General features: G+C 41.8%; 1 protein-coding gene, 1 long non-coding RNA gene and 1 pseudogene across 17 annotated transcripts; 2 read left to right on the forward strand and 1 right to left on the reverse strand.

The window, feature by feature from the left end:
• Positions 1–5,558: 5,558 nt before the first annotated feature.
• On the reverse strand, positions 5,559–53,846 carry ZNF84 (zinc finger protein 84). 15 transcript variants are annotated; one of them, XM_071209715.1, is made up of 7 exons: positions 53,778–53,846; positions 51,696–51,803; positions 48,284–48,483; positions 44,172–44,194; positions 14,809–14,935; positions 13,343–13,435; positions 5,559–11,534 (listed from the first exon to the last, which is right to left on the reverse strand). In XM_071209715.1, the coding sequence occupies exons 5-7, from the start codon at positions 14,840–14,842 to the stop codon at positions 9,550–9,552; spliced, it is 2,112 nt and encodes a 703-aa protein (XP_071065816.1). In that variant the 5' UTR covers positions 14,843–14,935; positions 44,172–44,194; positions 48,284–48,483; positions 51,696–51,803; positions 53,778–53,846; the 3' UTR covers positions 5,559–9,549. The 15 variants fall into 15 exon arrangements, with proteins under 15 accessions (XP_071065816.1, XP_004473643.1, XP_058137123.1 ...); XM_004473586.5 differs by having other exon boundaries at positions 53,673–53,786; XM_058281140.2 differs by lacking the exon at positions 53,778–53,846 and adding an exon at positions 53,673–53,749 and having other exon boundaries at positions 13,343–13,490.
• Positions 53,847–76,723: 22,877 nt separating this feature from the next.
• On the forward strand, positions 76,724–96,702 carry LOC101425329 (mediator of RNA polymerase II transcription subunit 13-like; annotated as a pseudogene).
• Positions 96,703–106,862: 10,160 nt separating this feature from the next.
• LOC131274547 (uncharacterized) lies at positions 106,863–116,805 on the forward strand. Of its 2 annotated transcripts, XR_009181768.2 has the most exons (5): positions 106,863–106,988; positions 107,943–108,131; positions 113,346–113,441; positions 115,220–115,287; positions 116,487–116,805. It is a non-coding gene; the product is annotated as an uncharacterized lncRNA (long non-coding RNA). The 2 variants fall into 2 exon arrangements; XR_009181769.2 differs by lacking the exon at positions 107,943–108,131.
• The last annotated feature ends 380 nt before the right edge of the window (positions 116,806–117,185 follow it).

Here is a 117,185-nt window from a genome sequence, read left to right on the forward strand (position 1 = left end):
GACTGGCATCTCTATAAGAGGAAAGAATACACATACACACAGAGAAGGGGATGTAAATATGGAGGCATAGATTGGAGTGATGTGACTAGAAGCCAAGAAATGCCAAAGATTGCTGGCAACAACCAGAAACTAAGAAAGAGGCATGGGATGGTTTCTCCCTCAGGGCCTCCAGCAGAAACCAACACTGCTGACACCTTGATTTTGGATATCTAGTCTACTGAGCTATAAGAGAATAGACTTCTGTTCTTTTAAGCACCCAGTTTGTGGTACTTTGTTATGGCAGCCCTAGGAAACTAAGACCCTACAGTAAAGACCCCAAGAGATGGTGCAGACTCACTACTAGGATGACTCCTACAAACAAGAAAATGATGAGGGCCCACACTAAGCAAAGGTGAAATGCTAGAATTGCCATGAAGATGGAGGAGGGGATTAAGAGCCTCAGGAAAGTCGGCATGTTGGAATGCGCTGTACATCAGAAGGCCCACCAGATGCTTAGGCTTCACAAAGAACCAGAGGATACAGACTTCACAAAGCAACGAAGAGTGCACTAGCCAAAATGGCATCAGTACCACTAAAGTGCAGATGGCTCTTCCTCATAGGCCAGCTCTTAGGGTAGGAGAGGCCCTTGCCAAACTGGGATCACTAAGCAATAGAGATTATAGGATCGTGAAAGACTAGGGTCAGGTGGCATACTTAACTGCCAGAAGTCAGGGAGTTGCAACTAATATAATAACCCCCTAGGTCAGAGTGGCAGCTGGGATCTAACCCACTAGAGTTATGGAGATGGTTAATAGAGCATGATGTCCCACGTAATAAAATTAATGTACCAGCTATCAAGCATAACACTCAGCTTGTACCAGCAAAAGAAATCAAGGATGGATGATTAGGCAGCTGAGGTTGGTCATCCAAACATAAAGACGAATTCTCTGCCCCATTTTAAGATCTGAGTCACTTTTCAGGGATAACACCACAGTAAATATACAAGTTGATGATTCCTTCAGTCATTCCCCTAAAAAACCTGTCATGATTTACTTGGGCAACTGTACCCAGGGGAAGGGGAATGTCCAGATATGAGGACTGTTTAATGGTCTGAGATAACACTGAAACATGGACACACAAAAACGTCAACACAGCCATCCTGTTACAGTTGGGGGAAATATGGAAGCCAGGTAATAAACACTTCTAGTCAAAGTTTGGTTTACTTCATCCATAAGCCTTCCTAATGGTCATTTCCCCAATATAAAAAATGATTGGTATATGTGGCACTGAGTCCTTGGCCTGTGTGGTAAGAGCTTCACAGTGCAAAAGTCCAAGCAGAAGCCCCAAACCACAAGATAGTAAATCAAAATGATTGCACGCCTGAAAGGATAACAGGGATTATAGTCATCCTTAACGAGCTAAAGGATTCAGGAATGGTGGTTCTCCCCCACTTCCCCATGTCTCTGGTTAATTCAGTCTGGCCCCTGTAGAAGTAAGATGGATACTGGAGAATGACAAATAAAAGTTCAACTAAATAGTCCCAGTCACAGCCACTACTAGATAGAGTATCTCCATTAAAGGAAATTAATATGGCCTCAGATACATGATATACACAACTGATATGGCAAACGCATCCTTTTATATCCCAATCACAAGAGGTTCAGTAAATGTTTGCATTCATATGAAATAAACTGGATAATACCCATAAAATAGACAATGATAAACATTTACAGGTTTGCCACAAGACAATATTAATATTCCCAACCTCTGCTATAACATAATGAAAAGATATCCAATACAACACCACATTGATCCATTAGATTGATGACATCATGCTGATCAGGAAGGAGCATGTTGTCGGCTTGTCAAGACACATGCCCTCCAGAGGATGGGAGATAAACACTATGAAGATTCAGCAAGCTCCAAATCCATAGAAGTTTTAGGAATGTAGTGCTTAGGGGTATGCAGGAACATCCTGCCCAAAATAAGTATCAAATTATATCACAGTGAATGTTTTTCCACAAAGGAAAAAGCACAATGCCTAAAGAGCCTCTTAGCGTTCTGGGAGTAGTCTAGTCCTCATCTGGTGATACTGCTTTGGTATAATAAAGGCTGTCAGTTCTTAGTGTGAACTTGAGAAACAAAGGGCTCTGCAGCAGGTCCAGACTTCAATAAAAAGCAACCCAGATACTTGGTACATATGATCTAGGAGATCCTATGGTGCTGGAAGTATCAGGGATGGGAAAAGAAGCCGTGTAGTTTGTAAAAATATGTCCAATGGGAGAATCACAATGCAGGCCCTTGCAGTTCTGCAGCAAGAGCATCCATCTTGCAGTTGGTATGTCCTATGGAAAACAATTTCTAGCATATAATTGGGCTCTGGGAGAGATGAAATACTTAACCATGGTAACCAAGTGACCATGTAGCCAAAAAATACCATGATGAACTGGTTCATGTCAGACCCCCAAGACATAGTCAGATCCAGCAAGAATCCACTGGAAGATGCAAATGGTACATCCAGGATCAAGTATCATCAGGATAACAGGGCCACACAAACTGCATGAGCAGGTAGCCCTGACCCCATGAACTCCAGGACTACTCCTTCATTTCATGCATTTACATGTTTGGGAGACCCTGTGCAACAAGCTAAAGCAGGAGGAAAAAAGCCTGAGCTTTGTTTACGAATGGGTCAACTCATTATGTGGGTGCAAACTAAAAATGTATGGTGGCTGCACTACAGTTGCACTTGGGGGTGGCCTTGAAAAACAGTGACAAGCGAAGCAGATTTGGCTCAACAGATAGAGCATCCACCTACCACATGGGAAGTTCAGGGTTCAAACCCAGGGCCTCTTGACCTGTGTGATGAGCTGGCCCATGTGCAGTGCTGATGTGAGCAAGGAGTGCTGTGCCATGCAGGAGTGTCCCCCACATAGGGGAGCCCCACGAGCAAGGAGCGAGCCCCGTAAGGAGAGCCACCCAGTGTGAAAAAAGTTCAGCCTGCCCAGGGTGCCACACACGGAGAGCTGACACAGCAAGATGATGCAACAAAGAAACACAGATTCCCAGTGCCACTGACAAGAATACAAGTGGACGGAGAAGAACACACAGCAAATGGATACAGAGAGCAGACAACAAGGAAGGTGGGGAAGGGGAGAGAAAAAGATAAAAAAATTTTTAAAAAAAGGAAAAACAGTGACAGGATATTCTTTCGTATGGGAGGAGCTTTGGAAGATGCACTTAGATTTCTACTTTACGTGGAAAGCGTAGTGGCCTGAAGTGTGAATATATATGGATTCATGGGTGGCACTGACTGTCTTGGTCAGGGGCTAGAAAAAGATTGCTAGATTAGAAATAAGGTCTATAATAGAGGAATGTGGGAGGACATATGGGAGGTAGCATAAGTTGTATTTTTGTATCACATGTTAATGTTCATCAGAGAGCACCCTCCATGGAAAAGCCACAATGACTAAGTAGGTAATAAAATATGGCCTGTCCCCAGCCATTGTGTTGCTGGCATGAAGGACCTATCAAAGAAGTAAACTACGGTGGCACAGTTCTAAGAGTATGGAGTCTCATTTCCTGGGGATGATTTAGATATTGCAAGACACCAAGGCTGAGCTCCCAATTTGGCACCATTCCTCAAGGAGTTCAACCTACACTTGGTGTCAAGTTGACTTGTTAACCCAAAGGTCAGTGGTTTGTTCTCACAGGAAGACACATATTCAGGCATGTGTGTTCCTTTGCTATCCAGAGGGCCTCAGTCAGTACCACTATCCAAAGGCTTACAAAGTAAATGACAAGTATGGGATCTCATGTAACAATGCATCAGACCAGGGAATCCACTTTACAGCAAAGGGAGTGCAAGAATATGTCCATGATAAACGATCCACTGGATATATTACAAAACTCACCATCTATAAATAACTGGGGGAAACGGACTTTGGCCCAGTGGTTAGGGCGTCCGTCTACCACATGGGAGGTCCGCGGTTCAAGCCCCGGGCCTCCTTGACCCGTGTGGAGCTGGCCCATGCGCAGAGCTGATGCGTGCAAGGAGTGCTGTGCTACACAGGGGTGTCCCCCGCGTAGGGGAGCCCCACGCGCAAGGAGTGCACCCATAAGGAGAGCCGCCCAGCGCGAAGGAGGGAGCAGCCTGCCGAGGAATGGCGCCGCCCACACTTCCCGTGCCGCTGACGACAACAGAAGCGGACAAAGAAACAAGACGCAGCAAAAAGACACAGAAAACAGACAACCGGGGAAGGGGAGGGGAATTAAATAAAAATAAATCTTTAAAAAATAAATAAATAAAATAAATAAATAACTGGCTAGAAAGAGAATTGGAGTGGCCTAATGTAGGGGCAGCTAAATCCTGAACTCAGAAGAGATGTTCTGTGAGAGCAGGGTGATTTTTCAGAATGATATATATGAAGTGGATGAAAGGCTTTTATATGGTACTGAGTCCCTAAAAAAGAATAGTGTCTGAATACCACTGTGTGGAAGCTGGAATGGGTCCACCTACTGCCATTACTAACGACTCTGGGAACTGTCTTCTCATACCCACAACTCTGGGCTCTGTGGGGTCGGAGGTACTTATCCCCAAATGGAGCACACTGGTCAACAGGGACAGAGCAAGTGCTCTACTGAACATTAGGTTACAGCTATGACCTCAGTACTTTGTGCTCCTTGTGTCCAGGGACCAGCAAGTAAGAGGAGTTGCCATCTTAGCAATGGTATTTGACACTGACCATAGGAGGTAGGGTTGCTATTACACACAATAGGGCAAGAAGTAACATGTAGAACTCAAGGGTGCCATCAAGGTCTTGGGACTTCCATATCCAATTGTAATGACAAATGGATGGGCTCAGCAACCTTAGTCTGAGAAGGGCATGGTGACCAGGAATCAAACCCTGTTGGAATAAGGATCTGGGAGCCACAGATGCCAGCAAAGGTGGTAACTGAGTAAAAGAATCTAGAATGGGTAATAGGAGAAACGAACTGCAGTGGTAGGGAATGTAGTTTGTCCCTCTAATCTCTTTTAGTTTCCCTTCAGAAATATGCCCACCAAAATCCTAAAGAAGTTCCCAAATGTGATAAGGAAAGTGGATCTAAGCAGTGGAAAGGGTAGACTGAGGTGGACAAAAAAATGGACCACACAGATCCCTCTGAGGAAGGACTTGCTGCTCAGCTGCAGGGAAGTGGTCAGAAGGCACCCTCCAATCAGCTTCCTCAGCTGAAAAGAGCTGCTTCAACCAAGTTTGCTCCTTTCCCAGGGACTACCACAAGTGACTGAGCAATGAAGGGGTGGGGGTATAAAAGCACGACCAACTGTTCTGATAAGAAACACTCTGATGAATACTTGCTCCACAGCTCCTTCCTGACTTGACCAATGTAGACTGACTTCTGCTCAATCTTTTCCTATTCTCCGAACATTTCACAGGTATTGACCCACAATAAACACCCAGTACCCCCATCTCAGTATCTTCGTCCAGAGAACTCACCTTGTGACAGTGCCTTTATTATTTTATTTTAGTTGTAAGTAGCTAAGTATTTTAGTTTTAAGTAACAAATACAACTTGAACCAGTTGAAGCAAAAAATGGGAATTTATTAGAAGGATATTTGGGGGTATCTCACAGAATTCAACAATCAAGTTATGAATAGGGCAGAAATGAAGCTGGACATCAAGACAGACAAGAATCAGATACTGGAACATAGTAAAGATTGTTTCTTAACTCTGCTTCCATGAAAACTTCATTCTTCTTTCTCATTACAGACCATGCTTCATGTGGTAGAAAACACAGACACCAACAGCACCCAAATTTAAATACTGCAGCTTCAAGCTGCTAAAATTATATCGACAAATAAGAGTACCAGCTTTCAAGACGCTTTCTAGTAGAAAAGTAAAAACAGGCAATGATTATATTATTACAGTGAGAAATATATGTACAAGTTTCTATAAGCTGGATAGGCATTATTATGAAGGAACAGGGCTTTTCAGTCACTGCAGATTTGCAAAAGCATAAGACGACAGATTGTACAAATCTCAAGTTACTATTGTAGTACAGGAGGCCAGAAAATACTGTGGAGGAAAGATAATCAGAAATGATGGTGGAGAGGCATGGGTTTGTGTAAGTCTGTGCATACCATAATGAGGATATTACATCTTCATAAGTCCACTAATGAATGAGCCTCACAGTAGTTCAAAAGGAGAATGTGTAATCAAAATTGCATTAAAAAATTATCACTACATGCAAGTGTGGAAAGGGGACTAAAGAGGAAGAGTGAAAGCACAAAAAAAATGTATGTTGCTACAAAGTCACAAATACGTTTCTAAGTATTTAGGCCAGGTCTAGATGATAGACACTGGAAAGTTCAATGGTATCACACTCGTACATTAACAAGCCTAATGAATATGACAACTAAAGACTTAATATTTCTGGAATAAATGACCAAAGCATTGAGGACTTAAGGGTAGATTCCAAATGCCTACTGATCTATTCTGCTACTGAATAAAGATATTGTTGGATAAATATGGTATTTTTTGGGTTCATTTCATCTCAGAGTTCTACAAGTGATGCTCTTGAAACTAAAGTATCTGGAACATATCCATGCAACAAAGAGATAATGTGTCAGACATTATCAAGAGCCCACAAAGCTAGGATGAGAAAAAGGCACCCCTTAAACTGGTCTCAAAATTTAGACTGGAGCCTCCAAAAAACCCATTACTCAATAAAACAAATACAATGTAAATTGTCTTCTCTAGAACTGTGCATAATTCCAGCTTAGTGGAAAAACCTGTGTAGTGAAAAGGAATAAGAAAAGGTGATAGGTCCTATATTGACTTCACTTAGTATTCTAACTCAGTGTAACATTGTGTTTCATGGAATCCTAAATATCTCCTAACTTTAAAACTCGATTTCTTCTTGACGTGTGATTTGTGGTAGGAATCAATGAGGGAAATTATGAGGAAACGTCTTTGCAGTTTACCAAAGTAAATTTCAAAATCTGACATTAAGAATCTCTAATTTCAGAATCAGAGCCCTCTCCTGACATGTCAGAACACTGGAGTTACCAGTGGGTGCTACAGACTGGGTTCAGCATTAAATATTCTGATAAATTAGACTTCTACATTGTCAGTATCAGCCCTACCTTGTAACAACACTAATCCCATAAAAATAAAACAAGCCAACAAAAACTTTGCTGTTGGTATTAAATCTCTAGCTCTTCGGTTAGGGAAGAGATTAATGATGGATGAAAAAAAAAAGTGGAAAAATGAAGTAGAAAAAAGAATATTATTCTGTAACTATTTGGTCATTTATTGAGGTATGTTTCCCCCATCTGGTAAAATGATTTTGGGGTATTAGGAAGAAAAATAAGGAAGTCCATAAGTCTGAGTATGAATAAAAAATTGGAAAGCTGGATTCTTCTTACACTACCATGTAGAAAGAACAAGGATATCTGGCTATTGAAATTCTGGTATGCTGATTCAAAAACTTTCCAAAATGTTGCAATACTGGTAACTAAAGGGAAAAAATAGCACTGCAATCAAAGGTGGAATAAACCATGCCCACACAACAACCTGTGCATGAGGGAAAAGAAGCCTTGATTTTTATTTGGAATCAGGCTCACTGTAGGACTTTTCTAAATTGCATCACTATGTAAACATTCTTGTTGATTTTAACAAGCACCATTGTAGAAAGAATACAACCAAATTCTCACTAAGTTAAGGAACACATCATGCCTTTTCAAAGGGAAGCAGGCTTATATAATGGTAATCTCCCGATGGGAAGTTTTCCATGTGGATGACGAAGCCAATAAAGGAAAGTCAAAAGCAAATATTTCAAATGATGAAATGACAAAAATCTTGTTTCCTAATGCCTGTCCAGTAATTACAGGAATTTGCTAGACAGCAAAATATATGGCTTCCTTGAGTACGTCAAAAATATATTTCTCATCCCCAAATTCTCCATCTGATTTTCTTTTTTTTTTTTTTTAAGGAGGTATGGGGGATTGAATCTGGGACCTCAAACATGGAAAGCAGGTTCTTAACCACTGAGTTACACCCATTGCCTTCTCCACCTAGTTTTTCACAAGGTATTTTATGAAACCATGAAGCAGTATACAATATCCATATTTCATCATAGTAAATTAAAATACAAATTGTACTTGGGGTTACATAGCAATTAAGGTTTATATATTTGAACATATGGAGGTATCTCACTAAAGAGAAAAAGATGTAGCACAGCACTAATTTCTGTCATTTAGTTTGAGTGATGAGTAATATGGTTCACACACCTTTTTTTTTTTTTTGGCTCACTATCAAGCATCATCAGTATTGCTGTTCTATGGCACTTGCTCTTGCAAACATATTAATAGGAGTTTTATATTGAATCTAAGACTCTGAGGATGCAAAAGACCTTATATAATGTTGGCTTCTACTACTGAATAAAAGATCAATAACAATAGACCTCTTAAATACACCAAGAAACAATAAGGGAAAGAGATTAGTGTTATAACTTAGGCTACTTTCTTAGCATTAAGCTATGTTATCAGTTTTTTTTTTTTTTTTTTAAGGAGGGACCATGGATTGAACCCAGGACCTCCTGCTTGGGAAGCAGGCACTCAAACCACTGAGCTACAACTGCTCCACAGTTACCATTTTTATAATATTGTTAAAGTAGAAAAACCAGTGGTATGTAATATGCCTTAACAGAAATTAGAGGCACTCTTAAGGCATATGCATTTCATCCTCTCAATTACATTAAATTATCATATGCAGTTCCAAAACATGAAACATGGCACAAGAAAATAAGCCATAAATACTAAGACATTTATATTCAGATGTTTGTTTCAATGACTCTCAATTCATTCACATATTTTTAAAACTTAATACTTGGGAGGGATCAAGTGTCAACCACTAAGAATTGACTAGTTTTTGACACCCATGTTTATAACAATGTATGGCTTTCCTTATAGCATTATATCCAAGGGGCGAATGTTTCCAATGCCTTTAAATTGTGAGATTTCTCTACAATATGAATTCTTCAATATATAACTAGATTACTTGCTGAAAACTGTTCCATATTTAGTATTTTATAGCATTTCATTCCTAAGGGCATTGTCTTAAGTACCATAAGTTGTCATTTCTTGATCAAAAGCTTGCCTCAGTTGCTGTATTCATGGGGTTTTCCGTTATTCACAGCACCAGAGTCTATTCCCCGGTGGGAATATTTCCAATAGCTAATGAGATTTGACCTCTGAATTCACAGGATTTCTCTTTGCTGTGAATTTTCTACTATATGAGGTTTGACTATGGTTTGAAAGGTTTTTGAAATCTTTCATAGGCTTCCTTTCGTAGAACCCATTTATTGGTTCTTTCTCTTCACAAATTCTGATATTTAAAAATTTTATCAGCTGGAAGTTTTGCCTACATAACTTTAATTATAGAATTTGTACACAAAGTTTTTTTCTATATATGTAAGCCTGTGACTATTATCAGAAAAATTTACCATAACTGCATTTTTAAAAGTACAATGAGGTATGATCTCTGTCAAAGATTCATATTACTTGCATTACTAGGATTTCTTCACTGTATGAATTCTCTGATGATTAATGAGCTGTGACTTTTGGGAGAAGGCTTTTGCACACTGACTACACTGAAAAGGTTTCTCTCCTGTATGAATTCTCTGATGATTAACAAGCTGTGACTTCTGAGAAAAGGCCTTTTTACATTCACTGCATCCATAGGGTTTCTCACCTGTATGTGTCCTCTGATGTGGTATGAGGTGTGACTTCCGAGAGAAGGCTTTGCCACATTCACTGCACTCAAAGGGTTTTTCTCCTGTATGTATTCTGTGATGATTAATGAGACTTGACTTCTCCCTGAAGGCTTTTCTACATTCATTGCATTCATAGGGTTTTTCTCCCGTATGGGTTCTCTGATGTCTAATTAGTTCTGATTTCTCAAAGAAAGCTTTCCTACAAAGACTGCACACATATGGTTTCTCCCCTGTGTGAATCCTCTGGTGAGTATTGAGTTGTGACTTCTGAGAGAAGGCTTTTTCACAGTCCCTGCATTCATAGGGTTTTTCTCCTGTATGAGTCCTTTGATGAGTGGCGAGACTTGACTTCTCACCAAAGGCTTTACCACATTCACTGCATTCATAGGGTTTCTCTCCTGTATGAGTCCTCTGATGGGATATGAGATGTGACTTCTGACAAAAGGCTTTACCACATTCAGTGCATACATAAGGTTTTTCTCCTGTATGAATTCTCTGGTGATTAGTGAGACTTAATTTTTCACTGAAAGCTTTCCCACATTCACTGCATTCATAGGGTTTTTCTCCAGTATGAGTTCTCTGGTGCCTAACAAGTTGGGACTTCCTACTGAAGGCTTTCCCACATTTACTGCAAACAAAAGGTTTCTCTCCTGTGTGTGTCATATAATGTGATATAAGATGTGACTTCTGAGAGAAGGCTTTCCCACATTGAATGCATCCATGGGGTTTCTCTCCTGTATGGGTTCTCTGATGATTAATGAGACTTGATCTCTCTCTAAATGCTTTCCGACATTCACTGCATTCATAGGGTTTCTCTCCAGTATGAATTGTCTGGTGTCTACTGAGCTCTGACTTCTCAAAGAAGGCTTTTCTACAATCACTACATCCATAAGGTTTGGTTCCTGTGTGTGTCCTGTGATGTGTAATGAGTTGTGACTTCCTGCTGAAAGCTTTCCCACATTCCCTACACTGAAAAGGTTTCTCTCCTGTATGAATTCTCTGATGATTAATGAGATTTGACTTTTCACTGAAGGCTCTCCCACAATCATTGCATTCATAAGGTTTTTCTCCTGTGTGTGTCCTCCAATGTGATATAAGATGTGATTTCCGGGAAAAGGCTTTCCCACATTCACCACATTCATAGGGTTTTTCTCCTGTATGGATCCTCTTATGTGATGTTAACTGTGACTTTTGGGAGAAGGCTTTCCCACATTGGCTACAGTCATAGGGTTTCTCTCCTGTATGAGTTCTATGATGTGTAATAAACTGTGACTTCTGGGGAAATGTCTTGCCACATTTACCACAGCCATAGGCTATTTCTCTTATATGTCTGCTTTGATGTTTCATAAGACTTGATTTCTTGCTGAAGCGTTTTCTACATTCACTGCATTCATACAGTTTCTCCCCTAAATGGGTTCTGTGACATATAACAATCTGTGACTTCTTGTAGATGGCTTTCTCATATTTATCACATTCATAGTATTTTAACCAAGTATCAGTTTCCTCAGGCTTGGTATGAAGAAATAATTTATCAAATACATTAAAGTCATCTGGTTCTAGTTTTCCATAATCTGGTTTTGGAATAACTAAATCTAAATGACGTTTTAAAATTATTCCATCTAAGCCACCTTCCTTGGTTGATTTCCTTAAAGGAACAAAATTCATACTCAGATTGAATTTTTTCCCAACTGCATCATATTCATGACCTCTTTTCATATTTTTAAGCATGACTTGGTTATCCTGGTGCCACATCATGTGACCATCTACTTGCCAGATTTCTTCTACAAAGAAAACAAAAAACCAGTGAATCCTATGGTTGAGTTCATAGTATTAAAAAAAACAAACAGAAATGCTATGTTGAAGGGTTTCCTGCTTTTTAAGGCTTAGTTTCCTAGTATGAAATGAATCCCAAGTATAATGCTTATCCTCTAGGTACTGAAAAATAAAAGAAATACTGAAAACACAAACAGGGAACTAACAGTAGATTAAATCATCTTTGGTTGTGTACAAATATGTTTGTCAAGTGGGGAGAGAATGAAAAATACATGAAAGCAAAGAAGCATCGATCCAATGTTCTGAGGGATAAATTCACTCACTCAGCAATACCTACTGAGTATCTATTAGGTTCCAGGCAACATGCGAGGCACTGGAGACACACAAGAGAACAAGACAGGTAAGCCCTTGCCATTATGAAACTTGTGTTCTAATAACAAAGTTAAAGAATAAACAAATAATATGGAAGAAAAAAAACCTCAACTATACATAGTGTAACTATTACGAAGAAAATGAACAGATTTGATAAAGTAATTGGCTCAAGTAATTTCAAGATTGAAAGGTGGGAAAGATGTCATATACTATTCCCCCAGGCAACATCTTCTCAAAGTTTTATTTAAATTTGCCAAACATATCTTCAACATTAACAAGAAAGTTACTTTACATATTTTCAAAGGACATCATCATTCATCTACACTTTTCAGGTATAAAACTTTCAAAATCCATGAAAACATTCCAAGACAAGGGCCCATTCTTCAAATATTTTAACAGTTCAGTTGTCATTTATTAATAGTTTTATTTTCATTATCTTCACTTTTATAACATTGTTATTGTTAAATTTTAAGCACTCTTTGAAACACTTGCTTTTTAAATAGCAATCTGTAATTGCAAATTTTTTGTGAAGTCATACGCACAGATATAAAAGAATCAGTAATAAGAAAAACTTTTTGAGGATTTAAATATCAATTAAGGGCAATAAGTTCAGGGAAAATTCACAATTCTGGTTGGCAATGTATGATATTTTAGAGGTAGAATCAATAAGATTTACTGATGGAATTGATGTGAGGAAATAGAGGAAAGGGAAAAAATCAAGAATGGTTTGAACAAGGTGGTGGATTATGATGTTAGTGAGTTGGGGAAGAATGAGGGAAAAAGAAGTTTGGAGATTAAAATCAAGACTCCATTAAAAACACACTAATTTTGAGATGTATATGAAGAGTTTGAATAAAATAGTATCAAGGAATGTGAAAGCAGAAAAAGGACCATCTGTAAATTAAACTTACTGATTTTATATTACTACCACATTACTAAAGTAATTAAGTACAGATTTGACATTTTCATCTCTATGACCTCAAAAATTTAATATTTTCTCTTTAGAAAAATGGGATTGCTTAATATTTGGTCATTTGTGGTATAGCCCAAATCACTCCAACTCTCTCCAGCATTTTCTATATTGTAGACTAATGCATTATATCATCTCGATGAAACATCTTTCTAATTGGTTTCTGTGCTTACAATTACATCCTCTATTAAGTGGTCAGATGAACTTGTAAAATGTATATAATTTTACTTTTATTTAAAATTATTAGAATAAAGACAAATGCCTTTCCATTGCCTACAAGTTGATCTATGATCCATAATCTAGTGTGATTTCCCTAAGTAGCTCATGTCAATTGTTCTAAATTACTGCCAAAGATTTAAATTAAAAAAAAAAACAACAACCTCTCCTGAGCCCATTTCAGAGAATCAACCCATCGTGAACACAATGAGATTGTATTTCCACCTTCTCCCATCTGCCTTGTTCTCATACACTCACCTGGAGATTCTGAACCTGGAATTTCTCCATCTATCCATGGCTCTTCTCCATGTTCCAACTTAAAGATCACATCTGGTTTCATAACTTCATACCCTGTTTATGGGAAATCACAAAGGATTTGGACCCAACTGCTTGGTCTTTAGGGGTTCTGAAGAATAAGCAAGATTTAGCATCAGAGATGGCCCAGTCAAGTCATCCATTTATATCTCAACAGAGTAATTTTCAAAAGTACAGTAATAGGGAAGCAGAAGTGGCTCAAGTGATAAGGCTTCTATCTACCATATGGGAGGACCCAGGTTGGATTCCAGAGTAATTTTCTGGAATTTTGGATTCCAGGGACCTACTGGTGAAAAAGAAGAGAAAGCGTGCCTGTGCGGCAAGCTAGTGCCCACATGGCGAGCCGAGTGCCCGCGTGGCAAGCTGAGTGCCCATGTGGGTGCCTGCGCAGCAAGCCGAGTGCCCCCGTGGTGAGGCGAGTGCCCACGCGGTGAGCCAAGTACCCGCGAGGTGAGCTGAGAGCCCGCGCAGTAAGCCGAATGCCCACGGTAGTGCCTGCATGGTGAGCCCAGTGCCCACGAGTGCCCACGTAGTGAGTCAGTGCCCATACGGCCAGTCGAGTCCTGCACAAGAGCCCATGTGGTGAACCAGTGCCTGTGTAGCAAGCTGAATGTCCGCACAGTTAGCCAGTGCCCGCGCAAGTGAGTCACGCAGCAAGATGATGATGCAACAAAAGAGAGATGAAGGGGAGAGTCAAGGTGAAGTGCAGCAGAGACCAGGAACTGAGGTGGCGCAATTGACAGGGAACCTCTCTCCACATCAGAGGTCCCCAGGTTCAAATCCTGGTGAATCCTAGAGGAGAAAGATGAGAAGACAAAAAGAGAGATACAAAAGATCCACAGTGAATGGACACAGATAGCAAAAACAGCAGGGTTGGGGGAGGGAGAGAGGAAGAAAAAAAAGTAGAGTAATAGTCTTCCTGATGGCTAATAGGACAAAGAACCTTTGATTTCTATAATTCAAGTCCCAAATGATTAAACACTTCAGAGCCTGGGTTCAAATCCAGACTCTCATTTACCAGCTGTCAGTCCTTGGAAAAATTAACCTCCCCATCCTCAATTTCCTCATCAGGATAAGAGGATAATAATAGCCAAGCAGGACAGCTCTGATGATTAAATAAATGAGCATATATAAAAAATTTAGAACAGTATGTGCCATAGAATCAGTCACAACAGTACTACTACCACCTTCACCACTTGGTTCCAAACCTGTACACTGTAGTTAAGACTTGTTATTGGAATATGAGATCGAAATAATTTTCTCTAGTGTCATAGTCCAAGAAACTTTCCTCATCTAAATTACGTCCAAATACATTAAATATTTCAGAGGCACCAACAGCTCTCATCAACTAGGAAATAAAAAGTAACTTATTGGGCACAATCTCAGGTATTCTGAGCAGCTTTTCTTACCCAGTGATACTAGGCTGCTATAGTTCTCCAACATGACATCTTTGTATAAGTCTTTCTGATAGGGGTCCAGTAGCTGCCATTCCTTCTGAGTGAAGTCCACAGATAAATCTTCAAATGATAATGACTCCTGTAAGAGCACAATCCTGGTAAACCTTAAGCAGTTATCCCTGTGTCATATGGGAAATAAGTGTATAGCCTGAGCACATTGATGGTTATTATCATCATCATAGCATGTTATAAGAATGCCAATTAACACATGTTCCCATCTTTGCATATACTTTCTGGGAGAAAATGTCTTTGTGCATTCTTCTACCTTTCCATTTACACAACAAATAAGAATTGTGACATGAGATTTTAAATCCTCTAAACCTCTAATGTATCTGGCACTAGAAGAAGAGGGAGCAATAGAAAAACAAAACAATATCCTCAAAAACTGCTTAGATTTGCAGATGGCTGCAAACTTGTATGTCCACAAATGAAACTGAAGTATTAAAATAGATAAAACAACTGAAGAAGGGGTACAATATGGGTAACAAACAGTGAGAGCACCATTCTATGGGAGAATGTTGTTAGGCTCCATGAAAGAGGTAAAGCCTGAGTTGACTTTTAAGAAATAGGACACATAAATGCACACATGCAAATGTACCTAAGATACAGGAAGAAAAAACCGCTAAGGGTTGAGGTGTTACAAACATTTCAGAAACAGGGTAACAGGGATTGGCACAGGGACTGGATTAAAGCCCACGAGGGGAGGCATGACGGACTGCGATTAACACGGCCAGACTCTTTCTTCTTGTCCAAGTTATCCATGACAGATTTTATAGGAAAAGGATTGACATAACCAGATTTAGGTTTTAGAAATGTGACTGGACTTTGGAACAAGGTGGATTTCTGTCTCCAAATCTCCTGAAAGGACAAGAAAACACATACTCATATTTAACAACCTCAGAATATCATCAAAAAGAAATGTGACCATATATAGTACACCACAGACGTTAAGAAGAGTCAGTCAACTTGAGCTCAGAAAACAAAAACAATCCATTTTGAACAACAGAGAGAAAAAGACTTAAAAATGAACAGTGCAAACCTACAAAACAGTACCAAAAGGTCTAACATTCATGTTATAGAAGTCACAGAAAGAAAAAATAAAAAGTGAGGTTAAAAAAAAAAAAAAAAGGTTTCAAGAAATAACAGCTGAATGATTCCCAAATTTGACAAAAGATATAAACCTACAGATTTGAAAATGAAAAGCTCAGGGAACCCAAAGCCAGATAAACAAAATCCAGGTTCAAACATACAACAAGCTGCTAGAAAGTGAGAGAGAATGTATCACTTACAGAGAATAGCAATTCAAATGAAAGCAAATTTCTCATTAGAAACCATACAGAAGGAAAGAGCACATCAATTTTCAAGTAATGAAAGGAACAACCCATGTTCTACTTTGCTCGGCTGCCAAAATGCAGATACCATGAAGTAGGTCAACTTTTAACAATGGGAATTTATTAATGTAAAGGCTTACAGTTTTGAAGCTGAGAAAATGTCCAAATCAAGTCATCATCAGGCAATGCTTTATTCCCAAAGACAGCTGTCAGGGATCCTGGACTCTTCTGTCACATGGCACATGGCACAATAAGGCACATGGTGACATCTGCTTGTCTTTCCCTCTTCTTCCAGGTTTTGCTGCTTTCACATTCTTGCTTCTGTGGCTTCTTCTCTGTCTGAATTTCATTGTCTTATAAAGGACTCCACTGAGGGGATTAAGACCCACTCTGAATGAGGAGGGTCACATCTTAAATTGAGATCTACCACCAAAAAGCCAAATTACAACGGGTCAACAACCACAGGAATGGATTAACTTTACACACATACTTTCCTGGGGTACACACAGCTCCATACCATTACACCCCACACTCTGGATACCAAAACACATACTCATGTCCAATGCAAAATACAGTTATTCCATCATAATATCCCCAAAGCCCTAAATCATTTCAGTAACAATATTAAGTACAAAGTATCACCAAAATCAATTACAGGTAATGGTCTGTCCTGAAGCACAATTCCCCTCCAGCTGTAGAACTGTGAAACTTAGAGAACAAGTTACCTGCTTCCAATACACAATGAAGGAACAGTCACAAGAAAAAAATTCCTATTTCCAAAGGGTGAAATTGGAAGGAAGACAGGCTCTATCATCTTCAAGCACTGGGGTGATGGCCAGGCTCTCAGTTCCACCCTCCTTAAGCATCAGGGAGGAGCTCAGACAATAGGCTCCACCCTCAATATAAACTGGGGTGACAGCCAGGCTCTGCAATCCTGCAGGCATCTGAGAAACCAGGGCAAACGTTCTTCCTGAACAACAGGGCAGAAGGCCTGCCCTCTCCAAGCTCCAGGGCATCCTCATTCTTTCAATATACATGGGTGGGTCCACGCTCTTGGTCTGAGAAGATGTCTTTAATGCAGACCTCAGAATCCATGGTTCCGCCTTCGAAGTCTTTTTTCCTTCAATCTGTCCCTTTTCTGCCAACTGTAGCGCAGGTTGGCAGTGGTTCCATTCATACAGATCCCGCGGAAAAACTTGGTTTTGCATGTAGTACACAGGGGTCCCAACCATCAGATAGGATTTTCCGCAGATCATTCCTGGATAGGAATCTCCAATCCTTACTTGCACTGAAATGGCTAACTGATTTCAAGTTCACTTAAACTCTCATATTGAGCGCTATTCTCGGGGACATATTCTCCAGAGACTTAGAATTTTCTAAACCATCAATTTCTGGTTTCTCTGTGCCCAGTTCAGTTCTCAGCTTATTATCCCTTTCTTCTCATACTTTCCTATAAACTGCAAGAAGAAACCAGGCATTTTCCACATTTAGTTTGGAAAGCTCCTAAGCTAAATATCCAAAGCTCATCACTTGCAAATTCTATCTTCCATCTGACATCAGCACTGAATTTTGTCAAGTTCTCTGCCACCTTAAAACAAGGATCAGCTTTCTTCCAGCTTGCAAAGACACATTCATTTCTAAGTACCTTTAGCGTCCATATTTCTACCAAGTGTCTTCATAGCATTCTATCAAGCACCTCAAAATTCTTCCAGAATCTATGCCTTACCCATTTATAAAGCCGTTCCCACATTTTTGGTATTTGCAATTGCAAACCCCAATTTCCTGGTACCAAAATCTGTTCTGGTTTGCTGGGCTGCCAAAATGCAGATAACATGAAATGGGTCAGTTTTACAAGCTTACAGTTTTGAAGTTGAGAAAAATGTCCAAATCAAGGTGTTAAAGTGATGCTTTCTTCCTAAAACTAGCTACCAGCAATCCTGTACTACTACCAGGTCACAAGACAAGGCACATAAATGTACTGATTGCGCCCTTCTTTTCTAGGTTTCACTGCTTTCAGGTTATTGCTTCCATGGCTTTCTCTCTCTTTGTCTGAACTTCATTCTCTTATAAAAGACTCCAGTAAGGGGATTAAGACCCACCCTGAATGAGAAGGGCCACATTTTCTTTTTTTTTTTTTGAGGTAACATGGCTGGAGATTGAACCCAGGATCTCGTATATGGGCCGCCAGCGCTCAACTACTGAGCCACATTGGCTCCCCTGAGTTAGCTGTTTCATTTGTTTGTTTTTTGCTTTTGTTTTTAAGAGGTACCAGGGATTGAACCCAGGACCTCCCATGTGGGAAGCAGCCACATCTGCTCCCTGTAGGCCACATCCTAACTTAGGATCCTACTAACCAAAATACCCAACTTACAATGGGTCCACATGCACAGGAATGTATTAACCTTAAGAACATATTTTCCTAGTGTATAAAGCTTCAAATCATTACAACCTGTTAATCCAGAATTCTACATTTAGCTTAAATATCCATCCTGAATGACTATGAAATAAAGACATTTTCTGATGAAGGAAAACTAAGCATTGAAGGCCAACAGATTTTTTCTAAAAAAATTACTACAGGAAGATCCTCAGACTGAAGGGAGAGAGAAAGCTGGAAATTCAAGAATGAAGAACTACAGAAATGGAAAACATCTTCTCCTCTTAAGTTCTTTAAAGTATATTCGTAGGTTAAAAACAAACACCATAACATTCTCTAATGGGCTTTCAATACATGTAGGTGTAACACTGAATACAACTGTAACATAAACGACAGGGTAAAGGTAACCAAGTGGTGGTAAGGCTTCTACATTCCTGATGAAGTATACTATAAAACAATATTTGAAACTTTTGCACTTCACGAAGCACCACTGGCTTTCCTTCTTGTGATATATATGGTCTCAGACTTTTCCTTTAAACCACTGTGAACCCTCGTCAGCATAGTGAACCCTCCTGTGAAAAATGGATATGTTTAATAGCATATATATAAGAATATTTTCCTCTGAAACAGAACACACGCATGTTAATTTTACAAGATGTTAATATTGGTGATATTTTGTCAAAAACACAACTGAACTATGGAGATTAGTGTAGGCAAAAATATTTAAAACATATATACATTTTAAAGATTAGTTTTATTAATTTCTCCCCAGCCCCTTGTTGTTTGCATTTGCTGTGTCTCTTCATTGTCTGCTCATCCTCCCTCCTCTAGGAGACACCAGGAACCGAACCCAGGACCTCCCATGTGAGAGGGAGGCGTCCAATCACCTGAGCCATCTCTGCTCCCCACTTTCTTGATTCTCTCATCATGTTTTCCCCCATGTCTCCTGTTGCATCATACCATTGTGTCAGCTTGCTGCCCCAGCGCACCACATCATCTCACTGTCCTGCCCTTCCTCTCCAGGAGGCACTGGGAAACAAAGCGGGGACCTCCCAAGTGGTAGGAGCCCACATCCACATTCTGTAAAGTCACATCCACATTCTGTAAAGTAATATGCTAACAACCTCCCATCATGGGGACCTCATTTTTTTAAATGTAACATTTAAAAAATAAAATAAAATAACTTCCCATTAAGGGTTAAACAAAAACAAAAACAAAAAAAACACTATTGGGCAATGAAATAACAAGCCACAGAGCGGGAGAAAATATTTGCAAAGCATTTTCTGGTAAAGAACTTTAATCAGAACTTCTATAAAAAACTTTTACAACTCAATAACAGATGACAGATAACCCAACTAAAAAAATGACAAAGGCTTTGAATATATTTGATCAAATTATAGGAATGGCTGGGAAATGGATGTGGCTCAACCAACTGGGCTCCCATCTACCATACAGGAGGTCCAGAGTTTGATGCCCGGGGCCTCCTGGTGAGGGCAAGTTGGCCCATGCAGTGAGCTGGCCCAGAGTGCCGCCCTGCATGGGAATGGTGCCCAGCACGAGAAAGCTGCCCCGCACAGGAGTGCCTGTCGACGCTGAGAGCTGGAGTAGCAGGATGACACAACAAGAGACAGAGGAGAGAAAAGAAGACGACATAGCAGAACAGGGAGCTGAGGTGACACAAGAGAGTAACTGCCTTTCTTCCAGTCTGAAAGGTCCCAGGATTTGTCCCTGGAGCTGCCTAATGAGAATACAAGCAGACACAGAAGAACACACAATAAATGGACAGAGAGAGCAGACAATGGGGAGAATGGGACAGGGGAGAAATAAATAAAAATCTAAAAAATAAAAAATGATAGGAATGGTTTCTTTTTAGTAAGACCATGAAATGATGGCCAGCATCATTATTTATTAGGGAAATGCAAATTAAACTATAATAAGATGCCATTTAATAACCACTATAATGATTATAATAACCACTATAATGATTATAATTCAAGTCCCCACTTCATGAGACATATATTTAATAGGTATAGTGCTAATTATAAGCTCAAATAAAATGGGTAGAAGAATCATGTAGGGAAATTACAAATGAGTCTAACTCTGTTCAATTGCGGAACAGGTTGTTATATATTCCAAGGTAGGGACCACTGACATGGTGCTGATTTCATGGGGTTGTGTTCCTCTCCTGTAGTGTCTAGATGGCTCCAGAGCCCAAAGAAGCAAGCCTATTGGAGGCTTTGTTCACAGTGGCAGTTAATGAGATCTGCCTGAGACATGCATAAGTGTAACCTCTAGAATAACCTGCCGACTCATTTTGAAACTACTCAGCTGTAGGAACTCTTTTTTTAGGTATAGTTTTTCTCTCCCCTTCTCTGCCCCCCCTCCACCGCCATAGGAACTCTTGTATTTAATGTTTCCTCCTTTAGTGAAGGTCATTTCCATTGCTGGTTGGTGCTGAATATTAATGCCTTGGTGTCAGGGAGGCTCAACCCCGGGAGTCATGTCCCACGCCGGGGGTTGATTTATGTTAAGACACCAACAATTTTTGGCATTGGGGTTGGTGTATACTCAAGAGACCTGAATCTCTAGACTGTCCATGTGACAGCCAGACCCTGAGCCTCAGCAGACATGCAACTCCTACCCTCAGGTTTACTGGACTTACCCATGCCAGCTAACAGGAAGGTGAAGAAGGTCAACCACCACACCAGGGAGCCAAGAGTGCCTACAACTGAGAATTGCATCCATTATCCATGTGGAATCTGAGCTCCCTCTTGATGTAGAGGGGGACTGGACATAACCATCCAGGGTCCACAGGATGAAGGAATAGAGTATGGATTAGAGTGACTTACTGGTATTCTGCTGGGGAACTATTGTGATTAGCAATGGAAGAAATTATAGGATTGATGTGGAGAAAGTGGCCATGGTAGCTGCTAATGGTAGGAAGAGGGAAGAAGAGATATGATGTGGGGACATTTTCAGGATTTAGAGTTGTCCTGGGTGGTGCTGCAGGGACAGATGCTGGACATTGTGTGTCCTGCCATGGCCTACTGGGTAGACTGGGGGAGAGTGTAAACTACAATGTAGACCATTGTCCATGTGGTGCAGCAGTGCTCCAAAATGTATTCACCAGGTGCAGCGAATGTGCCACGATGATGGAAGAGGTTGTTGATATGGGAGGAGTGGGGTTAGGGGGGTGGGAGGTAAATGGGGACCTCATATTTTTTGAATGTAACATTTAAAAGAAAATAAAGAAGGAAAAAAGACAGTTAATCCCTAAGCAAAGTAAACTGGAAATGGTTGAAATTACAGAAATTATCCAAGATAATCTGAACACAAGTCCTAGGTTGTTAAGTGCAAGTAAAATATTTTTTCCTTTAGAATTAGAAGAATATTTTTTTAAAAAAAGACACCAACAATTTTAACCATCATTGCTATCAGTACAAATATGAACATAAAAAAAAAGTCTTAATATCATTATGAAATAGGTTTGACCTTATGGACTCCTTCAAAGAGTCTCAGCAATCTCTATGGGCCCAGAGACCACACTTTGAAAAGTAATGCTGTAATACAGTCATTAGATATATATATACTTGATAAAGAAACTATTAAAAATATATATAACACATTCTTAAAAACTCTCACAAGGGAGCAAGTGTAACTCCGTTGTTGAGTGCCTGCTTCCCATGTATGTGGTCTAGAATTCAATCTCCTGTACCTCCATAGTCAGGCCATGGGGTTAGAACACACATCTGCACAATGCATTGGCTGGCCAATAAATTATTCAGCCCAAAAATATGAAAATAAAATTAAACTGAGCATAAGAGGACGACTGTGGGCAGATGGCTGAGTAGGAAGCTCCAGAAAGCAAACTTTCCAACAAAACAACTATTGAACTGGCAGGAACTGTCTGAATCAAATATTTTAGAACTCTGAAGACTACTGGAACACCTGGAGAATCCAATGAAGAGCTGGATGAAGTGGCTGGTAATCTGGGTTAAATGCTGGAAAATTTCACCTTCTATGCAATGGCCCTCATTCCTCAACTGAGCAGCAGGTAGCAGTGGGGACTGCAGCCTGAGTTCCTGGTGCAGTCTGCTGGTGCCAAGGAGGACAATAAGGGCTTAGTCTTCTAAATTCCAGGTGGTCTGATTGATGATGACTGCTTTTGATCAGCTACTTTAGATCACTTGGGGTAGGGGTGGGATGGAGGGCAGCTCTGAAACTGGTCACTGTTTCAATCCCTTTTAGGCAAAAGAGGCAAAGGAGTCTTAAAAGGCAGTACCTCTTTTTATTTTTTCTCTTTTCTCTTTCCACTTCCTGTTTGAGAACAGAAATAGTTCAGGCAAGTTATAAATTGCGGCTCAGCCCTCAGCAACAACAAAATACCCTAGCAATCTCAAAGAAATGGAAGTACTAGATTTTGAGTTTCAGCAGCATAATACTGTCCAGTTCTCAAGAAAACATTATAAAACACATAAAAACACAGGAAAGTATGATACATTCAGAAGAAAAAAAGATTTCACCAGAAACCATCCCTGAGCAACTGCACACAAAGATTTTAAATCAACTGTCAATGTGTTTAATTAGCTAAAGGAATTCATATACAGAGAACTAAAGTTAATTAGGGGGCGGCAGACTTGGCCCAGTGGTTAGGGCGTCCATCTACCACATGGGAGGTCCTCAGTTCAAACCCCAGGCTTCCTTGACCCGTGTGGAGCTGGCCCACGCACAGTGCTGATGCACGCAAGGAGTGCCCTGCCACGCAGGGGTGTCCCCCACGTAGGGGAGCCCCATGCGCAAGGAGTGCGCCCCGTAAGGAGAGCCGCCCAGCGCGAAAGAAAGTGCAGCCTGCCCAGGAATGGCACTGCCCACACGGAGAAATGACACAAGATGACGCAGCAAAAAAGAAACACAGATTCCCATGCCACTGACAAAAGAAGCAGACAAAGATGACACAGCAAATGGACACAGAGAACAGCAACCGGGGTGGGGGGAGTAAGGGGAGAGAAATAAATAAATAAATAAATCTTTAAAAAAAGAGAGAGAGAGACAGATTCCTAGTGCCACTGACAAGAATCCAAGTGGACAAAGAAGAACACACACAGTGAATGGACACAGAGAGCAGATGATTTGGGGGGGGGGGAATGGATGGATGGAGGGATGGATGGATAGATAGATAAATTTGTGGGGTGCAGTAAACACAGTACTCAAAGGAAATTTTTTTAGGAGGTACTGGGGATTCAACCAGGACCTCATGCATGGAAAGTTAAGTGCTCAAACACTGAGCTATATCCACTCCCCTCAGAGGGCAATTTCTAGCTCTAAATGCCTATAATAAAAAAGAAGAAAACAAAACTAAACAAACAAAAATAATTTTTAAAAGAATGTTATAAAAATGTGATCATACAGTATGTAACCTTTTGAAATAGAAGGCTTTTACTTAATTAAATTGTACCAAATAAAAATAAAGACATTTATAAAAAAATAAAATGTAAATCTTTTATCAATTGGAGGGGGAAGACCACAGTCAATAACCCAACTTCACACCTAAAGAAACTAGGAAAAAAGAGCAAATTACACCTGAAGTTAACAGAAGAAATGAAAGAGTAAAAATTAGTGTAAACATAAACAAACTAGAGAATGTAAAAATTCAGAAAACAAATGAAGCCAAAAGTTGTTTTTTTTTTAAAGATTAAAAAATCTTTAGTCAGACTGACAAGAAAAAAAGAGAAGGGACACAAATAACTAAAATAAAGAATCAAAGTGGGGGCATTACTAACTATCTCACAGAAACAGAAAGGATTATAAGAAAATACTATGAACGGTTGTATGTCAACAAACTAGATAAATGAGGAAATGAACAAATTCCTAGAAACATGCAACCTCCACTGACTCAATAATAAACCACCTCAACAGATATATAACAAGTAATGAGATTGAAACAGAAAACACCTCCCAACAAACGAAAGTCCAGAACCAAATGGCTTCACTGCCAAACTCTACCATTTAAAAAATACCAATCTTTCTCCAACTCTTCCAAAAATACAAGAAGGAATACTTCCTAATTCATTCCATGAGTCCACCATTACCCTGATACCAAAACCAGAGAAAGACAACACAACCACAAAAAATTCCAGACTAATATCTGTTACGATAAAGATGCAAAAATCCTCAACAAAATACTTGCAAACTGAATCCAACAGTATATTAAAAGGATTATCCACAATGACCAAGTGGGATTTATTCTAAGAATGTAAGCCTGGTTCAACATAAAAAAAATTAAATCAATGTGATACACCGCATTAATAGAATGAAGGGGAAAAAACACATGATCACCTAAGTTGATTCACAAAGGCATTTGTCAAATCCAACATCCTTTCATTACAAAAACACTCAGGAAACCAAGATTAAAAGAGAATTTTCTCCATATAATAAAGGTCACATGAAAAATCCACAACAAACATACTCCATGGTGAAAGACTGAAAGCATTCCCACCAATATAAGGAACAAGTCAAGGATGCCTACTATCATCACTATTATTCAACGTAAAGTTCTATCCAAGGGAATCAGGCAAGAAAAAGAAACAGCATCCAAATTTAAGAGGAAGAAACTAAATCTCTATTCATAGATGACATGATTCTGTACCTAGAAAATCCCAAAGAATCCATAAAAAAGCTATTAGAACTAATAAGCAAATTCAGCAAAGTTACAGGATACAAGATAAACACAAGATTCAGCTAGGTTTCCATACAGCAGTAATGAACGATCTGAAAAAGAAATCAAGAATGCAATTTGCTATACAATAGCAACTAAAAGAAAAAATTACCTAGGAATAAATTTAATCATGAAGGTACTGAAAACTACAAAACATTGCTGAAAGATATTAAACACGACGTAAATAGATGGAAAGACATTCCATATTCATAGATTGGAAGATTTTTTTAAAAAGATTTATTTCTCTCCCCTTCCCCACCCCCCCATCGTCTGCTCTCTCTGTCCACTCGCTGTGTGTTCTTCTGTGTCCGCTTGCACCCTCAGCAGCACTAGGAAACTGTTGTCTCTCTTTTGTTGCATCATCTTGCTGCATCAGTTCTCCACGTGTGTGGCGCCACTCCTGGGCGGGCTGCGCTTTTTTTCATGCAGGGCGGCTCTCCTTGCAGAGCACACTCCTTGCGCATGGGGTACTCCCACATGGGGGTGCCCCTGTATGGCACAGCACTCCTTGTGCATGGCAGATCTGAGCATGGGCCAGCTCATCCCATGGGTCAGGAGGCCCTGGGTATTGAACCCTGGACCTTCCATATGGTAAGCAGATGCTCTATCAGGTGAGCCACATTCACTTCCCTGGAAGACTTAATATTAACATGTCAATACTGCCTGCAGGGATCTATAGACTCAATACAATCCCTATATATAAAATTCCAGTCTCTTTTTTTTAAGGAGTATTAGTCTGCCAAAAGGGATGCTGATACAAGTCACTAGAAATCGTTGGCTTTTATACAGGGTATTTATTTGAGGTAAAAGCTTACAGTTACAAGGCCCTAAAGAGTCCCACTCAAGGTACCATAAGAGGTATTTTCTCACCAAAGTCTGTGGCCATCGTGTTGAAGCAAGTTGACTGCCAGTCTCTGTGAGGGTTCAGCCTTCCTCTTCCTCTTAAGGTTCAGTGGACCCAGCTTCTTCTGATCTCAGCTATAGGCTAGAGAGCTTGTTTGTGAGCCTTCTCCTTTCTGTCACATGGCAGGACTGAAATGACCAAATTCTCTCCTCTTCCAAGTACCTTCTTCTGTGCATCTTTGTGAGTGTCCGTTTATACAGCCTAGCAAGGGCACAGGGGCTCAACCCTGAGTCATGCCCTACTGACATGGTTGAATCAAAGCCCTAGTCTTGATTTAATCAAGTAAATGTAAAACCTTTGAATTTAATGCAGTCAAAGGGTATCATAACCAGGAACAGACCAGTTCATGAACATAATCCACATCTTTTTTGGAATTCATAAATAATATCAAATTGTTACAAGGAAGTACTGGGGATTGAACCCAGGACCTTGGACATGGGAAGCAAGAACTCAACAAGCTATGTCTCCTCCCCCAGAGTCTTTTTTGCAAAAGTGGAAAAGCTCATCCTCAAACTGATAAGGAATTGGAAGGGGACCGGAATAACCAAAACAATCTTGAAGAACAAAGTTGGAGGATTCACACTTCCTGACTTCAAAATTCACTACAAATCTACAGTAATTAGGAGAAAATGAAACTGGCATAGGGTCAGGCATGTTAACCACTGAATAATCCAGAGAGAAATCCACACATCTATGGTTAGTTGACTTTTGAACAGGGAGCCAAGTCCATTTAAAAGAGAAAGAATAGTCTCTTCAACAAATAGTGCTGGGAAACCTTAAATCTACCATGCAAAAGAATGAATGTGCACATCTATCTCTCATCCCATAAAAAAATCAATTCAAAATGATCAACAACCTAAATATAAGAGATAGTACAAGAAAACATAGGGAAATATCTTTAGGACCTTCCAAGTAGGCAATGGATTTTCAGATTTTATACAAAAAATAATACAAATAAAGAAAAAATATATATATAATGGACTTCATCAGGAAAGTGAAAAATCTACAGAATGGGAGAAAATATTTTGATATCAAATATCTGGTTAAGGTTCCATATCCAGAATATAAATAACTCCTAGAATGCAACAACAACAACAAAACTGAATTCAAAAATGGGCCAAGGATTTAAATAGACATTCTTCCAAAAAAGATACTGAAATGGCCATTAAGTCTAGAAAATATGCTTATCACCATTAGCTTTTACAGAAATTAAGTTAAAACTACAATACAGGGGGATTGTGGGAAGATAGCAAGAGACTAACAGGAAGAACTGAATGCTCTCACAAAAACCATGGAGAAAGAGCAAAAGCTGTCTGAGAAACCTGCTTTGGGGGTCAGCAGACCAGACAGTGCTATACAACTCCCAGGAGGGCAAGGAACAGAGAGACAAAGAAGGTGAATCAACAAACGTGAGTTACCAAGTCCCCATGGCAGCCAGAAAGGGCTCCCCTCCCCCACCCCCAAGACTTTAAGCTGGGGTAAATTCCTTGTCCCACTGTAGCTGACTGAGAGGGGAATCTCCCTGTCAACTATTTCAAGGGAAAAGGGAGGGAGGTCGGGTGCTTTTCTTCAGTGAATTTGGCCAGAGCCCCCTTTGAATCTACCATCTGGAGATTCAACACAGGAACATAGGAAAGCCAAGACTGAAACACGCCATGGAAATGTGCACTAACTAGTGTCATCTGCTGGCCAGTTTGGAAACTATGGAGAAAAACTGTTCAAGCTCTCTATCCAACCCCTAAGAGAAAATCTGTGCCCCACTAGTGAGTCCCTGGCCCAATCCTGAAAACTTAAGCCAGGAAATTTTTTAAAATCAATTTTATTAATACATATTAGTAAAGCATACAAATCATCCAAGGTGTACAATCAATGGTATTTGGTATAATAACAGAGTTGTGTGTTCATCATTTCAATCGTTATTAGTGCATTTGTATTATTTCAATAATAATAATGTGGGCAAATTTAAATGCTGAGAACAAGTTGAACCAAATATCAAAGAAGAGCCATGTAAAAAAATAAAATAGGCAAGAGAAAGAACAAATCAAATATCCTAAAGAGATACAGGATTTAATACAATCGATCTGTGATAATCACACAACTCTCCTAAATCACTTAAAAGAATTTAAAGAAAATATGACTAAAGAAATATAGGATGTTAAAAAGACACTGGGAGAAGAGAAAGAACAATCTGAAAGTCGACAAAGAAAAGTAACAGACCTTATGGGAATGAAAGACACAATGGAGGAGATTAAAAATACATGTAAGAGACAACGAGCAAGATGGCAGCAGAGTAAGGCGCTCATAGAGTCGGTCCTACTACAGGGCAGTTAGCAATCACCCAGAGCTATCTAAGGCACCTGTTTGGGGCTCCAGACCAGAAGAACATCCTGCAACATCCTTGAAAGTATGGAAGCAGGAAACTGCCTATCTGCAGAGAAGATTTGAAAGTAAAGCACTCCACGCCCTGCAAGCCAGGGCCATCCTCCACTGGAGGCTCAAGCCTCATGTCCAAGAACCATAACATACTCCCATCCAGATAAATCTAAATAGACCAATTTCAAGACACATACTAATCAGAATGTCAAATGTCAAAGACAAAGAGAGAATTTTGAGAGCAGCAAGAGAAAAGCAATGCATAACATATAAGTTATCCCCAATAAGATTAAGTGCTGATTTCTCACTAGAAACCATGGATCCAAGAAGACTGTGGTATGATATACTTACAATACTGCAAGAGAAAAACTTCCAGCCAAGAATCTTATATCGAGCAAGACTGTCTTTTAAAAATGAGGGCAAGTTTAGAATATTCACAGATAAACAGAAACTATAACCAAGAGACCAAATTTGCAGGAAATATTAAAAGTGCCACAGTCTGAAAAGACAGAAGAGAGGGGCCTGGAAGAGAGTCTAAAAATGAAGATTATATCGATAAAAGAAACTAAAAGTGTCAAAAGAGTGGTGAAAATAAAATATAACAGATAAAACCCAAATATTCAGGAATAAATGTAACAAATAATGTAAAGCACTTGTAATCAGAAAACTACAACTCATTGTTAAAAGAAATTTTTAAAGTCCTAAATAATTGAAAGAACATTCCATGCTCACGGGTTGGAAGACTAAGTACCATTAAGATGTCAATTCTACTAAAATTGATATACAGGGGAAATGGACTTGGCCCAGTGGTTAGGGCGTCCGTCTACCACATGAAAGGCCCGCGGTTCAAACCCCGGGCCTCCTTGACCCGTGTGGAGTTGGCCCATGTGCAGTGCTGATATGCGCAAGGAGTGCTGTGCCATGCAGGGGTGTCCCCCGCGTAGGGGAGCCCCACGCGCAAGGAGTGCACCGCTAAGGAGAGCCGCCCAGCGTGAAAGGAAGTGCAGCCTGCCCAGGAATGGCGCCGCCCACACTTCCCGTGCCGCTGACGACAACAGAAGCAGACAAAGAAACAAGATGCAGCAAATAGACACAGAGAGCAGACAACCAGGGGAGGGGGGGAATTAAATAAACAAAAATAAAATAAATCTTTAAAAAAATAAAAAATAAAAAAATAAAATTGATATACAGATCCAATGCAATCCTGATAAAAATTCTACCAGCATTTTTTAAATAAATGGAAAACACGATTATTAAATTTATTTGGAAGGGTCAGGGATCCTGAATAGCCAGAAACATCTTAAAAAGGAAAAGTGAAGTTGGAGGACTCTCATTTCCAGACTTTATATCATATTACCTAGCTACAATGATAAAAATACCACGGTACTGGTATAAAGACATATAGACCAATGGAAGCGAATTGATGGTTCAGAAACAGACCCTTGTATGTATGGTCAAGTGATTTTTGACTAGCCTGTCAAACCCACCCAGCTCAGGCAGAACAGTCCATTCAACAAATGGTGCTGAAAGAACTGGAAATCCATAGCCAAAAGAAAGAAGAGGACCCCCTATCTCATAACACCTTATACAAAAGTTAATTCAAAATGAATCAAAAACCTAAATACAGAAGAACCATAAAACTTCTAGAAGAAAACATAGGAAAGTATCTTCAAGCCCTGTTGGTAGGTAGATTCTTAAAAGAGATAAGAGGACTGAGATGGACTACTGATGTTTAATGTATGTAGAAGACTTAATTAGCTTTACTATAAAAGCGAGGAAATGTACAGAGTTGATGGTAACACATTATACTAATACTTTGCAAATGGGGATGTGGCTGAAAATAGTAGTCTAGGGATATAAATGCCAACTGACAGAATGCTAGAGAATAATCTAGGGACTGAAAAGCACAGTAGATGGATGAGAATTGCAGTTGATGGTACAGATGCAAGAGTGTCCTTTGGGAGCTAGAACAGATGTACATCTCTATTGCAAGGGGGAAGGAATGTGGAGAAGCATGGGAAAAATACAACTGGAGTGATCTATGGATTACTGTTAACAGTAATAATGTAATAATCTTGCATTTATGCCAAAAATGTACTGTGTTGATAACAGGGGAGTATGGAAACTGTGTGACAAAAGAATGTTATGGATCCAGTAAATGTTCCACCAGTGCGGTATATTGATAGAGAGGTGTTGCTTGGGAATTCTGCACATGTGCGTGACTGCTTTGTAAGTTTATAAATTGTCATAAAAATATATTTAAAAAGCAATAATAGGGTGGGTTGGGGGAAAAATATACCAAATGTAATAAAAGGACTACAATTAGTAGTAAGATTTTGACAATATTTTCTTAATTGGTAAAAAAATGCAAATTGAATAGTTGGAACATTATTTCATAACTATTTTTGAAATTTAATTATCCAACCGGTTTTCTTTACTTTTTAATACCAAAGTGAAAAATGGCCTGTGCTTAGGATGTCAAAGAGAAACCTGATACAAATTTTAAAAGGTAGCATAAACATAAGCTATTCCCTTCTACAATCCAGAGAAAGGAGTACTTTAAATAAATGAGAAATTAAAAGAAAAATACTAGAAATTAAATTTAGATCTGGTATATGTGAAATGTTTTAACAGTGTATGTAATCAGTTTATTATCACAATGATCAAGGATACTGCCCATTACTGTCACAATTTTCCAGATATTACATAACAAACATTTCTTTCTAGCTTCCTACTGAACTGTGAGCTAAGACTTGCTTAAAAATCACATCACCTTTCTGTTGCCATGATGATGATGATGACAATTTCAACAAGGAAACCAAAGTGCATTGTACGCTCTTTGGCCAGTCTTGTATGTGCCTTGATCCACCACTACATGTATCCAGCTCTTAAAACTCAACAAGTTTTTCATACTTTCTTAAATGTAAAAAATTATGGTCTTATTGAATAAAACTTAAAAAGTAAAAAAAAAAAAGTCTCATGACAATGCAAGGTGTTCGTGGAGGGTTAATGTATAGAAAACTGTATGGCATTATGCATGTTTGCTTTGTAAGTTCACAACTTTTACTATATACTTAGTGTTTATGTATGTTCATGTATACATGATATAAAAAGAACAATAATAATAGGGTGGATTGGCGGAAAATTACTTTGGCTAATAGTAATATTTTGAGGATGCTCTTTAATCATTAGATAAAAATTTTAACAATGCAAGGTATTAGTGGTTGGGTGAGGTATGAGAACCCTGTATAATAGTATGTATGTTTGTTTTGTAAGTTCACAACTATTACTATACAGTTATTGTTTATGTATGTTCATGTATGAGTGATATACTTCAATAAATTTAAAAAATTTTTGAGGCACATAAGAACAGATTTGAATAGCTTGAACACAAAATTAGTGATTTTAAAGACAGAACATCTGCACTGGAGAAGACAGAATAGAAAGAGAATAGAATAGAAAACTGGAACGGGGTCTTATGGAATTGAATGACAATGTAAAACACACAAACTTTCCCATTATTGGTGTCCCAGAAGAAGGGAAATGGAGAAAGGGCAGAAAGAATATTTGAAGAAATAATGACCAAGAACTTCTCAACCCTGATGAAGGACATAAATATCAATATCCAAGAACAATGCATTCCAAACAGAATAAATCTGAATAGAACTACCCCAAGACACCTATTATTCAGAATGACAAATATCAGAGATAGAGGATTCTGAAGGCAGCAAGAGAAAAGCACAGTATCACATACAATGGAAACATGATAAGATTAAGTGTCGACCTCTCATCAGAAATCATGGAGGAGAGATGAAATGGTATGATATATTTAAAGTACTGAAAGAGAAAAACCTTCAACAAAGAATTCTGTAACTGGCAAGCTGTAGAGTGGGGTATACCTATAAGGCATATGAACGTGTTCAAGCATTCATGGGGCATTATCACAGTGGGTAGAGTTTCACACAATAACCAAAATAATACAGAATTCCCTTCCTGGGGAGCTCTGCCACAATCTGTAATGGGACAGCAAGAATCCCATGAGTACAGGGCAGTGACTAGTGAAGGAGGATAGACCACTGATGGGCCCTTGAAAGTGATGACTGTACTTAAGACCCTTTACTTTTGAAATTGAAACCTAGCCTAGTATATAGGGTGCCTAAGAGTTACCTCCTGAGAGCCTCCTTGTTGCTCAAATGTGGCTTCTAAGCCAAACTCAGAATATAAATGCATTACCTTCATTCCAGCATGGGACATGACTCCCAGGGATGAGCCTCCCTGGCGCCAAGGGATTACTACCAAACACCAACCACAATACAACTAGAAAAAGACCTTGACCAAAAGGGGGGAAAGGTAAAGACAAATGAGTTTATATGGCTAAGAGACTTCAAAGTGAGTTGGGAGGTCATTCCAGAAGTTATGCTTATGCACGTCTCAGGAGGATCTAGTTCAATGCAACAATAAATATTGCCTCAAATAATGGGGCTCCTGAGGCTCTGGAGTCATCCAGACATTATAGGCAGGGCAGACAACTCAGAAGTTTGGCACCTTACCAGAGGACCCTACATTGGAATTTATGCTTCCCAGTGTAACAGAGTTGGATTCAGTTGTGGTTTCCCCACACATGACTCTTCTGCCCCTTCTATTTAAACCTATGGTTAGTACTAGAGTTGACAGGTGTATGGCCAAGAGACTTAAATCTTTGGGCTGTCCATGTGCCAGTCCATGGGCTCTCAATCTCAACAGAGTTGCAATACCTACTCTCCAGTCTGTTGAACTCATCCAGGACAAGTAACAAGGAGATGAGGATGGAAAACAACCATCCCAAGGAACAGAGAGAGTCTGCAACTCTAAGTAAGGCAGTCCCATCCATCTGCCCCATGGGATCTAAGCCCCTTCTCAATTAGAGGTGGAGAGAGCATCACCATCCCAGAATCCTCAGGATTGGGGAATGAACGATGGACTACAGTAGACCTGTTATTCTACTACAGACTTATTGTGCTTCTGGCAATGGAAGAACTTTTATAACTGATGTGGAGGCAGTGGCCATAGGAGGTTCTGAGGGGAGACAGAGGGAAAGATACCTGTAATTTGGGGGGAATTTTCAAGACTTGGAAATTGTCCTGAATGACACTGCAATAACAGGCCATCATGTATCTTGTAATAACTTACAAAAATGTAAAATTAGAGTTTACAATGTAAATATAATCCACACTTGGTGGCAATGCTCCAAAATGTGTTCATCAATTGTTAACAAATGTACCACACTAATGAAGGATGTTGTTAATGTGGGAAAATGTAGGAGGGATAGGGAGTATGGCACATAGAATCCTCTATATTATTTATGTAACATTTATGTAATCTAAGTACCCTTAAAAAGGAATTTAAAAGTATATTTAAGAAAACAAGGTTGAGTTCAAAGTCCTCACAGTCACACAAAAACTGACAGAATATGTTACCAAAAGACCAGATTTGCAGGAGATACTAAAAGAGGTACTGCAGCTTGAAAGGAAAAAACAAGGGTGAGAGATCTGGAGAAGAGTTTAGAAATGAAGAATATTAGAAAGGGTAAAATAAAGGATAAGAAGACAGTCAACAGAACAATATGACAACAGAGAGCGTAAGGACAAAATGGATGAAGGAATCTGAAGTTTTCAAGTAGCCCTCACATCTATCCAATGAACCCTAAAATACAGGAAGAAGACCTTTTTTGGGCAAGAACACCCCAAGAACAGCATAAAGTGGCACAGAGGATTTAACAGAGTGAATTATCAGCAGAAGTAACAGATTTCTCACCAAAGTCAATCTTGACCATGACTTTTAAAGTGATGAGATTGTTGCTGCTTGTGCAGCTACTGATGAGAAACAGAAGACAGCTTCAACAAATAAAACAATGGTTACTGTGTCTATTTCTGGGACTGTAGAGACTGAGAAGGAAAATGGTACTCCAACACCAGATGGCTATTTTTAACAAAGCCTGATGAAGGAAAATGCATAGCATGAATTATCTGAATCTTTCTTCACTATCATTTAAAGTTTTAGATACAGGGACATTTATTCTGTAGAAACAGGGCAAAACTCCTGTTTGTGAGATTAGTTTTTCAAATAAAGCATATAAATCTAAACAGAAGCATTATTGTAGTGTTTGGACTATACTTTGGTAAGTTATGGCCCATACTTAAGATTAGAATTCTGAGCAAAATGGTTTTGATGTACAAATTTAATTCAATCCAAATATATGGATGGATACATTTTTAAAGACCCAACTGAAAAGCAAATTCTTTAGTAGTAAACAACTTGGTGTTATTAAAATGTTAACTCATTGACTTTTGTTTTATGATAAAGGAAATAAGTGACTGATTCTTCTAGAAATATAGTTACCATTCACTGTTTTCCTTGCTTCTGTAGAGTAAGTTTGTCACAAGACTTAAATGTTTTTAATATTCATTTTGATTCAAAGTTGTGGTATTGCTACATGTGAGATCTTTGAAAGTTCAGCCAAAAATGCATGCAAATGTGAACATTCTTAAGTCTCTCTTAATTCTGATTTGTGCTTAAGTTTCTGGCTTTAAAGAAGTTACAACAATGGTAGTTGTCTCCTTCAGTATTTGTTAGATGTGTGAAGTACTGATAACTGTTGTAATGATGGTTTTATTTTTCAGATTATTACTTTAGGTAGGTCAGTTCTTACTACAAGTGAGTCACTTTTTTAATGAGTGGATTTTACCAATACATCATCATAAACTGTACTGCTACATTTTTTTAAAATAGGGGGACTTCCAAGAAGATGGTGAACTAGAAAGACATGGGACTTTCTTTGCCTCCAGAAAAATGGCTAGACAGGCTGAAACAGAGCCTGGAAAAAGATCTTCTCAGATTTAGGACACTAGGCAAAAGCTGAACACCACCCAGAGGAGAGGGGGACAAAGGAGAAGAGCGAGGACAGAACTGTGAGTTGAAACCAGCGGTTGCTGCTGCCAGCACCATTTCCCACATCAAAGACACTTCAGAATTCTCAGGCCTCTTGGCCTGCTGCTACAAAGGGGACTCCAGGGGTCTACCACCCCAGGAAAGGGGAGAGAGGACACAGCATAAGGCTGACTCAGCTTCTGACTCACAGACTTGCTCTGCTGTGTCCCACCAGCCCTTCCAGGGCAGGTGGGATCACAGGATGGTTTGCCCTGGGAGCCAGTGAAGGACGGGAAAAATCCAACCCTCACAATCTCCCTCTTCTAGCTGGGAATGATTGTCGAGAACCCCCCAGGAAAGTGGACAGAGAAGGACACAGCCTAAGGCTGACTAAGCTTTTGACTCACAAATTTGGTCTGCTGTGTCCCAGGAGCCCTTCTAGGCTGGGTGGGACAGGGCCATTGTTTATCTTGGAGCCAGCAAGGAGCTAAAGATATATGACCATCCCAATCTCCTTCACTACAAACCTGTATTAATTTTTGAGGACTCAGAGGAGAGTGGCAATATTTCCTAGCCAGGAAAAGGGAGGGGCTGCCAGAGAAAGCTTAAGAACTGTCTTAGAGGAAGTTTGAATTACAAGGCTCCTAGCCTCCAAAAAAGAAGTTCTATCACACTGCTCAGGTCTGGGTTGCAACAAATACGCTCCAAACAGGCACTGAACTGGGAGCTGCCAAGAGCACAATCTGCTGGCAGAACAAGAGACGTGCACACAAGAAAATTAAAAATAAGTAGGAGAGGGAAGCGGACTTGGCCCAGTGTTAGGGCATCCGCCTACGACATGGGAGGTCCGCGGTTCAAATTCCGGGCCTCCTTGACCCGTGTGGAGCTGGCCCACGTACAGTGCTAACGCACACAAGGAATGCCGTGCCACACAGGGTTGTCCCCGCACAGGAGAGCCACCCAGCACGAAAGAAAGTTCAGCCTGCCCAGGAATGGTGCCACACACACGGAGAGCTGACACAACAAAAAGAAACACAGATTCCAGTGCCGCTGACAACAACAGAAGTGGACAAAGAACACACAGCAAACAGACACAGAGAACAGACAACTGGGGTTGGGGGGGGAAGGGGAGAGAAATAAATATATAACTCTTTTTAAAAAAAATTTAAAAAAAAAAGGAGAGGCCTTTTCCAGCCTCTGTCTATAGCCTTGCTCCTGAAGGCCCTAGGGAAGCAATTCTACAACCAAATACTGGGTCCAGTGCCCAGTTCTCAGCAACCAGTAGGAAAATCCTAACAATCCAGGTTGAGCCAAGAATCAAAGAGCAGTTGTAACACACAGCCTCCTGCCACTAAATCCCTACAAGAGAAAGAAAGTGTAAACCACATCCTAATCAAATGCCTACATATCAGCAAAAAACCATGAGCCATACTAAGTAAATAGAAGACATGGCCCAATGGCCCAAGGAAAGGAATATATCAAAGCCCCAGAAGAAACACAGAATTTGAGAGAACTAATCAGTGAGATGTGTGCAAATTTCTAAAATCAAATTAATGAGTTGAAAGACAATAGGGTTAAAGAGATAAATGATATCAAGAAGACATTGAGCAAGCAAAAAGATTTTGAAATCCTGAACAGAAAAGTAATAGAGCTCATGGGAATGAAAGACACAAAAGGTGAGATCAAAAACACATTAGAGGGCAGCAGTTGTGGCTCAACTGATAGAGTGTCCACCTACCACAAGGAGGGTCCAGAGTTCTATACCCAGGGCCTCCTGACTCGTGTGGTGAGCTGGCCCATGCTTAGTGCTCCCGCATGGAAGGAGTGCTGTGCCGCGCAGGGGTGTCCCCTGCATAGGGGAACCCCACGCACAAGGAATGCACCCCTTAAGGAGAGCCACCCCAAGCAAAAAAAAAAAGCACAGCCTGCCCAGGAGTGGCACTGCACACACGGAGAGCTGACACAACAAAAAAAAGCGACAGTTTCCCAGTGCCTCTGACAAGAATGCACGCAGAAACAGGAGAACACTCAGCAAATGGACACAGAAAGCAGACAACAGGAAGGGGAAGGGGAGAGAAATAAATTTTTAAAAATTAAAAAAAAAAAACAAAAAACACTAGAGGCATACAACAGCAGACTTGAAATGATAGAAGAATGAATAAGCGATACCAAAGACAGAATAGCTGAAACTGAACCAAGAAAAGAGAGAGAAAAAAGAATGAAAAAATTGAGCAGAAGCTCAGAGTTACAATAGCAACTAAAAAAAAATACCTGTGACCTTGAAACATGCTCAAAAGAGCATGGTACTGGCATAAAGACAGACACATCAATCCGTGGCATACAACTGGGAATCCAGAAACAAACCCTCACCTTTACAGTCAACTGGTTTTGGACAAACCTACCAAGTTAATGTTAACAGGACAAAACAGCCTCTTCAACAAATGGTGCCAGGACAACTGGATAGCTATAATCAAAAGAATGATTAAAAAAAAAAAGAATGAAAGAGGACCCCTATCTCATTCCCATTTTGAATCAACTCAAAATGGATCAAAGATGTAAATATAAAGCCAAGACCATAAAACTACCTGAAGAAAATGTAGGGAAGCATCTTCAAGACCTTGTAGTAGGTGGTGGTTTCTTCCTTATACCCAAAGCACGTGCAACAAAAGAAAATATAAGATAAATGGAACCTCCTCAAAACTAAACACTTTTGCACCTCCCAGGACTTTGTCAAAAGGGTGAAAAGGCAGCCTACTCAACGGGAGAAAATATTTGGAAATCACATATCTAATAAGGGCTTAATATCCAAAATATATCAAGAGATGTTACAACTCAACAATAAAAATACAAATGATTCAGTTAAAAAATGGGTAAAAGACTTGAATAGATATTTGTCCAAAGAAGAAATACAAAAGGCAAAAAAACACATGAAGAAATGCTCAACATCCCTAATGATTAGGGAAATGCAAATCAAAACTACAATGAGATATATCACACATATCAGAATGGCCACTATTAAAAAGAAAACTACAAGTGTTGGAGAGGATGTGGAAAGATAGGAACACTTCTCCACTGTTTTGGGAATGCAGAATGCTACAGCCCCTATGGAGGACTGTTTGGCAGTTCCTAAGGAAGCTGAATATAGACTTGCCACATGACCCTGCAACAGCACTACTGAGTATATATCCAGAAGAACTGAGATCAGTGACACAAACAGACATCTGCACACCAATATTCGTAGCCGCATTATTCGTAATTGCTAAAAGTAGGAAACAACCCAAGTGTCCATCAACAGGTGAACAGATAAACTGCAGTCTATTCACATGATACTTATATAGCGGTAAGAAGAAACTAAGTCATAAGCATAAGAAAACATGGATGAACCTGAAGGACATTGAGTGAAGCAAGCCAGACACAAAAGGACAAATAGCATATGATTCCATTACTATGAACCAAATATATTGTGTAACGTATTGTATGATTTAAAAAATTATATGTATCAAGCATATAATTAAGAAATGTTTTCAACTATGTTTTCTTTTTAGTTTTTAATTCTATTCTCAATTGTTATATGTACAAAATAAAATTTTAAAAATTGCACTAGAAAAAAAAATAGGGGCTGAAGTGGGAGAGGGAGGAGGATACATGGAAATCTCATATTTTTATGTAACTTTTCTGTAACCTCTTTAAAGTTTGTTTATTTATTTTTAAAGATTTATTTATTTATTTCTCTCCCCTTCCCTCCCCCCGCCCCGGCTGTCTCTTCTCTGTGTCTATTTTGCCTCGTTGTCTTCTTTGTCCGCTTCTGCTGTTGTCAGCGGAATGGGAATCTGTTTCTTTTTGTTGCGTCATCTTGTTGCATCAGCTCTCCGTCTTTGCGGCACCATTCCTGGGCAGGCTGAACTTTGGGGTGCACTCCTTGCGCATGGGGCTCCCCTACACGGGGACACCCCTGCGTGGCACGGCACTCCTTGCACACATCAGCACTGCGCATGGGCCAGCTCCACACGGGTCAAGGAGGCCTGGGGTTTGAACCACAGACCTCCCATGTAGTAGACGGACGCCCTAACCACTGGGCCAAGTCCACTTCCCTAAAGTTTATTATATTTTTAAAAAAGGCACTGCTACATCATAAAGAGATTAGTAGCATGGTCCTCTGGGCTCCAATACAGTGTAGCTTAGCGAATAGTCATGTTCTCTCCCAGCCTCCCACAGAACACATTGCTCATTTGGCACTAAGACCTCAGTGTATAAGCAGGAACATTTGGCAGAATGACTGCAGGTTATGGCAGAAGATACGATACCCAGGAAAGCATCAATATATTAACAGAGGCTCGAAAGGATAATGTAAATGTGAGTAAGGTAATGCAAATGCTCCGAGGGAGTCAGAAGCAGCAGCAGTGGGGGCAGCTGGTGGGAGCAGACTTGTTTTAAAGAAAATGTGAAACACCCTCTGAAATGCCAGACCAAGGACTTTGTTGGAAAGTAATGTTCTTCCATCTGCTCTGGGGTAAAATGCCCGTGTGATTCCTTATCTGTTCACAGACAGGTAGAATAACTATTGTCCCTGGTTTCCATATAGCTGTACTATTTAGAAGTTATCTACATTTTCATGCATTTGAGATTTACAACTTCTGATTTTTACTTTACTTAAGTTGGGGGGTCCAGGGAGTCCCCAGCCCTGGCTAAGGGAAACTCAGCCCACAATACGCAGGTGCATACATGCCCCAGGACATAAGTTAAAATGTAACAGACATCCTCACAGGAAAACAATGTGCGGATGGTATAGCAGACTGTTAATTTTCTCCAGGCTGTACAATTTCTTCCTATAGTGACTTCACCAAACCCCATTTATATGTCATGTGACTTCAGCAGAAATTCTGTTATGAAACATCTCTGTTCTGAGACCCTATATATTGTCTCTATTTTCCTGCCTCTTTGCAGAGTGCTGTCTTCATTCTCTGCACCACTGCCACCAGAGAAGATCTCTCCTATCCTTAAGTCCTAATACTATAAAGCTCATGTCTGACACCTAAAGAAAAAAACAAAAAAACCTACAGTAGGATACCATTTCACACCCACTATGATGGTGATTATTTGAAAAAAAAAATCCAGATATTAACAAGTGTTGGCAAAGATGCAGAGAAATCGGAACCCTTACACATTGTTAGTGGGAATGTAAAATGGTTCAGCCATGTGGAAAAGTTTGGCAGTTTTTCAGAAAGTTAAACATAGAATTACTGTAAGATCTGGCACTTCCTCTCCTAAGTATATAACCAAAAGAATTGAGAGAAAGGACTCAGATATTTGTAAACCAATGCTCATTGTACCATTACTCACCACAGCCAAATGGTAGAAACAATTTACATGTCCATCAACAGATGAGTGGGTAAACAAACTGGTATATCTATACAATGGAACATTACTTAGTCATAAAAAAAAAAATAAAGTGCTCATGTATGCTCCAATATGGATAAATCTTGAAGACATTAAGTTCAGTAAAATACACAGACACAAAAGGGCAAATATTGTATGATTTCTTTTATATGAAATATTAAGAATGAGCAAATTCATAGAGACAAAGCAAAATTGTGGTTACCAGCAGACAGGCAGGGGGAGGTTGTTCAAATGGGGAGTTATTTCTAAATGGGTATAAGTTTTGATTTGGGATGATGAAAATAATCTGGAAAAAGATAGTGGTGGACGTTACACAATATTGTCTGTGACAGTTTGATATTATTTTTATGAACCCCAAAAAGAAAAAGATTATGTTTGTAAACTAATCTATTCTTCTGAGTGCCCCACTCTTCAATTGCATTAAATTCAGTTGAGGAGCCTTTGATTAGATTACTTGAGAAGATCGTTTTAGGGTTTTGATTGGTCTCAATAAGTGAGGCGTGACTCAGGTTGACTTTCCGCCCCCTTGCTGGGTCAGATATAAACTCACAGACAGACAAAGGAAAAGGAAGTAGCCATGTTTGATCCTACCATGTAAAAGAGAGGATTGCTTAAGCACGAAGCCCTAGAGGCTGGGCCCATGGAGCAGCTCAAGAGGAAAAGGTGAGCCTGGAGAGGAAGGCTGAAACTCAACAGAGATTGACAGCCATCTTGCTTTACCATGTGGCAACACACCAGGATCAAGGGTAGCTGACTATGAGAAAGCATCTGTGATGGCGCTTTGGTTTGCACTTTTCACAGCCTTGGAACTGTAAGCTTTTACCCCCAAATAAATCCCCTTTATAAAAGTCAAACTATTTCTGGTATTTTACATCAGCAGCCCTTTGGCAAGCTAAAACTATGTCACTGTACTTAATACCATAGAACTGTCCACTTAAAATGGTTATAGTGAATTCTGTTATGTATATTTCATCATTAAAAACAAATTAAAACTATGACACTATGTTAATCCACACACAAAAAAACTAAATATAGGTACTAACAACTGAACAGCAAAATGTAGACAAATTCCAAAACTTTTAAATGTAGGCACATTACTAAGAAAAAACAACTCTCTGAGAAATAAAACAGAACCCAGAATTCCAACTGTATACTGTCTAAAATGTCCAGTTTTCTAACAAAATGTGTTAGACATATATAGAAAACTGGAAACTGTATCCATATTCAGAAACAAAGCAGCCAATAGAAATTGTCTCTAAGTGTACCCAGAAGTTGGATTTAGCAAGACTTTATAGCTGCTTGTATAAATTCGTTCAAAGTACTAAAGGAAACTATGTTCAAACAATTAAAAATGAGTTGTCATCAATCAGAGCAAATGTTCCATACCAATGTAAGGTGTTAATAATAGGATTATACATGGGAATCCTGAATTTTATCCATGATTGTACAGCAAATCCACAAACTCTCTAATAAAATACATATATACACACATAAACAAAACCCAAACAGAAATTTTAAAGTTGAAAAGAACAATATCTGGAATGATTACTTCTCTAGGTAGAATCAACAAACAAATCTGAGATGGCAGGAAAAAGAATCCAGTAAACTTGAAGATAGAGCAACAGAAACGTTCAAATCCAAAGAACAAAAAACAGAGCCTCAGAGACTTGTCAGATAATGTGAAGCATTCTAATATATGTGTAATCGGAGTCCCAGAAGAAGAGATAATGGGGCAGGAAAAAATATTTTTTAAAATAATGGTTGAAAACTTCACAAATTCAATGAAAAACATTACCTTTCAGATCTGGCAAGCGCAACAAACCCCAAGAGGACAAAAACAGAGAGAACCCCATCGAGAACATCACAGTCAATCCTCAGAAAGAAAGAACTACTGAAAGCAGTAATAACAGAACAACTCATACAAGAGAATAATACAATTAAAAGCCGGATTCTCTTCAGAAAGAATGGAAGCCAAAAAAGCAATTTAATACATATACAAGTGTTGAAAGAAAAAAACTCAATGAAAAATTCTACACTTGGCAAAAACTATCTTTCGAAAATGAAGGCAATATAAAGATATTCCCAGATAAACAGAAACTGGTAGAATTCATTGCTAGCAGACCTGAGCTGTAAGAAATAGTAATAGAATTTCACAGAGTGACACTAATCCACAGAAAATAATAAACAGCATGAGAAAGGTTAATTTGTGGAAAAAGTTATAAAAGACTGTGTATACTGTGTTCTTAATTTTTTTTATAAACATAAAGATAGGGAAGCGGATTTGGCTCAACGGATAGAGCGCCCGCCTACCATATGGGAGGTCCAGGGTTCAAACCCAGGGCCTACTGACCCGTGTGGTGAGCTGGCCCATGCGTACTGCTGCTGTGTGCAAGGAGTGCCATGCCACGGAAGTGTGTCCCCTGTGTAGGGGAGCCTCACTTGCAAGGAGTGTGCCCTGCAAGGAGAGCCGCCCTGCACAAAAAAAAACACAGCCCGCCCAGGAGTGGTGCTGCACACATGGAGAGCTGATGCAGCAACATAACACAACAAAAAGAAACACAGATTCCCTGTGCCTCTGACAAGAATACAAGTAGATACAGGAGAACTCACAGCAAATGAACACACAGAGCAGAAAACTGGGGAAGGTAGGGGAAGGGGAGAGAAATAAATAAAAAATAAATCTTAAAAAAAATAAATATAAAGATAATTTAAAGCAATAATTACAAATAGCAATGTTAGGGTTATACATATATAGATGCAATACATGTAACAATAATAGCAAAAGGGAGTGGGGAGGAAATAGAACCATACTGGTACCAAGTTTCTATATTTTACCAAAATTAAATCAGTATTAACTTAAAGCAGACTGATAAATCAAAGATACATTATGTAATCCCTAGAGCAACCATCAAAAAATAAAAAAAAAAAAGCCTAAGTTAAAATGTTGCTAAAAAAAATCGAGAAGCATTAAAATGGCATACTAAAATTACTTGTTTAAAACTAAAAGATGGTAAAAAGAACAATGCTAGAGAAATGGAGATTAAAAGAGACACAATATGAGATTGAAAACCCAAATAGTCCTATAATCCTTTAAAATTATAATTCAATATTAAAATATTCTTACAAAAAATTCCAGACTTAGATGAATTGACAAGTTAATTCTATAAATACTTAAGGTAGAAGTAACACCAATTTTACCAAACTCTTCCAGAGAATAGAAGAACATTCCCCTAATCTTTTTATGATATCAGTATAACCTTGATAACAAAATCCAATATGGACATTATGAGAAACGAAAAGTAAAGGCAAACTTACACATTAACGCTGATGTCAAAAGCCTAAAAAAAAAAAAAAAAAAAGGCTAATCAAATGCTAACAGATCACACTGAACAATATAAAAAGAGAATAAATCAAGACCACATTATGATTATCCCAGCAATTCAAGGTAGTTTAGCATTTAAAAACTCAATGAGGCCGTGGACTTGGCCCAGTGGTTAGGGCATCCGTCTACCACATGGGAGGTCCACAGCTCAAACCCCGGGCCTCCTTGACCCGTGTGGAGCTGGCCCATGTGCAGTGCTGACACGTGCAAGTGCCGTGCCACGCAGGCGTGGTATCCCCCGCGTAGGGGACCCCACGCGCAAGGAGTGTGCCCCACAAGGAGAGCCGCCCAGCGCGAAAGAAAGTGCAGCCTGCCCAGGAATGGTGCTGCCCACACGGAGAGCTGACACAGCAAGATGATGCAAGAAAAAAGAAACACAGATTCCCGAGCCACTGACAACAGAAGCCAACAAAGACGACGACGCAACAAATAGACACAGAGAACAGACAACCGGAGTGGGGGGGAAGGGGAGAGAAATAAATAAATCTTTAAAAAAAAAGACTGGTTAGTAATCGAGAAAATGTGGCATTGGTGTGGAAAAAGTGGCCATGGTGGCTGCTGGGTGTGGGGAATGGGAGGAAGAGATGAGATGCGGAGGCATTTTCGGGGCTTGGAGTTGTCCTGGGTGGTGCGGCAGGGACAATTACTGGACATTGTAGATCCTCCCATGGCCCACTGGATGGAACGTGGGAGAGTGTGGGCTATGATGTGGACCATTGACCATGAGGTGCAGCAATGCCCAGAGATGTACTCACCAAATGCAATGGATGTGTCATGATGATGGGGGAGAGTGTTGCAGTGGGGGGAGTGGTGGAGTGGGGGCGGTGGGGGTGAATGGGGACCTCATATTTTTTTAATGTAATATTTTTTAAAAACGAATTTAAAAAAATAAAAGACTATTAGTATCCTATCAATAAGATTGAGGAAACAACTTAAAATGTCTCAAAATGGGACAATTTGAGAATCTATAAGAATAATAAGGCGATGGACTTGGCCCTGTGGTTAGGGCATCCGTCTACCACATGGGAGGTCCGCGGTTCAAACCCCAGGCCTCCTTGACCTGTGTGGAGCTGGCCCATGCGCAGTGCTGATGCACGCAAGGAGTGCCGTGCCACGCAGGGGTGTCCCCGCATAGGGGAGCCTCACGCACAAGGAGTGCGCCCCGTAAGGAGAGCCACCCAGCATGAAAAGAAAATTCAGCCTGCCCAGGAATGGTGCCACACACATGGAGAGCTGACACAACAAGATGATGCAACAAAAAGAAACACAGATTCCCATGCCACTGACAACAACAGAAGCAGACAAAGAAGACGTAGCAAATAGACACAGAGAACAGACAACCGGGGTGGGGGGGGAGGGGAGAGAAACAAATAAATAAATAAATCTTTTTTTTAAAAAAAGGAATAATAAGTACAATGAATTATAACATATTAAAGAGCTTTAAATTCATGAGTTTATTATGATACTGAAAAATTCTCACTGATCAATTTTGGGGGATACTAGAACTTATTTTGAAAACTGTTAAATTAAAGGAAAAAAATCAGGCCTTTACCTTGCCTTTCTTTTAAAAACATAACTCAAAGTAACCAAATAAATGAAGAGATGTCTCTTTTTAAAAGTACTCTAGATAATTAATGAAGATTAGAACTAGAATGTCACTATTTTGCAACCCTTAATGAAGTGATTATTTAGTTAATGAACATAAAAAGCTGCTAGGAGGAAAAAAAGAAAGACAAGTAGTCATTACACATACATACTACCACCTCTTAAAAATATTTTTGCCAAAAAAAAAAATCAAACTTCATTCTTGTCAAGTCTCTAGGTTCAGCTGTCAAAAAGCTTTCTCTGTGAAGCAGACTTGGCCCAGAGGTTAGGGCATCTGCCTACCACACTCCTTGACCCGTGTAGAGCTGGCCCACACACAGTGCTGATGCGCGCAAGGAGTGCCGTGCCACGCAGGGGTGTCCCCCACGTAGGGGAGCCCCACGCGCAAGGAGTGCACCCCGTAAGGAGAGCCGCCCCGCACGAAAGAAATGCAGCCTGCCCAGGAATGGCGCCGCACACAAGGAGAGCTGACACAACATGATGACGCACCAAAAAGAAACACAGATTCCCATGCTACTGACAACAGAAGCGGACAAAGAAGACAACGCAGCAAATAGACACAGAGAACAGACAACCGGGGTAGGGGGGGATGGGGAGAGAAATAAATAAATCTAAAAAAAAAAAAAAGAACACGAAGCAAATAGACACAGACAACCAGAAAGGGGAGGGGGGAGGGGGGAGGGGGGAGGGATAAATAAATAAATCTTTTTTAAAAAGCTTTCTCTTAGGATGTTAACATTCTATATCTGTACTATCTAATATTGGGCACTTGAAGGTGGTGTGCCTGAGAAACTTAATTTAGTCACATGGGGCTAGTGGCTTCTGAACAGCTTCCAGCTTTGAAGAAGACAGTTCAAAATCAATCAATTTATAGGAAAGACAGTGACAGAAAATATTAACACTATGGAGATGCAACCAGGAAAATCCTAACAGTGGAAAATCATATAATGACCTAGTCTGTGCAACAAATAATTTGTAAAATAAGAGTTTACAGATTAAAAGAGTCTTAAGAGACAGATTGACCAATTGTACTGTATGAACTTTATTTGGCACCTGATACAAACAAACTCAAACAATTTATGAATTTTATGAGACAACTGGAAATTTGAACAGACTACATTTGATGCTCTTAAGGGGTTACTTTTTTGGGGTGTATCATGAATACAACGAATCTCACAAAAACATAATGTTAAATGAAAGAAGCAAGACACGAGTATATACCACAACACACAAAACTCTACTATGGTAATTAGAGACCTATACTCACAGGTAAAGCTATTTAAAAAGCAACAAAGCATTTACCAAAAAAGTCAGGATTCTAGTTACCTTTGTCAAGAGGGAGGGGTTGTGATTGGAAGGGACACAGAAGGATGCCCAGCAGTTAAGAATGCTGTATTTCTTGACTTGAGTGGATATTCACATTATAATTCATTAAGCTCTACTTATATATATATATTTTTTTTTTTTTTTTCAATTTGGAACAAACGTTTATTTGTTGCTAAAATTGCGTGTCCCTCTTTTGTAAGGTTAGGGGTCTTCTGCATCATCAGTATCATTATAAACTTCATCATCATCATCATCTTTATCATCATCCCTCTGTGTCAACTAGTAATGGGAGTACTGAGAAAGAACTGGTAGCAAGGCACAAACATATAAAACTTCTGCCCAGTAGGGACATATGCCACACATGTTTCATTTACCAGATCAGGTCACGTGGCCAAGACTGTCTTCAATCAGATGAAGAAATTTAATCTTCCCCAAAGAAATGGAGAAGGAGATACTGATACACAGTTACACAATCTACTACAAGGGTCCTGTGTTATTATTTCCATTATTATACATTGTTTTGCATGTTTCATCTTTGCCTATCTACTTATATTTTTAATGTACTTTTCTGCACATGAACAATATTCCACAATTACAAAGGTAAACAAATAATTATGGTGACTAAATCTTGCTTTGGTACTATACCCTTGAGTCACACTGTGGATTACTATGAGAAATAGCCATAAGCCCAGAGTATTTATTACAATGTTTCTCTTGAAGACATTACTCATCCTATCATTTATCCAAAGACTTCATCAAGGAAAAAAAATTGATACCTAATAACCAAGTAGTATTTCAGTCTGCTTTTTCCTTTGTATAATGCAAACTCATGTAGTGTTCACATTCTTTATTATAACTGCCAAAAATTTCAGAGCCAAGTTTGCAGCTTAAATTGAATATCCAGGATGCTATGGCTTATAAGAATTCCAACCTTAAGAAACTTCACAAGGCCCCATAGTTAATATATCATATTATCATTTACCCCAATCTCAATTTTCTATTCAAAGGATATTTTCCCCTAATTTCTTATTTATACTTTTCTTTTTTACTGTAAAACTTTATATATTTTTTCCAATACCCAGAAAAAATAATGAGGAATAAACAATCAACTCACTTGTAATGTGTTCATTTTTAGTTGTCCCTGGGAAATGATTAGCACGTCTGAAATCTGTTCTATACTATGTCTCTTCTCACTCAGCCTCCAAGTTTTGGGGTGAGGTCCTGACTAGATCTTCTACACTGAGAATAAATTCCCAGTTCCAGAACCTTCTTTTTAAGATCACATGAGCAGGCTTATTTCTAGGGAACCAGGACCTGTGGATTTAGAAACAAACTTACATTAGCTGGTATAGTCACACTATACCTAAAATCTGTTTCTCTTTTGATAGGAACTAGGAATTCAGGATCATCTAAGGTCAGAGTATGTTTTCTATATAATTTAAACAGGGTTATCAGGGACAGAAACACAATACAGTGTTAAAAGAACCAGTTTTATAGTTAAAAGAACCCAGCTTTCTTAATTACACTGAAGTCCATGGCTCTGCAAACAAATAAGCATTAGAAAGAAAGAAACTCTTGAGATTTAATCAATGTTCACTATGGACACTGAAATGCACATCACTTCAACAGGTGCTGTGAAGTAAAAAAGGACTCTTGCTTAAGCAAATGGAATTCTGGAAAGCTTACGTAGTATGCATTAAAATGGATTTGAGTTTCAATCAATCTTGTCTCATTTACTGAAAAACTGCATTTTTCCAAGCCTTACTTTCCTATTAAAATCTTCTATATTGTTCTTTAGTTTTGCCTGCCAATTCTATCAATTTCTGAAGGAGGTATGTTAAAATCTCCAATATGATTATTGATAGGTCAGTTTTCCTTGTAATTCTGTTGAAGCTTGGTTTAGATGTTCAAAGTTATATTGTTTGGTGCAGAGAAGCTATGTATTTCTAGGGAATTGCTTCTTTAGTCACTCTATACCCCAAATAATGCCTTTTTGCCTTAAAATCTATTTTCTTAGATGTTGTTAGCAACATCAGCATTCTTTAGGTTAGTATTTGCCTGGTGTATGATCCACTATCTCATTACATTAAAATTTCAGTTTCACTTTAGATGTCCCTTAAAGGCAGCTTAGAGTCCAATTCTTTAAAAAATCCAAACTGAGAATGCTTGTATTTTAACCAATACACTTTTATTTATTATGGTTCTTATATTACTGCTTCTTGTTTTTCTCCTTTCCTGCCTTCTGAGCCTCCATTGCTTTATTTGCTAATACAGTGAGGATGAAGTGGATCTCAAAGTGGGATTGTGAGGGTTAAACAAGACTTAAAAAGAAAATGATTAACATAGTGCCCTGTAATAACAATAGGTAACATTTTGAATGTTTGCTATATGCAAGGCAACATAATAAGCACTTTACGGTTTATTCCTCACAGACCACCCAATAAGGGATTTAACTTAATCTCCATTTTACAGAAAGAAAACAGACTTAATTTAGGGAGTGTTCATAATTGCACAGCTATTAAAAAGCAGAATTGGAATTTTATTTCTTGCTATGTTCAAGGCATTTATGACAAAAGCCATGATGTCAGTTGTGTATGTATGTGTAAACATACACGCACCTCCATATGCATATATACACAAATCCTGGAATCAGAGCTTATTTCCATGCACAAATTCAGTCACCTTATTCCCACTAAAACAAATGAACAGGCTGCCTCACCTCTACATCATACTAAAAAGCAGCAGATAAGAAATTAAGAGCTTCCCTTCTATGGCTTTCTGTGTTTCAAACTTTAGTGCCAACTAAGAAACACATATTGAGCTTTCTCCAAGTTACCAAGAAATAATTCCATTATATCTTAGATTATGATATGTATCTCAGAACAGTAGTGGACACGCTGTAATCAGTAAATATTTGTCATATTTACTACTGCAAAAATAAAATATGGCAGAATACTTAAATGCATGCAAGCTAAACAAAAAGCTATTGCCTATCATCCCACCACACCACAGACAGTCTTAAGAGATGGTGGAGACTACTCTCAAACTTTTAACCAAACTGAAAGCACATGGTCATACTGAAAAACTGTTTTTGACTTTTCCCACTACATAAAGAACATTATTCCAGTCAATAAACATATTTCTATAATATCAACAGACTTTTTCACATAAAATAAAAAGAAAGAATATCAAGTCCTCCTCATAATAGAACAAATACACACATAGGAATAACACACATAGGAATATACATAAAAAGGAATGTGCAAGATTCATATGAAACAAACTAGTAACACCAATGAAGATAACAAAAACAGATTTAAATAAATGTTTACTTTTGTCTTGTTCTCGGATAGGGAGACTTCACATTATACAGATAACTGAGTACCAAATTATCTATAATACTTAACACAACTCTGGTCATAACCTCAAAAACTTTTTGTTTTTAACAAACAATTCCAAGTTCATATGGAAGGAAAAGGTTCAGGAATAGCTAGGATATTTTTGGAAATACAAAATAATGAGAATGAACTTGCCCAATAAAATATTAAAATATACTATAAAATAATAATTATCAAAAGAATATGACACTGGCTTGAAAATATATAAATGAATAAAGTGTAACAGTCCAAATAAAGTCCCAAGAGTATGTTAGAATTTAGCATGTGATAAATATGACACTTCAAAGCCATGAGTAAAATTAGATTACTTAATGAATATGAAAGAAACTAAAGTTAAATGTCTGTCTCACACATTATAGCAGCCTACTTCCAGGTGGATTAGAATTAAAAATGGAAACCACAATAATGCCTGAAAAAAATATAGATGAATATTTGTAAAATTTGGGAGGCAATTTCCCTACTAGAGGATACAAAGAGCAAAAGCCGTAACATTTTTTGTCAATAAATTTAGCCATTAAAAAAATATAAAATCTCTGTACAGTTAAAAACAAAGAATAATATACACAGATACACCCGCAAAAAAAAAAATTCAGGAAAATATAACAAACATATCATTTCTTTTGCATTATTTTCACTTCATTTCCACTAAAAATTTTTACATTGAAAAGAATAAAACTGTATTTCTCATTCAAGCCACTTCCTTAAGCAGACAGCCAAACTTTACACTGTAATTTTTAAATTCCCTTTTAATCTTGTCAGAGACTACTTCATAAAATTAAGCTGTATTTCAGTGAGCACTTCTCAAGTGTAGAGGGATTTGTGTGGAAATGCCTCTACAGAGAACACACAGGGTTAAGAATTTCAGGTCAACAGGGGTAAGCCATCAGTATGGTAATTTAAAAGTGTATGTGGTGCTATAAGTTTGCTATTGAGAGCAATGCAGACTCTAGGCTGATTTTACTTTACTAATTTAAACAAATGTTTTCTAACATTGGCCCCTGAAGGAGAAATCAACCCCTGAACTAAACTCTTATATTTAACTCTAACACATCCTCTCAGTGAATGAAAGCCTAATTCTTTCACTGTCTAATTCTGCCCATTTTAATTTCTTTTTTTTTTCTTTTTTACCTCCTGCATAATGCTGCAGCTCTCCCTTTACCAGCTCTCACATTTTTCTTCAGAAGGAAGGGGCAACAACCTTCATCGTAATCCTGTAGTTCCACTCTTCATCAAATTCTATGGAAATTTCAAGAGAAAGGTACATAATAAAAAATAACATTTTTTACACTATGTGACAGACTATATTATTTATACCAAATAACCCCAATTTTGCTTCTTTAAAGCCAATCTAAATAGGAAAGACGTATAAAAACATATATGTATATATAGAGAGAGAGACTAAAAGAAATGTACCAAAATGTTAGCAGTGACAATCTCCTGTGGAATGGATGATTTTTATTTTCTTGTTTATCAAGATACTCCAAATTCACTACAGTGAACATATTTTAAATTTATCATAAAAATGATTAATATTTTTTAAACGTTTTAAATCAACTCTTAAGTCAAGTTTTTAACTCAAGAAAACAACAAGCTTGCAGAGCAGTTCCGGTTTAGCATACCATGGCTGAAACAAGGTGAAGTCAGAAAACTTATATCCTTGTTAAGACTAAGCAGGAATCCAATCCCTACTAAAATATTTTGTTTTCAATAATAGCAAAAAAAAAATAATAATAGCAGCAAATGATCAGAAACAGATTAAATATCCATCAGTGGGGGCAAGGACCTAAATCACAGAGCCACCATACAATGGAACCCCCACAGCACAAACCAACAATCAGGGGGCCAAGAGGTACCGACCACAGGATTAAGATAAAATATTAAGTGAAAACACGCAGTGCTGAACAGTATTTGTGTTAAAATACATATATATCTAAACATAAATACTGGTTTCCAAATGGCAGAACACAAAAGCATCTGATTCCAGTGGTTGCCTCTAAGGATGGAAACTGGGCGGCTGAGGAACAAGAGAGGAGAGACACTTATTTTTCGAAATATATCCTTTAACATTTTGAGTTTTGTACCAGGTGAAGAAATTACATTTTTAAAAAACTTTATGACAACAAAAAGCATCAGAGTTAGGGGGTAAAATAATTTCTTTATATTTCCTAATTTTCGATTAAAAACTTGAGAAGTGTCGCAGAAATTGGGTGGATTGTCCAGGAGTGGTGGGGCTGGACTCAAAACAGCACCGACTTCAGGTCAGTGCTCCCTGTCCCCCCAGCTACAGCCACGTTGACGGCTTTGGTAGCGAATTCCTTTTTAAAAACCGCCGCTGTGAGCGCAGCTGCGCGGGGTCGAGGCTGGCCGCGCCCCCACGCCGCCCGCCCCCAGGCGCGAGGAGCCGCCCCCAGGGACCAGGACTGGCGCCGCCGGGGGGCCGCAGGGTCACGGGGCCGCAGGGTCACGGGGCCGCAGGGTCACGGGGCCGCAGGGTCACGGGCCGGCGCCGCCGGGGGGTGGGGGCCGCAGGGTCACGGGGCCGCAGGGTCACGGGCCGGCGCCGCCCGGGGGCGTGGGGACCGCAGGGTCACGGGTCGGCGCCGCCGGGGGGTGGGGGCCGCAGGGTCACGGGCCGGCGCCGCCCGGGGGGGTGGCGGCCGCAGGGTCACGGGGCCGCAGGGTCACGGGCCGGCGCCGCCGGGGGGGAAGGGGCCGCACGGTCACGGGGCCGCAGGGTCACGGGCCGGGGCCGCCGGGGCGGGGGGAGCCGCGAGGCAGCCTGACGGGCGCCGTCCCCGCCGCGGCGCCTCAGGAGCCCGCTCTCACCTGCACGCCGTCCGTCCGAGTCCCGCCCCTGGCGGTCACCACAGGCGCAGGCAACCACGGAGCCCCACCCGGAGCCCGCGGCCGGCGCGGCCGGCGGCCCCCGCCCCCAGAGCCCGCCCGGACGCCCCCGCCACGGCCCCGGGCTGTCCCCCGCAGCCCGGCCACCGAAACGCAGGTTTCTCTGTCCGCCCAAGCACGACTCCCACACGCCTCGAGTCCGCAGTCCAAGCCCAGCCACGACCTCCCCGGACCCCGAGGCCGGCCCCGCCGCGCACCCACCCGGCGCGGGCCGCGGCGCGTCGGGCCTTTGTCGAGCCGACGGGGGGCGCGCGCCCGCCCCGGGCGGGCCGGGGAGGGGCGGAGCCCGCGCGCGCGCTCCCCCACCTGTCACGTGGCAGCAAAGGACAAAGGAAGAAAGCACAACCCGGCTGGGGCGGCTGAGTGCGTGCGTGCGCGTGCGCGAGGGGAACGCGCCGCGAACTCTGTTTCCCAGCGTGCCCCGAGGCACGGGGGCGTCCTCGCGACCTAGAAGCCCTGTGGGTCTTTGTGGGAAACCTGTAAGTTTTGGGTTTTTAAAAAATCAAGGAGAGCAAATCCGTTAATGCTTGAAAAAACGCACAAACAAAAAACGATTTAAGAATTCAATGGAGGAAGCCAGGGGAAGAAACATTTATGGAAAGCACAAAGGAATTAATCACGGGAAAAAGACAAAGCTAGTCCATAACACAAATGCTAAGGAAGAAAGTAAAAAGTCATTATCCTTATAAAAATAAAAAGAGGCGAAAAAAGAGAAACTTATAGATAGGTCACTATCCTTACAGGAAAAATTTAAAAGGGAATGATGAAAAAGGAAAATAACCAAACGTGCATAAGAAACTGAATGAGAATAGTCTGTTAGGAAATTTGAAATTCTTTGTGACACACATGATTCTCCAGGAACATTTAGATGATCGAATCTGACCCGAGAAAATAGAAACCTTAATTATGGATACAGGGAAGGAGATTTGGCCCAAGGGAAAGGGCGTCTGCCTACCACATGGGATGTCCAAGGTTCAAACCCAGGGCCTCCCTGACCTGTGTGCAGCTGGCCCATGCACAGTGCTGATGCGCACAAGGAGTCCCGTGCCACGCAAGGGTGTCCTCCGCATCCGGTAGCCCCATATGCAAGGAGTGTGCCACTTAAGGAGAGCCGCCCAGCATGAAGAAAAGTGCAGCCTGTCCAAGAATGGGGCTGCACACATGGAGGGCTGACACACAAGATGACACAACAAAACTGAGACAGATTCTGGGTGCTGCTGACAAGAATACAAGCGGACACAGAATATCACACAGGGAATGGACACAGAAAGCAGACAACTGGGGGAGGGGGAGGAAAGAGAAAAAAAAAAATCTTTAAAAAAAAATAATGGATACAACTGAAAACAATTTTAGAGATTCTCTGCCAAAGGGCATCAAGCATTGAGATACCGGATGAAATTTTTCAAACTTCTAGTGATCAGACAATTCTTATATTTAAACAATTCCAGACGAATTAGAAGAAAGAAAATTAGCTATTAGATATCCAACATAAAGATACCAAAATTGACAAATGTATGATTTGAAAAGAAGCCTCAGAAAAAACTTAGCTATGACTACCCACATAAAAATACTGAGACGAATTCAGCAATACCTTACAAAAAGACTCTGTAACCAAGGGGGATCTATTCATAAATAGAAGGATGACTGGGAAATGCATGAATGTTACCATATCTAAGTCAAAGGGAAAAATCTATAAGCATCTCCATAAAAAGGATATTTAAAACTTAAAAAGATATATTAGATATAAAAAGTAGTAAAGTAGAAATATTTGTATGCTATCGTAATATGAAAAACACAGGACTTTAACTAGAAAGCCAGTATACTGCTTAATGGTAGAACACTAATAGGAATTATAAATAAAATATGTCTAGCCGATAAGGTTAAGATTTTTAAAACTGGACTAATCAGAAATGCAGAAATATAGATATTGTATATCAGTGATTACTAATGAAGTGGAACATCTTTACATAAATTTCTTGACAATTTGGGTTTTTATTCCATATACTTCCAATTTTTATCTGTTAGAGGTTCCCCCTTACAAGGTTTGCAATGACTAACAGGTCATAAGACTGTGACTCAATTCCCCTTGACATAACTTGAAGAAAGGCAGCCTCCAGCCACGACCTCCACAGCCCACCGGCTTGGAAGCAGCCCACCGCTCCCAAGAATGAACAAAGGAACCAAGTAGCAGTGGAGCAGATAAGGACCTTCACCTCCTCTGGACCCAGGCACCACCAACCCCTCCCACATTCCAAGAATACCCTACCTCCTAGCCCACTACCTGCTAGCCATTTAGCCCCAGGCTGTACTCAGTTTACCACCTATTGATGTACTGTATAAAGTCAATTCCACCACTCTCCAGGGGCGGGCTGAAATCTCTCTTTGGACCCCCTCCATTGGGAGAGCTTCCCAATAAACTTTCTGCCTGCAATCATCAGTCTCCACATCCCAGCTTTTCTCCAACATTTGGTGATGAAAACCCAGGACTGAAGTCGTGTTGAGACTGATCAGTAAGGAATCTCTGCCCTGCTGCTGCCAAACTCATCCACGCTGGACACCAAATCATAGGTGGGTGAGTCAAGGATTTTTCCACCAGAGGATCCTGCTCTCCCTTTTTCTGCTGTCCAGAACAACCCCCTAAAAATCCTAGTGCTACATCAGTGATCTTCACCATCCCTGAGGGCCAAGGCAGGTGGGATGCCCACATCCTCATGGGAAGGGACCCCGTGGTTCCAGAGACGTCTGGCCCCAAGTGGGTCTCCCATTTCCTTGGGTGATTTCCAGTTGATTCAGGGACACCTGTCTCACTCAGAATCTCCCTGTTCTTTATTTTCTAGAGATCCTTAGTCTCATCCATGCCACCAAAAATAGAAAATTCAATTCCGCCCCCCCCCCAATATCACACCTCTGGTTTGTCTCCTTCGTAACCTTAAAACTCTAAACCCAGAAGGAGACATCAGACCCAAAAAACTAATTTTTATCAGACCCAAAAAGCTCATTTGAACTCTGTGTGGCTACAATACAAACTGGACAATGAAAGTCAATGGACAGAAAATGGCACTTTTGATTTCCAAGTTCTCCAAGACTTAAAGAACTTTATCCAGTGCAGTGGCAAGTGATCCAAGGTTCCTTATGTTCAGACCTTCTTTTATCTTCATAACCACCCCCGTCAATCCTGTTCTTCTTACCAAATTATTCTTTCACACCAAAAGTCTCCTCAAAGACTTTCTTCTACCCCCACATCCCCCAAAACACTCGACTTCAAGCCAGCTGATCAGATTCTCCCAGCACCTCCTGCATATATACCTCAAACAGCACCTCCGTCCCCCTCCTTCTCCTCTAACTCCCCTCCCTCCCCCTCCTCATTTCCACCTTCTACCCCAACTTGCTCCCCTCCTCATACAGGCATCGAGGCGGGTTTGTCTTCCCTCCCCACCCCTCCCCCGTCCACACACAGGAAACCTTTCTTCCAACTCCAATGCCTCTAATCACACCCCCGCTCCACCGCGTATGCCTCCCCAGCGCCCCAAGCTTTCTCCATCCTCCTCCCATTCCCCCACCTCTTCCCCTGAACCTGCTCCCTTCTCCCACCCACCGCCTGCTCTCGAGCCCACCTCCCCTCTCAAGCCTGCCTCCCCAGCTCCTGTCCTCCCTCTCCAGGAAGTGGCCAAGGTACAGACCAGTTTACAAACATAATCCAATATCTATTTTTTGGAATTCATAACTATATCAGATTGCTACAAAGTTGAGTAAAATTTATTGGGTCTATAAAGTTTTAAATGCTATAATATCAAATAGTATACTGATGCAAAGTTAAAACACTTTAACCTTATCATTTCCTTGGCTGTTTAAGAAAAATAAATCTTATCACCTTGGGAAAAAGTGAAAAATGTGTCACAGAAACAACCTCTCCACCTAGAAATCAAGAGGCGGATGCTTTAGCTGGTGTCCATCTGATTTGCCCCACTTCTGCTAAAGAGGCAGCTCTGTGGCTGCAGAAGAAGAGTGGCCAGTGAGGGCTGCCAGAAGTGGTGCATAACAGATTATCATGAATTAAAGGAACACCACTGCTGTCTGCAGCAGTCCCAAATGTTGCAAGTTTGTTGTCAGTTATATCACTATCAATTTGTTTTAAAACTTGCTAAGGCTTTCTTTAGTATCTCCTTAGGCAAGACAAGCCAGCCTGCATTCACCTTCATGTGAGAAGGCGAATAGTGGGTTCGAATAGTGGGTTCTGCAGTGCTTCCCCAAGGCTCTGCGCATAACCCAACCATCTGTCCCCACCTGGTACAAAGATTCTGGCTGCCTGCACGCAAAGCAGTTAATTATGATAAATTTAAAGAAAGTTCACAGAAACCTGATAAAAAGCCAGCTGCTTTCGAGATTAACGGAGTTTCTCCTTAAATACACCAATTTAGATCCTGAATCAGACTCTGGTCAATTTTAACTACCCACCTACTTTATCACACAATCTTATCAAGACATCCAGAGAGAAAGAAGTTACAAAGTTAGAGGGCAGCCCTCAAAACCCTCAGAAAGACCTGATTAAAGCGGCATTCAAAGTCTTTAACAATAGAGAAGAGGAAGGCAAAGTTAAACAAGATCAGGCTAAAGCCTCCCTCCTCGCTGCTGTCCTCAACTGAGCCTCGCTGCTGTCCTCAACTGAGCCTCGGAAACCTAATCTTTCTCCTTTGCAGCTGCCTCCTGGACCCTGTTCCAAGTGTGGAAACGACGAGCACGGGTCACAGTCCTGCCCGATCTCAGGCTCCCTCGGGACCTGCCCTGGTGTGTCATCACAAGGGTCACTGGAAGTCAGACTGTCCTGAAAACCCCATTTCCAGGAAAGCTCCTCCAGCACATCTTAAAAACCCGGAGCTGGGGCCCTCCTTTCCAGACCTCTTGGGTTAACGCTGGGTGCTGATGGGTCCCTGGTTCGAGACGGGCCCACTCTCCATCAGGGAGTCCAGACTGAGGGTCATCGCCGAGGCTGGAGGAAGCCGGCCTCCTTTTGATTGACACGGGGCCACGTATTCAGTCCTAGAACATTCAGGACCTTTATCCACTTCCTCAGTCTCTACTGTGGGGGTTGACGGCATCCCTTCTTCTCCTCTAATTACCAAACCAATCATTTGCTCAATAGAAAATCACACAGGCTCCCATCAGTCCCTTACAATCCCTGTCTGTCCCTCCCCTCTCCTAAGCCCTGACCTGTTGTCCAAACTCCACTCCTCGGTTCCTTCTCCTCTGGTCCACCCCTCCCGCCCCTCCCTAGTCCCGCTGACCTTCCCCCTGGCTGCGGGCAGAAGCCCGCCCCAGGGCTGGAACGCTACCTCTCCTCCAGTGGCAACTCACCATCCGGTTGGAATAATCTTAAATAACCTTCCTCCTTCCCAAACTTCCCCAGTATTCCCTGTCCCTCAGTGCCGGACAAGGCCTTAAACCCACTGTTGACAAACTCTGTGCTCTGGCCTTTTGCACCCGACTAATACACCCTTAACACCCCATCCTGGCAGTAAAAAGCCAAATGAGCCATCGCCTTGTACAAGATCTCAGAACTATTAATGAAGCCACACAGCTCATCGTTCCTTTAGTTCCTAAAGTCTTTGTAGACACCTTTTCCAGATGGGTTGAAGCATTTCCAGTCACCTCCGAGCAGGCTGATGTTGTAATTAATATCCTGTTGAGGCGGCAGAGTTGGCCCAGTGGTTGGGGCGTCCGCCTACCACATGGGAGGTCTGCAGTTCAAACCCAGGGCCTCCTTGACCCGTGTGGAGCTGGCCATGCGCAGTGCTGATGCGCGCAAGGAGTGCCCTGCCATGCAGGGGTGTCCCCGCATAGGGGAGCCCCACATGCAAGGCGTGAACCCCATAAGGAGAGCCACCCAGCGCAAAAGAAAGTGCAGCCTCCCCAGGAATGGCGCTGCCCACACGGAGAGCTGACACAACAAGATGACGCAACAAAAAGAGACACAAATTCCCGTGCCGCTGACAACAACAGAAGTGGACAAAGAAGAACACACAGCAAATAGACACAGAGAACAGACAACCAGGGTGGGGGGTGGGGGGAAAGGGGAGAGAAATGAATAAATAAATAAATCTTTAAAAAAAAATCCTGTTAACAGAAATAATTCCCAGATTTGGCCTTCCCTCTTCTCTGCAGTCAGATAACAGGACGGCCTTCACCCCACAGATCACAGAAGGGCTTTGCAGCGCCTTAGGAGTTATCTGGAAGTTACATGTTCCTTACAGACCTCAGACCTCTGGAAAAGCTGAGCGTAACAATGAGGGTCAGACTCCATGGACTGAACTGCCCTTCGCTCTCGTGAGAACTCGAACCCGTCCTTCAATAACCGCACTTCCTAAGCCCCTTGAGGTCATGCATGGACACCCTTCTACTCTTACCAATATACCCTCCCACCCACCAGATTTCTAAAGCAATACAGTCGGCCTGACACAAATGCGTTCGTTCCTGCACCAGCTGAGTCCACTCTTCCTGCTCTGGAGCCTGCTACCCCTCACCGCCTCTTCGTCCAGGTGATGGGTGTACCCAAAGCCTTGCACCAGTGGACACGTCCTTTTCTTGCCCTTCTAACCACTCCCACTGAAGCAAAATTTTAAAACTCCCCATCATGGATACACTTTTCCAGATTGAGGCCAGCTCCACCGCCTTGTGCAGACAGCAAACTACGAGACCCTGAGGCTCAAGATAAGTACAGCTGAGAACCTCTGGGGGCCCGTGATTGAGACTCAGGAAGAACAGCAGTGACAACACACCCAGCACGGGGTGCTGCCCCTTTTAACACTTCAGGCTCCTCTTCATTCTTCACCCCCTCCTTCCCCGCCTTGTCTACAAAGTACTGCTAAGCCTGGCAGCATCGACACATGTGGCCCTACTCAGAGCCAACACTTTGGCCGTAGTCTATCCTCACCCTTAGCTGACTCTCGCCCTGCACCCTTTTGCTCAAGGAATTACTTAACATCGCTCAGGACCTGTGGTTACAAGAGGACTTTTCTGATTTTTACCCTGAAGAAGACCTCTTCTCCTTTGCCACCCTCTTCCTTTCCTTTTCTAAGGTCTCTCTGCGATGGGCGTCCTCTATTTTACCCTTCCACTCCTCTTTGTACTAACCTCTCAGAAAACCCCTTATCATCCCCTTACAGACACCATCCTCATTTCTTCCTTCTATTCACCCCTAAAATCAATCCTTTTACCCATTATAACACCATTACTGATTGTACTGCTGCTTCTCCTTGTTGGTCCTTGTCTCTTACAGCTTCTCATCCAATTCGTACTCTGAATCGTACAGTCAACAACTCAGAAAATATGTGAATGGTGTCTTTTTGCTGCGAGAAAAATACCAACCTCTGCAGGACCAGAAGCCAAAACCCACTGGGCAGGACGGAAGGGACCCCCTCTCCGCCCCAACAGCAGGAAGTAGCCAGATGGAGGTGATGACCGAATCCCCTCACCCTCCTGTTCTGCCCAGTACGCCCAACACTCAGGGCCTTCACCATACATAGACACAATCAAAGAGTCAGTGATGTTAGCGGTTCCCCCTTACAAAGGGTTAACAGGTCTAAGACCGTGACTCCATTTCCCTGTGACATTAACTGAAGAAAGGCAGCCTCCAGCCATAACCAATTGAACAAGCCATCGCCCACGAGGAGCAGCCCATCCCCTCCCAAGAAGGAAAAGAGTGGAGCAGGTAGGGCCTCCACCCCTCCGGGCCCAGGCTCCACCCACCCCTCCCACACTCCGAGAATGCCCTACCTCCCCGCCCACTCCCCCTGGCCATTTAGCCCCAGGCTGTACTCGGTTTCCCCACCTATTGGTGTAGTGTATAAAGTCCTATCCACCACCCTCCAGGGGCCGGCTGAAGTCTATTCTTCAGACCCCCTCCACTGGGAAGCTCCTCAGTAAACTTTCTGCCTGCAGTCATCAGTCTCCGCATCCCAGTGAGCGCTGCTTTTCTCCAACAATATCCTTTTACCCATTTTTCTGTTGGGTTATTTTTCTCTAATAGAGTCATAAAATTCAAAGAATATTATTCACTAATCCTCCGTCTACAATATATGCTTTAAATATTTTCCTGTCTATTCCTTGCCCTTGAACTTTGTTCATAAAATTGTTGATCCCTTAAGATTTTAATTTTGACATCATAGAATTTATCCAACTTTTCCATTACTATTGCTGCTTTGTGTGTCTTAAGAAATCTTTCCATACCCTTATAAAATATTTCCTTGCTTTACCTTCTAATTGTTTTACAGTTTTGCTTTTGACATTTAAGTGTTATTCTTTCTGAATTGAGTATGTGTGTGTATGTGGTGTGTGTTGTGTATGTAGTGTGAGATACTGATCTAATTTTACTTTATTTTGTTCATATGTGAGGCCAATTTTCTAACCCCAGCTACTCAACAGTCCATTTATTCTTCAATATTTGTAAAATTATATTTCAAATTCCCACATGTACAAAGGTCCTTTCTATCTGTTCAATTGACCTATTTGTTTATCCTGTATGAATAATACTATATTGTTTTAGTTATTATAGCTTTATAAAATCTCTTGATAGCTAGAAGGAAATCTCTTCTAATGGTTGTCCTTTTTCATTATTATCTTGGATAGTTTGAGACTTGTAATTTTTCATGCAAATGTCAGAATTATTAAAATATATCAAATATTTTTCTTTTTATTCATTTTTTATTAGAGAAGTTGTACATTTACAGAAAAAAAATGCATAAAATACAAAGTTCCTGTACACTACCCTATTATTAACACCTTGCATTGGTGTGGTACATTTCTTACAATTCATGAAAGAACTTTAAAAAATTGTACCATTATGTATAGTCCATTTACAACAGGAATCAGTTTGTTATACAGTTCTATGCTCTTTTTTTTTTTTAATTATCCTAGTAACATATATGTGGCCCAAAATTTCCCCTTTTAATCACATTCACATATATAATTCAGTGCTGTTAATTACATTTACAATGTTGTGCTACCATCACGACCATTCATTCCTTGGATATTTTCTTAAATTATAGAAGTTTTGATATTGATCAGTTTCTACATTACCTATTAACATGAAGAATATATTAATCGACTCTAACATTGAATTTTCTTTGCAATTTGATTTATTTATAAAATTGAACAATATGAAATTGTGGGTTGGTCCAGTTACAATTCTGCTTAACAAATCACCTCAAAATTTAGTAACTTATAATAACCAGTCTTTTATTTTCTCGCATTGCTTCCTGACTCAGGAATTTAAAACAAGCCTGACTAGGAAGTTTTACCTTAGGGTCTCTCCTGCAGCTGCAATCAGATGACACCTGGACCTATCGTGGCATCAGAGCCTCCCTCTGTGGTTTCTCCACATGGACAAATCGCAGCTTCCTCCTAGCAGCCTCAGGGAACTACTTACCTGGCAGCTGAAAACTTCAAGAAAAAGTATTCCAGAATTATAAAAATAATAAAATAAACAAAACCAAAGAAAAAAAGGAAGGAAGGAAGGAAGGAAAGTATTCCAGCAAGCAAGGCAGAAGCTGAATCCCCTTTTATGACCTGGTAAGAGAAGTCATTCAACATCCCCTCCACCAGACTTGGTTAAAAGTGAGTCACGAGCCAACACAATGCAAGAAGATGGGACATGGATTCCCTCTCTCATTGAAGGACTAGCTAGTTCACATCGTTGAAAAGGATGTGGATGTGAGAAGGGGGAGATCATTACAGCCATCTTTGGAAAATAAAATCTGACACATGGGCTTAAAAATTTGTCTAATTTTCATATGGTTCAACCTAATATGCACATATATAAATGTGTGGGGAAAGAGAACTGGATTACTTTGCATTCAGAAATTTTTAACCTATTAGATTGGTCTATAATTTTTCTTCTACTGTATGTATCCAGATTGTTATTAAGGTTATAATAGGCTTATAAAATGAGTTTGGGAGTAATCCACCATTTTAAGTTTTTTTGTACGGCTACTGTAGCATAAGGATAATCAAGTCCTTCAATCTATGGTAAAAATGTTACTTTACAATCATCTGGGCTTGTTATATTTTGTTGAGGGAAGCTTTTTACTACCAATTCAATTTTTTTCCTTTTTTTGTTGTTCAGCTTTTCTTTTTCTGCTTGGTCAATTCAATAAAAAACTGAAAATTTTATCTAAGTGAACATATTTATCAGCAAATAGTTATACATAGTAGTCTCTCAATTTTGTTTTAAAATTGAAACTGTATTTATATTCTTTTTCATCTAATATTATTTATGAGTACTTTCTCATGAATGCTTATGAATTTTTTGCCCACGCTGAGACCAGAAAACTACAAATAACTTCCAATCTTTATATATTGCCTCCCTTTTCCAACTCACTGCTCCCTCCGTAGAGATAGACAATATCCTAAATATTTTGGTTATCATTTCTTGCTTTCCCTCATTTTATCACATATAAATATATGCGTTAACAATATATAACTTCAGTTTGTTTGATTTTGACCTTTAAAAGTGGTATGCTATATATAAGTTCTGGGAATTCATCTTATCATTCAATATTATATATCTAAGATTAAATATGTTGTTTACTCAATTGTAGTTTATTTCACACCTGCAAATATTCCACTGGCTGAATATAAAAGTTCATTCATTCTCCTTGTACATCTTCATTAAATTTATTTTGATTGAAATTTTTATTGATATAATTATAGATTCACATAAATTTGTAAGAAATAATTCAGAGAGATCCATTGTACATTTTGCCCAATTTATCCCAATAGTAATATTTTGCAAAACTTTAGTATAATATCACAACTAGAATATTGACATTGATACAATTCAGCAATCTTATTCAGATTTTCCCAATTTGACTTATACTCATTTGTGTGTGTCTATTACATTCGGTTCAATTTTGTCACCTGGTATTACACAAAAGATTTTTTTAATTAAAAAAATATTTATTTTGACATAATTTCAAAATAATAAAAATGTCGCAGTAGTCCAAATAGCACTCATGTCCCCTTCAGCCAGGTTCCGCAGTGGTAACATTTCATGTCAGCTTCGACACTCTTCCTCACTCTCTCTAGCTGTATATATATGTACATACTCACACACACACACACACACAGTGCTCCGGCCCAGCTCCCGAAGGGCACAGGTCGGGGCAGCGGCAAGACCAAAGAACTCACCCGGCACAGTACCAGGCATAAGCTTTATTTATTGAGACTATGGATAGAAAAGGGTCTCTGAAGGTGGTTGTTCAGAGTGAAGTTAGCGCTCTGCAAAGGGGTGGGGATGAGGGGCGATATAGAGGGTCTCAGAATAAGACATTCCCTAACAGTTACATAAATGGGGTCTGGGGATGTTACTGGGGGACGGCAGCGCACAGCCCGGAGAACAGTACAACCCACGATCCCATCCGTGCCTTCTTCTCCTGTGAGGAGTTTATACGTTTTAATGAGTGTCCTGGGGCATGCAGGCAGCTGTGTACTGTGGGCTGGGCCCACTGGACCCCCACTCTCCACCCCATGCAGCAGTGTGCGTGCCCATGGGACACGCTGCACTCGCATTCCACAACGGTACAGCATGCAACAGACCACTAAGAGTCCTCCATGGAAAGCTAGACTTACAAGGACATGTTGCCAAGGTTAAGAGAGGGAATTAAACTAATTAGACAGGGGATTAATAGCTAATTTATCAGTCTGACTTATGAGCTCTTGCATATGACTTAAAACTTATCGATGGGAAGTGGACTTGGCCCAGTGGTTAGGGCGTCCGCCTACCACATGGGAGGTCCGCGGTTCAAACCCCGGGCCTCCTTGACCCGTGTGGAGCTTGCCCATGCGCAGTGCTGATGCGCACAAGGAGTGCCATCCACACAGGGGTCCCCCCCCCGCGTAGGGGAGCCCCACACGCAAGGAGTGCGCCCCATGGGGAGAGCCGCCCAGCGTGAAAGAAAGTGCAGCCTGCCCAGGAATGGCACCGCCCACACAGAGAGCTGACACAACAAAAAGAAACACAGATTCCTGTGCCTCTGACAACAACTGAAGTGGACAAAGAAGACGATGCAGCAAATAGACACAAAGAACAGACAACTGGGGTGGGGGGAAGGAGAGAGAAATAAATAAATAAATCTTAAAAAAAAAAACTTATCGATGGGCCATATTGCATCATGCCAGCAAGGCGTCCCACACCATCCAATTTGCAGGAGTTATGGCTTAAGACATATTGTGTTACGTTAACAATAATCAAGCAACATTTCCATTAGTAGATAACAAAGTACCAGCTAGGGAAGTTTTATGATGAGGCTTCCAATACCAGATATTTTCCCTTTTTAAATTCTCTGGATTTTCTATGGTGACATTAAAAATTAGTTTAGGCATAAGAAGAGTCCACATAGACACACATAGGGCCCTAGCTATTTGCTGTCCTGATTGGTTGCCTTTTTACCTTTACCAGTCCATTTTTAGGGAATCAATGGGGAGACCTTTCCGTTTGGAGTTATCCAGGACTTCTTTTGAGCCCAGGACTTCTATTTTTTTTATTTTTATTTTTTAAAAATTTATGTCTCTCCCCTTCTCCACTGCCCTCCCCCCGCCCCCTGTTGTCTGCTCTGTGTCCATTCGCTGTATGTTGTTCTGTGTCTGTTTGTATGTTGTTCTGTGTCTGTTTATTCCTCTTAGTGGCACTGGGAATCTGTGTTTCTTTTTGTTGCATCTCTTGCTGTGTCAGCTCTCCGCTGTGTGGCACTACTCTTGGGCAGGCTGCACTTTTTTCATGCAGGGCAGCTCTCCTTGTGGGGTGCACTCCTTGCGTGTGGGGCTCCCGTACGTGGGGGACACCCCTGCATGGCACGGCACTCCTTGCGCGCATCAGCACTGCACGTGGGCCAGCTCCACACGGGTCAGGAGGCCCTGGGTTTGAACCCTGGACCTCCCATGTGGTAGGCGGACGCCCTATCCGTTGGGCCAAATCCACCTCCCATGAGACCAGGACTTTTAAACTGGACTTTGTGGGTCTTTGGCAGGCTTTATTCTCACCAGCCACCTTCCCTGTTTCCTATACTAAACTGCCTCAACTTTCCCCTCAGAGTTTACGCTCTTATTCTTAACGGGCAGCTGAAGGGCAAGGGCCATTCTTCTGTAGCTGCTTCCTGCTGGCCAGGGCAGCAATCTGGTCCCTGCCTGGCACGGTGTGAATCTCTCGGGCTGTTTTATTGAGGTTGAGGGAAGGTGGGTCCAGCACCATGGCTGGAACTGGAGGAATCCCCGCATGACTAATACCTTGTTTCTGGAAGGTCTTGATTCTGGAAGAGTAAACTTAGAAAATAAATTAAGTTTACAAAGATTTTAACATGTTCAATATCCTTCTGCAAAGGATCTAGAATAGAAGAGATATTATATTCATCAGGTATACAGGTACAACATTTAATGCTAATCAATATTAGTTCCTTTCTGAGCTACAGCTACTAGATCTAAGCTTTGGGTTTGCAATATCATACACGCTCTCTCTCCATGGGAGCAGGTCATAGTGCTAATTGTGTTTAAGTTCTACTCGTATTGCTCTGGTACTCATTGCTCCAACTGGTACGTCTTCACACAGCCAGCGTGCTGAGCACTGCTGGTTCTAGGCAGGCTCCAGGGTTTCACTGGCCTGGTGTTAGCGCCCTTCGGCACTATGAAACAGGGCCAGTCTGGAGCAATGTCCGTGCACATCTGGCCATACTGAGCCATTGCTGGCTGCCACAGGAGTCTGAAACGTACTTTCCATCCGCTTCTGGAGCATGTCCTCCAGAGACTTAGCAGATCCTTTCATTGTTTTATGGGCGTAGCCAATAACTCAAATGGAGAGGCAGCATGCAGGGTCAAATGTTGACAATACTGAAGTCTGTCTCTTTTAATTTTTATATACTTTCTAAATACTTCCAATGCAGTTTATAACATATTAAATGAACTTGAGTATTTTAGTACTTTACTTTTTACTTTTACACCTTTACTATGATTATGTATTCCTGACAGGTATTTTATTTTAGCAGTATAGAAAGAACTATTATTTTATGAAAACCTAAGATTCCCAATGAAATTAACATTATTTTCTCCTACCAGTACCTTAATATGAAGATTGAGGTAGCCTCTGACAGGTTTTCCTGTTATGAAGTTACTTTTCATTACCAATATTAATTTAGGTTTCTAATTGATAATGACTTCCTGGAATTAGCCATTTAAATATTTCAGTTTAGAAAACGCTTTTTCAAACTTCCTATAACCATAAGTTACTTTTACTTTTAAATAAGCTTATTAAATTATAATTAGTAACCTATGAAATTTACTTTTTATGAAAAGATTTAATTCATTTATTTCTCCCCCCCCCCCCCGCCCCCGTTGTTTGCACTTGCTGTGTCTGGTCATCTTGTTTCTTTAAGAGGCACCAGGAACTGAACCCAGGACCTCTGACGTAGGAGGCAGGCACTTAATTGCTTGAGCCACCTCCACTCCCTGCTTTGCTGAGGCGCTCGTGTTTTTCCTCTTGTGTCTCTTGTTGCGTCACCTCGTTGTGTCAGCAACCACACCCCCGTCGTGCCAGCTCACTGTATTCTTTGGGGGCACTGGGAACCAAGCCAGGGGCCTCGACCTGGTAGGCGGGAGCCCAATCACTTGAGCCACATCTGCTTCCCTGAAATTTACTTTTATACGTTTAAGTCTTGTCTTGCAGTCCTCACTCTGTTTTGTGAAAACTAGCTATTTTACTTTAGGACAGATCTTAATTTTCTTCCTTAACTTCATTAAACAAAACTTAGAATTTTTATCATTTTAAAGATTTAATACACATAATACTAATTTATTAGTATCCTATAAACCTAGGAAGATCACACCCAAGCCAAATAAAACTGGAACACTCATAGTTTATACAAGAAATGTTTTCCTTTTTCCTTCCTCCATGGAGGCTAACACCTCTTAGTTCTTTAATACATTTTTAAATTGTGAATAACCTTAAAAGCATACTGACTGCTAGGTTCTCGAATATATTCTAATTGTTTGTTTTAATCATAATTTAGAAAAGATCTTTCCACAGCTTTCAAGGACTTTTTTCTTCACTTACTGAAATTTGGTAATTGGATTAATTACCTTCATTTTAAGACTGTTAAAAGGTTTAAATTAGGGAATGACAGGACAAACTATGATTTTTACTTCCGTGGCTTATGTTTCCCAATCTGGTTATACTTAGCTCTTTTCCCTTTCTTTTCCCTTTTTCTTACCTAGGAGGAGTCCATAGAACCCCATGCCTTAGGGCCCCACCAGGGCTGGTTAACCTTCTCCAGACCTGGACTCGAGGCAGACTGTGGCCCCAGGTCCAAGCATACCTTTAAGCCAGGGTTTCTAACTGATCACTCACTTGACCGGATGGTCAGTTAAAGAATCTCCCCCCACGACGGCTCCCTCGTCTGTCTGCTTGCTGTGTCCGCTCATCCTCTTTAGGAGGCACCAGGAACTGAACCTGGGACCTCCCGTGTGGAAGGCAGTTGCCCGGCTGCTTGAACTACATCCACTCCCCCGGTTAAAGAATCTTTTCTCTCTGCCTGTGTCAGGCGCCTGTGCCCTTTTACCTTTACCTCTTCTTCTAAGTGGTGCGCAGAGGCCTTTGCCTCTTGCAAGGCTCCTAGAGGCCCATGCTAGAACCGCTGCCATCTGTCAGTCTCCCTTTTTCTTATTTAAATGCAGCTGCTTTAAAAAAAGAAGAAAACAATGGGGAAAAAAAACAATCAAAAATTAATGCAGCTGCTTTGCTACCTGCTGTAGCACTGCCAGTATACCTGCTGGAGTTTTATGGACAGCCCTGATCTCTCAGCAACCCCCACTTGCCTGGAGGGCAACCACCCCTCCCCATATGGGCGTTATGCCAACCCAGCATTTCCCCGATGGACTCCCCTTCTGAGCTCATGTCTGCTACCACCAACAGTCCTTTGATCTCTTGGCTGGTGGCTCGTCAATTGTTCCAACCAGGGCACAGTTCTGGGGGGCGGCAAGACCAAAGAATGCACATGGTACAGTATTAGACATAAGCTTTATTTATTGGGACTTACAGACATGAGAGGGTCTCTGAAGGTGGAGGTTCAGAGAATGAAGTTAGCGCTCCACAAAGAGGTGAGAAAATGAGGGGCGATATAGAGGGTCTCAGAATAAGACATTTCATAACAGTTTAATAAATGTGGTCTGGTGATGTTATTGGAGGAAGGAAGTGCACAGCCTGGAGAACAATACAATCTGTGATACCATCTGTGCATTGTTCTCCTGTGAGGTCTGTTACATTTTAACGTGTGTCCTGGGACATGCAGGCAGCCACAAACTGAGGACCCACAGGACTCCCCCGACATTTATACATTTAAAAATATATACATATATGTTATTATATTTTTCTGAACCAATTGAGAATAAGGCTCAGCTATGACGTTTCTATCAAAATATTCAATGTGTATTTCCTAAAAAATAATGACCTACATAATCATAGTAGAGCGACCTAAATAAGGAATTTAATATCAATATATTTTTCTAATGTAATATACCAACCCATTCAAATTGCCCCTATAATGGCCATCTATAATATTTTATTATTTATTTTTCATATATTGTGAATATATAACACAAATTCTCCTGTCAACCATTTTTAAGTATATTATTTGCATGGAACTAATTACAATCACAATGTTGTGCTACCATCACAACAATCACTACCAAGGCCTTTATTGTTTGATTCCAAACAGAAGTTCTGTACATATTAAGCAGTAATTCTCCATTGCTCCTTCCTCAGGCCTTGGTAACTTCAGCCATTTTTCTTTATTAACTTGCTTCTTTTAGATATTTTATATAAGTGAAATCATACAGTACTTGCCCCTTTGCATCTGCATAATTTCACTCAATATAATGCTTTCCAGGTTCATCTACACTGTAGTGTGTTTTGAGAACTTCATTCCTTTCTATGGCTGATTAAGATCCCATTGTTTGTTTATCCCATTTAGTTTATCCATTCATTTGTTGATGAAATTTTTGCTTATTGTGAATAATGGTGCTATGAACAATGGTGTACAAGTATCTGAGTCCCTGCTGTTAAATCTTTGGGATATATGCCTACCAGTGGAATTGCCAGGTCAAATGGTAGGTCTATGCTTAATGTTTTGATGAACTGAAAAATGTATTTTCCACAGTGGCTGCCCTGCTTTACAATTCCAACAATATACGAGTTTTAATTTTCTCATATCCCTGTCAACACTTACTATTTCTGTTTTTTAAAAATAATTCCCATCATAGTGTGTATGAAAAGATATCTCACTGTGGCCTGCATTTGCATTTCCTGATGACCAATGATGTCGAGCATCTTTTCATATGCTTACTGGCTATTTCTATATCTTCTTTAGAGAAATGCCCATTAGAGTCCTGTGCCCATTTTTTAATTGGATTGTTTATCATTTTATTGTTGAGTTGTAGTTCTTTATATATTCTGAATACTAAAGCCTTATTAGATATATGTTTTGCAAATATTTTCTCCCATTCTGTAGGTAGTCTTTTCACTTTCTGATGAAATCTTTAGATGTACCAATTGTGATAAAGTCCATTTTATCTATTTTTGCTTTTGTTGCTCATGCTTTTGGTGTTATATCTAAAAATTAATTGCTACATCCAAGACCATTAAAGTTTTCTCTATGTTTTCTTCTAAGAGTTCTACAGTTTTAACTCTTATGTTTAGTTCCTTAATCCATTTCAAGTTAAACTCTGTATATGGTGTGAGTAGGGGTCCAAATGCAGCTTTTGCATACAGATGTCCCGTTTTCCCAGCACCATTTGTTGAAGACTGTTCTTTCCCCATTTAATGTACTTGGGGCATCCTTGTCGAAAAGCAGTTGTCCACAGATGTATGGGTTCATTTCTAAACTCTCCTTCTACTTCATGAGTCTATGTTGGGGATTTAATCTTGTATCCCACAAAAGACATGTTCAAGTTTTAATCCATATTCCTATGGGTGTGAACTCGTTTGCAAACAGTATTTTTGAATATGTTGAATGATTTAGGGTGTGGACTCATTTCATGAATAGGATCTGAAATGATCTGATTCAGGTGTGGTCAATTGAATAGGGTGGATCTTAATCCATAACGTTGGAGACTTTAAAATGAGAAGTGAGAAGTCAGAAAAAAACACAGTGGAAGACAGAGATGCAACCAAAGGAACCCTAAGGATTGCAGCCAGCCAGCCACAGTACACCATAGACTTGGGGAGAAAGCACGACCTGTGGAGACCTTGACATTGGGTTTCTAGCCTTCAAAATCACAAGGCAATAAATAAATACTTATTGTTTAAGCCAACACAATGTGCGGTATTTGTGATAGTAGCTCTGACAAAAAATAGATGGTCTATATGTCTATCTTAACAGCAGTACCACGCTTTTGGTTATGGTGGCTTTGTAGTAGATTTTATAAGCTGCAAGTGTGAGATATCCACTTTTATTCTTCTTTTTCAGTTGTTTTAGCTATTCAAGGACCTTTGTGATTCTTTGTGATCTTAAGGATTAGCTTTTCCACTTCTATAAAAATGGCTGCTGGAATTTTGAATAGGATTGTGTTGAATCTGTAGATCTCCTTGGGTAGTACTGATATCTTAGTATTAAGTCTCGCAGTCCATGAACATGAGATGCCTTTCCATTCATTTAGTTATTTTTCTATTTCTTTCAGAAGTTTTATTATTTATATCAGTGTTGACACATGGATACTTATTTTCTTCTATGAACTATAAACTTTTTTTTTAAAGATTTATTTACCACCCCCCTTGCTGCTTGCACTTGCTGTCTGCTCTCTGTGTTCATTTGCTGGGTGCTATTCTGTGTCTGCTTGTCTTCTCGTCTCATCTTCTCTTTAGAAGGCACTGAGAACTGATCCTGGGACCTTTGAATGTGGGAGAGAGGTACTGAATTTCTTGAGCCACCTCAGCTCCCTGGTTTGTTGGGTCTCTTGTTGTCTTTCCTCTGTGTCTCTCTTTGTTGCATCATCTTGTTGCATCAGCTTTCCGTGCAGGCCAGCTCACCTGTACCAGGAGGCCCTGGGAAAACCCGGGACCTCCCAAATGGTAGACAGAAGCTCAATTGCTTGAGCCACATCTGCTTCCCTAAACTTTTGATATGATTATTTCTTTTGTTCAAACTATCACATATTTGGCCAGTGGGAGCTTCTTCAAGCTAGCCACCGTGTCCTTCTGACATGATCCCTTTACTTTACATATAAATACATATATATTTTTGAGGTACTGGGAACTGAACCTCGGGTCCTCACATGTGGGAAGCTGGTGCTCAACCACTGAGCCCACTGGCTTCCCTGAGTTGTTTTTTTTTTCATTTGTTTCGCTTGTTTTTCATTTTTGTTTATTTCAGGAGGCACTGGAATCAAACCCAGCCTCCCATGTGGGAAGCAGGAGCTCAACCACTTGAGCCACATCTGCTCCTCCTACTCATTTTTTTTTCTCTCTCCTCTTCCCCTCCCCTTTGTCTGCTCTCTGTGTCCATTCACTGTGTGTTCTTCTGTGTCCACTTGCATTCTTGTCAGACAGCACTGGGAATCTGTGTCTCTTTTTGTTGAGTCATCTTGCTGCGTCAGCTCTCCATGTGTGCGGTGCCACTCCTGGAGGCCTGCATTTTTTTCACACAGGGCAGCTCTCCTTGCGGGATGCGCTCCTTGTGTGGGGCACCCCTGCATGGCACAGCACTCCTTGCATGCAGCAGCACTGCACATGACACCCATTACTTTTTAAAATATATACTACTGAAATACATTTCAGGTATTTAAATGTAAAATGGGAAAATATAATATATATTACAAATCTTTCCCTATTCCCATTCATTTTACCTATTTTATAATGGCTTATTGAGATACAATTCACATACTATCCATGTCAAAGAAAAGACATGTTCAAATCTTAATATGCATTCCTGTGGGTGTGAATCCATTGGTAATAGGACCTTTTGGAAATGTAATTATTAGTTAAGGTGTGGCCAAACTGAATCAGGGTGGATGTGGATAAAGAATGCAGGCGTGGGAAGCGGACGTGGCTCAGGGAAGTGGACATGGCTCAACTGATAGAGCATCCGCCTACCGTATGGAGGGTCCAGGGTTCAATACCCAGGGCCTCCTGACCCATGTGGTGAGCTGGCCCATGCACAATGCTGATGTGTGCAAGGAGTTCTGTGCCACACAGGAGCACCCCCAGGTAGGAGTGGCCCACATGCAAGCAGTGTGCCCCGCAAGGAGAGCTGCCCTGCATGAAAAAAGCGCAGCCCACCCAGGAGTGGTGCCACACACACAGAGAGCTGGTGCAACAAAAAAGAGACACAGTTTTCTAGTGCCACTTGACAAGGTAGGCAGACGCAGAAGAACACAGAGCAAATAGATACAGAGAGCAGACAGCGGGGAGGGGAAGGGGAGAGAAATAAAAAAAATAAATCTTAAAAAAAAAAAAAAGAATGCAGGAGTGAGAAGAAGCCAGACAGGAGAGGGAGGCCACCCTATGCTAGAGGACTGCCACCACCAGAACACTGGGCCAGGAGAAAGCATGGGCTTGCTGACATCTCGAATTTGAACTCCGTCAAAACTGTGGGACCACAGTGCTTCTTGTTTAAACCATGTGTAGTATTTGCATGCCGTCCAGCAACTCTGGCAAACTAAAACAATAACATTCACTCATTTAAAGTGTACAGTTGAACAGTTTTTAGTATATTCACAATGTTGTATAACTATCAACTTGATCAATTTTAGAACATTTTTATCACATCAAAAGAAACCCTGTCTATTTTAGCTCTCACACTCCCACCCCCCCTGTGCCTCCAAGTCCGAAGCAGCCAATGATCTATTTGCCTATTAAGAACACTTCATATAAACTGAATCATGTATTGTGTGATCTTTTGTGACTGGCTTTTTTCCACTAGAAATAATGTTTTTCAAGGTTTATTAATGTTGTAGCATGTATCAGGACTTCTTCCTTTCTAGGGTTAAACAATATCCATTGTATGGATCTACCGTTTTATTTATCCCTTCATCAGCTGAAGGACATTTGGGTTGTTTCCACACTTTGGCGATCATGAATAGTGTTGCTATGAACATTAGTGTACATATTTTTAGTGGACAAATACTTTAATTTCTCTTGGATATATACCTAGGAGTGGAATTGCTAGGTCAAATGGTAACTCTGTTTATCCTTTTAAGAAACTGCCTGGACTGTTTTTACAAAGTGCTGCAGCCTTTCACACTCCCACCTGCAACATATGTGGGTTCTGATTTCTCCACATTGTTCTCAACATCTGCATTATGAGATTTTTATTGCAGCCATTATACAGGATGTGAGGCGATATAGTTTTGACTTGGATTTTCCTTACGCCTTATGATGTGGAGCGTATTTTCATGTGCTTTTTGGCAATTTGTGTACCTTCTTTGGAGAAATGTCTATCAAAATCCTTTGCCCAGTGTTTTCACTTATCTTTTTATTATTGAGTGTAAAGATTCTCTATATATTCAAGATTCAAGTCCCTTATCAGATATATTATTTGCAAATATTTCCTCCTGTTCTATGGGTTGCTTTTCAATTTGATAGTGTACTTTGAAGTTTTCAATTCTGATGAAATCCAATTTGTTTGGTTCTTAATTTAGGTCTTTGACTCATTTTGAATTAACTTTTGTATATGGTATGAGGTACGGGTACAACTTTATTCTTTTGCATGTGGCTGTTGTTGTCCCAGCACCATTTAATGAAAAGACAATTTTCTCCCGAATAATTTTGAAAAATCAATTAAATATACATATAAGGGTTTCTTTCTAAGACTCTCAATTCTATGCCATTGATTTAAATGTTTATATTAATGCCAGTACCACCCTATCTTAATCAATCTTGTAGCTTTGTATAAAACTGAAAAGCACATATTCTCCAATTTTGTTCTTTTACTAGATTGTTTTGGCTATTCTGAGTTGATTGAATTTCTATATGAATTGTAGGATGTTTGACAAAATCTACAAAAAGCCAGTTGGAATTCTGATAGGGTTTGTGTTGAATCTGTAGATGAATTTGGGAAGTATTGTCATTTGTGACAGTTTGAAATTATTTTACAAATCCCAAAAAGAGAAAGACCGTATTTGTGGGCTGGCCCACTCGTGGATGGGAGACCTTTTTTCAGCTGGGCTGCCTCAGTGCAGCATGATTCAGGTTGAGTCTCTGCCCTCTTGCTGGGCCCAATAAAAAATGGAGACGCAACGGACAAGAGAGCTGTGCCAAATATGATGCTGCCAGGTGACAGAAAAGAGAGGCTCAAGGAGCTGAGGCTGCGGGAGAGATGAACTATTTGCATGACAGCTTACAGCTGAAATAGGGAAGAAAGTGGAGAAGAGGCCCACTAAGAGACAAGCCCTGTGCCTGGCTGCCCTCCACTAAGCTTCAGGAGATGGTACTGCTACGAGAGGAGGAGAGGCTGGGCAGAGATTTCCCACCAACCTACTTCAACACACAGCAATGACTTGGGTGAGAAAGTACCTCTTATGGTGCCTTGAGTTGGACGTTTCACAACCTTGGAACTATAAGCTTTTACCCCAGATACCCTTTATCAAAGTCAAGGGAGCAGATGTGGCTCAAGCTGCTGGGCACCTGCCCCCCACATGGGAGGTCCCTGGGTTCAGTTCCCAGGGCCTCCTAAAGAAGACAAGCAGGGAAGCGGACTTGGCTCGATGGATAGAGCATCCGCCTACCACACGGGAGGTCTGCGGTTCAAACCCAGGGCCTCCTTCACCCGCGTAGAACTGGCCCATGCACAGTGCTGATGCATGCAAGGAGTGCCGTGCCACACAGGGGTGTCCCCCGCGTAGGGGAGCCCCACGCACAAGGAGTACACCCCATAAGGAGAGCCGCCCAGTGCGAAAAAAAGTCCAGCCTGCCCAGGAGTGCCGCTGCACACACAGAGAGCTGACGCAGCAAGATGATGCAACAAAGAGACACAGATTCCCAAGCTGCTGACAAGAATAGAAGCAGACAGAACACACAGCTAATGGACACAGAGAGCAGACAACTGTGGGGGGAGGAAAGGGGAGATAAATAAATTTAAAAATTAATCTTTTTTTTAAAAAAAAAGCAGACAAGCAAGACTCTGCAATGAGCAGACACTGCAATGAGCAGATGCAGCAACTAGCAGATGCTGCAATGAAGAGACGCTGCAAAAAGCAGATGCTGCAACCACCACAATGAGCAGATGTTGCAACCAGCAGATGACACAACCAGCGACAACCCAACCAGCATGGAGCGGAAGTGGCTCGAGCGGTTGGGCACTCGCCTCCCACACGGTAGGTCTTGGTACCTCCTAATGAAGATGAGCAGACAACAAGCAGACAGACAAGGGAGCCATCTTGGAGGGGGGATAATAATAATAAAACATGGAGGTGTGGCATAAAAAAAAAGTCAACACATTTCTGGTACTTTGCATCAGCAGCCCTTTGGCAAATTAAAACATCATCTTAACCATATAAAGTTTCCTGATATATGAACATATTTACCTCTTTTTAAATTTCTTTCAACAATGTCGTTTTCAGAATATAAGTTTTGAATTGCTAAATTTATTCCTATTTTATTATGTTATTGTAAATGGAATTGCTTTCTTTTTTGAATTGTTCATTTCTAGTGTAGAAATATAATTGATTTTTATATATTGATCTTGTATCCTACAACCTTGTTGAACTTACTACTTCTAAGAGTTTAATGTAAAAGCTATTGTCTCAATATCTGTACATCAGTTTCAGTAAATATAGTATGAATATGTAAAAAGATTATTGCTGTGGAGGGGAAAAGGGTTTTATGTTGGATAAGTGGGAGTACTGTATACTGCATATATGAATTACTGTGATCTAAAACTTTCGTGAAGATAAGCTTAATAATTAGGAAAAAAGAAAAAGAAAAAGAAAGGACATAGACATCGAGGAAAAGACAGAAGAAGTTGCCTTGCCAATTTGCATACAGGGCAACACTTACTGCAGTGATGGAAGGTAAAATATCAAAAACAAAGCTTTCGCATTTTTAAATTATTTGTTCATAGTTTTTTTTCGTGTGATGTCTGATTTTGTTTAGTAGGGTAATATTGGCCTCATACAATGAGTTGGAAAGTGTTTCCTTCTCTCTTTTTTGGAAGCATTATGAACAATTTGTGTCAATTCTACTTTAAATTTTTGGTAGAATTCACGTGTGAAGGAATTTAGACCTGCACTGTTCTTTGTGGGTAGTTTTTGATTATTAATTCAAATCTCTTGTACATCTATTTAGATTTTCTATTTCTTCTTGAGCCAGTTTCAGTAGTTTATGTCTTTGTAGGAATATGTCAATTTCACTCAAATTCTTTAATTTATGAACATAAATTAGTATTTTTGTTCTTAGTATTCCATTATAATCCTTTTGTTTCTGTGAGGTCAGTGGTAATGTGCCCATGGTTATTTCCCATTTTAATACTTTGAATGTTTGATTTTTTTTTTAGATTTTTTTTTCTCTCCCCTTCCCCCTTCCCCCAGCCCCCCTGCCCCCCCCGCCCCAGTTGTCTGTTCTCTGTGTCCATTTGCTGCGTGTTCTTCTTCTTTTTTTTTTTTTTTAATTTTTTATTGACTTTGTAATAATATTACATTAAAAATATATATGTGAGGTCCCATTCAACCCCATCCCACGTGTTCTTCTTTTTGTCTGCTTCTGTTGTTGTCAGCATCACAGGAATCTGTGTTTCTTTTTGTTGCATCATCTTGTTGTGTCAGCTCTCCAGGTGGGTGGCGCCATTCCTGGGCAGGCTGCACTTTCTTTCGTGCTGGGCGGCTCTCCTTACGTGGTGCACTCCTTGAGCGTGGGGCTCCCCTATGCGGGACAACCCTGCGTGGCACGGCACTCCTTGCGTGCATCAGCACTGTGCATGGGCCAGCTCCACACGGGTCAAGGAGGCCCAGGGTTTGAACGGCAGTCCTCCCATGTGGTAGACAGACGCCCTAACTACTGGGCCAAGTCTGCCACTCTGATGATTTTATTTTTGTCAATCTAGCTAAAGGTTTATAAATGTTATTGATCATTTCTAGGAAACAACTTTTGTTTTCACTGATTTTTTCCTATTGTTTTTCTATTTTCCACTGCATTATTTTCCCCTCAAATCTTTATTATTTCTTCCTTTATTATGGCTTTAGGTTTAGTTTGCTCTTCTTTTTCCATGTCGTAGGACTGAGAGGTTATTGATTTGAGATTGTTCTTTGGGTTTAATATAGGCATTTTTAGAGCTCATATTCCCTCTATACATTGCTTTAGCTGCACCCATTTGGATTTGGTATGCTGCATTATTTACATTCTTCTCTAAGATTTTTTTAAATTCCCTCATGATTTCTTCTTTGACCTATTTAGGAGTGTGTTATGTAATTTCCACATATTTGTAAGGTAACCAAATTTCTTTGTTATTGATTTCTATTTAATTTCATTTGGGCAGAGAACATACATTGCATTATTTCAGTTCTTTTAAATCTATTGAGGTTTTATGATGCAGCAGTTGGTCTATTCTGGAGAACCTTCCATGTATACTTGGAGAAGAATATATAGTTTGCTATTGTTTGCTGGAGTGTTTTATAAATGTCTGGGAGGTCTAATTTGTTTATAGTGTTGTTCAAGTCTTCTGTTTCTTTGTTCATCTTCTGCATAGTTGTTCCCTCATTATTGAAAGGGGGTATTGAAGTCTTCACTGGTATTTTTGAATTCCCCCTCTTTTCTGTCAGTTTTTGCTTCATGTATTTTGGTGCTCTGCTGTTAAGTACATATAGGATTTTAATTATTCTACCTTCCTGTTGGATTGACCCTCTTATAATCATATAATGTCTGCTATATATCTAGCAATATATTTCGTTTATTTATTTATTATTAGAAAAGTTGTGGGTTTACAGAGCAATCACACATAAAATATAGAATTCCCATATCCCACACTATTATTAACACATTGCATTGGTGTGGGACATTTGTTACAAATGATGAAAGAACATTTTTACAATTGTACTATTAACTATTGTCCATGGTTTAATTTAGGGCTCACTGTATTGTGCAATTTCATGGATTTTTTAAAAATTCTATTACTATATATACAACCTAAAACGTCCTCTTTTAACCACGTTCAGATATAAATTTCAGTGCTATTAACTAAGTCACAATATTCTGCTACCATCATCACCATCCATTACCAAAATATTACCATCATTCAAAATAGAAATGCTGCATATTTTAAGCTTTGACTTCCTACTCTTTATCCCCATCCAATCCCCTGGCAACATATATTTTAGATTCTGACTCTCAGTTTGCTTATTCTAATTATTTCATATTAGTGAGTTCATACAATATTTGTCCTTTTGTTTCTGGCTTATTTCACTCAATATGATGTCTTCAAGGCGCATCCATGTTGTCACATGTATCAAAACATCATTTCTTTTTACAGCTGAATAATATTACAGTGTATGTATAGACACATTTTGCTTATCATATATTTTGTTTTAAAGTCTATTTTGCTTGATATTAGTATAGCACTTCAGCTTTCTGATGGTTGCCATTTGCAATCATTTTACTTTTTCAATCATTTTACTTTTAATCTATGTATATCTTTGGCTCTAAAATGTGTTTCCTGTAGACAGCACATACTTGGATCTTATTTTGTTTTGTTTTTAAATCCTGTCTAACAACTTCTGCCTTTGATTGTTTAATCAATCAATGCATATTCTGCAAGGACGACAGGCACTAGAAGAGGGACTGCCCTAGTAACCCCAGGAGAAAACTCCAGGGGAAGCTGAGAGACCCAAATTCCAGATGCCTCAACCAGACGATGCACTGGACAGTGACCTAAAGGAAAGGGCCCAGGGACTCTGCTAGAAAAAAACACCACTTCTCTCAATCGCCTACCAAGAACTTCAGACGACAATACAAGAAAGTTGACTTTCTTGTTGATACAGGAACACATATACAGTATTAAATAAAAAACCTAAGGTACTGGGGCCAGGAATTGAACCTGGGACCTTGTATGTGAGAAGCCAGTGCTAAACCACTGAGCCACATTGGCGCCTCTGAGTTGGTTTTTTCATCTGTTTGCTTGTTGTTCGGTGTTTTGGTGGTTTTTTTGGGTTTGTTTTTAGGGGACACTGGGAACCGAACCCAGGACCTCCCATGTGGGAAGCAGGTGCTCAACTGCTCGAGCCACATCTGCTCCCCAATATGATTTCTAGCCAGTTACTATATCAGGAGTATCTGGTAAAAGTACAAATACGTCATTTTTGCAGCTGCTAGACTGCCTAAGTGGGAACAGAAATTTAAAGCATACTTTTCTGTATGTTCCAGAATGTCCAGTTTCCTTGCTGGGAAGATACCTGCTAACTAAATTAAATGCCCAGATAACCTTTACTCCAGATTAAACAGAAGCACCTCCAGGCCACCCTTGTGCGCTGCAAGCCACACCGCTGCTGCTGAGAGATAAGCAGATGACCCTACCCCAGAAGAAAGCTGTAGACAAGAGGTGTGGGCTAACAGAAAACCCAAATATGCAAAGATGGTAAAACTTATTTGAGTGAGACTCCAAAATCCAGATACTCTACATCACATTAAATACCCACTCAACCTAGAATCTAGAGAAGGAATTGCTCCATTAGTAGAGACAATTTTGAAATATCAATTAATCCTTTCAATCTCCATATAACACTCTAATATTACCAGTATGGAAGTCAGGCGCCCAAAACAAATGCAGTTTGTGGAAGATCTCCGAGATACTTACCAGATTGCAGAAGACGTTGTCCCAGTAGCTCCGAATCCATACTCTTTATTCATACATTACCTGGAGATCTCCGTTGGTTCATGGTCCTAGATTTGAAAGATCCCTTTTGCTGCATTCTGTTGACCTGGGATCTCAAGAACCTTCTGCGGGAAGCAGATGTGGCTGAAGTAATTGGGCTCCCGCCTACCACATGGGAGGTCTGCGGCTTGGTTCCCAGTGCCTCCTAAAGACAACAGCAAGCTGGTGCGATGGGCAGGTGCGGCAAGCTGACACAAGATGATGCAACAAGAGACAAAAGAAGAAAAACATAACGAGAGACACAAAAGAGTAGGGAGCAGAGGTTCCCAGTGCCTCCTGAAGAGGAGGAGCAGGACGGCGAGCTGGCTTGATGGTTGGTGTGGTGAGCTGACATGACAAGATGATGCACCAAGAGACACAAGAGGAAAAACATAATGAGAGACAAAACAAAGCAGGGAACAGAGGAGGAGTAAGCAATTAGGTTCCTCCCTCCCATGTTAGAGGTCCCCCATCCAGTTCCCAGGGCCTCCCAAAGAAAGAAGGAAGACGAACAGACACAGAAAGTGCAAACAGTGAGGGGGCGGGGAGAGATAAAATAAATCTTAAAAATTGTTTACTAAAAAAAAGGAACTGTTTGCTTTTGAATGAGAAGACCTCATTATTAACATAAACAACAAAATTGTTGGCCTGTTCTTCGACAAGGATTTAAGAAGGCTCCCACTATATTAGGAAAAGCATTAGCAGGAGATTTTAGGAAATTACAAGTATTATTATTACAGTATGCAGATGATATCTTAATTGCCAGTTGAAGCAAAAAATCATCACATAAGAACACTAAACACTGAATTTCCTCTTCAAAGAGAAAAGCTCAAATTTCACAAACCTCAGTAAAATATTTAGGCTTTCAATTATCTAAAGGAAAGAGAAATCTACTGCCAGATCAAAGAGAAGCTTTAGCCTGAGGAGTTAAGCCACTTAAAAAGAGGCAGCTTTCAGAATTCTTAGGAATGGCAGGATTCCGTTGAATTTGGATACCTAATTTAGGACCCATAGCAAAACCCTTACATGAAGCCTTGACAGGGTCTTGAACTACGGAATATAAAAATGCCTTCCAGAAAATAAAAAGAACTTTTAACAGCCCCAGCCCTAGGGCTTATGGACTCAAAAAAGCATTTTGACCTTTTTAGTCATGAAAAGGTAAGGAATTGGATTAGAGGTGCCTACTCAAAAATTAGAAATGCCAGACACCCAGTAGCCTATTTTTCTAAAGAACCACACAACACTACCCAAGGATACAAGTGTGTCTAAGGGCTGTAGCAGCCACTGGTGGCATTCTCACAGAAATGAAAAAATTCACTCTAGGACCACCCACCACTGTGCATAGCCCTCATCATGTACTGTCACTGTTAGAACAGAAAGGTGGATATCGGCTCACTGCTGGACAATTAGGTAAATATCGAACTTTTCTGCTAGATAATTCAAACATCACCCTAAAAACTTCTTCTAGTTTAATCCAGCTACCTTACTCCCAAGTGAAAAAGGGGAACGTGTACAAAATTGAATACACATAATCAATGAAGTTTATTCCAACCCTTAGAACATCCACATAGTGAGATGCACACTGATTAGGCAGCTTCAGGGACCCGGGAGTTGGAGAAGCTGGTTATGCAGTGATAACTATGCTAACAGTCCTGGATAGTGCGGCCCTCACACCAGGCACACCCACACAATGGGCAGAAGTTACTGCCCTCACCAGGGCTTTACATCTGGGAAAGGGACCATGAGTAGACATCTATCTATGCAGACTCTAAGTTCATGCTCATGGAGACATCTGGAGGGAAAAAGGACTCTTAACATCTGGGAAAAAAGAAATTAAACAGGGAAGCAGATGTGGCTCAACCGACTGGGCTCCCATCTATCATACGGGAGGTCCTAGGTTCACTTCCCAGGGCCTCCTTGTGAAGGCAGGTTGGCTCGCACCACGGAGAGCTGACAGCCGCAGAGAGCTGACGGCCGCGGAGAGCTGACGGCCTGTGCCTACATAGAGGTGGTGCAGCAAGATGATGCAACAAAGGGAGACAAGCAGACACAGAAGAACGCAGAGTGAATGGACATAGACAGCAGACAGCAAGCAAGCAGTGGGGAGGGGGGGAATAAATAAATAAATGTTTAAAAAAAAAGAAATTAAACATGCAAACATAGTCTTCCCTTATTAGAATCAGTAAAGTTACCTAAAGAAGTTGCCATAATATATTGCTACAGTCAGAAAGGAGAAATAAACTCTATTAAAGGTAATCAAATAGATTTAAAATCAAAAGCAGCCAAATTAAATCCTCCATCCTCATCATTAATATCTTTTATCTGATACTGGATATAAGACTAAAAATTGTTCTCAGTATTTACCCATGATCTATTGAGAGAAAATGAATGGGGCTTTGACTTAAAAAAAAACAGATGTCACTTCTCAATCAATTCTTCCACACAGAGGACCTGAGGAAGGATGGAGTTATAAAAAGATGAAGTAATCCTTATTCCTGATCACTTAACGGAAAGAGCTCTTACTTACATACATCAAAGCACTCATTATGGAAGAGATGCCACGTATCGGTGGCTGAAGAATTATATTAGAGGACCCAAAATGCAAAGAACCATTCATAAAATAATACAAAACTGTTTAAATTATGCTAAAAACAACCCAAAACCTGGGCCTCTGTCCCCAATAAAAGGAATTCAAGCAAGAAGCACAACATCAGGTGAGGAGCACTGGCAGGTGGACTTGACTGTTATGCCAAAAACATATGGAAATTATAATGATCTCCTATTTTTGTAGATATACGTACAGGATGGGTAGAAGGCTTTCCCTGCAGGAGTGAGCCTCAGAAGTAACTAAGGCACTCTTGAAGGAAATAGTCCCATGGATTGGACTCCCATTTTCAACACAAAATGATAATGGGGGGATTGTCTCATCAAAAATTTCACAGGAACTGTCAGGAGCACTGAACACACAGTGGAAACCGCGTGCCTTCTGGAGACCACAATCTACTGGGAAAACAGAGATGAATCACCCCTTGAAGAAAACAGCAGCTAACCTCTGTCAAGGAGACTAATCTTGCATGGATAAGTACTCCCAGTGATTTTGATGCAGGGAATGATAGCATCCAGAGGCAGGCTCCGAAACAGTATACGGGAGACCGTTCCTAAAGCAAGCGCACCTGGACTGAATAAGTCCAAGAGTTAGGAACTTCATGCGTTCCGTCACTAGAGGCACGTTAGAGGCAATTCACTACCACGCCTCAAGTCGGCTCACTTTCCCTACAGGTGTTCCCTTACGTCATTTAAGCCTGGGGACCGGTTTTGTTCTGTTTTTTTTTCAAGGAAATGTAAAAGTGTGCATCCAATATACGAGTTGGAATCTAAGGGGGAAGGTCCCTATGAAGTTTGTTTGTTTCTCAAATTTGTTATAATTTTATTAATCCTCTGGTGAAAAATCTGCACAATCACTGAAGAACGTTCACTTGTTCTGTTATCAATCTGTGGCTCACTTTTTGCTCACCAACATTGACCACTGCAGTCCCCTGAATTTCTTCATTCTGTTCTTGTGTTCTTTTCACTGGTTTTCTTGAGGTCTTTTTCTTCTTATACAAACCATGTCTTGCAGGTCTTTGTTTGGGTTCATTTTTCTTTGCATAATCCAAGGAATCATAAATCATGCCAAAGCCAGTTGTCTTGCCACCACCAAAGCGGGTTCTGAATCCAAATACAAAGATGACATCAGGTGTGGTCTTGTACATTTTGGCTAGTGTATTAGTCAGCCAAAAGGGGTGCTAAAGCAAAGTACCAGAAATCTGTTGGCTTTTATAAAGGGTATTTATTTGGGGTAGAAGCTCACAGTCACAAGGCCCTCAGGAGTCCAAGTCAAGTTTCCATAAGAGGTACTTTCTCACCGAAAGTCATTTGCCACGTGTTGAAGCAAAATGGCAGGCAATGCCTGCAAGAGTTCAGCCTTCCTTTTTCCTCTTACGGCTCCGTGGCCCCAGCTCCTTCCAATCTAAGGTGTGGGCTGGCATAAGGCTCATCTCTCAGGGCTTCTCAGCTACTCCCTTCTCTTCAGCTACAAACTATCAGGCTCATCTCTCTTTCTGGGGCTTCTGCCCTGTCTACGGAGCGGTCTCTCTCCCTTTGTGCTCTTCTCTGTATAGCTACTTCCATGTTCTTGATTGAGCCTCTGCTTCTATGGCCCATCAAAGGGGCGGGGACTCAACCCTGTATGCCTTAATGATGTGGTTGAATCAAAGCCTGATCGTAACATAATTTAATCAAAGACATCCCAGCTGAATCTAATACAATCAAAGGGTATCGTGTCCAGAGGAACAGACCAGTTTTCAAGCATAATCAATATCTCTTTTTGGAACTCATAAGTAATATCAAACTGCCACAGCTAGTTTTTCCCAAATTTCTGTCTTAGGTACTGTTGCCTTCTCAGGGTGAAGGACATGGATGACCATTTGTTTCCGCTGAAGTAGTCTGTTGGTTGTGAACTTCCTGGTCCAGATAATTACAGTGTCAGTCATGATTGTGGGTGATCTTCAGAAAGCCAGGAAGGGGGAAACGGATATGACTCAAGCTGTTGGGCACCCACCTACCACACGGGAGGTCCCAATTTGGTTCCCGGTGCTTCCTAAAGAAGATGAGCAAGACAGCGAGCTGATGCGATGGGCTGGCGCAGCAAGCTGATGCACCAAGATGACTCAATGAAGAGACACAGTGAGGAAACACAACGAGAGGCACAACAAACAGGGAGCGGATGTGGCTCAGGCAATTGGGCACCTCCCACATGGGAGGTCCTGGGTTTGGTTCGGTACCTCCTAAAAAGAAGACCAACAGACAGGGAGTGCGAGCAATGGGGGAGAGGGGGAAAATAAATAAATAATTTTTTAAAAACAAGGGAAGAAAACAAACCAGGGAAGAAAACAGTGCCCACTCTGCACCAACCAATCATATCAACATGCATGGGAGGACTCCAGGCAGGGCTGGAGGGGGCGTGGGGCCCGGGCCCCCAGGAGGTTGTTTTGTTGTTGTTTTTTTTAAAGATTTATTTATTATTTATTTCTCTCCCCTCCCTCCCCCACCCTGGTTGTCTGTTCTGTGTGTCTACTTGCTGCGTCTTCTTTGTCTGCTTCTGTTGTTGTCAGCGGCACGGGATTCTGCGTTTCTTTTTGCTGCGTCATCTTGTGTCATTTCTCCATGTGGGCGGCGACATTCTTAGGCAGGCTGCACTTTCCTTCGTGTTGGGCGGCTCTCCTTATGGGGTGCACTCCTTGGGCGTGGGGCTCCCCTATGCAGGGACACCCCTGGGGGGCATGGCACTCCTTGCGTGCATCAGCACTGCGCATGGGCCAGCTCCACACGGGTCAAGGAGGCCTGGGGTTTGAACCGCGGACCTCCCATGTGGTAGGCGGACGCCCTAACCACTGGGCCAAGTCTGCTGCCACCCAGGTTTTATTAACCACTCACTCCTCTGTCAAATTGGTGGGTATGAAACCATAGATACACCATAGTAGGATAAAAAAAGCACCCTCCAACCTAGGGGTCCTCCAACAAGGGGTCCATGAGCTTGAATTGAAATTCAAAAAACATGATTCTTGTGTGGACATGTAGGTGTGGGTGTGGCACATTTATTAAATAATGTACAGTACAGTGTGGACTTAGTAAGGGGGCCATGGTTTTCACCTGACTGGAACAAAAAAGGTTAAGAGGGAAGCAGACTTGGCCCAATGGATAGGGCATATGCCTACCACAAGGGAGGTCCACAGTTCAGACCCCGGGCCTCCTTGACCCGTGTGCAGCTGGCCCATGTGCAATGCTGATGCGCGCAAGGAGTGCCGTGCCATGCAGGAGTGTTCCCCGCATAGGGGAGCCCCATGCGCAAGGAGTGCGCCCGTAAGGAGAGCCGCCCAGCGCAAAATAAAGTGCAGCCTGCCCAGGAATGGCGCCGCACACACGGAGAACTGACACAAGATGCCGCGACAAAGAGAAACAGATTCCCATTCCGCTGCCAACAGAAGCGGACAAAGAAGACGCAGCAAATAGACACAGGCAACAAACAACTGGGGGAGGAGGGGAGAGAAATAAATAAATAAATACATTTTTTTAAAAAAATAAATAAATAAAATGAAATACATCTTCAGGGGAGCAGATGTGACTCGAGTGGTTGAGCACCTGCTTCCCTCATAGGAGGTCCTGGGTTTGATCCTTGGTGACTCCTGAAAAAAAACAACAACAAACAAACAAAAGAGAAAACCAACTCAGGGGCGCCAACGTCCTGGGACCTCAAGAAAACAAACAGCAACAACAAAACAAAACATCTTCAGGAGAACAGATAAGAAATGAGAGTTATTAGAGCATTTATTTTTGCTTAAGTATTTTTAAGTACATCCAAAACTTTAACAGACACTTGCATTGCCTAAAGAGTGGAAAACTTTCACTTGTAATCAAGAGATAGATTACCGTGTAAAATTATCAGGCTCTTACCAACAAGTATTTATATTGTTTTCTATGCCTGCTATGGTAGAGACCAAGGAACTGACATATTATCAAATGCTAATTTCTTTTGCAATGGGCACACTTTTGTGCACATTCTGAGAATCGATCATATTGTTGGGTGTGTGGCCAGTTACCCACATCTAGTGTTTCTGGGTTACCCTGATGGATAGCACCCCTCCAGGGACTACCTGGAAAGAGCTAAGACAATTGATCAAAGTGATGCAAAAACAGAAGGAACCCTTGGTGCCACAGACATAACTAGTGCAGATCCAAAGAAATGGCCAATTAACTTGGAAACCCCAGGACATCAAATTTCTTTTTCCTGTAGTATGACAATAGAAAGAGTCAGTCAATATGCAAATAGTTTAGACAACAAGGCTTCACATCTAACTATTAGAGGAAAAAGAGGGGCATTTACACTCGGGAGACTAAGCCAGACAGCCCCTCTCTGTTAGGAACAAAGAAACCACTCTCAGGAAGATAACCCTTTACTACCAGAAAAATGGGATGGTTGCCTCCAGAGCAGTGTCTCCAAACCACAGTATTCAAGAGAGTGACTGGTTTAATGGGCCTGCTGGGTGGCTACAAATAGAACTCAGTGGTTATGTGGCACCAACATATGGCCCTGGCTGTCCTCAGGCTGGACAGGCAGATGTACTATAGGATTACCCTGGGCTCAAGGAAGTATTCAAAAAACTTTACCAAGAGGAGCAAATCTATCTTTATTAAGAGCTCGAAGGGCCAGATCAGTACTTCATGGGTACAGTCACCTAGCAGCTATATTTCTGCCATCTGTATGCACAGAGGATGCCATAGTTAGCATAAAAGCTTTGAACAGGGAAGCAGACTTGGCCCAGTGGTTAGGGCATCCGTCCACCACATGAGAGGTCCGCGGTTCAAGCCCCAGGCCTCCTTGACCCATGTGGAGCTGGCCCATGCGCAGTGCTGATGCACGCAAGGAGTGCCGTGCCACGCAGGGGTGTCCCCGCATAGGGGAGCCCCACGCACAAGGAGTGCGCCCCGTAAGGAGAGCCACCCAGCATGAAAAGAAAATTCAGCCTGGCCAGGAATGGTGCCACACACATGGAGAGCTGACACAACAAGATGATGCAACAAAAAGAAATACAGATTCCCTTGCCGCTGACAACAACAGAAGCGGACAAAGAAGACGAGCAAATAAACACAGAGAACAGACAACTGGGGCGGGGGTGGGAGGAAGGGAAGGGAAATAAATAAAAAATTAAATCTTAAAAAAAAAGCTTTGAACAATTTTATATAACTTGCTTTAAATGATAGCCTCAACAGCATCTCTCTCTTAAATATTGAAATGACTTTAATATCTATAGCAGTACTAGAAAACTGAATGGCTTTAGACAGCTTGACAGCTTCACCAGGAGGAACATGTGCTATAATAAAAACTGAATGTTGTAACTCTATGTCCAATGAAACTGATAATGTAACTAAAATATTAGAACATACAGAAAGTCAGGCTAATGCAAAAGATGCTGGACCCCTTCCTTGGGCGTCCTTGACTCATTCAGCTGGCTTCCCACAGGAACAGATCATGGTTTCAATCAACATTACAAGCAGGACGAATGATATTACTACTAGGAATTGCAAGCATACTGTGACAGTTTGAAGTTCTTTTATGAATCCCAAAAAGAAAAAGATGATGTTTTTTAACTAAGCCATTGCTGGGTGTGAGACCCTTCTAACTGCACCACGTTAAGTGAGGTGTGCACCAGCTTGGGTCTCCACCTCTTGCTGGGTCTGATATCAACGGAGGCACAGAGACACACAGAGAAAGGAAGTCACCGTTCTTGACCCTGCCATGTGAGAGAGGATTCAGGGCCACGGTCAGCTGAAGCTTAACCACGAAGCCCCCAGGAGGCTGGGCCCACAGAGCCACTCAAAGCTGAGACAAGACCAGGCTGAGAAGCTGAGCCCTGCCGTACGCCTGACGGCCAGGTGGCAAGACACCAGGATCGACAGCAGCTGATTTGGGGGAGGAAACATCTCCGATGGTGCCTTCATTTGGACATTTCATGGATTCAGAACTGTAAGCTTTTACCCAAAATAAAATTCCCATTATAAAATCCAACCCATTTCTGGCACTTTGCATTGGCAGCCCTGTGGCAAATTAAGACTGTAGTACTAGAGAAATAAAGTATAGCTTAAATATTAAGGCATTGTACTGTACCTCATAACGTTAGAAAAATTCAGTGACTCTTGATCACAAGCACACAGAGCTACAGACTAACCATGAACCAGATTTAGCTTCACCAAAAATGTATAACTATGCATTTCCTCACTCATTATCTTTACTTGCATTTGTCCATTATCTGTACCTTCCCATCCATATCACCCCCCCTCCTTATCACCCCAAGATTACCTGACCCCAGGTACCATGCATATTTTAAGATTAAATGAGAAAGCAAAAACTAATTTTCCAGAACCGTCTTAGAAATGTCACCTAATGAGGCAGGTTAGCCTAGGGAAAGGAGGAAGACAAGTCACAGCTGAGACCTGGCAGAGAACACAGTCACAAGACCCCGCCTGGACAGCCCGAGGGAAGGCCACTGCAAGAGCAAAGCCAGAAAGACCCCCAAGACCCTGCCCATGAGGTCCCATTTGGAACCGCCCCCACACCCCGGATAAATCCAAACAGGCTTCCCCTTGGTGCCGGAAAACTCCAACCAACAGGCCTCACTGGTCGCCTGAGAGCTACCAGGGTGCAACCAATCAAAAGAGCAAACAGCCGGGGCCCACCCACCACTAGGAAAGGGGAGGAGGGAAGGACGGCTTAATAAAATCAAGCCCTCGGCCCCAGAGGCTCCTCTTTGCGGGAGGTCACCCACATTCACGTCTGGGTGTGTACTTCTCTTTTCTCCCATTTCTCAATAAGCTCTTTTTACTGGCCTAAGTAAACTGGCATGTTCTTAAATTCTTTTATGTGACACAGCTAAGAACCTAACAGAATCCAGCATCTTCTGATGTCACTAATAATTAACTTTCTTTATTTCAACTGGTATAAAATCTGTGAGGAAAACCCCTAACGGAGGGAAGCGGACTTGGCCCAATAGATAGGGCATCCACCTACCACATGGGAGGTCCGCGGTTCAAACCCTGGGCCTCCTTGACCCGTGTGGAGCTGGCCCATGCGCAGTGCTGATACGTGCAAGGAGTGCCATGCCATGCAGGGGTGTCACCCACGTAGGGGAGCCCCACGCACAAGGAGTGCGCCCTGTAAGGAGAGCCGCCCAAGAAATGTGCAGCCTGCCCAAGAATGGCACCGCACACACGGAGAGTTAACACAGCAAGATGACGCAACAAAAAGAAACACAGATTCCCGGTGCTGCTGATAAGGATGGACACGGTCACAGAAGAACACGCAGCAAAAGGACACAGAGAGTAGACAACTGGGGGGTGGAGGAGAGAGAAAAAAAAAAAAAAAAAAAAACCCTAATGGAAAGGCTCATTTGAGACTGTACATCCCCAGTCTCCCACTGGCAAATAAAGCTACTTTTCAAGAAAGAATCCCTGAAAAAGAATAAGTCAGAGGGTGGATTTGGTACCAAGGATGTCACTACACCAGGTCATTCCACACTGGTGCCTGATGGGAAAAATTTCATGTCTATTTTCAGTTCTGCTACAGAACAGACGTCCAGCAGGATAACACTGCTGGCAGAGCTGGGTCCAGCAGCCTTACACAGGTGACAGATTTGGCACCTTCCCTGCATGACTCACACAGCATCTTGGATAATTCTGATAATTCTGACGAACTTGGGTCTGTGTCACCTGCGGTGCACTCATCAAAGATGCCTACGGTTGAAATAGACCGACCTCTTGGCAAAGTTGGAGAAGTACTATTCCTTCCTCACCAACAGCTGCAGACCTTCCAAGGATGCCCCCTGCTCCTCCATCTTTGGAACAGCACCCTGCTTTTTCTCCTGTGATGAATTACAAAGATGGAATCAGTTCAGAGACTGTGACAGCCTTAGGCACGATGGAGAGCCCTATGGTCAGCACAGCTTCAACACAGCTCTGAGTTCAAAACAGAAGTAGAAGATGCAAGATGGGTTAGGAAGTCTCAAGCCAGAGGAAGTAAAGGACCTTTTACATGTGCACAAAGTTCCAACCTTTCAGCCTGCTGTGCGTCCTCAAGGTTTGCTCTGCTGAAGATGTTGCCGAGCCAGTGTGTGCTGCCTCTGAAGATGCCGGGCTGTTACGGCCTTCGTGGGTCACTCCTCCTAGAATCCACAACTGCCCCTGCCACCTGCAGCCACTCTCACTAGTGATGGCCAGTTGTAGCCATGGCGACATTACTGATGTGCCTGGTGCCGGAAGCCCAGCAGATCAGCCTGTCTGAACACCCCGCGATGAACACACGGTGACACCGCGCCGTGCTGCCCCAGCCAGCAACCTTGGGGCAGGAGTCTTGCCATCTCCAGCCACCCCTCACTTCTCTGTCCCTGCACCATGAACCCCCAGGACCTCCAGAGCTGCCAGAGGTAGAGTCACGGCCAGCGGTCAAGGGTGTGTTAAATATGACAGCACCGACTGGGGTCACCAGCCTCTCCCCCTCAACTGCGTGACCTCTTCACTCTGTGGAGCCAGCCACCGTGCAGCCCATGTCTGAAGTCTGTCACCTTGATTCTCTCAAATTCTGAGATGAATATTTATAAAGACAGAAACTTTGACAGCTGCTGCATCTGTGTCTGCAACATGAATACCAAAGGGGCAGATGTCGGGCTTTATATCCCAGATCTTCCAATAAGGGTCTGTAGGCTGCACCTGTGGGTTTAGTGTAATTATGAATCACAAAATTGGCTACAATTTGGGACTCTTCCTTGAAGATGAGTTGGCTATTTTGGGGAAGAATTCTGATATTCGTCAGGCAGCAGAGAGGCAATTAATGATGCAGACTACCTTCCTTCTTCAACTAGAGGGAGCCCGAAAATCCCAGGAGCCACCTATGAACCTTCTCCTCCTCCTCCAGAATCAGCATAGCCAACGTTTGGCTTCCCTGTTTCCTGGACTACATTTTCCGTAACAACCGCCTGACTGTGGCTTGTGTAAGCTGGAGTTATGACCGGGTGCGAGCAGATGATGATTACTGGATAGAATGCTTACATGCAGTATGTGGATAATCCCACTGGTGGAAAAGTGGTTGAAGCTCTGGTCAGAAGTGCCACTGTGTACTCTTGGCCCCATAGCAACATGCTGACCATCAGCATGCTCTCCTCCCAAGATGTTGTCCCTGCAGGCATTTCTCCAAGATGCCATCCAAAAGAAGCGTACAGGCAGGACTTTGGAGAATATCCAGCATTTACAGGGACTGCTCACCTGGCAGCAGTTCCACAATAGCAGGACGCAGAACCCATGGTTCAGAAGACTCTCCTGCCCTGTGGCAGGCTACAAGGACTTCCCCACCACCTCGCCATTCTCCTGGCCATTTTGGGAGGCTCTTGTGGGACCCATACGGGGGCCATCGTGTTGTTGCCTATATTGTGGTGTCCAAAAATGAGGCCAAAACTTTCTTCAGGGACCTGAGTGCTGTAAATAAGATGTGTAGGCTTGGGCAGCACAAACCCATCTGCAAAGTGCTACGAGATGGGATCATGCACGTGGGAAAGACCACGGCACAGAAGCTGACAGGTGAGCTTGCGAGGGGATGGTTCAGCCAGGCTTGGAGCAAGAGGAGAATGACAATCATTCCAGACTCAAACTTTATGTGCAAGCTTGCCGCCATCACTGGCACCCATGCAGCCAGTCTGCAGCTCGACAGCAGCCGGCTCAGACCCCAGCAGCAGCAGCACAGGGAAAGGCTACACCTGGGAATGCTGGGCCTTTAGCTGCAAATTCAGGATCAGCAGCTCCCCCAGCTGGCAGTGCATTTACTCCCACCTCCAGCAGTGGTTCTACGGACCCTGCAGGCAGCAGTTCCGTGCCTGGCTCCTCTGTGCTACGGGTCTCCTCGTCTAAACCCTGCTGCTGGTATTAACCAGATAAGCACTAGCTCTTCCTCAGGATCCAGTGGTAGTGATGGAGGGCAGAACCCCAGCACGGGGGCTGTTCACAGGCAGAACACAAGGGAACAGGGGCTGTGGCGGAGGAACTGAGCCTGGGCAGAGCTCCTCTCACCCTTGCAGGATGGATAAGAAAGCATTACAGAAAGAGAAAGAAGGGGAATCCCCACCCAGCCTGACTCTCCAGAGAGCCTACCGCCCAGCTGCTGTCATTTACATGGAGGCCCATTCACTTGCACTGCAGAGTTTCACTTCTGGAAACTGGCTCTTGAGCTTGACGTGCTGCTAACCAGAGAAGCTGGATAATTTACCTGAGCATATGAGAAATTCTTTCATCTGCAGTCTGTGCCTTGCCAGGACGTGCTGCAGACAACGCAGGATTAACAAGTGTTCTATGCTCAGCACTTGAGGTCCATGGCACATTCAGTGTTCTGCCAGTGCAGGTGGCTTCTGCTCCAAAGACACGGTAAATGTGAGGTGACCCTCAAGAGCCCCGAGCAGCCCAGCACAGTCCAGCTGTACTCTCCTCCCTTTACTTTGGCCCCAATCAAAGACAAGCAGGTGGAGCTGGGAGAGACATGTGGTGAGGTGAGCGAGAAACACAACATGCTCTTCGTGGGCTGTTGTCTGTGCCATGGCCAGCACTGGCTTTTAGCTTCCTGCACTGACCTCCATGGGCAATTAAATAAACATTGTAAATATTGCTTCATGAAACAGATCACGGAGAAGTAAAGTATCTGCACATAGAACTGGATGGCAGTCAGAAGAACATATAGCGAATGGACACAGAGAGCAGACAACTGGGGGTGGGGGAGGATAAATAAAAAAATAAGGGAAACGGACTTTGGCCCAGTGGTTAGGGCGTCCGTCTACCACATGGGAGGTCCGCGGTTCAAACCCCAGGCCTCCTTGACCCGTGTGGAGCTGGCCCATGCGCAGTGCTGATGCACGCAAGGAGTGCCCTGCCACACAGGGGTGTCCCCCGCATAGGGGAGCCCCACGCGCAAGGAGTGCACCCATAAGGAGAGCCGCCCAGCACGAAGGAGGGAGCAGCCTGCCGAGGAATGGCGCTACCCACACTTCCCATGCCGCTGACGACAACAGAAGCGGACAAAGAAACAAGACGCAGCAAAAAGACACAGAAAACAGACAACCGGGGGAGGGGAGGGGAAGGGAATTAAATAAATAAAAATAAATCTTTAAAAATAAATAAATAAATAAATCTTTAAAAAAAAAAAAAAACGGATGGCAGAAGTTATGGGAATGGTGCCTAGGATTGTTTAAAGGACATCTCTACCCTGGAGAGTTGTAATTGGGCAACTTGGGCATCTTGGCCATGGAGAACTTAAAGATTGGGGTATCCTCCTTGGAGAATGGTTGATGGATGTAGGATGACCAAACACCTAAACATAACTTGTTTCTCTCCCTGTTGCTAGATACAAAGGAAAGAATTAATGTAAATTAGAAGGTAATGAGATGCAACCCTCTCTTTGTGCCAAATTCCGATTCCTGTGGTTGAGAGTATCCTATTGAAACAATGAAGTATGAAAACCAGCTTCAATTGGTTGGCTGGACCTGCGCAGAAGAAGCCCCTTGCTGTCCTCATTTCAATTTGCTTAATTAGCATAATGAAATTCCCACCCAGGGGTGGAGTCATCCACCCATTTTTCGATTATGCAGTGTGCATACAAGCGTGATTTCCTGAACATGCTAATCATACAATTATATAACCAGCTATGCGTGTTCATCCACATACCTAAAAGCTAATGCATAATCAGAACAAATGCTAACAAGTAACTTAGATATTTAAGCAAGAGTGAAACCCCAGCACAGGGAGTCAGGTCTGAGTGGTGTTAGACCGACCTTGGCTCCTGTCTGCAGACATAATAAATGTAAGTTCTGCCTATCTCTGGTGTTAGGGTTATTTTTCTCTACATCTCTGTTATTCCCAAAGGCCCAGCTTTGGGGCCTAACGTGTTCACCACAGACAATCAGCAAACAGCTCCAGGAAGTGTGCCGGGCATGTGGACTCTCCTTCAACCCTCAGTGCCTGCTGGTTGCCATGGAGCCCCAGGGGTCCTCTGTAGTGGTGCCAGATGCTGTCACTCTGGGCTCCGGTTTTGGCTGAAGTTCTGCACTGAACAAGCAGTCACCCCAGCTGAACACACCTCAAGATGCTTCTTGTACACGTATCTTGGTGTTGCAGAGTCATCAGCCATCCAAGTGGTTCCAGCCAACTATCCTAATGACGATGGGTTTTGCCCAAACAATGATGATATGTTTGTTGACCTTCCATTCCCAGGTGATACGGACAATGAAATTGGCATATTACCAACTGGAAACCACCACTCATCCCTCACCTCCTCCCCAGTTCCCTCCCCAGGCTCTCCTGAAATTGGGGTGGGCTCTCATTTTCAGCATAATCGGAGCCAGGGTGAGTGTCTTCTTTCTAGAGAAGCACCAGAGGAATGAAAACAACCTCTTGCCCCTGGGTATTTTGTTTCAACTGCCAAAGCTGGGAATCTCCCCCAGTGGTTTTGGTCATCCTGTCCAGGAGCTCACAACCAGCGCCCCCTCTTCCTAAAGGCTCCACTGCATCACCACATTTCTGTAGCACCGACAGACAAACTTCTCCCTGCACGGAATTCTCAAAGGGTTCCACCTCCTCTCAACTCCAAAACCACTTCTGACGTTTTACAGTCTGTTTTGGAGCAGTCTAATGCTCTGTCCTGGCCTGCATCCAGTCCGGCCACCCAGGACCGGACATCCTGCTTTCCTGTTCACTCTGTGGTGCTTTCTCAGTTGTTCAAGGCCGTCATGAATATACTTTAACTGGACAGCGTTTGCTCTCTCTGGCTCAGTTCCTTCTCCCTCAGTTCCAGGAACCTGCTACACTCGGCAAATTCCCCACTTCCTTTCCTTGAGCCCACTCTCCACAGTCCTGCACTGAGACTGCTTCTCAGCAGACACGTGTCAAATCTGCAGTGTTTGTTACCAGAGTGGCTGCCTGACACTTCTCTCATGGACTGGAAACCTGGAAGGTCACAAGCAGTGACTTTCAGCCAGTGTGTGGCATGTGCAGCCCAAGTCACTGGTCCATAGGAAGTATTTTTGTTGTTGGTTTTTAAAAGTGAAACAGAAGGGCCACAGGATCCTTCTGCACAGAGTCTGTGTCTTCAGTCTCTGTTTAAACCAGGGCCGTTTAGCCCTATGGGTGAAACCCTCTGGTTGTTGGTGTATGGCCTGTGGTTCACCTGAACTCCACAATCTGGAACTTTTTCTTTTTAAGGAGGTACTGGGGATTGAACCCAGGACCTCGCACGTGGGAAGCAGGTGCCCAGCCACCGAGCTACATCTGTTCCCCATGAGAGCTGGTTTTTTCATTTGTTTTTGAGGCACTAGGGATCGACCCAGGACCTCGCACGTGGGAAGCAGGCACTCAACCACCGAGCTACATCTGCCCCGTAATCTGGGACTTTTGAAAAATAAGAGCCAGCTCAAGCACCTGATTTTGTAGCGGGGTTCTTGTCTCCCCAATCTCCTGTACCTAGGTTGGCATGACTGCTTTGGCTGACTACATACCTGAGTGTAGATGGGAAAGGTCTGGAGACATCTCAATTTTGTTCATTTATTTTAAGGTGTTTTGTCATATGGGTTTTTGTGACTTTAATTTTAATTCTCAGGGACCAGGTAAGGAAACTGAAACCCAACTGAGATCCACCATAGGATTTTTTTTTTACTATAATAATACTGCTACCCTAGAAGCCAGAGAAGGAGTGAAGACAAATTGGGGAGATTATGCCTAAAAAGTAATATATTCAAAACCATTCAGCAGTAGATTTTGTTAAGAACAAACTCAGTTTTTAAAATTCTGCCATATTCCTTATTACTAGTGGCCAACAATTCATGAAGGATATTTTTATACAGAGAGCAGTCCAGCTCAACCCAGAGCCATAGAAGCAAATCCCTTTCTTAGTTCTATACAGCCACAAGGGCAATATATCTTTCAGTGAATTCTTACTGAAAGCCACGTCCTTCCTCCCTTAGACAAAAAGGGATTCATGTACGTATCACAATCGAAAGCTCATAAATCAGTTATAAATACGGTAAACTTTTTCTGAACCATAAGAATATTATTTCTAAGAAATATTATAACTTACCATTAAATTAGTACTTGAAGATAAGCCTTCGTGGTAGGACTTCTTTTTTTTAATGCCTTTTTGAAACACTGATGACTAACTGGAGTGTTTTATGACTCCTCATTCCAAGCCCGAGGTCTGTCCCGAAGGCTCCAATTTAATACTTGCGGTTGCTGTGTGTTCTGGGGGGTGGCGGGTATGGGGGTATGGACTTGCCTCTCAGGAGCCGCATTCATCTGGCTGTTGAGCTCACGTGGGCTGTGGAGAGAATCATACAAATGTTAAAAGGTCCTCCAAGAGATTTCCATGTCCTGGTTATTAACAAAAAAGGGAAAATATAATAATTGATATGATTTTGTAAAAGTATTTTTCTTGAAATTATCTAAAATTTAAACATATTAAAAAATAAAGTTGTATGGTGGGAAGGTGAAAGCAGAGAAATAACTTGTAAATGGATGATTTTGTTCTCTGTACCAACAATTGAAGGGGAGGGGCTGACTTTTACAATGCATAGGTTAAAAAAATCTGATGTATCAAACCGTTAGTATCTAATGTACACAGGGTAAAACTGACTTTAAAATATTGCAGTGCCATTATTCCTTAATCAGAAAGGAAAATTCTCAAGGCTTTTTGAAGAGCATAAAATGATGAAGATTGTAAACTTTTATAAAATTATCGTGGTGAGAAGACAAATTATAAAGTAGATATTTATCATCTTGTACCATTTTGGGGTTTTTTCCCAGAATTCATCAGAACATTTAAATTTATTTTTAATGGGCTTTTTAAAATAGAGGGGCTTGGGAAACGGACTTGGCCCAGTGGTTAGGGTGTCCGTCTACCACATGGAAGGTCCGCGGTTCAAACCCCGGGCCTCCTTGACCCGTGTGGAGCTGGCCATGCGCAGTGCTGATGCACGCAAGGAGTGCCGTGCCACGCAAGGGTGTCCCCCGCGTGGGGGAGCCCCACGCGCAAGGAGTGCGCCTCCATAAGGAGAGCCGCCCAGCGCGAAAGAAAGTGCAGCCTGCCTAAGAATGGCGCTACCTACACGGAGAGCTGACACAACAAGATGACGCAGCAAAAAGAAACACAGATTCCCGTGTGGCTGACAACAACAGAAGTGGACAAAGAAACAAGATGCAACAAATAGACACAGAGAATAGACAACCGGGGTGGGAGAAGGGGAGAGAGGTAAGTAAGTAAGTAAGTAAATAAATAAATAAATCTTTAAAAATAAATAAATAAATAAAAATAAAACTTGCTCTTCAAAATACATACTTATCTTCAAAACTCGTCTCTGCCTCTTATCCCGGCCTGGCTGTGACAGAATCACAGAAAACGTGACTACTGGAGCCAGAACCTGAAGTTCAGGAAGACGCAGGACATCACAGACGTTCCACTCCCCAGCCCGAGGGTCAGCTGGAGCAGCCACCGTCCAGGTACCCCCAAGACTCGGGGAGGAATAAACAAAAGTGGGGAGACGCAACAGAGAGTTAAGAACTAAAGTGATTATGATTACTGAATCATTATATAGATGCTTTTTAGAACACCTTTTCCAGTAGATTAAAGAACAGCCAAAGTTAGTATCTGAAACACTGAAACTCGTTGCAACACCGAGCAAAAGCAAGTTCCTTTCTCCCGATGCGTCTTTAAAGCCAATTCCTGAGACACCGGGGTTTCAAGGAGAGAAAACGTTTATTTGGTTGTGCAAACAAAGTATCACAGTAGAACTCATGGCCCAAAATGCCTCCTCCATTGTGGGAAAATAACTTGAGTTTGAATGTGGGAACCTGGCTTGAAGTTGAAATGTTTCCATAAAGCAGATAAGAAGTGTGGGCTTAGGAACACTGGCCTTGACTAGACGGAACGCTGTCTGCCAGCACGAAAACTGTCTGCGTGTGGAGACATTTGAACTTTGTCATGGCCTGCTCCCTAGCATTGCCGGTGCTGCAGCTTTAATAACAAGTAGCCTTGAAAGTAAACATAGATAACTACTGCTTTGTAATTTCTAATAAATACGATGTGGAAACTAGGGTCGAGGCTCTCAGTTCCTGAAGCTGTTGAGCCCCTGGTCCCATCTTTAATTTCTCTCTTGTGTCTTTCTTTTTGTGCTTTTATTTCCTTAGTTCTGCATCGCCTTCCCTTCGTGCAGACCTATTGCTGAGCTGGTCTCAGCACTCAATTTGCGGAAGTTCTCATGTTTTATAACATCAGGATGCTAATGAGTAATTAGGGTGGAGTTTGCCCAAGTTCTTTCATTAATAAACATTAAAGGACTTCCAGGAAGATGATGGACTATAAAGATATGGGACTCTCTTCTTTCCAAGAAAAATAGCTAGAGGACAGGCAGAAACAGTCTGGAAAAAATCTTCTAGGGTTTAAGACACGAGGGGAAGGCTGGACATTGCCCAGAAGAGAGAGGGACAAAGGAGGGAATCACAATGGCAAAACTGTGCGTTAAAAGCAGCAGCAGCTACTGCCAGCACCTTCCACCCACTGAAATCACTTTTGAATTCTCAGGCCTCTGGGCCTGTGGCTACAAAGGGGGCCCCAGGATCCACCTCTCCAGGAAAGGGGAGGCAGAAGGACACAGCCTAAGGCTGACTCACCTTTGACTCACACTTTTGTTCTGCTGGGTCCAAGAAGCCCTCCCAGCGGGGTGAGGCCATATCACTGTTTGGCATGAGAGTGGGCACAGACTGGAGAAACTCGGCCTTCTCACTCTCCTTCCCTCCTGACCAGGCCTGCCTGTTGAGGATGCAGAGGGGATTGGAATTATTTTCTACCGGAGAAAAGAGAAGGGGCTGCCTGCAAATGTTGGGGAACAAACTCTGAGAAAGTGTGCATTACAAGGCTCTTAGCCTCCAGGCAAGATCCTCTAATACACCCAGTCCATGTTGCAAATACACTCCCACCAGGCATTGAACTGAGAAGGCTGCCAAACAGCCCCAATCTGCAGGCAGACCAAGGAAGTACACATGAGGAAATTAAAAGCAAAATAAGGGAGACTTTTTACAGCATTTATAGCCCCCCTCCCCAAGGCCCTAGAAAGTGGGACAATCCTAAAGACTCAGGTTGAACCAAGAATCAAAGAACAAGGAAACAGATGTGGCTCACTAACTGGGCTCCCATCTACTATACAGGAGGTCCAGGGTTCGATGCCCAAGGCCTGCTGGTGAGGGCGGGCTGGCCCATGTGGCAAGCTGGCCCACGCAGAGCGCCGGCCCATGTGGGAATGTCGCCCCATGCAGGAGTGCTGCCCTGCATGGGAATGAGGCCCAGCGCTGGAAAGCCGCCCCACACAGGAGTGCCAGCCGATGCAGAGAGCTGGCGCAGCAAGATGATGCAACAAGAGATACAGAGGAGAGAAAACAGGAAGATCTAGCAGAACAGGGAGCTGAGGTGGCACAAGAGAGTAATTGCCTCTCTTCCACTCTGGAAGGTTCCAGGATAGGCTCCTGGAGCTGCCTAATGAGAATACAAGGAGACAGAGAAGAACATACAGCAAATGGACACAAAGAGCAGACAACGGGGAGAACGGGCAGTGGGGGAAGAAATAAATACAAATCTTAAAAAAAAAAAAAAAGGAATCAAAGAACAGCAGTAACACAGTCTCCTGCCACTAAATCCCTAAGAAAGAGAGAGGAATTGAGCATCAGAGTAAACTCACCATCCTAATGAGATGCCTAAACATCAGCAAAACATTATGAGTCATACTTAGAAAATGGAAAACATGGACTAAGAAAAGGAATATATCAAAGCCCAGAAGAGACGCAGGATTTGAGAGAACTAATCAGCGAGATGTGCACAAATTTCCAAAATCAAATTAATGAACTGAATGACAATATGGCTAAAAAGATAAAGGACATCAAGACATTGAGTGAACACAAAGAAGAATTTGAAAACCTGAATATAAAGTTACAGAGATCATGGGAATGAAAGACATGGCAGTGATATGAAAAGAGGCATTAGAGGCATACAATAGGAGACTCAAAATGACAGAAGAAAGAGTAAATGATACTGAAGACAGAAGAGCTGAAATTGAAGAGAGGAAAGAATGGAAAAAATTAAGCAGGGGATCAGAGAGTTGAATGACAACATGAAATGCAACAACATACATGTCATGGGAGTTCCAGAAAGAGAAGAGAAGGGAAAAGGGGCAGAAAGAGTATTTGAGGAAATAGCTGAAAATTTCTCAACTTTCATGAAAGAAATGAACCTATATGTCCAAGAAGCACAGTGTACCCCAATCAGAATAAATACAAATAGACCTACTCCAAGACACATACTACTCAGTATGTCAAACATCAAAGATAGAAAATTCTGAGAGAAGCAAGGGAGAAGCAAACCATCACATGTTAATAGAAGGGATGCCCAGTAAGACTAAGTGTGGACTTCTCGTTAGAAATCATGGAGCCAAGAAAACAGGGTATGATACAACTAGTATACTGAAAAACTGCCAGTTGAGATTTCTTTATCCAGAAAAATTGTCCTTCAAATATGAGGTGAGTATAAAATATGCATAAAGAGAAACTAGGGGTGAGGGTGGTAGGGTTGAATGAGACCTCATATTTTTTTAATGTAATATTTTTACAAAATCAATAAAAAAAAAGAGAGAGAAACTAAGAGAGTTTGTAGAAAAGAATCTAACTTTGCAGGAAATATTAAAGGAAGCGTTAGAGCCTGAAAGAAAAAGACAGGAGAGGGACGCTTGGAATAGAGTATAGAAGAAAGAATAGAGAAAGTAAGTGGATATGGCTCAGGCAACTGGGCTCCCATCTACCATAAGGAAGGTCACTGGTTCAGATCCTGGTGCCTCCTAAAGAAGACAGCAAGCTGACACAACAGGCAAGTGTGGCAAGCTGATGCAACAAAATGATGCAACATGAGACACAGGGAGGAAAACAAGAATGAGAGACACAACAAAGCAGGGAGCTAAGGTGGCTCAAGCAATTAGGCACCTCCCTCTCACATCAGAGGACCTGGTTCAGCTCCCAGTGGCTCCTAAAGAAAAAGGAAGATGAACAGACACAGCAAGTGCAAATTGCAAGGGGGTGGGAAGTAATAAAATAAATCTTGAAAAAAAAAGAACAGAAGAAAAGACAACCAAAAGAATAAAAAGACAGATAAAAATAAGATATGACATGAAAACCAAAGAGTTAAAATGGTAGATGTAAATAATGCATTTACAGTAATATCACTGAATATGAATGGATTAAACTCCATTCCAATTAAAAGATATAAGCTGGGAAGCAGATGTGGCTCAAGCAATTCAGCTCCTGTCTACCAGACAGAGGTCCCAGTTTCAGTTCCCAGTGCCTCCTAAAGAAGATGAGCATGACAGCGAGCTGGCACAAATGGCTGGCATAATGGGCTGGCAGGATGGGCTGGTGCAACAAGATGACACCAAAAAAAGACACAAGGAGGAAAACACAATGAGAGACACAACAAAGCAGGGAGCAGAGGTGGTAAGTGCAAAAAACAACGGGGGGGGGGGCAAGGGAGAGAAATAAACCAAATCTTTTTCTTAAAAACAGATATAGGCTGACAAAATGGATTAAAAAAACATGAGCCATCCACATGCTGCTAACAAGAGACTCACCTTAAACCCAGGGACACAAAAAGGCTGAAAATGATACTCTACACAAAGTATGGAAAAAGATACTCTATACAAATAGTAACAAAATGGGAAGGCAGAATGGTACAGCCACTGTGGAGGACTGCTTGGCAGTTCCTAAACAAGTTGACTATAGATTTGCCATGTGACCTGACCATACCACTATTAGGTCTATACCCAGAAGAACTGAGAGCTGTGACACAGACAGATATTTGCACACCGATGTTCATAGCAGCATTATTCACGATTGCCAAGAGATAGAAACAACCCAGGTGTCCATCAACAGATGAATGGATAAACAAACTGTGGTCTATTCACATGATGGAATATTATACAGCTGTAAGAAGAAATGACGTTGTAAAGCCTATGACAACATGGATGAACCTGGAGGACATTATGGTGAGTGAAGCAAGCCAGACAGAAAAGGACAAATGCTGTATGATTGTGCTGCTATGAACTAAATATATTGTGGAACATATTGTACAATTCTGTTTATATAAAATGTAAATATAAATCCATTTATAAAGATGAAATCTGATTAGTGGCTATGTAGGGCTAGGGAAGTTATGCAGAGGGGTGTGGAGTTTTTCTTTTTAGAGTAATGAAATAATTCTGAAATTTTTTGTGATTCACAACATTGTGATTATACTAAAAGTCACTGATTTACACACTTTAGATAGCATGCATGGTATGTGAATACATCTCAATAAAAATGCTTAATAAATAAATAATTGTGCAAGAATAGGCAGAAATAGCAGCTATGTATAGCAGGGAAAACAGATTGAGAGGTGAAGAATTTTCTTGTTTGTCTATTTTTTATTATTATTGAAATAATGAAAATTCTGTAATAATGATTGGATTGAAGTAATGAATACACAACTATGTGATTACACCAAATACCACTGATTGCACACTTTGGATGAACTGTATATTTTATTAATATGTATCAATAAAATTGATTTGTTAAAAAAATAGTAATCAAAAAAGAGCAGGGATAGCTATACTAATATCTGACAAAAGATTTACACACAAAAAAGTTTTAAGAGATACAGAAGGTCATTATATATTAATAAAAGGGACAATTAACCAGGAAGATATAACAGCTGAAAATATCGATGCACCTAACCAGGATGTGCCAAAATATATGAGACAAACTCTGGAAAAACTGAAAGGAGAAATAGACATCTCTACAATAAACGTTGGAGACTTAACACCTCACTCACATCATTAGATAGAACAACTAGACAGAAGTTCAACAAGGAAACAGAGAACTTAATATGATAAATGAGTTAGACCTAACAGATAAATACAGAAAGGTGTACCCAAACTCAGTGGGTTATACATTTTTCTCATGCCCATGGATCTTTCTCCAGATAGACCACATGTTAGCTCACAATGCAGCTCTCAAAATAAAAAGACTAAAATTATACTAAGCCCCTTCTCAGAACAAAAGGGAATAAAACTGAAAATCAATAATAGACAGGAAAGAGGTAAATTTACAAATGTGTGGAGGCTAAACAAAGCACTCCTAAATCATCAGTGGCTCAAAGAAGAAATTAATCAGACAATGAAAACGAGAACACAGCTTATCAAAATTTAAGGGAGGGAAGCAGATTTGGCTCAACTGATAGAGCATCTGCCTACCACATGGGAGGTCCGGGGTTCAAACCCAGAGCCTCCTGACCCGTGTGGAGCTGGCCCATGTGCAGTGCTGATGCATGCAAGGAGTGCCCTGCCACATAGGGTGTCCCCTGCATAGGGGAGCCCCACGTGCAAGAGCGTGCCCCTTAAGGAGACTGCCCTGTGCGAAAAGAGCACAGCCTGCCCAATAGTGGCGCCCCACACACAGAAAGCTGACGCAGCAAGATGATGCAATAAAAAGAGACACAGATTCCCAATGCTGCTGACAAGAATGCAAGCAGACACAGAAGAACACACAGCGAATGGACACAGAGAGCAGACAAGGAGGGGGGAAGGACAGAGAAATAAATAAAAAATAAATCTTTAAAAAAAACACAAAAACTTAAGGGATACAGCAAAGGCAGTCTAGAAAAGGAATTTTATAGTCCTGAATATCTATATTAAAAAAGTAGAAAGAGGGAAGTGGAGGTGGCTCAAATGATTGGGCTTCCACCTACAATATGGACCTATGTTCTATCCCCAGGGCCTCCTGGTAAAAGAAAAAAAAAAAAAGGCGTGCCCACGCGGTGAGTGCTGGAGAAGACATGGAGAGATAGGAACACTTATCCACTGTTGGTGGGAACGTAGAATGGTACAGCCACTGTGGAGGACTGTCTGGCAGTTCCTAAAGAAGTTGAATATAGATTTGCCACATGACCCTTCAACACCACTACTGGGTATATACCCAGAACTGAGAGCAGTGGCATGAACAGACATCTGCACACCTATGTTCACAGCGGTGTTATTCACAATTGCCAAAAAACTGAAACAACCCAGGTGTTCATCGCCTGATGAATAGATAAGCAAACAGTGGTGTGTAGTCATACAATGAAATATTATGCAGCTGTAAGAAGAAATGAAGTCATAAAGCATAAGACAACATGGATGAAACTGGTGGACATGATGGTGAGTGAGGCAAGTCAGCACAGAGGGAGAAATACCATATGGATGTGTTATTATGAACTTAATATATTGTGTAACATGTATGATTCCATTTATATAAAATGTAAATATAAATCAATATATAAAGATGAAAATAGATTAGTGGTTATATAGGGCTGGGGAAGGGAAGCTAGGGTGTGGAGTTTTTCTTTTTGGAGTAATGAAATGGTTCTCAAATACTTTGTGGGGATGAATGCCCCACTTTGTGATTATACTAAAATCCATTGATTATACAGTTTGGTTAAATCATATGTAAGTATATCTCAATAGAAATCCTTAATAAATAATAAGTGTGCAATAGCCATAAATAGCAGCTATGTACAGCAGGGAAAACAGAGAGATTGAGAGATGAAGAATTATCTTGTCAGGTTTTTAAAAATTATTGAAATAATGAAGATGTTCATTTCAGTCAAGTAATGATTGAAATGATGAATGCACAACTCTGTGGTTATACCAAACATCACTGATTGTACACTTTGGATGAACCGCATGCTTTATTAGTATGTATCAACAAAATTGATTTGTTTTAAAAAAAGATGAGATATTTGTAAAAAACAAAACAAAACAAAACATCATTAATGTAGGCAGAACTCTCTGGTTCTGGGCTTCTAGGTTCTTGGCTATGTCACAGAAGGAATTCAAGGACATGACATACAGGAGGCCAGGAAGTACAGAGTTCATTAAGAAAACTAAGAAGCGAGGGAGTCGTGTATGCACCTGAGGCGGTGTGAGCTGTGCTGCAGGTGAGAAGCGTGCGGCGGCCCCACCTTAGGACTTTTGAAAGCCTTCCCTCCTCTCCTTTCCTAGTGTTGTAGAGGGCCCCCATTAGATCTCAGGGCACCAATCATGAGGCCTTTTGTTTGGAGTTACCCAGGACCAAAGAGGGAGGCCTGTTTGGAGTTATCCGGGGTGTGGTAGTTTCAGATTATTTATGATTCCCAAAAAGAGAGTTACGTTTGTAAACTGGTCTGTTCTGGGCATGATCCCCTTTGATTGTATGAGATTCAGCTGAGATGTCTTTGATTCAATTCTGTTAAGATTAGGGCTTTGGTTCAACCATATCAGTAGGATATAAGTCAGCTTAAGTCCCCAACCCCCTGGGGGGCCATACAAATGGACACTCACTCAAGAAGACACACAGAAGAAGGCACAGGAAGAACAAGAGCTTCACAGACATGGTAGAGGAGAGAAACTTGATCCTGCAGCCCCTGAAGAGAGATGAGCCATTAGCCTGATAGTCTGCAGTGCCGGGAAAGCCCAGAAAGAAACAAGCCCTGTGCAGCCTGGAGCTGGGAGAGGAAGGCTGGACCCTTACTGAGACCAGCAGCCATCGTGCTTCAACATGTAGCAACAGACTTTGGCAAGGAAATACTTCTTATGGTACCTTGAGTTGGGACTCTTAGAGCCTTGTGACAGTAAGCTTTTATCCCAAATAAATCCTCTATATAAAAGTCAACTAATTTCTGGTACCTTGCATCAGCACCCTTTTGGCTAATTAATACAGGGACTTCCCTTTGACCCTGGAAAGAGTTCCAAATGGGACATCATGGCCAGGGTCTTGGTGGGGTCTTCCCAGCTTTGTTTGTAATAGCAGCAGTCCCTCAGGGGGTTTCCAAGTGGGTCTCACAGCCAGTTTTCTGCCAGGTCCTAGCTGTAACTCTTTTCCTCTTTTCCCTATACTAACCTGCTTCATTAAGGGGATGAGCCAGGATGGGCATGAGAACCGACAGGGGATGGGAGAGTGAGTAAGTCACAACCACTATCAGAGATCAAGGCGTCCAGGAGACGGGGATACCAGGAACAAAGGTCAGCCCCAAGGTTTCATATGGAGATCAACCGGAGGAAGGTGGAGTGTCCCCCTTCCAAGAGAAATGCCCATGTGCAAGGTGAGTCCATCTGGAGTAATCTTTACAATGGCAAGTCTTCACTGGAAACGGCCATATACTAAGAGTGAAGTCAATCTAGCCAGGTTCAGTAATCTCAGGTATTAACCCTTTTAGCTAATTTTAAAAGCATCTATGGAATGTTTCTGAACCTTCGGTCACAGCATGCAGGCTGGTGTCATCCTTGTTTACGGTTATTCCAAGCTAGGCTCGCCCTTGTGCACACTTGCTATTGTGATGGTGACCGCTCCACCCTCCTGCTTAAATACTCCAATTCAGGGAGACATTTGAGGCCATTAGGCCATCTATGAACTGGAAAAAAGTCTCTTTTTGAAACTGTGTTTCAGGAATTGGTCATTTCAAGCTCACAGGGCAAGAACCCCACTTTTGCTTGGTTACAATACTTTCCTTCTTTAAACAGTTTCCTTCAGTTATTTGAACATATTTATGATGGCTACCTAGAAGCCTTTGTTATAGCTGACATCCGGTCATTCTTACAGGCATTTTCTATTGCCCCCACCCCCTCTTTTTGTCTATGAGTCAGACTTCCGGTTTCTTTGCGTGACCTTTTTTTTTTTTTTTTTGGTAAAAACTGGATATTTTCTTTACTGTAGCAACTTCAGGTACTGGCTGCCCCCACATGGTCCCCAGCTCAGCACTTTGTTTACTTGCTTAGTGAATGGCTGGTTATTCTGGAGAAGGCTAGCTCTGCCTTGCAGCGTGAAGCTCCTGGTGCTGGCCTTGCTGGAAGCAGCCTGGGCACCCTGTCACCCGAGGACAGTGGTCTGGCAGGGCCCTTTCTGACTGCCTCTTTCCCCGACCACACTTAGGGTTAAAGGGCCAATACTGCTGTTTTTTGGGGGTTTTTTCTTTCAAAAAGCACCCTAGGGCATAAATTGCTTCATAATTGATGTTTCTCAGACTCCTTTTCAAGGATAGTGGATGAGGTAAGTGTTTGAGACTTTTTCTGACCTCAGGAGGGCTTTTCTTGGCTCTTTCCTGGCTTCTTTCTGGTAAAACTGCTAGCCAATGATGTGGTGTATATCTCTAATGAATCTTTCGACTATCACTCTCCAAGGCTTTGAGCATGTCCTTAGGCTTGAACTTTCTCAAGCTCTTTTTGTTAAATAAAGTCAGTTCCTTTGGGAAGTGTTCAGGAACCCTGTCTCTCCCCTTGGTAAAAATCTGAGTGACTGCTCTGCAGCTGGGGCAGGGTCAGTGGCTTGTTTCTCTCTGAAACACACACCTGCTTTAGGAAATTGGTGCTTGGTAGAGAGGATGGGAAGCTCTAGACTCTGGTCTTCTCTGCTTCCTCTCCCAGTGTAGAGCCTTTTGAATCAGGTTAGTTTAGGAAATAGGAAAATGAATATAAACCTGGCAGAAAAACACGGCCATGAAGCATGGCCATGGAAGCCCATCAGCAAAGACCCCCCACCAGAGGCTGCTGGAAGAGTCCCACAAGAACCCCCCATTTAGCACAGGATTTCAATTGGGATCAAGGAAAAGCCCTGCATATTCTCAAGGGGCCTTATCATTACCCAGCCCCCTCACGTTGGGGGGGGTAATTGACAGGTGGGGTAATCGATCAAAACAGCAAACAGATGGGACCCCTCCCCTGAACATTAACAAGAGGAGGAATAGTTAATGGTTTAAAAATAAAGGACAGGCGGCGGACTTGGCTCAGTGGTTAGGGCAACGTCTACCACCTGGGAGGTCGCGTTTCAAACCCCGGGCCTCCTTGACCCGTGTGGAGCTGGCCCATGCGCAGTGCTGATGCGCGCAAGGAGTGCCCTGCCACGCAGGGGTGTCCCCCACGTAGGGGAGCCCCATGCGCAAGGAGTGCACCCCATGAGAGCCGCCCAGTGCGAAAGAAAGTGCAGCCTGCCTAAGAATGGCGCCGCCCACACAGAGAGCTGACACAACAAGACGACGCAACAAGAAAAGAGACAGATTCCCAAGCCGCTGACAACAACAGAAGCGGACAAAGAAACAAGATGCAGCAAATAGACACAGAGAACAGACAATCGGGGTGGGGGGGAGGGAAGATAAATAAAAATAAAAAAAGAAAGCACAAAACAAAAAAAAGGAAAAAAAGGAAGCATAGAGGTTAACTCGCTCCTTCTGTAACCAGATTTTGTCAAGGTTCTTGACAATGCTGCAGAAATGAATTTCAAGAGCACGTGGGTGAGTTAGGCCAGTAATTTATTCATGTAGAGAGGGACGAGAAATGGGAGAAAATAACAGATCAAGGGTCCCAGGCAGAGAGGAAGAGGTTGAAAAGTGATAAAGAGGGCTGATTTACAGGCTACAATTTCCCTTACAGGTTATAAATGCCCAGGTTTACTTGCATGTTGATCCTTGCAGGGGGACACAGCGAGAGCAGCACACAGAAGGCAGGAGCAGGGCAGGACCAGCAGAGGGACTGGCACCAGGGCAGGGCGAAGGCAAGAGAGCAAGAGAGAGCAAGAAGTCTTCATGCTTGCTTTTTAAACCATTAGTTATTCCGCCCCTTAGCTAATTGCAGGGGAGGAGTTTCAGCTGTTTGCTATTTTGATTGATTACCCCACCCATCAATCTCCCAGGAGGGTCCAATTGTAAACTCTTCGGGGAATATCCAGGGTTTCCTCTTTGATTCCAGAGGAAACCTTGTTCTCAATGGCAGAATCCTGGGGTGGGGGTGGGGGGCTGTCTTCCAGCAGGCATCTTGAGGTTATTGATGTCCACGTGGACTTTTACCAGGTTCCAGAGCCATCTATTGATTCCCAGCTTCACTTCTCTGTGTGGACTAACATGCATGTATACCTGGGAACCCATAATTTGTTATTTTCTCCCATTTCTATTCTCTTCTTTCATTTCCCTAATAAATTACTGGCCTAACTAAACCAACATGTTCTAAAATTATTTTATGTAACATAGACAAGAACCTAGAGGAAATCCGGCAACACTTTGCTCTATGAATGAGACTGGTCCAGGTCATCTGTGGCCCCTGGCATTCTCAGAGTGCCACACCCAGACAGAGCCTCAGCCCCCAGGGCAGGGCTGGGCAGAAGACAGCCACCACCTCTGGGCCACATGGAACACAGACTCTACACATATCTATATGTATATTTAAATATAAATTATGCACATTAAAACTCATAAATTCAGATAGGGAAATGGATGCGGCCCAACTGATAGAGCTCCTGCCTACAACATGGGAGGTCCAGGTTTGGTTTCTAGTACCTCCTAAAGACGACAAGCAAGACAGCAGGCTTATGAGACAGGCTGATGCAACAAGAGACACACGGAGGAAAACATAATGAGAAACAAAACGAAGCAGGGAGCAGAGGTGGCTCAAGTGATTAGGTACCTCCCTCCCACATGGGAGGTGGTCCCAGGTTTGGTTCCCAAAGCCTCCTAAAGAAGACCAGCACACGACAGACACAGCAAATGCAAACGAGGTGGTGGGGAGAAATAAGTCTTTGGAAAAGAGAAATACACCTATCGGTTCCAAATTCAGTCCAACACGACAGGGTTCCCTTCCCTATTTGTAACTCCCGTCACTGTTACAGTGAGCGCCCTAGCTCCAATCTTCCAGGTTGAAATTACTTCTTTAGTTCTAGAAAACACATTAGTTTCAGAATTGCTCATCCATATCATTGTGAAAAACAAACTTCCTAACGATAATTGCTTATTCTTAAGGATGAGGCTACATAGTCAAAATACTGTACTGAATTACGCAAAATGGCATATTCAGCTTAGTTTCTGTTATGACTTGACCTCTAAATCTCAGGAATGGTATGATCCATCAGGCTTTTCATAATGCTTGGTGCCAACCTTTTAATAATATGTTCAAAGATAAAAGCCGGCATGCTTCTATTAGTAATTACAGTCCCAGATGTCGACAGTATATTTGCAATTTGAGAGTCCTTCAAGCCAATAACGTTCTGTCCATCAACTTCACAGATATTTTCTGTGAGGAGTATTTGAGATTTTCTAATCATTGCATAATGGAAAATTTAGTTACATCTCACTTTCTGAGAAATAATCACTATATATTTACTGTAAAAATTCTTATACTAGACTCCCTTTTTTTTTTCCATTTATATCCAATATCTTAACAAAATATAAACTACTTTAGAATGTTTTCCTAGTCATTGTTCTTGTTCTTTTTCCCAACTCCTCTCTGTAAACAAAATGGCAGTGACACTTTATGTATAAATAAAAGTTAAATAAAAAAAAAAAGGCATAGTCAGAGAATTGTCACTCCACTTCTACTCCAAGCTCATCCTGATAGTTGGAAAACTGTGTACTAAGAGTTTTCCACACATAAACAGGTATAAAATCTCTAATACCCCTTCCTAAAAGTAGCTGGCTGTCCGTCATTAATATTCCTCCAATAGTTTGTAAGCATCTTGTACTTAAGTCATTAACCAGAACTCAATCCCACTTGCAGGAATAAGACAACATCTCATTGTAAAACCAGACCAGAGAACTAAGTAAGGCTAGGCATGCCTGTGTGGTCATTGGAAGAAGGAGTTACGGAGGAAGCAGATGTGGTTCACGTGGTTGAGTGACTGCTTCCCACACGGGAAGGCCCTGGGTTCAGTCTCCAGTGCCTCCTAAAAACAAACAAACAAAAGGCAACAAATGAAAAAACCAACTCAGGGTGGCCAATGTGGCTCAGTGGCTGTCAGCTTCCCACATATAAGGGTTGCAGGTTGAACCTGGTGGCTTCAAAAAAAAAAAGGGTTACAGAAGTCCTCAACTTAGGATCTTGCACATCAAGATCTAACTCTGAACTGTGACTGATTAGTCACAAATCAGGAGAGCAAGGATAAGCCTTACATGCTTGAAGAAAAACAAAATTAAGGACTGGAACCTGTTCCTCACTACAAGACCCTTGAAGATATGCTGTGTTTTTGCTGATCTGGCAAAATTGTAGCCTTCCCTTGTTTTTTCCTTTCCCTGCCTATAAAGACCTATCTCCCATTCTCACTTTGAACTGGTTTTGGCAAGATTCCCCCAGTTCCTTCCTTGCGCACTCTCAAATCACCTGAGACTTGTTCCTCCTTTGTAGTGTAGGGTTGGGCAGGTCCTTCTACTGGAAATAGCGGTGCTTGTGGTAACACCCCTTTAAGTAACTTATCTCATTAGCTGGTTTATCCATCCTTCTAATATTTTTGCCCAAATGTGCAGTGATATGAATGTTTCATTTCCTCTTCTATTGCATCTCAGGTTCTCCAGAAATACAGAGTCCAGCCTACAGGATGTTTATTCAGGGTCAACAAAGACAGGAAGCAGATTGGGCAGAGGGAGAAGCTGAACTGCAAGGTAAGCCTGCCAGCCTTGGCCCCCTCCCCTCCATCAGGGCCTCGGGAGCATCTGCGGTCCAGCAGAGCTGGGCCTTTACACCTCTATGTTAGTCACTGGATGGGGACCACCCAGGAGGGGCATGTTCATGTCCCAAGGGGCTCTCTGCAACTGAAGGAGCCCTCAGAGCTAACAGAGCCTGCTGACATCACTCCAGAACCTGGAGCATGAAGGTCTTTATTAAAGGAGATCTGAATGCATGTTGCTGTGCCATTCCTGTCTACTTCCTCCACAACTTCACAGACATTTGGAGAATAATTCCTCCAGGATTCCAGTGGCTTTCTCTTCCTGAGGAAAACTAAACGGGAAGGTTAGTAGGATGAACTACAGTCTGCTGCTGCTGGGACTGCAATCGATACTCATTTTCTTTTCCTTCCATTACAGTGTCTAGATTCCCCTCCTCTCAAATCCCATCTCTGCTAGCCTCAGTGGCTAACCTGGTTGAACCGCCAGCCCTCATCCCTTATGGGTCTAAGCCTGAGGTCACCATTGCCTTCCCAGGTGAGGGTTGTAGACCTTGTCCATTTACCATCTCAGCTGGGCAAAGAGGTACCAAGATCACCCCGGCTAATCGCTTGGATAGCACCCGTACTACTCCCTAACCAAAGTGTGTAACAGAAGCTCTCGTCTCATGATGGTCATAGACATTGATCTGAGTCCTCTCCTTTCCTTTTAGTCCCTGGATTTAAGGATTCCAAAGTCCCTAGAGGGTACCCATAGTTTTAAGTTCAATGGAATCTTGCTGTGTCCCCATTAAAAGTGTGACGCTTGGAGGTCTGGGATCTCTAAACCTACAAATCCCAGACGCACAGGATGAGTCTCCCAATGAATTACTGGGAATGGTGGTAAGTAGGGCTACTCCTGCTTCCATCCCTTGGCTCCTGGACCAAGATATTCTTCCCAGTGAGAATCAGGGCCATATAAAGGTGGGGGGCATAGGTGGTCTCCTCTTCTGGCCTCAAAGAAGGCAGCAGGAGTCCTGGGCGTCTTTGGGCATCCCGTGGTTGGCATGGCTCCTACAAGGCAGGTCTATGGACTTTTGGGAAGTGTCCTTCACATTTTGATCTTTTGGGGTGTCCCAGCCCAGCTTGCCTTTCACAAGGCACCATTAGGAGGCATGTGTGAACTCACCCTGAACAGCGGTTGATCAGACTGGAGGGGAAGGGGAAGGGGAAGGAAAGCAGGGGCACTTCTTTCCTCTTCTCTTTCCCACATGTTAGGCTCCTGGGTCCCTTGGACACTCGCTGCATCTTTCCCTCCCTGTTTGGTTTTAAATTAAGATGTCCTAAGTATCTCAGACTAGCCTTAAAAAACATATATTGTATTTTCAAGACACTGTTAATGATCAATAGAAAAAAACAAAAGCCATGTCCTTCTTTTACTACTTGCCCCCAAAATATTAATATATAGTGCATATGTAATTCAGATTGCTGGTAAGAAGTTAAACAAAAATTTCAACAATGAACTTCTATGTGTTTCTAAACAAATGTCCACTGTCTGCATGAAACACTACCGGCAGAATATATGCCAGTAGAAATAATATTTTCAACCATTTCAGTTCCAGAGCTCCTTTTAGCTTCCAACCCCACTTCTGACTGGACACTCCCCTTTGGGAACTGCTTCTGTGCCATTCTACTCAGAAGATCGTGCTCTTGACTTCTTTTGGCTTCTCAGCAATATCAACATTGGTTTTCTTTATCTTCCTTTTTCTAATTCTGTTTCTATTATTTTCTCACCAGCTGATTATGATGCCCACGTTAATGAAGATATAGCTACCTGCTACTATTAGGATTATACCACACACACGGTATGTATTACTTGTGGTTTTCATAAATGCCACTGAGATCACCTAAAAGCAGTGGCCCCCAAAAAGGATAGCATTCCACAATAATCACAATTCTACAGGAATAGGGGATCTCTGGGTTCAACACCTCTTTCAGTATTTCAACTACAGAGCTGAGTCACCCAAAAGCAAGCCTGGTGGTTAAAAGGGCTAACGAGACACACACTGTTAGTAATCACAGAAAGAGTAAGTAATACTGAATTTAAGGTATTACCCATTTTGTGTTGCCTCCAAGTTCTCATGAAGATCAGATAAGCACGTCAACAAAACTGCTTGTCCTTTCCTAGTGGTGTCTTATTCTCTTTTTATGGTTTTGATGTCATGTCTGTAATGATCTTAAACAACTCATAGTTTTTTTTAGAGCCATAATCCTTGATTCCACTGCTATATCCAGATGCTGTTAAATTCAAGAACCCCCAATTAAATGTAGACAATTTTTGTCTCACAGTATGTTCAGAAGAAAGCCTTTTCACGGTTGGCTCAGCAACTGAACTGTTTCCATGGTTTTGTCACCTTTCCCTACTGCTATTCCCATTGTGTAATCTCCCATTTTCATCGCAAGCTGACTACTAATAGAGCACATTATCACATAGCAATATAAAAAGGCAGGGAGAAGTGGGGAAATGGTCTTGTGTGCATGCCTATCAGGGAGTAAGGCAATTCCCAGAAAATAACCAGAGAGCTTCACTGGCAGGACCCTGGATACTTGACTCCTAAGCCAATCACTGGCAGAGGAAAATGGGGTTTTATGCCTTCCCTATGGATATTAAAATTCTGATACCAAATAAACATGGGGATTTCTTAGCAAGAAAAGGAGTTCTGTTAAGTGGGTAACCAATAACGAATGCCATCAACCATGATTACAGTGGACTGTACCTTCCCTCCTCTCTCAACTTAGTTTTTAAATTCTTCAATGAAGCTCTTGCCTGCGGGGCCCTGTGCACCTAACTGGGAGTACCCATCCCAACACTGTCCTTGGCTTTGTGTTTAGGCCAGACCCCAAGGGTACCACAGGCCTAAAACCAATCTTTGTTAATTTGATACTGTGAATATTGCTGGACTCATAGATGTGCATTGGGAACTTAAAATAAAAACATTTTTAAGGTTTTCTTGTCCTTTCCTCTCACTGGTGGGTGACCTTTCCCTACTCCTTTCCCTTTCAGCTCTGGCTTCATGCAGGGATTGCAGTCCTGACGCCCTGCCTCAAGCCAACGATTCACCTCGTCTCCCGACATGGGTCCTAAAGCTGAAACTTTTAAGAGTTACTTAAAGTGTGGTCTGCAAAACAACGGCAGACTGTAAACACTTTCGAATTATAACAGACCCGACGCTGTCATGAAATCAAAGGGGGTAGCAGTTTGATATTGTTTATGAATTCCAAAAATAGATATTGGATTATGTTTGTAAACTGGTCTGTTCCTCTGGGCATATTAGATTCAGGGGTTTCATCTTTACTTGATTAAATCATGATTAAGGCTTTGATTCAGCCATGTCAGTAGGATGTTGCACCTCCAACATGGCAGAGGACAGTTGGAGTTTTGATGCTGGAGCTCCAAGAAATACAGAGAAGCAGATACATGAGGAAAGAGAGAAGGTGCCATTAGACACAGCAGAGGCCCTGGGAAGAGAATGAACCTGAGAGTCTACAACTGACCTTGTGAAGAGAGCAGACCAGCCAAGCCCAGAAAGAAGCGAGCCCCAGGGAGAGAGACAAGCTTTATGCCAGCCTACAGTGAGGTCAGAAGGAGCTGGGACCATGGAGCTTAGGAGGGAGAGGAAGGCTGAGCCCTTATAGATACTGGAAGCCCTCTTGCTCCCAACACATGGCAACAGACTTTGGTGAGGGAAGTAACTTACTCTTT

The sequence above is a fragment of the Dasypus novemcinctus genome, chromosome 19 (assembly GCF_030445035.2).
Source record: "Dasypus novemcinctus isolate mDasNov1 chromosome 19, mDasNov1.1.hap2, whole genome shotgun sequence".
Taxonomy (NCBI): Eukaryota; Metazoa; Chordata; class Mammalia; order Cingulata; family Dasypodidae; genus Dasypus; species Dasypus novemcinctus.

Excerpts from the sequence above, each read along its gene's own strand:
- ZNF84 (XM_012531036.4), bottom strand. Across the intron at positions 13,436-14,808 it reads TAGCAGCCTAGTATCACTGG|GGTATGAAGTTATGAAACCA; the intron begins GTAAGAAAAGCT and ends TCCCATAAACAG. Across the intron at positions 11,535-13,342 it reads TCCAGGTTCAGAATCTCCAG|AAGAAATCTGGCAAGTAGAT; the intron begins GTGAGTGTATGA and ends TTTTCTTTGTAG.